The sequence below is a fragment of the Heterodontus francisci genome, chromosome 23 (assembly GCF_036365525.1).
Source record: "Heterodontus francisci isolate sHetFra1 chromosome 23, sHetFra1.hap1, whole genome shotgun sequence".
In the NCBI taxonomy this organism is placed as follows: Eukaryota; Metazoa; Chordata; class Chondrichthyes; order Heterodontiformes; family Heterodontidae; genus Heterodontus; species Heterodontus francisci.
The window spans coordinates 31157826-31302004 of record NC_090393.1 but is presented as its reverse complement, the minus strand read 5'-3'; the positions used below and the strand labels follow the sequence as shown (position 1 = coordinate 31302004).

Sequence of the window (144179 nt, the reverse complement as noted above, 5' to 3'; positions counted from 1 at the left end):
AAAAAACTAGCTGCCCATAGAAATCCTACTTTCCAGTACGTGGTTTGCAGCCTTGCAGGTTACAGCACTTCAAGTGCAGGTCCAGGTACCTTTTTAAATGAGTTGAGGGTTTCTGCCTCCACCACCAATCCGGGCAGCGAATTCCAGACACCCATCACCCTCTGGGTGAAAAAGTTTTTCGTCATATCCCTTCTAATCCTTCCAGCAATCAACTAAATCTGTGCACCCGGTAATTGACCTCTCCGCTAGGGGAAATGGGTCCTTCCTTTCTACTCTATCTAGGCCCCTCATAATTTTGTACACCTCAATTAAGTCACCCCTCAGCCTCCTCTGTTCTAAGGAAAACAACCCTAGCCTATCCAGTCTTTCCTCATAGCTGCAATTTTCCAGCTCTGACAACATTCTTGTAAATCTCCTCTACTCACTCCAGAGCAATTGTGTAATTCTGTAATGTGGTGACCAGAACTGTACACAATACTCTCAGCTGTGGCCTAACCAGCATTTTATACAGTTCCAGCATTACATCCCTGCTTTTGTATTCTATACCTTGGCCAATAAAGGAAAGCATTCCATATGCCACCTTCACCACTTTATTGACCTGTCCTGCCACCTTCAGGGATCTGTGGACATACATTCCAAGGTGTCTCACTTCCACTACCCCTCTCCATATCCTCCCATTTATTGTGTAGTTCCTTGCTTTGTTTTCTCCCCTCAAATGCATTAACTCCCACTTCTCTGGATTGAATTCCATTTGCCACTTTCCACCCAGTCAATCAAACCATTGATATAATTCTGGAGTCTACAGCTATCCTCTTCACTATCTACTACATGGCCAATTTTTGTGTCATCTGCAAATTTCCTAATCATGCCTCCCACATTCAAGTCCAATCATTAATGTATGCCACAAACAGCAAGGGACCCAACACCGAGTCCACTTTCCATTCACAAATACATCTGTCAACCATTACCCTTTGTTTCCTGTCACTCAGCCAATTTTGGATCCAATTCACCACATTCCCCTGTATCCCATGGGCTTTTGCTTTTCTGACCAGTCTGCCATGTGGGACCTTGTCAAATGCCTTACTAAAATCCATGTAGACAGCATCCACGGCACTACCCTCATCAATGCTCCTTGTTACTTCCTCAAAAAATTCAATTAAGTTGGTAAGACACCACCTTCCCTTAAATCCATGCTGACCATTCCTCATTAATCAGTGCCTTTCTAAGTGACAGTTTATCCTATCAGAATTGATTCTAATAATTTGCCCACCACCAAGGTCAGACTGACCGGCCTATTGCTCGCACCCTTTTTTAAACAATGGTACAGTGTTCGCAGACCTCCAGTGCTCTGATACCTGACCTGTATCTAGTGAAGATTTGAAGAGCATCTGCTATTTCCTCCCTGGCTTCCTTTAACAGCCTGGGATACAATCCAACCGGCCCTGGTGATTTATCCACTTTCAGGGATGTCAGACCCTCTCGTACTTCCTCTCTCATTATGCTTGTATCTAATTTCACACTCTTCCTCTTTAACTACAATGTCTGCATCATCCCTCTCCTCTGTGAAGACAGAGGCAAAGTACTCATTTAGTTATCCTCAAGCTCTTAATGTACTGAAAAAACATCTTTGGGTTTTCCATGATTTTACTTGCCAATATTTTTTCATGTCCTCTCTTTGCTTTCCTAATTTCCTTTTTTACTTCACCCCTGCACTTCTATACTCCTCAAGGCTTTCTAAAGTATTAAGGTTATTGTGACTGTCATAAGCTTTCTTTTTCTGCTTTATCTTATCCTGTATGCTTCTAGATAACCAAGGGCACTAGATTTAGCAGTGCCACCCTTTTTCTTTGTGGGGACATGCCTGCACTGTGCCTGCAGAATCTTGCCTATGAATGCCTCCCACTGGTTTGCTACTGATTTTCCTTCAAGTAGCTGTATGCAGTCCACATTTGCCATCAGCTGCAAGGGACGCACACTCCCTTAAACCCCTCTGCCCTCTGTTAATGGCCAAGGTGGGAGGAGTGCACTGGCTTTTCTAGTTACACTTCTCCACAGGTCACAACATATATTTCAATGTTTTCCCAGTTACCGATCAGTTTATTATATAACAAGACATAACCAGTAACAAAGCATTAACACACAGATTGAAATATGAAAGTTCCCCTGTTACCTTAGCCCCTCTCACTAACATACTGGTTAACCAAAACATAAAGATTTTCTCTTTAGAGCTCTGTTACAAAAAAATAATTTGTCCAAATATTTCCTAATTCTTGAAGAAAAAAAGAGAAGGTATGGAAAGATGTCAGTTGTCCCTTTTTGGTTTGGCATCCCAAATATGCATAGATGGCTGTCACAGGGATCTTCCTAGAATAGTTCTTTTCTGGCGACTTTGAGTATCAGTTTGGCAGGCTTTCCAAGAGAAATGCAGCAACAGGGGTTTCTGGCAGGCCTTTCAGGAGGAATGCAACATCAATTTGTCTATTTCTAGCACTCACTTCTAAAAGCTTCACAAAGAGATGGAAAAGCTGGCAGGCTTTTCAAAGTGGTGGAAAAAATCTGATCTGGGTTTTGTCCTTGGCAGGTTGATTTTTAACTTCTTTCAAAACACTCCACACCCCAACTGATTATCTAAAACGAAACCAAAAACAATATCTCTAGAGTAAAGCTTCTTGATCCCTATAAACCTTGACCTGCCACTTCTCTGTAAACATATTCTCCAAGTCAAAAAACCCATGCTGGGTATTTATCTGAAGGCAGGTGACTTCCAGTAAGGGTTGTTTACAAACCAAGTCCAAAAGACCTTCCGATGATCTCAGCGAAAAAAAAATCCATGGGATCCTTTTCAGTTTTCCCAAACAAAACAATGTCCATAATTCTAAAATGAGTCCTCAAAAAAAAAAAAAAAAACTGAACAAAAAATACAGAAATGCCATCATAACACCTCTCACATACCTACTCCTTTTCGGGCACTTCTTTAAAATCTACCTCTGACCATGCTTTTGCCCAGTGTTTCTTTTGGCTCAGCACCCGTTTTTTTTTCTTGCACCAATGTAAAGTCCTTTGGGATGTTTTTCTATATTCAATGATCTAAAAATCCAAGTTGGTTGTAGTGACTCATGAATTAACAATTTTTATGATTGATTGTCAATCAACTGTAAAGTAAAATCTTGTTCTAAAATTAACCTGAATGCACTAGATTAATAAATCTACATTTCTGGAGTGCTGTGTTCCTCTGAAACCATCCCCCACCCCAGCACACACAATTAATTGAAACATTCAGAAAGGAATTGGACTATAGATTATGTAGATAATGAAAAATCAGGTCCTAAAGATCTGCATTTTAAAAGTAAACTATGTACTGAATAACTCTTTTTCTCATTCTTGTATTTGAGAAGTCTGAATTTGAATCACTGGTTGAGTGGCATCTGTTTTTTTGAAAGAGAAATTTGCATTCTTATTCCAGCCCCTCTCCCACCACCACCCAGTACACACAAGTGCGTGTATGTGCTGCTGTCTTCCACCTCATTTTTAGATGTGTAACTGAGGGGTGAAATTTGTACTTCGATTCATCTGCTTTCTGTGGCTTCATGTTTTTTTTTGTCTGCTGAGAGACCGGTTAATTGAGGAAAGTGGCCTATCCATATCTGATTCTTCCTACTCATAGGCTGTCATTGAATTTGGCCTTCAAATTCCAATTTGGACCCTTGGAAATGTAAACAGTCTGTTACTTTATCCATTCCAGTAACAGTTTTTCTCTCCAAAACTCTGTGGGCCGAAGGGCCTGTTTCAGTGCTGTATCACTCACTGACTGTGACTCTATGACTAATAGGCTATTTTCAGCAAATTAATGTTCATCAGGATTCATTAGCAACAATGTCAGAATAGTGCTGCAGTGTGTGTGGTGACAAGTGTGTTGTGAAGATCTGGGATTGTAGTGTTCCACGGAGTCCTGAGACCTGCAATTGCGCTGTAGTATGGGGAGTTACAACATGCAGTGCAACAGGGAAGGCTGGGTATTGCAGTGTGCAGTGAGATAGGGAAAGTGGGTGCTGCAATGAATGAGAATGCATCTTTAAAGCATAAACAGAGAATAAATGTGACATCTCAAAATGCAGGTAGTGGTTGATTTAAAATGTCGTAGTGCAGTAACACAAGAGACGCGAAGTGGAATCCTTTAAAACAAAAGCAAAATACTGTGGATGCTGAAAATCTGAGATAACAGCAAATGTTGGAAATACTCAGCGGGTCTAGCAGCATCTGTGGAAAAATGACCCTTCAGAACTGGGAAAAGTTAGAAATGTCGTAGGCTATAAGTAGGTCAAATGGGGGAGGGGGGATAAAGAATAAAAGGGAAGGTCTGTGACAGGGTGGAAGACAGGAGACATTAGATAAGAGTTGGTGGGGCAGAGCCAAAGGGCTTAGTAATGGGACAAGTAAAGTAATAATGGGCTGAATTTTCTGCACCAGCCATCTGTTTCAGCGGCCCACCTATGTGGGCTGCATGTCGCAGAGCTGCCACAATCTTCCGTATGGCGGCTCTTTTAAATAGCCAGGGCGAGCCCCCACCCGCAATCACATGAAGGGGACGGGCTGTCCGACCCGGCAATGGTGTCAGCTGCCTGTGCACAGGCGCTGATGTCATTTTGAAAGAGTGGTCAGCTCTACCGGGAAATTTAAATATTTAAAGGTAAAGCAAATAAAAATAAAGACATCTCTTTTGCCCCTCTCCCACCCCCCAATAACAACAAAATTAATTATTTGCCCTTCTCCCCCCCCCCACCCCCCCCCCCCCCCGCCAAACAAACACTTAAAATACTTACCTTGTCCATCTGACCTCCCACCACCCCCCTGCAAACTGCACGAACCTTAAACTCCAACCCTTCCCACCATCCCCTACACCCATGACATTAATTTGACCCCCCCAACCGCACTGACAAACTTGCCTCCTCCCCCTTCCCCACCAGTGTGGCGCCTTGTCCCCGGACGGGGATCCGAAGGCGTGGGAGTGCCGGCCACGAGGCCAAAGATCGCAGCGGGATGTCAGGTGGCAACATGAGTGTCATTAATTCATTCATTTTAATTTATTTAAATATTCAAATTGGGGTCCCGTCGTCGAGCGGTGGGGAGTCTGCCACAAGGCCTCGCCACTGCCGGTAATACTGGGCCGAGCCCTCCTACCGTCTGGATGTGTGGCGGCCTTTTCCTGGAGGCATCTTCAGGCCTCCCACCCGCCCTCCCCCCAAAGCCACGGAACCCACGTCTGGGGGAAGAACAAAATGCAGCCCAATAGATGTGTCCAGAGAAGGTGTCAATTGTAGAATGGTGAACAGCTGCTGTCCAAAAGGAAAAATGAGAGGGAAAAACAAGATTAAGCGTGCAAAGAAAAGCAATCAAAATGGGGCCAGAGACTATGGTCTGAAATTGTTGAACTCAACGTTGAGTGCAGAAGGCTGTAAAGTGCCTAATCGAAAGATGAAGTGCTGTTCTTTGAGCTTCATTGGAACACTGCAGTAGGCCGAGGACAGATATCAACATGACAGCAAGGTGGAGAATCAAAATGGCAGGCCACTGGAAGCTTTTGATAAACAGAAGGTTGGCTTTAAGCAATGGTGCCCCAAATCGTTGCATGTGACAGGATTACACTGTGTACTGGCATAGATCTATTGGACCCATGCTTTGTAATGAGTCTCGAGCTGAAAGTGAAAATTTTCTTTCAATTAGAGTATGGAATAAGGACACTTTTCTTCTCCCCAGATTTGAATGCATAGGTGAAGGTTCATCACGCTAATGAGTTGCTAATTGTAGATCAGCTTTCCTATAATTGTTGACCCAATTATTTTGCGTAATTAAAATGTGTGAAAAATGAATAATCCATTTCCGACTTCAGTATCAAAAGTGTGAAAATAACAATGTTTAACTGATTTTTTAAAATCTTGTCTGAATCACTTAGTTACTATGTGAAAATATTTTTCTTTTCTTCTATTTGGAACCAGGAAGTGTGAGAGCAGCACATTTAGTTTAAGGCAGGAGCCAAGAGTAGTTTCTTCCATTTTGAATTTCAGTTAAACTTATTTGAGGCTTTTTATATCTTACACTATTCATTATTTTGTATTAAAATTACACTGTTACATTGGGAATTACAATTTTTTTCAAGCCTCCCTATTGTTACGATCCTATTAGGGACCATTAACTTTTAAAAAGAGAAAGTCAAATTCCCAGTTATTACTGAAAGAATTATGCTATAAGATTTCATGTTTGAAACAAAAAAAGTTTTACATGAGTTAAACAAAGCAAAACACTAACTTAACATGGCAATTTGAAATCACATACTTTAAATTTAACATTTGAACAAAACATACCTTCAACTCTCAATCTCAATAGTAAACACCCCTATTTTGACTTTTACTTCCAGCCCAAGAATTCCCCTATACTTTACAGGATCTTGGCAGTTTGTTGACTTCTTTTGGGACCAATCCAAAGTGTACCACAGCTCTTAGGAGTTCACTTTGATTTGTTTTTATTTGTATGTGGGCATCGCTGGCTAGGCCAGCATTTATTGCCCATCCCTAATTACCCTTGAGAAGGTGATGGTGAGCTGCATTCTTGAACTGCTGCAGTCATTGGGGTGTAGGTACACCAACAGTGCTGTTAGGAAGGGAGTTCCAGGATTTTGACTCAGCGACAGTGAAGGAACGGCAATATAGTTCCATATAGTTCCTTAATTTCTCAGCTGTCTTCCAAAGTGTGAGATCTCCTGGGGATTCTACCTTTAGCTTCGGCTAGGCAATCCCCCAGTTCTCTTCCAACACCACCTGAATCTGGACTTCCCAGCTTGAGCTTGGGCCTTACTCAAAACAGAAATACCCCTGCTTCCTGATGGACTCTTCTGAGTCCAGTTGCTCCCAAAGCCAACTGCTTTCCAAAAGCTAACTGACTGAGCTGGATTTTACCAACCCCTCGACCCATGAAGCCGAGAAGGCCCTGCCACATATTACCGGTGGCGGTGAGGCCCCCCCCTGTCGTTTGACGCCAGGGCCTTCATTTACACATTAAAATTAATTAAAATAAATGCAGATGAACCTACCTGGTCCCAGCGACCGTCCCATGCCAATTTTACGGCCGCTGGCCACAACTCGCGCGCCTTCGGAACTCTGTATGGAGTTCCAAGGTAAGACACTGGTGGGGAAGGGGGGCGACTGAAAATTTCAGGGCAGGAGGGATGGGGAAACGGTGAAACCCGCTCCGATTAGTTGGGACGGTGGGAATGGGTTTAGGGTCAAAGGGAATAAAGTTCGGGGGGAAAGATCGTGAGCGAAAACTCACTTTTTTGGGAGGGGGGAACAGGACAAAAAAAAACTATTCATATATGGGGGACAGCAGAGGGGATTGGAAATGTCAATAAAATTTTATTGAATTTTGTCACACCCCTGTCCCTTTAAACATTTAAATAGCACTGAAGGGCTTGTAGCCCTTTAAAAATGGCACCTGCGTGGTGGCACCGGACGCTGTTGCTGGGGTCGCAGCGGCCGCCCCCTCTATATCATTGGGGGCGGGCATTCCACCCCCTCCATTTAAATGAGCTCCTGCGCAAAATATTACAGGGGCTCTGAGGCGGCCGCTGAGCGCAGGCACCGCTGAGATCCAAGCGTACTGTGTCAGCAAGCACAAAGATTTAAAAAAACACCTGACCAAAGGCATCTCCCCAAATCATTCATCTCCACAGCAATTTGATGCATGTGGGATGTCCCAGATAGTGGTTTAAACTAAATACCTCCAACTCCAAACATCTCTTTGCTTTCTGATACCCAGATGAATAATTAATATTGCTAACAATGACAGAGCAATCCCTTCCAGATCTTCTGGCTACAACTCCCAACTAAGCAAGTCACACCTGTTGAATGCACATCCTGTGCCATGTGGGGACTCCAGGACCCTACCCATGTCCTTGACAGCTACATGTGCAGAAAGTGCCACCAAATGCAAAAACTCAAGCGCCAAATCTTGGAACTCGAGGTGCAGCTGGTGTCACTAAGGTGCATTCGCGAGGATGAGCAATAGGTGGATAGTACGTTTCAAGGGGTAGTCACCCCACAGATTGAGAGAGCGCAGGCAGAGAGGGACTGGGTGGCTGCCAGACAGACAAGTACGCCAAGGCAGGTAGCGCAGGAGTCACCGGAGGGCATGTCACTTTCTAACTGGTATTCAGTTCTGAGTACTGATGGAAGAGAGGGTTCCCCTGGAGAGTGCAGTGAGAGTCATGACCAGAGCACCATGGGTGGCTCAGCTGTGCAGGGAGGGAGGAGAAAGGACAGGAGAGCAATAGTGGTTGAGGATTCTATAGTTAGGGGAACAGACAGGCATTTCTGTGGTCACAGATATGATTCCAGAATGGTATGTTGTCTTCCTGGTGCAAGGGTTATGGATATCAATGAGTGGCTACAGAGCATTCTGGAGGGCGAGGGTGAACAGCCAGAGGTCATGGCCCACATTGGTACCAATGATATAGGTAGAAAAAAGGATGAGGTACTGCAGGCTGAGTTTAGGGAGTTAGGAACGAGATTAGCAGGCAAGACCTCAAAGGTAATAATCTCCTGATTGCTCCCAAGGCCACATGCTAGTGAGTATAGAAATAGGGAATACACTAGGTGTGTAGCTGGAGAGATAGTGCAGGAGGGAGGGCTTCAGATTTCTGGGGCATTGGGACCGGTTCTGGGGAAGATGGGACCTGTATAAGCCTAAATTTAGACCTGAACAGGACCAGGACAAATATCCTTGCAGGAAGGTTTACTAGTGCTGTTGGGGATGGTTTAAACTAGATTGGCAGGGGGATGGGAACCTGAGGGCAGTTTCAGATCGGACAAATTTAGAGCAGGGAACGGGAGGCAGAAAATTAGCGAGTGACTCTGAAAGACAGATGAAGCAAAGGTTAAAAAATGTGCAGCACAGGAATTTGTCAGTGTTAAAAGGTATTTATTTAAATGCAAGGAGTATAGCAAATAAAGCCGATGAGCTGAGGGCACAGTTAGACACATGGCAGCATGATTTTATTGCTATCACAGAAACTTGGCTTAAAGTGGGACAAAAATGGCAGCTCAACATCCTTGGATATAAAGTTTTCAGATGGGATAGAAAGGGAGATAAAAAAAGGAGTGGGCGTAGCCTTATTGGTTCAAGAATCAATTACAGCTGTGAGGCGGCGCAGTGGTTAGCACCGCAGCCTCACAGCTCCAGCAACCCGGGTTCAATTCCGGGTACTGCCTGTGTGGAGTTTGCAAGTTCTCCCTGTGTCTGCGTGGGTTTCCTCCGGGTGCTCCGGTTTCCTCCCACATGCCAAAGACTTGCAGGTTGATAGTTTAATTGGCGATTATAAATTGACCCTAGTATCGGTGGGTGGTAGGGAAATATATAGGGACAGGTGGGGATGTGATAGGAATATGGGAATAGTGTAGGATTAGTATAAATGGGTGGTTGATGGTCGGCACAGACTCGGTGGGCCGAAGGGCCTGTTTCAGTGCTGTATCTCTCTAAAAAAAAATATGCTAAATGAATCATCAAATGAGGCCATATGGGTTGAGCTCAGAAATAAAAAAGGGGCAGCCACACTACTAGGAGTGTACAATAGACCCCAAACTAGTGAGAGGAAGATAGAAGAACAAATATGTAGGCAAATTTCTGAGTGCAAAAACAATAGGGCAATAATAATTGGGGATTTCAACTACCCTAATATTAATTGGGATACAAACAGTGTGAAAGGCACAAAATTCTTGAACTGCATTCAAGACGACTTTTTTAACCAGCACGTAACAAGTCCAATGAGAGGAGGTACAATTCTAGATTTAGTCTTAGGAAATGAAGCTGGGCAAGTGGATGAAGTAGCAGTGGGTGACCATTTTGGAGATAGTGACCATAATACAGTTAAATTTAGCATTATTATGGAAAAGGACAAAGATAAAACAGGAGTAAAAGTTCTAAATTGGGGGAAGGCAAATTTTATGAAGCTGAGAGGTGATCTGGCGAAAGTGGACTGGATACAGCTACTTGAAGGAAAACCAGTGGCAAACCAGTGGGAGGCATTCAAAAGAGAGATTCTACGGGCACAGTGTAGGCATGTCCCCACAAAGAAAAAGGATGGTACTGCTAAATCTAAAGCTCCCTGGTTATCTAGAATCATACAGGGTAAGATAAAGCAGAAAAAGAAAGCTTGCAACAGTCACAAAAAAAACTTTATATTTTAGAAAGCCGAGAGGAGTATAGAAAGTGCAGGGGTGAAGTAAAAAAGGAAATTAGAAAAGCAGAGAGGACATGAAAAAATATTGGCAGGTAAAATCAAGAAAAATCCAAAGATGTTTTATCAGTACATCAATAGCATGAGGATAACTAAGGAAAGGGTAGGGCCGATCAGAGATGTACAAGGTAACTTATCCTTGGATGCAGAAGATGTCAACAGGGTTCTTAATGAGTACTTTGTCTCTATATTCACAAAGGCGAGGGATGATGCAGACATTGTAGTTAAAGAGGAGTGTGAAATATTAGGTAGGATTAGCATAATGAGAGAGGAAGTACTAGAGGGTCTGGTATCCTTGAAAGTGCATAAAACACCAGGGCCAGATGGATTGTATCCCATGCTGTTAAAGGAAGCCATGGAGGAAATGACGGATGCTCTGAGGATCATCTTCAAATCTTCACTAGATACAGGCGAGGTACTGGAGGATTGGAGGTCTGCAAACGTTATACCATTGTTTAAAAAGGGTGTGAGGGATAGGCCAAGTAATTATAGGCTGGTCAGTTTGACCTCAGTGGTGGGCAAATTATTAGAATCAATTCTGAGAGAGAGGATAAACTGTCACTTAGAAAGGCATGGATTAATCAGGGATAGTCAGCATGGATTTGTTAAGGGAAGGTCGTAATTTACTAACTTAATTGCATTTTTTGAGGAAGTAATAAGGAGGATTGATGAAGGTAGTGCAGTGGATGCTGTCTACATGGATTTTAGTAAGACATTTGGGTGGCGCAGTGGCGCAGTGGTTAGCACCGCAGCCTCACAGCTCCAGCGACCCGGGTTCGATTCTGGGTACTGCCTGTGCGGAGTTTGCAAGTTCTCCCTGTGACCACGTGGGTTTCCGCTGGGTGCTCCGGTTTCCTCCCACAGCCAAAGACTTGCAGGTTGATAGGTAAATTGGCCATCGTAAATTGCCCCTAGTATAGGTAGGTGGTAGGGAAATTGAGGGGATGTGTTAGGGAATATGGGATTAATGTAGGATTAGTATAAATGAGTGGTTGTTGTTCGGCACAGACTTGGTGGGCTGAAAGGCCTGTTTCAGTGCTGTATCTCTAAATAAAAATGTTCTTAAAATTTTGACAAGGTCCCACATGGCAGACTGTTCAGAAAAGTAAAAGCCCATGGGATACAGAGGAATGTGGCGAGTTGGATCCAAAATTGGCTCAGAGACATTTTGCAAATGGATGGCAGTTTCCAGTGGCATTCCACAGCATCGGGTCGGGTTAGTGTTGGGTCCCTTGCTGTTTGTGGTATATATTAATGATTTGGACTTAAATGTGTGAGGCATGATTGGGAAATTTGCAGATGACACAAAAATTGTCATGTAGTTGTTAGCGAAGAGGATAGCTGTAGACTCCAGAATGATATCAATGGTTGGTTGAGTGGGCGGAAAAGTGGCAAATTGAATTCAATCAAGAGAAGTGTGAGGTAATGCATTTGAGGAGGGCAAACAAAGCAAGGGAATACACAAAAAACGGGATGATATTGAGAGGGGTAGAGGGACTGAGACCTTGGAGTACATGTCCTCAGGTACCTGACGATGGCAGGACAGGTAGACAGAGTGGTAAAGAAGGCATATGGAATGCTTTCCTTTATTGGCTGAGGTATAGAATACAAAAGCAGGGATGTAACGCTGGAACTGTATAAAACGCTAGTTAGGCCACAGCTGGAGTATTGCGTACAGTTCTGGGTACATTACAGGAAGGACATAATTGCTCTGGAGAGAGTACAGGGGAGATTTACAAGAATGTTGACAGGGCTGGAAAATTGCAGCCACGAGGAAAGATTGGATTGGCTAGGCTTGTTTTCCTTAGAACAGAGAAGGCTGGTGTTGTGACTTAATTGAGGTGTACAAAATTATGAGGGGCCTAGATAGAGTGACAGGAAGGACCTGTTTCCCTAGCGGAGAGATTAATTACTTGTGGGCACAGATTTAAGGTGATTCATAGAAGGATTAGAGGGAACATGAGGAAAAATCTTTTCACCCAAAGGGTGGTGGATGTCTGGAATTCACTGTCAGGAATGGTGGTGGAGGCAGAAACCCTCAACTCATTTAAAAGGTACCTGGACATGCACCTGAAATGCTATAATCTGCAAGGCTATGCACTAGGTGCGGGAAGGTGGGATTAGATTGGACAGATCATTTTTTCAGCCGGCGCAGACATGATGGGCTGAATGGCCTCTTTCTGTGCTGTAACGTTTCAACGGTTGTATGGTTCTAAGTCCACTTGCTGTATTATGCCTCTCGCCTCTCTAATTCTGTATCAGTAAGCACTCGGAGAAATCTTTGAACTTTAAAGTTTGGGTGGTCTGCAACCTTTTGAATTTCTTACAGCTACACATTTAATTCCCCAAAACTAGAAGTGACCTCTAAAATATTAATACAAACCATGAATTAGATGATCAAATTTATGTGGATAGAGCATGGTGTTGGCTGTACTGTCACCTCTACCTCGAACTTGAAGTCCTCATTGAGTCATCTGCTTGGCATTTAGATCACAAAAGGCACTTACTTTGTTTTAGCTGATGATCAGCCCACCTGTATAATTCAAGCCTCTGGTGAGTCAGTGACTAACTCATATTAGTGCATGTTTGAATTGTGGGTGGCAGCTGATAAATTGCTAGTCAAGTAACTTGATAAGGTTATTTGTGCAGTATGAAATGTTTGGGTTACTGTTTGGTTTAAGCAATTCATTTACAACTGTATGTGAATCCTTGTTTCACACCTTCCTTCTCAGGGTTGCATTGCTTTTTTTATTCATCGATGGAATGTGGGAGTTGCAGGCAAGGCCAGCATTTATTACCCACCTCTAATTGTCCTTGAGAAGGTGGTGGTGAGCTGCTGCATTGAACCACTGTGGTCCATGTGATGAAGGTACTCCCACAGTGTTGTTGGATTTGAACCAGCGACGATGAAGGTACAGTGATATATTTCCAAGTCAGAATGATGTGTGGCTTGGAGAGGATCTTGAAGGTGGTGGTGTTCCCATGCGCCAGCTGCCCATGTCTTTCTTGGTGGCAGAAATTGTGGGTTTGAGAGGTGCTGTCGAAGAATTCCTGCAGTGCACCTCGTAGATAGTACACACTGCAGACATGGTGCACTGGTGGTGAAGGGAGTGAATATTTAAGGTGGTGGATTGGGTGCCAGTCAAGCAGGCTGCTTTGCACTGGATAGTGTCAAGCTTCTTGAGTGGTGCTGGAACTGCACTCATGCAGGCAAGTGCAGAATATTCCATCACACTCCTGACATGTGCCTTGTAAATGGTGGAAAGGCTTTGGGAAGTCAGAAGGTGAGTCACTCACTGCAGAGTATCCAGCTTCTGACCTGCTCTTAAAGCCACAATATTTATGTGGCTGGTCCAGTTAAGTTTTTAATTATTCGTTACCCTCTGGATGTTGATGGTGGGGGCTTAGATGATGGTAATCACATTGAATGCCAAGGTGAAGCAGGTCGTCTTTCTCTTGTTGGAGATGTTCATTGCCTGGCACATATGTGGTGCTAATGTTAGTTATCAGTCTGAATGTTGTCCAGGTCTTGCTGAATGCAGACACAGACTGCCTCAGCTGCTTCTGAGGAGTTTCGAATGGAACTAAACACTGTGAAATCATCAGCAAATATCCCCACTTCTTATGATGGAGGATAGGCCATTGATCAAGGAGCTGAAGTCGGTTAGGCCTAAGATACTGCAGTGATGTACTGGGGCTGAGACAATTGGCCTCCAACAACCACAACCATCTTCCTTTGTGCTCGATATGATTCCAGCCAGTGGAGAGTTTGCTCGCTCACTCCCGTTGACTTAAATTTTGCTAAGGCTCCTTGATGACACACTCAGTCAAATACTGCCTTGATGTCAAGGGCAGTCACTCTCATCTCACCTCTGGAATTCAGCTCTTTTGTCCATGCTATCCCAAAGACACCATGAGTTCTGCAACCAAATGGCCCTAGTGGAATCAAACTGAGCACTGGTGAGCGGTTTATTGCTGAGTAAGTGCCGGTTGATTGCATTGTTGATGACCCCTTCAATCACTTTGCTGATGGTTGAGAGTAAACTGATGGGGCGGTAATTGCTGGATTGGATTTGTCCTGGTTTTTGTGGACAGTACATACCTGGACAATTTTCCACTTTGTTAGGTAGATGCCAGTGTTGTAGCTGCCCTGAAATAGCTTGGCCAGGTGCATGACTAGTTCTGGAGCTCAAGCCTTCGGGGCTAGAGCTGGGATGTTGTTAGGGCCAATAGTTTTGCTGTATCCTCTGCGCTCAGCTGTTCCTTGATATCCTGTGGCTGAAGGCAAGCTTCTGTGATGGTGGAGACCTCAGGGCAAGGCTAAGATGGATCATCCGCTAGGGATGTCTGGCTGACGATCGTTCAAAATGCTTCAGCCTTGTCATTTGCATGCATTTGTTAGGCTTTGCCATTGAGGATGAGGATATTCGTTGAGCTCCTCTTCCAGTTAGTTGTTTAATTGTCCAACACCATTCATGACTGGATGTGGCATGACTGGATATGGCAGGACTGCAGAGCTTTGACCTGATCCATTGCCTGTGGGGTCACATGGCTCTGTCCATTACATGCTACCTCCATGGTTTAATATGTTTGTAGTCCTGTGGTATAACTTCACCAGGTTAGCACATCATTTTTCGAAATGCCTGGTGCTGCACCTGGCATACTCATCCGAATTCATCATTGAACCAGAGTTGGTCCCTTGGCTTAATGGTAAATGGCAGAGGGAGGAATATGCCGGGCCATGTGAAACTTACTATCTGTATGTACAAGCAGAAATCAAGATTTCCCTGAATTTTGCACCACCAGTGTTCTGAGGCCATGCACAGCATAACTGTGCTCACAGTGAGAGGTAAGGACAGTTCTGAATTTTGCTGCCTTTAAATGCAAATAGAAATTTGAAGATTCACTGTGAGATTTCTGTAAAAGAATAAAAGGAAATGGAAGTTGCTTATGCTGGAGAAAACCTGCTCAAAATGCACAGCACTGCTGTTCATGTCCTTCCTACCGCTAAATGGAGTTTGTGTTAATGCAGCACAGGGGCAGTTGTAATAAAGCATAAAGGCACTTGTTGTGTAGAATGATAGAATGTTAAACACCAGGGTTGAGTCCCTTCCAGCTATTTTTGAGTCTTTCTCTTGTCATGGACATCACCCAGTTGAGAAGGCCAATGGGTGATCTGACTGAAGTGCACCAAACAAACTTCTTGCTCGAGGTGACTAATGGGATGTACATGAAGGAAGTCAATGGCCACTGATTTCCCATTCGCATGGTATTGAGAAATTGCAAATAACTATAATTGAAACCGGCTGCAAAAATTCAATTATTTCCTATGCAAAGATTTAGTTCAAGGGCAACTATTGCATTACATACAGATCTATCCCACTTTCTCTTTCATAACCCCCCTCTTGTTATTGCTGTCCACCTACCATCCCCCAAAATATGGCACTGAATTTTCTCCCATTTTATTTCACGCAAGGAAATGGCAGCTTCAGTGCTTGGTTTTGTTAACCCACAATGGTGCAACATTGAAAAATTCTGTTTTCAATACTTCTTTGTTGATCCACTGAGATGCAAATTATCTGCACTACATTACAGTATATGGTACACAAAACCTGTCATCATGTTAAAAATATAGAATGTTGTAGACTCATACATTTGTCATGTTAAGTGACTGTATAAGTAAGTTACCTTTTCAGAGGATAGCTTAATTTCAGTCCCATGAGATTCCCCTTAAGGGGCCACTTTAACATAGGGCTGAATTTTCTCAGGTGGGTCATGAGCCCAACATCAGCCTTAAGTCCGAGTCGGGAACCTGGAAGTGGCTGTGGCGGAACGTTGGATGTGATCTTCCCCAAGGTGACCCATTAAGAAGCCCAATTAGGGATGGCCATGTTCCAGCATCGGGATGTCTGTTCAGCATAGCCCATGGGTAGGGCCGCTGGCGGCCTTTGCAATATGGGTGCTGCTGAAAGGCCAGCAACAGGAGTGTCAACGGTGCCATGGAAGGCGCCTTCAGTAAGAGGGCAGTGGCTGCCATTGCAGCAGGTACTACACCCATTAGCGGAGACGTCAGGCTCTATGAAGTGGCTGCAATGGCTCGCCTTCTGTCTGGGGAGACCTGAGCACTGCCATTTAATGCCTTGCATGGTTTGTGGCTCTGACCACCTGCTGTGAAGCTGCTTCCGCAGGGAACCCATAGGCCCCTGGTAAAAATTTCAATCCATTTCCACAACAGGGGTGGACTGCCCTGGCCGCTAGGAGCTCAATTCCGGGAAAAGTGCACGAAGCCAAGAACATGTCGCAAAGCCAGCCCAACGCGACTCGATCGCATTTCCCTCCACCCCTGCCTCAAAAGCTACCTCTGCGGGTCTAGGAAAATTCACCCCCTAGTGTCTTTCTACTTGCGAGTGTTAAAGTTAGTTGCAAATCCCATTTTAGATGGAGAACAGAGTCGTTAACTGCTCCCATTGACTGCTGGGAGTTGTAGCTCTTTATTTAATATTTTAATTAAACGTCTGGTTAAAGTTTTGACCTTCCAGAAATGGCAAACAGCTGTTAAACAAAACACTGACCATTGGTGGTAATGTTCAATCCAGATACACATAAAGTATGTCCCAACTTTACAAATGGTTATACAGCACTATACTTTATGCATGGCATTTATTTTCTTGAGGTCTGGGGCATCTTCTCTAAGAAAATTAATTTTTCCATGATGCATTTTTTTTAACATTTTGTCATTGATCCATATATGTGTCAATATTTTCTAATCTGTATACTTCTTTGAGAGAATATGCCCTATTAACTGTACTTGGATTTCCAGAAGGCATTTGATAAGGTGCCACATCAAAGGCTATTGCGGAAAATAAAAGCTCATGGTGTAGGGAGTAACATATTGACATGGATAGAAGATTGGCTAGCTAACAGGAAACAGAGAGTAGGCATAAATGGGTCATTTTCAGGTTGGCAAGATGTAACGAGTGGTGTGCCACAGGGATCAGTGCTGAGGCCTCAACGTTTTGCCATTTATATAAATGACTCTGATGAAGGAACCAAAGGTATGGTTGCTAAATTTGCTGATAACGCAGAGATCGGTGGGAAAGTAAGTTGTGAAGATGACATAAGGAGGCTACAAAGTGACATAGATAGATTAAGTGAGTGGGCAAAGATTTGGCAAATGGAGTGCAATGTGGGAAAATGTGAAATTGTCCATTTTGGCAGGAAGAATAAAAAAGAAGCATATTATCTAAATGGTGAGAGATTGCAGAGCTCTGAGATGCAGAGGGATCTGGGTGTCCTAGTGCATGAATCGCAAAAGGTTAGTATGCAGGTTCAACAAGTAATTAGGAAATCTAATAGAATGTTATCATTTATTGCGAGGGGAATTGAATACAAAAGTAGTGAGGTTATGCTTCAGTTATACAGGGTATTGGTGAGACCACATCGGGCTACTGTGCACAGTATTTGTCTCCTTATTTAAGGAAGGACATAAATGTGTTGGAAGTAGCTCAGCGAAGGTTTACAAGACTAATACCTGGAATGGGCGGGTTGTCTTGTGAGCAAAGGTTGGACAGGTTAGGCTTGTATCCGCTGGAGTTTGGAAGAGTAAGAGGCAACTTGATTGAAACATATAAGAATCTGAGGGGTCTTGACAGGGTGGTTGTGGAAAGGATGTTTTCCCTTGTGGGAGAATCTAGAAATAGGGGTCACTATTTAAGACAGAGATGAGCAGAAGTTTATTCTCTGAGTCTTTGGAACTCTCTTCCTCAAAAGGCAGTGGAATCAGAGTCATTAAATATTTTTAAGGCAGAGGTAGATAGATTCTTGATAAGCAATTCTTGATTATCGGGGGTAGGCAGGAATGTGGAGTCAAGGTTATAATCAGATCAGCCAAGATTATTAATTGGCAGAGCAGGCTCGATGGGCCGAGTGGCCTACTCCTGCTCCTAATTCGTATGTTCGTATTAAAGGGGACAGAAACTATATTGGTGAATCACACCAACTGTGATCAATTATTAACAAATTACACTTTTTAAAAAATCGTGTTTCTTGTATATACCTTTGATCAAATAGTGGGCAAAGAAATGTCATAGGAATGAATTTCTTCCCTAATATTCCCAATTGTAACTTCTAGGCTTTCTCTCCAAAATTAATAATTGATACTATTATAGTGTTATTAAAAAATAGCTCATCAGTACAGTAACTGCCTTACAAATAGGCCTTATTATACATTGAAGATGATTGTCTACATCGTCTTGACTGTGTGTCATTTGCTCTGTTGTGCTTTTGGAATCAGCATCTGATGTACTTCTTTGGATCCTACAGGAGAAGAGGTAGTCAATTCAGGTCCAAAGCTTCAGACTTTCACTGTTTGAGGTGGAGTGCTGCACTATTGTCATTTCTGTATATTTTTTGTCATCTCAATTAGTCTGCAACTTCCTGTAGTATTTTAAAATTAAAAGTGGATCAATGAGTTCACTGATCATTGCTTTATAATTTCATTCTAAATGAAAGGTGAACTGATGCCGTCTAATATGAAATGCACATAAATCTTCAATCCAATATCATGTTTAAATAATAGGTGAAGAAAAATTAACTTATAGACCAAACTATTTATAATTACCATGTAATAAGGAAGGAATAAAGGGGAGAGGGATAAATCTGTCAACTACAGGCCAGTCAGCCCAATGTCATTGGTGGGGAAAATTTAAGACAATAATTTGGGACCCAAATCCAGGTTATTAATACTGATCCCCGGAGAACACCACTCTATTTCCCTCCAGTTTGAAAAACAACCATTCACTAACCTCCATTTTCTGTCCTTTAACCAAGTTCATTGTTCTTTTCACTCCATGGGGCTTGGGAAAATTATGGGCTAATTTATTAATGACACCCGGGGGGGGGGGGGATGGTATATGTACACAATTTTTTGCAAGTGACAGGACAAACTGACAATATTGATTTTTTTTAAAATAATAAAGATGAGACCCTTGGCTTTAATTAATAAAGGCACTGAGTACAAAAGTAAGAAAGTTCTGCTTAACCTATATAAAACACTGTTTAGGCCTCATCTGGAATTCAATTTGGGGAACATGAGGAAAGTATGTTTTACATAGTGAGTTATTGTGATCTGGAATGCAGTGCTGGGAAGGAAAGGTGTTGGCAGCAGATTCAATAGTAACTTTCAAAAGGGAATTGGATTGAACTTGAAGGGAAACAATTTGCAGCATTATGAAGAAAGAGCTGTGTAATGGGAATATTTGGACAACTCTTTCAAAGAGCAATCACAGGCACAATGGCTGAATGGCCTCCTTCTGTGCTGTTTCATTCTATGATTCCATAACATGGACTGCATGCAAACAAGGGTTAAGCAGCCCATGTAAAGTCAACGTGGCATAATGGTAGCACTTTTACCCGGGTCAGAAAGTTGTGGGTTCAAGCCCCACTCCAGGACTGGAGCAGATGATCTAGGTTGACACTTCAGTGTAGTACTGAGGTTGTGCTGTCAGAAGTCTTTTGGATGAAATATTGAACCAAGACCATTTATACCTTTAAAAGATCATGTGGAATTACCTAAAAGAATAACTCAGGAATTCTGGTGGATTGAACAATATGTATTCTCAACCATCACCACCAAACCAATTCACCTGGTCATTACCTTATTGTTGTTAGTGAACTTTCCTTTGTGCAGGTTGGCTGCTGCAATACAAATCTACACTTTAAGTAATTCAATGGCTGTGAAATGTTTCGGTCCATCTTGAAGACATGAAAGGCAATGCTAGTTCATTAGAGACATGCATACGATTCATGCATAATAATCAAGATAAAGCAGGAATTGGGATTAAACATATGGATGAGGACAATTTGTCCAATCTTAATTCATCCTTCCAGAACTGTTGGCCCCACACCTATTTTGGTATCTAGTATCTTAAATAATTCCAGGGTTTTTCACCTTCTTCACTGTGTTCGTAAGTCCATTCCAAATATTGAACACTGTACGTGAAGATGAACTGCCTCAATCAATCCTAAAACTACTTTTTCTTTTAGTTTGAAACCATCCCATTTTCTAACCAACACAGGCTGAGTCAGATGGTTCTCAACCTAGGTATCCAATTTGACGCTGGCCCCCTATCCTTTCCATCACAAAGCCTACCTATTTCCACCTCTCTAACATTGCCTGCCCCTGCCAATGCCTTAGCTGATCTGCTGCTGAAGACCTGCCTTTGTTACTTCTAGACTTGACTATTTCATTGTTCTCCTTACCAGCCTCCCATTATCCACCCTTCATAAACTTGAGCTCATCCAAAACTCTGCTACCCAGATATTGGCTCCCTGTCCACCAGCACCTTGATTTAAAAATTCTCATCCTCATGTTCAAATTTCTCATTGTGTTTAAATCCTTTCCAAGCTGTGACCTCCTTTAACCTTCCAAGAATGTGTTCTTCCAGTTCCTGCCTCTTGTGCATTCCACACTCCCGTTGCCTCACCATCAGCAGCTGTTCCTTCAGCTGTCTAGCCCTACACTTTGGAATTCCCTTCTCAACCTCTTTGTTTGTCCACTTCACCTTTAAGACTCTCCTTAAAACAAGGCTTTTAGTCACCCTCTCCTAATATCACCTTTGGCTCAGTGTCAATTGAAGGTACAGAGGGTTGATATTTTTAAAATGTAAGCACATTTCACTAGAAAGAAGAACCAGGAAAAGAGACTCAGCTGATTTGGTGCAGTAAATAAAGCACTTCAAAAATATAACAAAGCATCCAACTAGCGATCAAGTATATGTATTGATATACTGTCTGTTTATTTTACATAAAGTACCAGTTTAAAAATGTGCTGTAAGTACATGATTTAAATGCTGTAATAAAAGGAGTCAAATATTTACTCATGTTTTTGTTTGAATAAAACTGGATCTATTTTTGTCTCTTTGAAAGTCACGCACACAGTAACAAGACATGAAGAGGGTGGTTATATAAATTGTGTTGAGCAGCAGTCGCATTAAGTAAATAAAAGGATGAGTCATTTCAACAAGTTGTCTTACAGCTTCTAGCAACTGGCAAAGTAAAAAAAAAACAGAAGCTTGGGCAGAAGTCTTTGGGAAATGATATATGGCAAGGGAGAACTTTTTTTTTAAACAAAAGGAAATGTAGTGCAAAATACTAAAAAAAAGTGCTACTTAAGTAATTTATTAATAAATATTTTATGATTTATCTGGAATTCAATGCTGCATAGTTAAGTATATTTTTTCTTACACCTTTGTTTTAGCTATATTGAAGATGTTGCATAAATGCAAGCTAAATGTACTTTTCACTATCCTAAGTTTTGTTGCCTTGTTGAATTGACTTGACTGATGTAGTAATATTGTGGGCCTGCCTTATTTAATGCACTTTATATTGTAATATACCTCAAAGAAATCATTGCTTAATGTACTTGCATTTACACTGTGGAGTTTAAGTTTTGCAAGGTTTTTCTTTACAGCTTCTTTATTTTACACTTGGGATTACTCTTGTCCTTCTTGGCATTCTTTCCTTTGAAATGGGGTGACCACAGTAATTGAAGTGAAGTCCAGCTAATAAATTAAGAAGACACCTCTGAAGACTTCTCCTTCAACTTCTCCTTCAACTCCACTCACTTCCTTCAAGTAAATGGTGTTGCTATGGGTACCCGCATGGGTCCTAGTTAGGCCTGCCTTTTTGTGGGATATGTCGAACATTTCTTATTCCAGTCCTACTCAGGCCCCCTCCCCCAAATCTTTTTCCGGTACATTGATGACTGTATCGGTGCCATTTCCTGCTCCCGCCAGGAACTAGAAAACTTTATCAGCTTTGCTTCTAATTTCCACCCTTCTCTCACCTTCACATGGTCCATCTCTGACACATCCCTTCCCTTCCTCGACTTCTCTGTCTCCATCTCTGGGGATAAGTACGAATATTTATTATAAGCCCACCGACTCCCACAGCTACCTCGACTACACTTCACACACTGCCTCCTGTAAGGACTCCATTCCATTCTCCCAGTTTCTCCGTCTCCGACGCATCTGCTCTGATGATGCTACCTTCCACAACAACGCTTCTGATATGTCTTCCTTTTTCCTCAACCGAGGATACCCCTCCACTGTGGTTGACAGGGCCCTCAACCATGTCCGGCCCATTTCCTGCACCTCTACCCTCATCCCTTCCCCTCCCTCCTGAAGTGTTCCAGTGAACATCAACACAAGCTCAAGGTACAGCATCTCATTTACCGATTAGGCACGTTACAGCCTGCCGGACAGAACATTAAACTCAATAATTTCAGAGCATGACGCCACCCCCCTCCCCACCACCCCTCCCCCCCCCCCCCCTCCCCACCACCCCTTTTTATGTTTAGTCATTTTTTAATTTTTTCTTATTTTTAAGTTTTTTAGTGTGCTTAGTTTGTTTCTACTGTGCCTACCCACTGTTTTTTCATGTTTGAGCCAGGCTGCTCAGTTTTCTGTCCATTAACATCCTCTTTGCACTAATGCTTTGTCTTTCAGCACACCGTTTGCCTTTGCTCCATGACCTTCTGGTCAGTTATCTTCTGTGACCTTGTCCTATCTGCACCTTCTATTTTGTTATCTCTTGCCCCACCCCGCTTTACTTGCTTAAAACCTTTTACATTTCTAATATCTGCCAGTTCTGATGAAGGGTCACTGACCTGAAACGTTAACTCTGCTTCTCTCTCCACAGATGCTTCCAGACCTGCTGAGTATTTCCAGCATTTCTTGTTTTTATTACCTCTGAAGACCTATACTGCACTATTCTAGCTAATTATCTCAACATTGTATTTGCTTTTTAAAAATTGTTTTAAAATGAAGAGATTGAAAACGATAAGTTTATAGATCCAGGCCCATTTTGCAGTTATCCTTTGCAAATGTTATTCCCTTCATTGTATACTTTTTGAAGACAGGATTTGATCATTTCAAAGTGGTATCATTTCAACATGTTTTTTGCATATCACAACTCTGCTCCTAAGTTTTACTCTTCTGGTCACATCCAAAGAAATATCATAGTTACTGAAGAGGGAAAACAGCTGTAACGAAAACAAAGTATTCCAAAACCAAAACACTGCGAATGCTGGAAATCGGAAATAAAAACAGAAAATGCTGGAAATACTCAGCAGGTCAGACAGCATCTGTGGAGAGAGAAATAGTTAACATTTCAGGTTAATGACCTTTCATCATTACCTTACAAATGACTGTTCTGACCTTTCATCAGAACAAATTCAGACCAGTCACTAACAGAATCCAGCACTGGTGTTCTCTGATGGTCGGGTGAATTGGAAGATCCAATGTAAAAATTCAAACTTCTATTTTTGTTGTTCAGTTGCTGGTAGAAATGCTGTGTACACTTTTCCAAATAACCCCTCAGGCTTTAGCACCAAAAGTCCATTGTACTCTGATTGAGAGTATAATCTCCAAAGAAGCTGAAGTGGACAATTTAATTACAAAGCTTTGCAAGCAATTTGTCTGTGCTCAAGTGAGCTATAAAAACATCACTAGAGGTGGACAAGGGTGAATTAGTTAATTTGTAACATCATCCTTAGAGAATAGCTTGAGTAAATGCTGCTCTTCGACTGAATCTAGACAGAGTTCAGTGATGTGCTTGCCACAGCTTTGCATAAAATTAGACCAGTCACTTGTCAGGTTCCCAACCCAGTTTCCCAAAATAAGGGGTTGTGCCTCCAGCAGCCCAGGAGATCAGCAGTTTAAATTTCCCTGCACAGACATCACCAGTTAGAAAAAGGTCCAGCTTGCTGGCATCACTCGCAGGGAGCCACAGGGAGTGCAGGCGGGATGGGACTGGAGTCTGTACTGGGGAAGTCGGCAATGAAGATGGTATGTGAAATGGGGATTCGGGGGGGAAGTGGTCTCTGAAATGTAAAATGGGGACCTCTTTGAAATAGGGAGGGATTCCTGAAATTAGGGAATCCTCTTAACCACTCCCACGTGGGCACCTCATTCTTGGAATTTGTCACCCAACAGCTGTTGGTATGAAACTATGAGCAGAATTACTCAACTACAGGGGATCCAATCTTTATAAGGTAAATGCAATAACACTTGTAAATGTCACGTGATAAGACATCAAATGGTTAGAATGTCACAGGAGCAATCCATCAGGAATGCCTTCAAGAATTGGCAATCCTCGTCAGTTGCTAAAATGTATGTGCTCACAAATGAAACAGGTTCTGTTAATCCTTATGTATCTGTGCTATGCAAGATATTTAAAAATTCTTCTGTCAAATGGCCTCCAAGTCACACTAATAAGTGCAATACAACAGAGTCTGGGCCTATCAGAGTCCATGTTTGGGGCAAGTATTTAATGAAATAAAAATAAGAAATGTTGGAAATACTCAGCAAGTCTGGCAGCATCTGTGGAGAGAGAAGCAGGATTAACCTTTCAGGTCAGTGACCCTTCATCAGAAGTATTTAATGATTTGCTAGTCTCTTGTAAGAAATGGCTGAGACCTCAGCAAATGTCTGCACACATTTTTTTGAATCACAAGATGTACAACTGTATTCCTGAACTTTATCCCCAGGCAAAACTATTAGTGAAATATAGGGCATGCCCAATGCAACTAGTTCTCTGCCAAGAGAATATTTCAATCACAAAAATAGTCCATGGAGCTAGATTTTAAAACAGCATTGTTCTCTGTTGTAGACTCATTCGATAGTGTTAAGACACCAGTTTGGCAGTGACCTTACACTGATTTTTAAAAATCCAATTCAAATATGTCAAATTTAAAAAAATAATTGCTTATAACATTGAATAGTGTTAGGACCTCTTGCAGTGAACTAAACACAAGCAAAATTCAGCTTTATTTCCAGTTTGAACAAACTGGACAAATTCACATAACATAAATAAACCTTTGAGTTTCATTCTCCTTCCTCCCCAAAGCTTCGGGTTAAATGAGAACAATAAAATTATAGACAAGAAAAACCATTCTGCAAGACTACAACAACTTGCATTCATAAATCACCTTTTATGTAGTAAAACATCTCAAGGTCCAAACAACCAAGGCAAATGTCATGGGAAACAAATTTAACATGCATTGCAAGAGGACTGGATGCACTGTACAACCTGTGATCTTGGAAGTTTGTAGAAGTACATTGCAGCAAACTTAATGGTGTTAAGACCAAGGTGGGAGGGGGGAAACTGTTCATTCTAGTCCCACTTCTCCACAGGTCACAACATATTTAAATTTTCCCAGTTGCCGATACAGTCAATCATATTCTCTATTTTTGCCAGAATAAAACACACTAACCAGGTTTCTTTAATAAACAACAAAATTATCAGTTTATTATAAAAAGTCTTAACCAGTAATTAAATAAAGCATAAACACACAGATTGAAATATTACAGTTCCCTTTTTACTTTAGCTTCTCACACTCACGCACACGCACACCGATTAATGGGAAAAGTAGAAGGGATTTTTGTTTAGAGCTCTGTTACAGACAATAAAAAAAAACACTGGCTGAATACTTGTTCATTCTTGGAGAAACAGTAGATGAGGTATGTTGTGTTCCAAAAATGGCATACAGTCTGACTTCTGAGTAATGTAGACAGGTCACTGGGATATTTTAGAACAGTTCTTTCCAGGCAGCATTGAGAATTAATGGCTTTTCTTTGAAGAGAGGAGACGAGATGAGTTGACACAGTGGACTTCTCAGGATCTTTTAGAGAGGTGCTGGAAAGCTGAGCTGTATTGTGCTCTTCTCTGCTTCCTTGGGAATTCTATTCTCTCCTTGGAAGTTCTCTTCTTCTGCAGGCTTTTTAAAGAGATGGAACAGGCTGGGCTGAGCTGGGGTTCTGTCCTTCAGTTTTTTTTTTTAAAACTCCAACCCCTTTTAAACAGTTCATTCCCAATTCCAAACAATTCAAAAGTGAAACTGGAAACAGAAAATCCACCTTCTGACCTGTCACTTCTCTGCACACATCTTCCCCAGTTACCAGGGTTTCCGTCCTACTTTTAACTTGAGTCATGTGACAACCAGTAAATGTTGTTGCCAAACAAGTTATTTCAGAGTCCTCTTGATGACCATCTTGGGGGAAAAAAACTGGTCCAACATTTCTTCAGTTTGACTATGAATTCCCCAAAAATATTTTAAACAAAAAACAAACACTTTCATAACAATGGCCTAAGGTAGGGAGAATGTACAGTAATAACAATTTCCATTTATTTACTTACACTTTAAAACTTCATACAAACAAAACATTCACTGTGCTAAATAACCCAACTCGTTTTTTTTTTGAGGATGTACTTGCGTACCAAAGATTAAACTGGAGCAGTTGAGAATCATCTATCTTATCCATTGGCTGTAGGTAACATTCCTATTTATCTTTAATTGGTCAGTTATTTATTTATTCACTGAATGCTAAAAATTAAGTTATAATGCCTCAAATATATTGAGATTTAAAATGCCCCTGAAAGCTTACAAAGCACTTAAAACTGTGCCATTCAGAATAGGTTTATAAAGAACCATTTTGTTACAGCCATAGCATGCTTCAAAATGCTCTTGCACTTTAACTCTGTGCACTACAGAAATGTGAATATTAGTAAAGCACGGGATCTTTTACAAGTGTGACTCTTGCAAATATAGCCAAAAATAGCAGATCATTGATGATTGGAAACACCTTTTAGATTCTTTATCAGCTTCAAAAAAGTAATTCTACTGCAAAACAATGTTCACTACATTCAAATACAATTTAGCTTATGCAAAATACTTGATTTTCCAACATTATCTGAGCAATTTAACAAAGTAGATTGCTGATGGTAATGCTAACAGGTATCGGGTATTGAGATTTGAAGTGTAGTCTCTGATTTCCACAACAGCCAAAACTATATAGCAACTTGTCCACTACTGTAACACATTATTGAAGCAATTCATCTAACACGAGTTCAAGATACTTTATACATTGATATTGAAAGATATAGGTTTCAAATATATTTGTAATAGTATTTAGGCATCAGTGGTAGCATTTTTACCTGTAAGTCAGAAGATAGTGGGTTTGAGGCCTACTCCAGGGACTTGAGCACATAACCTAAATTGACACTTCAATGCAGTACTGAGGAAGTGCCTTCTTTCAGAGTAGACTCTAGACTGTGGCCTCAGCTGTTTTTTGCGGTGGATACAAAAGACCCCATTACAGTACTTGAAGAGGAGCCGGGGGAGGGGGGAATGTTCGAGCCAACAATAATCCCTCAACCATTATGGATAAAGGACAGATTGTGTGGTTAAATTGCTTGCTGTTTGTGGCCCTCTTCAAATTGCGCTCAATTTCCTGGGCACACAGGCACTAGTAGGCAAATTTTTAAAACGTGTTCACATCAAAAAAGTATTTAGTTTACTAAGAAACTGAGGGTACGCCAATAAAACTATTAAATGTCGTTTAATTTGTCACTTTCAGTCATTTTAAAATCAGGTTATTCACAGGTGGAAAACTAGACACATTAACTACCTTTTGGCAATAATCGCATTTTCAGCAGTATTAATAAAACTGCATCGAATTACCACTCAAATACAGAAAGGAATACTTCTTAAAGGAAAGAAAAAAACACTAGTGGGCTGCCTGATTGTGCTGGTTCATTAAATATTTTACATTTCTGATTATGAAATACATTTTCTCAGAAACTTGAACAGTAACCTAACTAGTACAATTTCAATCATAGATGCAATTATTGGATTGGGCCAAAAATGGAGGCTCAAACCCACCTCCCTGTACCTTCATTTGTTCACTTTTCTCATCTCCAAAATCTTTTATAATTGTTGTAAATAACTCATGAAAAGATTTCTATTTTTTCCTTTCCTTACATCCCAGAATCACAGAATTGTTACAGTGCAGAAGGAGGCCATGTCTGCACCGGATCTCTGAAAGAACAATTTACCTAATGCCATTCCCCCGCTTCTCCCCGTAACCCTGCACAACCTTCCTTTTCGTATAACAGTCTAATTCCCTTTTGAATGCTTCAATTGAACCTGCCTCCACCACACTCTCAGGCCAGACCTTAACCATTCACTGCGTGAAAAGTTTTCCTCATGTCACTTTTGCTTCTCTTACCCATTATTTTAAATCTGTGCCCTCTCGTTCTCTATCCTTTCACAAGTGGGAACAGTTTCTCTCTATCCACTCTGTCCAGACCCCTCACGAGTTTGATTTACTCCATCAAATCACCTCTCAGCCTTCTCTTCTCCAAGGAAAACAGTCCCAACTTTTCCAATCTATCTTCATAACTGAAGTCCCTCATCTCTGGAACCATTCTTGTGAATCTTTTCTGTACTCTCTCCAATGTCCTCACATCTTTCCTAAAGGCGGCACCCAGAATTGGACGCAATACTCCAGCTGAGGCCGAACTAGTGTTTTATATAAGTTCAAGTTTTATCAGTACATTAAAAACAAGAGGATAACTAAGGAAAGGGTAGGGCCTGTCAGAGATGTACAGGGGAACTTATGCATGGATGCAGAAGATGTGGGCAGGGTTCTTGAGGTTTTTTTGTCTCTGTCTTCACAAAGGAGAGGGTTGATGCAGTTATAGAGGAAGAGTGTGAAATATTAGATAGGATTTGCATAATGAGAATGGAAATGCTTGAAGGTCTGACATCCCTGAAAGTGGATAAATTGCCAGGACCAGATGGATTGTATCCCAGGTTGTTAAAGGAAGTCAGGGAGGAAATAACAGATGCACTGAGGATCATCTTAAAATTCTCACTAGATACGGGCGATTGGAGGTCTGCAAACGTTGTACCATTGTTTAAAAAGGATGCGAGGGATAAGCCAGGCCATTACAGGCCAGTCAGTCTGACCTTGGTGGTGAGTAAATTGTTAGAATCTATTCTGAGGGACAGGATAAACTATCACTTAGAAAGGCATGGATTAATCAGAGATAGTCAGCATGGATTTGCTAGGGGAAGGTCAGGTCTTATGAAATTGATTTGAGTTTTTTGAGGAAATGACAAGGAGGCTAGATGAGGGTAGTGGATGTGATTTACATGGATTTTAATAAGGCATTAGACAAGGTACCACATGGCAGACTGGTCAGTAAAATGAAAGCCCATGGCATACAGGGGAATGTGGCAGGTTGGATCCAGAATTGACTTAGTGACAGGAAACATAGGGTAGTAGTCGATGGATGTTTTTGTGAATGGAAAGTGGTTTCCAATGGTGTTCCACAGGGCTCAATGTTGGGTCCTTTGCTGTTTGTGGTATATATTAATGATTTGGACTTAAATCTGGGTGGCATGATTGGGAAATTTGATTACACAAAAATTGGCTGTGTAGTTAATACTGAGGAGGAAAGCCCCGGACTCCAGAATGATATCAATATTTTGGCTGAGTGGGTGGAAAAGTGGCAAATGGAATTCAATCCAGAAAAGTGTGGGGTATTGCATTTGGGGAGGGCAAATATAGTGAGGGAATATACAATAAACAGGAGGATATTGAGAGGGGGGGGGGGGGTAGAAGAAGAAAGACACTTGGAGTGCATGTCCACAGGTCCCTAAAGGTGGCAGGACAGGTGGATAGAGTGGTGAAGAAGGCATATGGATTGTTTTCCTTTATTGGCCGAGGTATTGAGTACAAAAGCAGGGATGTGATGCTGGAATGGTATAGAGCATTGGTTAGGCCCCAGCTGGAGTATTGCATGTAGTTCTGGTCACCACATTACAGGATGACACAATTGCTTTGGAGAGAGTACAGAGGAGATTTACAATAATGTTGCCAGGGCTTGAAGTTTGCAGCTATGAGGAAAGATTGGATAGGCTAGGGTTGTTTTCCCTGAAACTGAGGAGGCTGAGAGGTGATTTGATTGAGGCATACAAAATTGAGGGGCCTGGAGTGGACAGGAAGGACTGGTTTCCCCTGGCAGGGAGGTCAGTTACCAGGGGACACAGATTTAAGGTGATTGGTAGAAGGATTAGAGGGGACATGAGGGGAAGCATTTTAACCCAGAGGGTGGTGGGTGTCTGGAATTTGCTCCCAGGAATGTTGGTGGAGGCAGAGACCCTCAATTCTTTTAAAAGGTACCTGGAAAAGGTACCTGTCCTCTCTAGGCCCCTCATAATTTTGTACGCCTCAATCAAGTCACCCCTCAGCCTCCTCAGTTCCAGGGAAAACAACCCTAGCCTATCCAATCTTTCTTCATAGCTGCAACTTTCAAGCCCTGGCAACATTCGTGTAATCTCCTCTGTACTCTCTCCAGAGCAATTGTGTCATCCTGTAATGTGGAGACCAGAACTGCATGCAGTACTCAAGCTGTGGCCTAACCAATGCTCTATACCATTCCAGCATGTAACTGAGGTGCTGTAACCTGCAGGGCCATAGACCAGGTGCTGGAAGGTGGGATTAATTTGGGCGAATAGTTTATTCGGCTGGCACAGACACGATGGGATGAACGGTCTTCTTCTGTGCTGTACTTTTTCTATGGTTCAACATAACTTCCTTGTTCTTGTACTCTATGCCCCCATTAACAAAGCTTTATTAACCACTCTCAAATTGTTGCCACCTTCAATGACTTATGCACCAATATACCCAGGTCCCTCTGCTCCTGCACCCCCTTTAGAACTGTACCCTTTATTTTGTATTGTCTCTCCATGTTCTTCCTAACAAAATGAATCACTTCACATTTCTCGGCAATGAACTTCATCTGCCACCTATCCACCCATTCCACCAACTTGTCTATGTCCTTTTGCAGTTCTATACTACCCTCCTCACAGTTCACAATGCTCCCAAGTTTTTTTTAATTATTCATTCATGGGATGTGGGTGTCGCTGGCTAGGCCAGCATTTATTGCCCATCCCTAATAGCCCTGGAGAAAGTGGTGGTGAGCTGCCTTCTTGAACTGCTGCAGTCCAGGGGTAGGTACACCCACAGTACTGTTAGGGAGTTCCAGGATTTTGACCCAGCGACAGTGAAGGACCAGGGATATAGTTCCAAGTCAATTTCAGATCATCTGCAAACTTTGAAATTGTACCCTGTAGTCCAAGGTCTAAGTCATTAATATACACCAGGAAAAGCAAGGGTCCCAACACTGACCCCTGGGAACTCCACTACAAACCTTCCTCCAGCCTGAAAAACATCCAATAACCACTACTCTTTTATTGTGTATCACTGCAACACTTCCCATATGTCAAAGAGTCAGTGACCAGGACCATGAAAACAAAAATGATTTTTTTGCATGGTCTGGGTCCAGTTAATTGACTGACTACAGGCCCAATGAATGAGCTCAGCCCATGTACTACACTTCATGCATAGCCTTTTCAGTCCCAGTACCAACCTCAATCCCTCTCAGCAACATACAAAAACAGCATCCTGAACATTTTTTGAGTCAGGAGTGGAACCAGGAGAATGCAGCACCAGAGTTAGACCAAAAAAAAAGGCAATGAAGGATTATACAGTAATTGATTTGCAGATGAAAGGTCACAGAAGATAATGAAATAGGAAACCAGTCACACAGAATGTAACCTGCTACGTTTATCTGTACAATGAGTAGTGTAGGTAGGCAGAAATCAGATTAATGCTCAAGTAAAGAGCGAAATAGATTTCAGCTCTTCAGAGAGCAAGAGGTTTATGATTTGGCAATAGCTGGACTGAAAAGGTTTAGAGTGGGTTTCTTGAGGAGGAAGATAGGGATAGTGCCAGATAACAAGCTTGGGGCTAAGAAGGTGAAGCTAGGCGGTCATGATCTCAGATAAGAAAATATTGAAGGAACAGGCTGCATGGAAAAGGAGTGTGAGGGAGAGAAAATGTAGAGAATAGGAACAATGAGGGCAGTTATTTGGAGGGTAAATTGAGAGTCAGGAATATTTGGCAGAGGCAAACTGCAGACGGACTGCAGTTTAATCAAATCATAAATCAACAGCTTTAGTTAGATAAAAAACCTTCAATTTTTGATTTGTTTTTTCTGGTTTGTAACTCACCATTAACTGTAAATGCTTGATCCAGAGAGAATGGTGAACCTGTGAAATTCTCTACCACAGAAAGCAGTTGAGGCCAAATCATTAAATACATTCAAGAATGAGTTAGAAATAGTTTTTAGGGCTAAAGGGAGAAAGCGGGAACAGGGTACGGAGTTTGGATGATCAGCCATGATCGTATTGAATGCTGGAGCAGGCTCGAAGGGTCGAATGGCCTACTCATGCTCCTATTTTTCCATGTTTCTATAGGAATAGGATGTTTGAACTACAACTCCCATAATTGTGTAACTTTGAGTGTATTTGCTATTAAGCTCGATGTACACACTGAGCTCAGCAGAGGAATGAAATACCAGCAAAAGCACTTTGATAAATAGTGGTTTTAAGCAATGGATAAATTTGTGACAACTGTTGATTGATTAGCTTTTTTTTGGTGGGGGGGGGTTAGTGAGAGGATGCAGTAAATTGAGCAACATGACCAGTAGGCTGGTTTAGAGCTGCTGATGTATGATTGCTGGGAAAATTTACCAGTTTATATTTGAGAGTATTAGAACAATTAACTAAACAGATAGTTATTCAAATAAGTTGACAGAAACTTTAACATGTGAGGTATACTTTCTCCATAGACTACTGATGCACATTCAAAGCAAGACTTCTAAATTTCACACACATGAAAAGCTAATTGAAATAGCATGTGGTTCACTTCGACCAAAAATGAGAAGCTACTAACAATGACATTTTTTATTTAAAAGGAAAAATACATGCATTTCAAATACAATGATGCTCATAACTGCTATGTATACATTGTATACATTTTAATTATTACAGCAAAATTTTATCCACCTTCACATACTTTACAAAATACACAATACAGTTATCAAAACATTATGTTCTTGCAAGAACTGGCTGGTGAGAGTACACACAAAACATCACAGCTATCAAAAAGATTTAATACAAACAATAAGTTATAGGATCCACAATGTCTAGCGAAGTTGGATGCAGCAGTGTCCAGAATTTAATTCTTGCATGCTGCACAAACAGCTAGCTAACAAATGCTACAGAGCAGATGTTCAAGTAAATCCTGGTGTTAATAATGCAATGTAAATGTCCAACAGATAATGGATCTGGGAGTTTAATAGTTGAAAATCTATTCTGCTGGATATGGATTTGAAAAAATAATGGCGTCAATGGGAAAGTCCATTGAAAAAGGGAGAACAATTCAAAATAAAACTGAAGGTAGTCAACATTTTAAATCTCTGAACACAACGTTGATAAGAAACCCCTCACTTGCTGTTTAAAATTTAGCTTCAGGATTCACAATATTTTTAACTATCCCTTTCCTTGGCCACCCTAGGTTAGATTTTAAAGCTTTCATAAATGAAAATATTAGTAAAATATTTCAGTATCCAGAGCTTGGTTTGGCTTGAATTTAAGTAGGTTCACTGTGTAGCTTTCATCAATTTGAAAAATGAACAAATACATAAATTATAAGCAACACTCAACATCAAGAATATTTCACACAAGTCCAGTCTAATGTTAACATTAGTTAACTGGTCTGGATAAACATTATGGGGGGGTGGAAGGGACTTTTGTAAAGCAATAAAATAAAACAGGTACAAAGATGTACAGTCACTGTAGAAATAAACCATGTGAAATAAAAGTTAAGATTCCGGACAATGTATTTTGCTCTGCATTGTGAATCAATGATTATAATTAGTTATAAAATCTGACCCATCTGGGTATCAGAAGTACAGATTCCAAACATGTCAGTTAATTTGAAAAGGCCCACAAGTCGTTATTTGTGAGGATTTCAATGCTTTTCTCACTGCATGCCAAACCACTGTTCTTGGTCTGCCCACTGTGCAGTCTCGCTGTCACTCCCCTCCAGGTCCCCTTCTTCTCCACTACCTTCCATGTCATCTACATCCTCCTCTTGTGCTGCCTCAGTCTGACTTTCTTCCTTTTCCATCTTCTGCATTCCCTCCAACGACTTCTGATCATTGGGATCCATGCTGTAAAATGGAAAATAAGTTACTAACCAATTAATTTTTCTGGAACACTGTGCTTCAGTCCTACTGGCATGGCCATAAGATGCAGATCTCAGTCCAGAAGTTTGGAGTAAGAGAGAAAGTTGAAGGCTTCAAATGTCAATAATGACAAAAAGCAACAAATACAGCATTATTTTAAATAACATATGCAGTTGCTTTTTTGTTAAGGATTTAAGCACACATTAAAAGGCAATGTACTGATTATAAACCAATTGCACAATTTGTAGTTCTGGCATCTGAATACAAATAGTCCCAATCAAAACAATGCAAACTTCTTAATGATGTGGGTATATATTTTTTTTAATTCGCTCCTGGGATGTCGGCGTCGTTGGCTAGGCCAGCATTTACTGCCCATCCCTAATTGCCCTTGAGAAGGTGGTGGTGAGCTGCCTTCTTGAACCACTGCAGTCCATGTGGGGTAGGTACACCCACAGTGCTGTTAGGAAAGGAGTTTCAGGATTTTGACCCTGCGACAGTGAAGGATGGCGTATGGCTTGGAGGGGAACTTGCAGGTGGTGGTATTTCCACGCATCTGCTGCCCATGTCCTTCTAGGTGGTAGAGGTCATGGGTTTGGAAGGTGCTGTCTAAGGAGCCTTGGTGCATTGCTGCAGTGCAGCTTGTAGATGGTACACATTATTGCCACTATGTGTTGGTGGGTGGAGGGAGTGAATTGGATGGTGTGCCAATCAAGCGGGCTGCTTTGTCCTAGATAGTGTCAAGCTTCTTGAGTGTTTATTTATTTATTTAGAGATACAGCACTGAAACAGGCCCTTCGGCCCACCGAGTCTGTGCCAACCATCAACCACCCATTTATACTAATCCTACACTAATCCCATATTCCTACCATATCCCCACCTGTCCCTATATTCCCCTATACTACCACCTACCTATACTAGGGGCAATTTATAATGGCCAATTTACCTATCAACCTGCAAGTCTTTGGTGGTGGGAGGAAACCGGAGCACCCGGCGAAAACCCACGCAGACACGGAGAACTTGCAAACTCCGCACAGGCAGTACCCAGAATTGAACCCGGGTCGCTGGAGCTGTGAGGCTGCGGTGCTAACCACTGCGCCGCCTGTGCATGTTGTTGGAGCTGCACCCATCCAGGCAAGTGGAGAGTATTCCATCACACTCCTGACGTGCCTTGTAGATCGGGGACAGGCTTTGGGGAATCAGGAGGTAAATTACTCGCTGCAGGATTCCTAGCCTCTGACCTGCTCTTGTAGCCACGGTATTTATAGGGTTACTCCAGTTCAGTTTCTGGTGAATGGTAACCCCCAGGATGTTGATAGCGAGGGATTCAGCGATCATTAAATCGTCATTGAATGTCAAGGGGAGATGGTTAGATTCTCTCTTGTTGGAGATGGTCATTGTCTGGCACTTGTGACGCAAATGTTACTTGCCACTTATCAACCCAAGCTTGGATATTGTCCAGGTCTTGCTGCATTTCTGCACGGACTGCTTCAGAATCTGAGGAGTTGTGAATGGTGCTGAACATTGCACAATTAGCAAACATCCCCACTTCTGACCTTATGACTGAAGGAAGGTCACTGATGAAGCAGCTGAAGATGGTTGGGTCTAGGAAACTACCCTGAGGAACTCCTGCAGCGATGTCCAGGAGCTGAGATGATTAACCGGCAACAACCACAACCATCTTCCTTTGTGCTAGGTACGACTCCAAGTGGAGAGTCCCCCCCCGCCCCCCCACAATTCCCATTGACTCCAGTTTTGCTAGGGCTCCTTGATGCCATACTTGGTCAAATGCTGCCTTGATGCCAAGGGCAGTCACTCTCACCTCACCTCGAGTCTAGCTCTTTTGTTCATGTTTGAACCAAGGCTCTACTGAGGTCTGGAGCCGAGTGGCCCTGATGGAACGCAAACTGCGCGTCAATGAGCGGGTTATTGCTAAGCAAGTGCTGCTTGATAGCACTGTCAATGACACCTTCCATCACTGTACTGATGATTGAGAGTAGGCTGATCGGGCGGTAACTGGCCGGGTTGGACTTGTCCTGCTTTTTGTGTACAGGACATACCTGGGCAATTTTCCACATTGCCGGGTAGATGCCAGTGTTGCAGCTGTACTGGAACAGCTTGGCTAGGGGCACGTCAAGTTGTGGAGCACAGGTCTTCAGTACTATTGCTGGAATGTTGTCAGGGCCCATAGCCTTTGCAGTATCCAGTGCCTTCAGTCGTTTCATGATATCACGTGGAGTGAATCAAATTGGCTGAAGACTGGCGTCTGTGATGCTGGGGACTTCAGGAGGAAGCAGAGATGGATCATCAACTTGGCACGTCTGGCTGAAGATTGTTGCAAATGCTTCAGCCTTATGTTTTGCACTGATGTGCTGGGCTCCCCCATCATTGAGGATGGGAATATTTGTGGAGCCACTTCCTCCAGTTAGTTGTTTGACTGCCCACCACCATTCACAACAGGATGTGGCAGGACTGCAGAGCTTAGAACTGATCTGTTGGTTATGGGATCTCTTACCTCTGTCTATTGCATGCTGTTTACACTGTTTGGCATGCAAGTAGTCCTGGGTTGTAGCTTCACTGAGTTGACAGCTCACTTTGAGGTATGCCTGGTGCTGCTCCTGACATGCCCTCCTCCACTCTTCATTGAACCAGGGTTGGTACCCTGGCTTGATGGTAATGGTAGAGTGGGGATATGCCGAGCCATGAGGTTACAGATGGTGGTTGAGTACAATTCTGCTGCTGCTGCTGATGGCCCACAGCGCCTCATGGATGCCCAGTCTTGCATTGCTAGATCTGTTCGAAATCTAACTCATTTAGCACGGTGTAGAGTATCCTCAATGTGAAGACAGGACTTTGTCTCCACAAGGACTGTGCGTTGGTCACTCCTACCAATACTGTCATGGACAGATGCATCTGCGGCAGGCAGATTGGTGAGGATGAGGTCAAGTATATTTTTCCCTCTCATTGGTTCCCATACCACCTGCTGCAGACCCAGTCTAGCAGCTATGTCCTTTAGGACCCGGCCAGCTCGGTCAGTAGTGGTACTACCAAGCCACTCTTGGTGATGGACACTGAAGTCCCCCACCTAGAGTACATTCTGCACCCTTGCCGCCCTCAGTGCTTCCTCCAAGTGCTGTTCAACATGGAGTACTGTTTCATCAGCGGAGGGGGGTGGTAGGTAGTAATCAGTAGGAGGTTTCCTTGCCCATGATACTTCATGGGGTAGACAGTCGATGTTGAGGACCCCCAGGGCAACTCCTTCCCGACAGTATACCACTGTGCCGCCACCTCTGCTGGGTCTGTCCTGCCAGTGAGACAGGACATACCCGGGGATGATAATGTCTGGGACATTGTCTGAAAGGTATGATTCAGCGAGTTTGACTATGTCAGGCTGTTGCTTGACTAGTCTGTGGGACAGCTCTCCCAACTTTGGCACAAGCCCCCAGATGTTAGTAAGGAGGACTTTGCAAGGTTAACAGGGTTGGGTTTGCCGTTGTCGTTTCCGGTGCCTAGTTCGATGCCGGGTGGCCTGTTTGGTTTCATTCCTTCTTGACTTCGTAGCGGTTACGTACAACTGAGTGGCTTGCTAGGCCATTTCAGAAGGCATGTAAGAGTCAACCACATTGCTGTGGGTCTGGAGTCACATATAGGCCAGACCAGGTAAGGACAGCAGATTTCCTTCCCTAAAGGACATTAGGGAACCAGATAGGTTTTTACACCAATTAACAATGATTTCACAGCTCTCGTTAGACTAGCTTTTTAATTCCAGATGTTTTTATTAACTGAATTCAAATTCCACCTTCTGCTGTGGTGGGATTCAAACCCATGTCCCCATAGCAATACTCTGGGTCTCTGGGTTACTAGTCCAGTGACAATACCACTACGCCACCACCTCCAAACTCCAAAAGGAAAATTAATCCAGGAATGTAGTAAAAGTAACTAATTGCTTTTCTGCCCTAAAAGGAAATCCCTCTCCCAACCTCCGCAAATTGGATTTTTTTGAGATATGAGCAGCATATCTCTCTGGTAACTTAGAAGAAGCTTCGTTAGAGCCCAAGAATGAATGTCAGTGGGCTATTTAGTTGAGGGAATCATTACACCCAAGCTTGACACTGTCCTCACAACATGCACACAAGCTTTTTGCAGCAGGGACCACTAGACAGTGATCAAGATGACAAGACTCTAGCTAATATTCGCTACCTCAGTTTGTAGGCCAAATGTGGCACATTCACAGCCAATGTAGCTGACATCAACTAAGTACAAAACAGAAAGTAAACCTGAACCTTTCTGGTACATATGGTTCCACACTGTACCACATGGTGTATTTAGAACATAACTAGAAACATTTCTATTTTCTGAATAACAGGAAGAAACTAACAATTAAAAAGATCCAGATTCCTGAGATTTTGATTACTGAATACAAACATAAAGAGAAACTGCTATTGTGGTACATCCCAGAGGACTGTGCCCTTCAGTGGTTAAGAAATGGGTTATGCCTGTGATCTTTATCATACTGAGCTCCTTACCCATCACACCACTAAAACATAACACAAGAGGTAAGAGCTGGAGTAGCCATCTGGCCCTTTGAGCATGCTCCACCATTCAAAATGATCATGGCTGATCTTCAACCTCAACTCCACCTTCCTGCATTCAACTCATATCCCTCGATTCCCTGATTACCCAAAAATGTATCTATCCCAGCCTTGAATATACTCAAGAATTGAGCATCCACAGCTCTCTGGGGTAGAGAATTCCAAAGAATCACAATCCTTTGAGTGAACAAATCTGCCCTCATCCTGGTCATAAATGGCCATCCTTTTATTGAGACTGTGACCCCCTGGTTCTAGACTCCCCAGCCAGGGGAAACATCTTCCCAGCATCTATCCTGTTAAGCCCCTTAAGAATTTTATACTTTTCAATGAGATCATCTCCCATTCTTCTGAACTGTAGGGAATATAAGCCTAAATCAACTCAATACCACCCTGCCCCTCAGGACAATGCCCCCCCAAAATCATCCCAGAAATCAGTCTCGTAAACATTGGTTACACTTCTAAGGCAAAGATATCCTTCCTTAGGTAAGGATACCAAAACCATACACAGTACTTCAGGAGTGCATTGAAATCACCAAGGATAAGTTTGTCCTGGTGTGGTACTCTGATGATCCTGCGGAGATCAGCGTAGAATGCTTCTTTGACTTGTCTGAGTGTGACATGGTTACAGCAAGAAAAGCCAGATACCATGCAACCAAACATATGCTACAGGCAAAATTAAGAGAGAGATAAAGAACTGATGGCGGGACGACAAGGCTGCAGAGTTTCAGGAAGCTGCCGATAAGCATGACCTGAAGGTCATCCCTGAAGGTCTCAGATCTGTCTAGGCCCCAAAAGGGGCGGCACAGTGGCGCAGTGGTTAGCACCGCAGCCTCACAGCTCCAGGGACCCGGGTTCAATTCTGGGTACTGTCTGTGCGGAGTTTGCAAGTTCTCCCTGTGTCTGCGTGGGTTTCCTCCCACATGCCAAAGACTTGCAGGTTGATAGGTAAATTGGCCATTATAAATTGTCCCGAGTATAGGTAGGTGGTAGGGAAATATAGGGGCAGGTGGGGATGTGATAGGAATATGGGATTAATGTAGAATTAGTATAAATGGGTGGTTGATGGTCAGCACAGACTCGGTGGGCCGAAGGGCCTGTTTCAGCGCTGTATCTCTAAAATAAAAAAAAATTAAAAATGTTTTAAAAAACCAACAGTACGATATACGTCCTCTCAGCAGACGGCAATCAGCTCTTAACGAACATTTTCTCTTGTTGGGCAGGGCACTTTAACAACCTCCTGAACCAAGAATCCACAGTATGCGATGATACCACTGAATCACTTCCACAGCATCGCGTTATAAATGAGCTTGCCCTTGATCCATCTCCAGCTGAAGTCACCAAGGCCATAAAGCAACTGCATGTGGGCAAGTCTCTGGAAGCAGATTAAGTATTCAAGTACGGACGAGCTCACATTCTTAGGAAACTCACTGGCCGCTTCTGCTTAATCTGGAACCAGAGCATTGTGCCCCAAGATTACAAGGATGCTTCCATAACTCACCTGTACAAATGGAAGGGAAGCAAGTCCATCTGCAACTATCGTAGTATTTCACTTCTCTCCAAAGCAGGAAAAATTCTTGCAAGGGTTATACTCAACTCATCTTACTTGGTGTACCCAGAATCGCAGTGTGGCTTTCGTGCTGGACAAGGAATAGTTGACATGATCTTTGTGGCAAGTCAAATTCAAGATAAGTCCCACGAACAGAACAAAGACTTCTACATGGTGTTCATTGATCTGACCAAGGCCTTTGACACAGTAAACCAGAAGGTGCTGTACAAATATGGCTACCCTGAAATGATGATCAAGGTCATCCATTCATTTCATGACAGCATGATGGCCAGTGTGATGCAGAATAGTGTCTTATCAGATGCCTTTCCTGTCAGCAATGGCACCAAGCAAGGCTGTGTAATGGTTCCAGTTCTGTTTGCCATCTACTTTTCGGCCACGCTCTTGTCTGCACTCAAAGAACTCGACATAGGAGTACACATTCAATTCAGGACGGATGGCAACCTCGTCAATCTGCAAAGGCTCAAGGCTCGCACAAAGATCGAAGAACAGCTACTAAATGAACTCTTATTTGCCAATGACTGCTCTCATAGCACACACTCCGGAGGACATTCTGCTGCTTGCTAACCGCTTTGCCGAAGCCTCAGAACACTTTGGTCTTACAATAAGTCTGAAATAGACAGAGATCTTGTACCAACCTGCCCCCGGACACAAACTCCAAGAGTTGGATGATGAAATCGCCCATTGCTTGGCAAAAGCAAGCTCAGCATTCAACAGCCTCAACCACAGGCTTTGGAGAGAGCATGGAGTCTGTCTCAAAACAAAGATCAAAGTCTATCAGGCAGTGGTTCCCACATCACTTCTCTATGGCTGTGAGGCATGGACAACCTCCAAGCGTCATATAAAGCAACTAGATGCATCCCACCTTCACTGCTTAAGATCTATCTGTAACATCAAGTGGCAGGACAAAATCCCTTACACTGAAGTTCTTGCAAGGTGCCGCATACCTGGTATTGAGAGCATGTTCAGAGTTCAGCTTTGCTGGGTTGGCCAAGTGGCTCGCATGGAGGATTCCCGCATACTAAAGGCAGTATGCTACAGCCAGCTGAGCACAGGAATCCACACCATAAGATGTCCCAAACTTAGATACAACTACATTCTAAAAGCCAATCTCAGAGCTAGACCTCTCTACATTGGAAGGAACAACCATGGACAGATCCAAATTGAGAAATGTCTGTCATCAAGCACTCTCAACAATTGAGGAGAGAGTCAGGTTCCTACTGGACAAGTGAGCATGCCACAAAGCCAGTACCTTCATCTACCCCTCCAACAGTGACTTCATATGTAACATTTGCAAGCGGATCTGCAAATCAAGATTTGGTTTAACATCACAAGAATGACACCAGTCTCCTTGCTGAACACTTACTGTCAAAGCGACAGAGAATCCTTCACTTCAGGTGTGGTTGCACCAATGGCCTGTTTAATTGCAGTAAAATCTTTTTACTCTTGTACTCCAATCTCTTTGTAATAAAGGCTAACATACCATTTTGCTTTCTTAATTGCTTGCTGTACCTGCATGTTGTTATGACCAGGTGAGAAAGGGTCCTTCTTAACCTTCACCTGGTCTTACTGTAACAGAGTTTAACTTTTAAACACTGTTTTTAGCTCCCCCTTGTTGAATCCTTGTGCCCGGATTAACCCTACTGGTTTCCCTTTAGTTTCTAGCAGTCAGCTCTTAAATGCCCGGCCTTATTGCAAAGAAAGCACATAGGTCTCCGTGTCTCACTCTTGCTCATCTAGCATCTTCCTTTTTGGCTAGAAGAGGGCCCCCTGTGTTTCCTGCTTTCCTTTCTCTCCCAGGACTGCTTGGGCTCCTATCACCTTCCCACCCTTTGTCCCTTTCGGATTTGTGGGGGTGACTAGGAAGGTTCTCCCCTGTAAAACTGACTTATAAATTAAAGCAAACGCATCGGCCAGGATAGCTGCTTGCCATGCTCTCTGGACCCACTGCTCCTCTACAAGGGTCGTGGGAGAGAGTGTTTAAATTCCTCTAATAGAATTACTTCTCTGAGATTCTCATAGCTGAGCTGTACTTTAAGAGCCCTCAGCCACTGGTCAAAAGCCAGCTGCTTTCTTCTTTCAAACTCCAGATAAGTTTGATTAGTTTGCTTCTTGAGGGTTCTAAACTTTTGGCGATAGGCTTCGGGTACTAATTCATATGCCCCAAGGACAGCATTTTTGATCTGTTCATAATTTGACGAACTCTCATCTGGCAACAGGGAATAAACCTCATGGGCTTTTCCAGTTAGCTTGCTTGGCAGTAAAAGAGGCCAGGTCTCAGCTGGCCATTTTAGCTGCCTTGCCAGTTTCTCAAAGAACACAAAAAATCCTTCTACTTCATCCTCATTGAATTTTGGAATTAGTTGAGCTAGTTTTAACAATTTTGTACCCAGCCCTGAATTATGCTCCTCCATATTGGACATGCTTTCACTGAGATTACTCTGTTGCCCCCTAGTTAACTCAAGCCACTTCAACTCTCTCTCTTCGTATTCTTTCTGGAATATTCTTTCTCTCTCCCTCACCTCAAATTCAAATTTCCTCTGTTCTAATTGTATCTTTGCTAATAATACTGTCAGAGTCGCTTCTAACCCTGTTTCTGCTTCTTCAGATTCAAGGGAAAAATGGTTGACCAGTTCAGACTTCCTAGCCTTGCCACATAGTGATCCCACACTGCTCAGCCATTTTCCTCACCACCTCTATAGCAGTGCTTCTAACTTATCCCAAGTTACTTCACTCTGGCTTGGAGAGCTACTAGCTTCAGTTGCAGACATGTTAGTATTCAAGCACACATAACCACAAGAAAACCTGTATTGAAATCTTGCTCTTTTTTGATTGGGAACAATTTGGCTTCCCACTTCCAATTTCTCTCGTTTGTGGGTAAAATTCCAGACACTAGCACCCAAATTTCTGTTACGACCAGGTGAGAAAGGTGTCCAGGGGTCCCTCTCAGCCTTCACCTAGTCTTACCGTAACAGAGTTTAATTTTTAAACACACAGTTTTTAGCTCCCCCTTGGTGAATCCTTGTTCACCGCTTTCCAATTATAAAGCAAAGAAACCAGCACAAACAGGGTTTCTTAGGTTTAAAGAAGAAAAGTTGAAATTTATTATACTTGAAAAACTCGGTTAACGCCTACGGATACACGACATGCCTACGTGAGCATGCATAAGCGATACACACATGCAAATAGAGACAGAAAAGAGCGGAAGAAAAATAAAGTGGAAATGTTTGAGGCAATATCTGAAGAGTTATTGTTATGGCTGTTTGAGGTCACTGTAGCGTCCTTGATTGTAGGTAGATCTTGCTTTTTGTTGGGGCCCAGTATTCTTCTTAAACCTTGTTTGCTGTAGGAGACTTTTCTCTCTCGGGGTTCATGTATCTTCAGTGGATTCAGAGGCTTGCGAGAAAGAGATGGGAGCAGGTAGACAGGAGAGGAAGTGGCGAGCCAGCCAGGACAGATCTTCTCAGTCCAGAGCATTCTGCTTTTTGCCCAAACTGTTTGTACAAATTCAAAAAAAAACTCAGGTTGCCCAGCAGGTTAGTCACGTAACTAGCTGGTTTGACCATGTCCGTTTGTGTACTCGGCCATCTCAACAGTCAAACTGGAATGCGAGCTCCCCCACCTTCAACGTCTGGTGATCAAAAGTCCATTGTGGGTTGAATGTGTCAGGGGATAGCTGCTTTGTCCACCCAAACACTGTCTGTTAACATCCAAATGTATTTTCCAGTCACGGCTGATCTGTTTAACAAGTCCTTTCTGCACTCCAGTAACAGTTTAAAATCAATGTTCATGACAAAATTAATATGCCTCATTCTTGGCAGATGGGGGCCTAGCATGACAATGTTAACATTGTGATTCGTGTACAAGGACACCCAGGTCCCTCAGCATACCTATAGAAGCTTTTACATCTCTTGTTAGTTTATTTCATATGCTATTTTCTCTATCAATTTCTTGGAGATCCTTTGCTGAATTCTAAAATCCTCCCAATCCTCAGGCTTTCTACTTTTTTGGCAATATTATAAGCCTCTTCCTTTAATCTGATACTAACTTTAACCTCTCTTGTTAGACACGGCTGCACCACTTTTCTGAGGAGTTTTTAATTCCTTAAGGCAATGTATATTCATTGCAAATTAAGAATGAATTCTCTAAATGTTTGCCATTGCTTATCTAATCCTATGCTCTTATTTCGCCTCACACCTGCAGGGAGGTATATAGTACGGCCAGATACAGTCTCACAAGGAGATGGGATCATTCTAGGCAGTCCATAGAAGAGCAGACACCTTCTAGAATGTCATGAATATCTAGCTTTTAGCAAGAGCTAAATCAAATCAATAGCATTACTGAACAAACTGGCTTGTTCTAAGAAATCCTACTTTACTCCAATATGAGTGTGCACTACTCCATTTTTAGAAACTGACATTTGATTGCAATCATTTCTTTTTTTAAAAAAAGCAATATTACTGTACATAATATTGAATGAACTAGGAGGATGGGAAACCCGAGTCCTCCATAACATGTCAAATTTCATCTGGCAATTTGCTGACAAGTGCTGTATTCCTACAGTCCTCCCAGATTTGCTCCCTCTGTAGTGTACTGCTGTTCAATGGCTAAGAACTGTCAAATCTTTCCAACAATGGCCCATGAGCACAAATGTCAATTAAAACAGACTTAAATTCAGTTGACTGTGATTTTTGTTAGAGAATACACAAGCTTGAGTTATAGTTGTTTCAGAACCTGGTCAGTTCATTTGCCCTCACCTTGACAGCAATTTTTAAACACCATTAAGACAACCATTAAAAAGAAAAACTATGTTTTAATCACAGGCAATAACAAACATATTTGCTTTGCATACCTTAATGCAATGCTGTACTGGTCCATTGCTTCCTGGTAATCACTTACAGCTACAAGAAAATCTCCAAGCATCCGGTGTAGAACACAAACACTCTGATTTGCCAGTGCATTTCTCAGAAGAGCTATACCTTCTTCATACTTCTGTTCTCGACCTACAGTGAGTTAATGAGATTTTAGAAACCATGGCAGTAGTCTTCAAATATTCACAGTACGGAATATAGAGTTATTTTAGTTATCGTAGGATCTTTATACCATCCCTTCAATTTCCCTGTCACTGGGCAAATAACTAGTTTTCAAACTGACCACTAGGAAGTGTAGTGGCTCATTTGCTCCAGCTTTCCTTTCTCATCTATGGAGAAGCAGTTTGCTTTTGTCCCAGCCTCTCCCTGATGGATTGACTGAAATTAAGAATCAACCGCTTTGTGAATTCTGCCTTCTTTTACCATGAATTAGTATTTCAACACTCTATTTATTTGAAAATCAGAGCAGTAAACCTCCCATTTAAATTCAGTACACTAAAATTTAGTCTATAAAACACTGATACTCTATTAGCATAATGGTTAATATGACCAGAATTGAGCAATTAAATCATCCAATACTTCTAAATATATTTATATATATTTCAGAGGAGTTCGAGCACAGAAAAAAAACAAAAATCAGATTCCATTTTGGTAAATACTTGTTTAAAGTCTTATTTATTTAATTTTTTTTATGTCTTTATCTACCAGTCATGTAACTTACCATAAAAACTTGGGTGTTTAGGTTAAATGGCATCTTTTAAAAAAAATATAAAGTAACACAAAGCTAGTTTGGAAATTTATCCTGTAGCACTTGTAAACCAACTTCCCAGAATACCGTGCAACTACCTTTCCATTAGATGGTACAACCAAACCTTACAGCATTAAAAAGGTCACAAAGTAGCTTTTTCAACAAAAAAAATGGAGCAAATTCTGGGCAGCTGTTTCAAGCAAAAATGGAAGTTGTACTCAAGGATTCCTTTGTAATTTCCCCAAAATCCTGAGAAAACACATATGGGTTTGACAAAACTCATTTTAATTAATTTCTCCACGAATCTCTCCCATTTCTGTCAAAATATGCTGTTAGACAAGCTGTGGAAAATTTTGAACAGACTCTGATTGTTTTTTATTAAGTCTGCAGAAATGCAAGTTACATTCTAAATGATCCACTGGATAAATTATATTAGATCGCATTTTTTTGCAAGGGACTACCTGTCAACTTTTGCCACTACAATTCCTATTTATAATGGAAACTACCCATGTGAAACTTGTCAGGCTGTAATTCCACCCCCACACCTGGATAAGGTGCTGCAGCATAACCACTGGCAGGAGAGTGTAACTACATTCTGGCCAGCTTTACAAAGGCATAAACATCAGAATTTATAATAGAATTTTTTTTTAAATGAGTTTAAAATGGGAGTGAATTACAGCTGTATGCTCAGATCTAATTACCTCCAAAACTGCACTTCACCTGAAGACCACATTTGCTCTCAACTCTTCATGTGCAACATCATGAAAGATTGTTTAGTATATATAAAACATTAAAGTATTTACTGCACAGAAACAGGCTATCCGGTCCAACAGGACCATTCCAGCGTTTATGCTCCATTCAAGCCTACTCCCACCCTTCTCATTTAACTCCATCAACATTTTCCTCTATTTTTTCCTCTCTTATCTTGAATTCATCTATGCTATCTGCCTCAACTACTCCCTGTGGTAGCAAGTTTCACATTCTTAACCACTCTCTACATCAAGATGTTTCTCCTGAATTCCTTATTGGATTTATTACTGACTATCTTATATTTAAGGCCCCTAGTTCTAGTTTCGCCCGCAAGTGGAAAGATCGACCCAGATTTTGCAGTTGTAATGACAGCAAAACTGTCAAAAGGTTGCCATCAGTGCTTGGTGAAACCGACAGCAATTTCTGGTGTTCACACACGCACAGTTTAAACATGGAAATCTAGAAGTTGCTGTCAGTGATTCCCTGCTCCTCCATAGGGTGTGCTGTTGAAGTCCTTGCAGATGGAACTCAATTAGAAATCACTGAGTTAACGTGAACTTCCACTTTTTGTGCTATTAGTTGCACTGTATAAACCCTTTAAAGAGTTACACCTTGTTGAATGAGGTGTAACTGGGTTTTAAAAATGGTATACAAAGTCATAACTATTGCTGACCAACCTCTGATGCTGAAAAATTAATTTTATATTTATAGAATGGTAAATTTCTTCACTCAGTGTTAAACATTCCAGATTTTAAAAAATAAGTTTATGATTTTTTTAGCTTCTACTTTAATCTCAACTGTATGTCCCAACGTTCATTTCACTTTTTGTAAAATTATAAAACAGGATTGATAACACCTACTTGTTAATCCCTAGTTTGTGGTCAGAGAATTCTTCAATGGGATTGGCTGCTTAGCCTTTTGGATGGTATCAGAATTGCTGGTTGCCAAAAATCTTCTGTAGCTGGAGCCAGATTGAAATTAAATATCAGGAAGGGGGAAATCTATACCATAGAAATAACTAGGACTTTGTGGTCAGCAACGAATGTTATCACTTCGCCTCTGACTGCGGAATCCAGGCCATCATCGCTACATCTACCCTATTAAGCCCTTTCAGAATCTTGAAGACCATTATTTGAAATAATTTCTTCTAACTCCTTCCCTTCTTGGATCAGCCTTGGGTTAGTGGTAGCATTCCTGCTTTTGAGTCAGAAGCTCATCACAGGACCTGAGCACATGATCTAGGCCAACACTTTAGTGCAGTACAGAGTAACTGCTTTGTTACTGGAGGTACCATCTTTCATGAGGTATTAAATCAAGGATTCGTCTGCCCCCCTCATGTGGATTAAAAAAATCTCGGCATTATTCAAAGAAGAATGGGGGAGTTCTCCCAGGTTCCTGGCCAACATTCATCCCTCAAATTAATACCAGCAAAAACAGGTTAACTAGTCATGCGTCTCATCTCTGAATGCGAGCGTTGTGTGAAAATTGGCTGCCCCATTTGCCTACAAAGCAAATCATGATGTTACGACTGAGGCGGGAATAATGCACTCTCAATTCAGTCCCATTACTCCACAAGTCATAGCATATTACTAAAGTTTTCCAACCTGAGATAAATCTATGTTTAAGAGACTTTGTAACTTTTTTTTTTAAAAAAGAGATGCAGCACTGAAACAGGCCCTTCAGCCCACCGAGTCTGTGCCGACCAACAACCACCCATTTATACTAACCCTACAGTAATTCCATACCACCTACCTACACTAGGGACAATTTACAATGGCCAATTTACCTATCACCTGCAAGTCTTGGGCTGTGGGAGGAAACCGGAGCACCCGGTGAAAACCCACGCGGTCACAGGGAGAACTTGCAAACTCCGCACAGGCAGTACCCAGAATCGAACCCGGGTCCCTGGAGCTGTGAGGCTGCGGTGCTAACCACTGCGCCGCCCTAACCTTCTTGCACACATACACGCATTCAAAAACTAACAGTTAATTGGTTTCAATAAAATTATAGCGGTTTCTTAGGAATAAATAAGCGGGTTCCAAGTCTTTGTGGGTTATGTTCCCAGTTCGGTTAGGTGTCCCAAAGCTGAACAGTCAGATGCCATTCGAAGTCTCCAGGTGAATTCGATGAACAGTCTTTAATAGATAAGCATTCAAAGCATTTTGATTGCAGCAGGCATCACACTGTCCTTTCAACAAGGAGTACAGCAACAGGTCTATTTAGATTTATAAATTGGCAGTCTATAAGTAGAAACTTTACTGAGAATTCCAGAACTCCCAGAAACACAAAAAGACAATGGAAAGTCACTCCTGAGGCAAAAACTTAAGAGATTGGAAGTAAAAAAGAATTTGCTACCTCCCACAATATAAATATTTCCTTTCCAGAGTTTTTTCTTCCTCCTTAGGCAATACACAGCCTGCAGATAAATGCAGATTTTTCTGCTGAGAGAGAGTGATCCTTCCTTCAGTGAGCATGCTTTGCTGGTCTCCAGATCAAACTGGTTCTAGCCAGTCTTTACACATAGCTAACTAATAGAAACATGGAAAAATAGGCAGTAGTAGGCCAATATAATATAATACAATATAGCAGGTGGCTTCTCTCTCCTGCTGTTGCCTAGGAAACAGGATTGCTGCTTGCACACATTGTTCCCAGAGAGAGAATAACTCTCAATCTTAAAGGTACACTGTCCCCCTTAGTTTTTAAACAGAAAAAAAAAATACACTTCCATGACACCTCTGCCCTTGGTAAAATGAAACGTCATTCTTGAATGTGTTTCATTACAATGCAGAACAGAAACTGAAAAAAACACACAACATATTTTCACATTCATGCCCCCATTCACTCTATTGATAATTAACAGAATTTTTCTTTGCACCATCGCCATTCATGTAACTTAACAAGGTTAAATTTGCGACAAAGCGTTGGCGATAACACTGTTTTCCCCCGAAATATGTAAAATCTTCAAATGATAAGGCTGTAACAATAAACTCCATCTAAATATTCCAGCATTTCAGTTTTTAAATTTTTCCACAAATGTTTAATGGGTTATGCTCAGTGTATATTAGTATTTATTTTTAGTCTTGGCAGACATATACTTCGAAATGTTTGAGAGCCAGCAAAAGTCCTAATGTTTCTTTTTCCACAGTGGAATACTTTTTTTGGGACGATTTAGTGTACTTGAAAAGTGTCCTATTGTTTTTTCTATGCCCGATTCTTCATCCTACAATAGGACTGCACCAACCCCCAGGCTGCTTGCATCAATCACCATCTTGAAGGGTTTTCAAAGGCTGCCTGGCATCCATCTGACCATACTACTTTGTTTTTCTTCTTTTGTAGCAAATCAGTTAACACAGCAGCTACAGCACTAAAATTCCGTAGAAACTTTTTGTAAAAACCGCACATCCCTAAAAACCTCATGAGTTTACATTTAGAGATAGGGATAGGGAACTCCATTAAGGCTTGTACTTTTGCTGTTTTTGGCAATACTTGTCCTTGCCCTGCTATGTGTCCAAGGTAAGTTACTCTTGCTTTTCCGAATTCACTGTTTGCCAGATTTACTACTAAGTCCACTGCCTGCAGTTTTTAAACAGAGATTTTAGCTGGTTTAAGTGTTCTTACCAAGGACATTATCCAGATACACAACACAGTTGGGAACACTGGCTACCACCTGATTCATTAATCTCTGAAAAGTGGCTGGGGTATTTTTTAGCCTGAATGGCATCACTTGGCACTGATAAAGATGGTCTGGTGTGACAAAAGCTGATATCTCTTTGGCTTGAGGAGTCAAAGGAATTTGCCAGTATCCTTTTAACAAGTCGATCTTGGTAAGAAACCTAGCACTGCCCACTCTGTCAATACAGTCTTCTAAACGAGGAATTGGGTAGGAGTCTGCCTTCGTTACTTTTCTGTAGTCTATGCAAAGTCGGGTTGACCTGTCAGGTTTGGGCACTAAGACTATTGGTGAACTCCAGCTGGTTTGACTAGGTTTGATTAAGTTGTTTTCCAGCAGGTGTTGGATTTCTGCTTTTACTTGGGCCTGTTTGTCTGAACATAAGCAGTAAGGATGTTGTTTTAAAGGAACGGATTCCCCTAAATCCACATCATGTGTGGCCAAGGTTGTAAATCCTGGCTTAATTCTACAGACTCTTTTAAATGTTGTGAAAAGCCTGCTTAGGTCTTCACGTTGTTTTGCATCCAAGTACAAAAGCATGTTGTACAATTTTCCTCGCCATTCTGTATTTGCTAACCTGATAGTTGGAGGTTCAATCGGAGAATTGCCTAGGCCTCCTTCTGCCTCATCCTCAGTATCCTTTTCCTTCTCAACAGTCCCCATTACCTGACATACCTATACTGGCTTATCCTCCTCCCTGCGATAATACTGCTTTAACATATTGATATGACATAACTGATTCTTCTTCCGGCAATCGGGGGTGTCAATCAAGTAATAAAAGCAAAATACTGCAGACGCTGGAAATCTGAATCAATAACAGAAAGTGCTGAAAATACTCAGCAGGTCAGGCAGCATCTGTGGAGAGGGAAGCAGAGCTAACGTTTCAGGTCTGTGACCTTTCATCAAAACTGACAAAGGTTAGAAAAGAGTTAAGTTCTAAGAAAGTGAGCGGGGGGTGGGGGTTGGTGGGGAAGTGAACAAAAGGGAAGGTGTGTATTAGGGCAGAGGGCAGGACAGACCAAATGACAAAGCTGTCCTGGGACAAAGGCATAGAGAGTGTGTCAATGCTTGTGATGAAAGACAAAGCATTAGTCCAGAGAGAGTGTCAATAGCAGAACAATGAGCAGCTCTGTCTACATTTTAAAAAAAAAGGCACAGGGTTAAAAAATAAAATATTAAAATATTAAAAAAGGCCAGTCATGCTCTGAACTTATTGAACTCAATGTTCAGTCTGCAAGACTGTAGAGTGCTAATCGAAAGATCAGGTTCTGCTCCTTGAGCTTGCGTTGATGTTCACTGGAACAGGCCAAAGACAGAAATGTGACCATGAGAGCTGGGGGCGGTGTTGAATGGCAAGCGCCCGGAAGCTCAGGGTCATGCTTTAGGACTGAGTGGAGGTGTTCAGCAAAGGGTTCAAAAACCTTGTACTTCCTTCAATTTGATATACTGTATTTGCTGCTCAGAATGCGGTCGCCTCTATACTGGGGAGACCAAACACAGATTGGGTGACCGCTTTGCGGAACACCTCCGCTCAATTCGTAAGCATGACTCCGAGCTTCCAGTTGCTTGCCATTTCAACACCGCCCCCTGCTCTCATGGCCACATTTCTGTCTTTGGCCTGCTCCAGTGAACATCAATGCAAGCTCAAGGAGCAGCACCTGATCTTTCGATTAGGCACGCTACAGTCTTAACGGACTGAACATTGAGTTCAATAATTTCAGAGCATGACTGGCCTTTTTAATATTTTATTTTATTTTTTAACCATGTGTCTGTTTTTCATGTAGACAGATCTGGTCATTGTTCTGCTATTGACACTCTCTCTGGACTAATACTTTGTCTTTCACAAGAATTGACATGCTCTTTGCCTTTGTCCCAGGACAGCTTTGTCATTTGGTCTCTCCTGCCCTCTGCCTTATTACACACCTTACCTTTTGTTCTCGCCCCCATCAAACACACCCCACCCCCTTCACTTGCTTAAAACCTATTACATTTCTAACCTTTGCCAGTTCTGAGGAAAGGTCACAGACCTGAAACGTTAACTCTGCTTCCCTCTCCACAGATGCTGCTTGACCTGCTGAGTATTTCCAGCACTTTCTGTTTTTGTGTCAAAGAATCTACCTTACCCACTCTTTAGATCACTTTATATGGGCCACTGAACTGTACTTTTAATGGTTCCCCCTATAATGGTAACACCACTAATACTTCATCCCCTGGTTAAAAATTGCAGGTCTTTGCATTCTTGTCTGCCCATTTTTTCATATTAGCTTGGGATGCTTCAAGGGGTTACTGAGCCCAACAAAACTGCTTCACGTCCTTTGTAAGGCCTGGCCAGTAATAATGTTGACTTATACGCGATTTAGTCTTCTGAATCCCCCTATGCCCTACAAAAGGAATGTCATGTGCTAACCTTAATAATACCTGGTGATATTTAGGTGGTACCACTATCTGTTCAACAACTGTCCAGTCTTCGTCCTCAGGTCTATGAAGCGCTCTCCATTTCCTCCTCAAAACCCCGTCTTCAATAGAATAGCCTTCAGGAACTCCTTTCACCTCAGCTTCTGTCAGAGCCAACAGTGCTATTCTGTATTACTCTGGATCAGCTTGTTGTGCTGCAATTATAGAAGATCTGATAAACGTCTTATTTGGACTATCTAATTCCTCAAATAAGGTTTCAGATACTTGGCTATCTGTTTGTGGTCCACTTTTACCTCCAACAATGGAACCTATTTAGCCATTGCTCGGGTTACTACACACGCAGGAAATATTCCCAGAACTTGTTCCTGTAATTGTTCTGTTTCTTTAACTTCACTTGGTTTCTCTGTAATTATAGGAGAAACTGATACTTTTGATCCAGCCAAATCATTTCCAAGGAGTAGATCAATTCCCTCTAATGGACAACTCCTACAGTTAACATCCCAGATATTAGGTCACACTCTATAAGTGCACTTTATATAAAAGGTACGGGTACATACTCCCTGCCAATTCCATTAACTTTAGTGTTCTGGGGGCTCTCTGATGGAAACGTTATACCTTTTCCCAGCAAGAGTGTTTGGGTTGCTCCAGTATCCCTGAGTATAATGATAGGTTTTTCTGCCTCACTTACAGGATATGGAGTTACTTTTCCTGTTGACAAGAATTAATTATAACTTTCGGGTATCTTATTCTTAACCTCTACACTCACTTTGGTTTTTGTATCTGGTTTTGCAGCCGCCGTTAAAGTTACAGCCTGGTCTGCTGTACTCTCAGTCAGAGCTCTTTTCTCTGCATTAGCTTTGTGTACCCCAACAAGTCCTACGGGTTTACCTCGCGATTTCCAGCATCCCGAATGACGATGACCCGTTTTGTGGCAATGATAACACTTCGGCTTGCGAACCTCACTCCTACCTTCAGCACCTTCCTTTCTGGCCTGAGGGGATCCTGTTGCATTACCAGCTATCCCTTCTTGTCCCTGGCTACTTGCCTTCCTTTCACTCTCCCACTTTCTATCCTTCTCGGGTTTATGGGGGTGACGGACAAAAGGTTTTGGTTTGTTCACGTTCAATCAATTTCTGCTGCTTACCTAGCTTTTAAAACTTTCAGGTTATCTACACGAGTTCTCACGACTGAAGGAATTAAATTTTTAAACTCTTCCAAGAGAATCAATTCTCTTCAGGTTCTCATATGTGGTTTCCATCTTTAATGCCCTTATCCAACGGTTAAAATTATTTTGCTTCACCCACTCAAATTCTACATACGTCTGCTCAGCCAATCTCTCTAAGTTCCGAAACCTCTGATGGTAAGCTTCAGGGGCTAACTCATACGCAGCGAGAATAGCCCTTTTTGCCATCTCGTAATCTGCAGAAGCCTCTTCAGGAAGCATGGCATAAACTTCATGAGCTCTGCCTATCAACCTGCTTTGCATAAGCAGTGTCCAGCTTTCCTTGGGCCATTTCATTTGTTTGGCTATTTTTCAAGCAATATGAAAATGCCTCTTCATCCCTTTCCTCAAACTTAAGAAGAGCTTGTATGAATTTAACAGCTTTCAGCTGGGTCCTGGGCTGAATTTAGATTCTTCCTGACCAGAATTTTCCCTGGATTCAAGACTACCCCTATGTCTTAGTTCCATCTCTTTTAACCCAACTTCCCTCTCTTCTCTTTCACTTTCTCTCTGAAGTTCAGGTTTTCTTAATTCTTTTTAGCCTCAAGTTTTTCATTTCTAACTGAATTCTAGCCAAGTCTACGGCATCACTCTGACTTGCTATCTTCTTCTTGCTCTTCTTCCAATTTTAAATGTTGGACTATTACATCAAATATCTCTGCTTTTTTAGCACCTGATTTCAACTCTAACCCCAATTTTGCTGCCAGATCTTTTAGTTTATTCTTAAAGTTGTCAAGTCACTAAGGGACACATTCTCCTTTTCCAGAAACTCTGCTGCAACTGCTAATGTCATTCTGATGATACAGCCTTTACCCTTATATGGGCGGCACAGTGGCGCAGTGGTTAGCACCGCAGCCTCACAGCTCCAGCGACCCGGGTTCAATTCTGGGTAGTGCCTGTGTGGAGTTTGCAAGTTCTTCCTGTGTCTGCGTGGGTTTCCTCCGGGTGCTCCGGTTTCCTCCCACATGCCAAAGACTTGCAGGTTGATAGGTAAATTGGCCATTATAAATTGCCCCGAGTATAGGTAGGTGGTAGGGAATATAGGGACAGGTGGGGATTGTGGTAGGAATATGGGATTAGTGTAGGATTAGTATAATTGGGTGGTTGATGGTCAGCACAGACTCGGTGGGCCGAAGGGCCTGTTTAAGCGCTGTATCTCTAAACTAAACTAAATCTTAAACACTATTGCGATAAACCTATGTCTAAAAGACTTTTTAACTTATTATTTATCCTACCCTTCATGTGCACACACATACATTCAAAAACCAAGGGTTAACCAGTTTCAATAAAATTAGAGCTGTTTCTTAGGAACAAATAACTGGGTTGTCAGTCTTTGCGGGCTATGTTCCCAGTTCGGTGTGGTGTCCCAGAGCTGAACAGTCAGATGCCACTCGAAGTCTCCAGGCGAATTCGACGAACAGTCTTTAATGGATAGGTGTTCAAAGCATTTTGGTTGCAGCAGGCATCACACAGTTCTTTCAACGAGTCTAGGTCTGTTTGGATTTTTAAATTGGCAGTCTATAAGCAGAAACTTTACTGAGAATTCCAGAACTCCCAGAAACACAAAAAGGCAACAGAAAGTCACTCCTGAGGCAAAGACTTCTTAGAGATTGGAATGAAAAAGGAATTTGCTATCTCCAACAATATAAAAATTTATTTTCCTGGGTTTTTTCTTCCTTTTTAGGCAATACACAGCCTGCAGATCAATGCAGAGTTTTCTGCTAAAAGACAGCAATCCTTCCTTCAGTGAGCACGCTTCACTGGTCTCCAGATCAAACTGGTTCTAGCCAGTCTTTACACACAGTTAACGAATACAATACAGCAGGTGGTTTCTCTTCTGCTGTTGCCTAGGAAACAGGCTTGCTGCTTAGCACACTGTGCCCAGAGAAAGAACACAACTCTCTGCCTTAAAGGTACACTGCCCCCCTTAGTTTTTAAACAGAGGAAAAAAACTACACTTCCATGACAATGAGACTTCAAAACTAATTTACTAGCTATAAAGAACACTTTGGTACACTGAGAATATGAAAGGCACTATGTAAGTACAACTCCTTTCTTTCAATTAGTCCTCAATCTATGCCTGTGAGTACCGATTTGCCAATCAGCATAAACAATCTTTCAAAACCCTCAATTTAGAAAACGACTGATTCTTCCTTAACCTTCTGATGATACAAGCCTCAACTTTTCAAACCTTCTTAGTGGTACCCTTTCCATGGTTTTAATATCTTTCCGATAATGGGATGTCCAGAAACACATGCTATGTTCTGACTGTGACCTAACTAATGACTTGTTCATATTTAACATCACTTCCTTATTTTTGACAATGAATTCCCCCATGAAAAAAAACATTTGCGAGATTGAGGGCACAAACTGATGTCCATAGGTAGAGCACAAAATAAATGCAATTTCCCCCTCCCCTAATTTCTATCACAACAGCAGATTAAAGCTATACCTGAATATATACTAACTCTTCAAACAAGTCTGTAAAATGCCCCAGAAAATTAAGTTTTATTTTATCATTGTTTAAATTAACAATTTCATGATCAATTTTTCTAACATACAAACATATTATTGACACATATAACTTACTCAAAAGTTCTGCTTTTTTGACCACTGCTTTCAAGTAATCAGATTTCTGTGCCAGAGCTTTATCCAGCAGTGTCCTTGCTTTCTCTTGCGTCATTGGGTCTTCCAAGCATACAGTGGCAAAAAGGGTCAAGGTCTGGGCATTAGGACCCAGTGTTTTGAAGACATTATTCGCCATCACCATTGCTTCACGTATGCTATTTGAAGCCAAATAGCATTCAACTAGACCTGCAGATACAAAATGAAAAGATGGTGTAGCTAAGACTTTGGGAAAAATAGTTAAAAGCTAAAATGTCAAACAACATATGAAATTATTAAAGAAATAGTTTAACTTTGTATAACTACAAGAACACAAAAGTCATTAAATGTTTTGAAGGTACAATAGGCTTTGTACTTAAACTGGGACAAAGGCTCCCTCATAAAACATTTTTTTAAAAACTGGGGCAGTTGTCACTGGAACAGAGAAGGTTAAAAGATGATCTACAAAGTGTTCAAAATTATGAAAGGCTTTGAGAAGGTAAATACTAATCAGTGAAACCAGAAACAAGTCACTTCAACTTTGGATTAGCACTAGAAGCATAAAGGGAAGGTTAGAATGTTTTCTCCCCACACCCAGGCTATTAAGAACATAGAATACATATATGACTATTGAAGTCAAGTTGTTATGTTTATTCCTTCATGGGATGTGGGTGTCACTGGTATTGCCCTCGAGGTGGTGGTGGTGAGCCACCTTCTTGAACAGCGGTAGTATGTTACTTTGTTGTAGCGGTTTAGCAGTTTGATAGAACTGAGTGGTTTGTTAGGCCATTTCAGAAGTCAGTTAAGAGTCAATTAGGCTGCTGTGGGTCTGGAGTCACATATAGGTCAGCAAGGTTAAGGATGTAGGCTTCCTTCCCTGAAGGTCCAGATAAGTTTTTATGGCAATCCGGTAGTTACACGGTCACCGTTACTGATATTATCTTTTTGATTCCAGATTTATTAAAATTAGCAGAATTTAAATTCCCCAGCTGTTGTAGTGGGTTTTGAACTCATCTCCAGATCATTAGCCCAGGCAACATAATTCCCTATGCTACCGTACCCCAACTTGTCTGTTGTTTTTTCATGTGTGTTTGTTAATAGAACATTATATACTTGCTGATTTTGCATTGTGTTGATCACTGGAAGCTGAGACGAAGCAAAATCTTCAGGTAAGGCAGGGTTAGAAGGTTGGATATAATGGGACCAAGCTACCTAGAACCATAGAATAGTTACGTCACAGAAAAAGGCCATTCAGCCCATCGTGTCTGCACTGGGTGACAAAACTAGCCACCCAATCTAATCCCACCTTCCAGCACCTAGTTCGTAGCCTTAAAGGTTGAAGCACTTCAGGTGCAGGTCCAGGTACCTTTTAAATGAGCTGACGGTTTCTGCCTCCACCACCGATCCGGGCAGCGAATTCCAAACACCCACCACCCTCTGGGTGAAAATGTTTTTCCTCATGTCCCCTCTAATCCTTCAACCTTCTATCACCTTAAATCTGTGCCCCCTGGTAATTGACCTCTCCGCTAGGGGAAACAGGTCCTGTGATCACTTCCTCATATCACTCACTACTCACACCCCCATCCTCTTAAAGCAGTGCAGCCACTCTGATTATAAGCAGCAGTGAAAGCAATAAAGGAAGGGGTGGGAATGAGGAGAAAGCAGTGGTGGGGTGGGGAGACAGATGGAGAGCATACAAGAGAGGGAAGATTGGAGAATTTAAAAAGTGCTCATAGAAATAAAGATAGTGTTTTAAAATCAATTTAAAATATTATTTATAGATGGGAAAAATACGTATGAAACAGAAAGTGAACAGGGCCAAGCTGACAGTCAGCAGATATTGGGAGGGAGCCTACACTGTGCGGTAGGGGTGAAGGGGCTAGTGCATTGGTGGGTGGTACTCAAACAGCATCTAGCACATAACAGCGGGATAGAGTGAAGTGGAGCAAAGATCATTAACCCAGAACGCAGCATCAGCAGCCAGTGACCAATATTGTTTTAAGTTAGCTTCAGGGTAGAACCAGCAGCTGAGATGATGCACCAACTGTGAAACTGGGACAAAAGGTTAAAAACAGGGGGACTGTTGTGGAAGAAATAGATGTAGGGAGGAGAAGAAAATCTAACGGGATAAAGTAATATTTAAATAAAATCTACAAACTCTACAATGTAATCGTTTAAAATCCAGTTTACAATTAACTTGTAATCCTGTGATGGGGGAGAAGGTGATGCATCAAAACTGGAAAATGTCCTGAAAATTTTGCTCTGTTGCCACCCAAGGCCAGAGTCTGAAATTGCATGCAGGCTCAAAGCAATTCTTTAAAAATATTTCCGCATCACTGACACATTAATTGGAAAATTGTATTTTAAAAGGCTACAGGCGTCATAGGAAGTTGATTATATACAAATGTTAACAGGTGTTTGTGGAGAAATTTAAGATGGAAATTCCCCAATAAGGAATTACATTTTCATTATAAGGTGCAACTGTATAGATTATTACAACAAATAATGGATCGAATAAGTAATTGCATGTTTCTTGATCAGCCCAGGGTTATTGAACTTCTGATCTCACTGTGAAGGGTGCAACATCAAATAATGCAGTAACAAGCAACAGATCAAAACAGAATTCAAAGCTATTCTGCTTTGCCACTATTTATGTGTGGTACATCCTGAGTACAATCGCTACAGAACTTAGGAAATGTATTATGCCTTCACAAGGATGTTAATAAGAAACTTGCCTTCATAGCAATCCATTCTGCAGGGGGCAAGGCGCATTGCTTCTCTGAAGTGTATGATAGCTTCCTGGATTCTTCCAAGGGCTCGCAAAGCAGCACCTTTTAATAGTAAGGCTTGCACACTATTGCTATTCAACTGAATTGCTTTTGCTCCTAGATATAGTGCACGTGAATATCGTTTGCTGTACAAACATTGATACCTGCAGATAGAAAGGCAAAGAAATGAATGACAGATAACACTTCTAATATACTAAAATATATCCAATTGTGAGTGTCAATAGTAAATTCCTACAATTTTTTAAATGCTTGTTGCAGGAACTCCACGGCATGGGCTGCATGATACACCCTGTTGAGTTATAGTCTGCTCATTTAGTTGAGTCAAATCAACTTCACAGTACAAATGCATTCAAATGTGCACTCGCTGCAATGTGGACTGGGCTGCAAAGTAGCACATGGGAATTGCAGTGCTATAGTTGGACTTAAAATGTTATGCCTTAGCTGGATTGACTAGGCCACGAGATTTGAGAGATCAGGAATGATCAGGAGGTCCTGCACGTGCATTGGGCTCTGCGACTGAGTTGGGGGGGGGGCAAAAGGAATATATTGGAATTACTGAAAGATGGAATGGATATGTTTATGGGTAAGTTTGCAATTTTTTCTTAATCTGGTATCTTGTGTTTATCCTGTTATGTAAATTTTCTGCCCCTGTATGTTATCTCTGGCATCTCCCAAGGATCTATCCTTGGTCCCACCCCTTCCTCATCTATACACCATTCTTTGGTTATGTCATGTCCAGACATAGAATCAGCATCCACATGCATGCTGACAACATCTATCTTTATCTTTTCATCAGCTATTTTGCCCCCTTCACAGACTGTGTTGTCAGATTGCTTACCTGAATTCCAGTCTTGGATGAGCAGCAACTTCCTCCAGATAAGCAATGATAGGACTGAAGTCATGGTCTGCAGCCCCAACAATGCTTCTATCACCCACCATGGACACCACCTCAGGCTGAACCAAACTGTTCATAGGCTCGGAGATGTATTCAACCCTGAATTTCTGACCTCATAACAACTTAATAACAAACACTGACTACTTCCACCTCCATAACTTTGCCCACCTCTGTTTCAATTGATGGTTGGGGCACTCATTGTTGCATTGATCACCTCCAGACTCAGCTATTACAATGCTTTCCTACCTATCCTTCCAAGGGCCACCATCCATAAACCAACTCATCCAAAACCATATCCTATCCTGCACCAATCTGCTCACCATCACCCTTATCCTCACTGACGCTGGCTCCGAGCAACCCATTCTCACCGTTGTATTTGAATCATTCATTGCCTTGTCCCTCCTTAGCTCTGTAACCACCTCCAATTCACATCCACTCTATCAATCAACTTATCCATTTATCTGACTCTGGCCTCTTTTTCTTCACTCCACCATTTATAGCCTTGCTTTGCAATTGCCCCCTAAGACTACTCAGCCTTTTCACCTCTCACTTTGCCTTTAAGAGCCTTCTTAAAAGCTCCTCATCCACCAAGTTACGGTGACTTTTCCTAACATCAGCATTCATTTCCTCCTTTTTTTCATTCTTTCATGAGATGTGGGTGTCGCTGGCAAGGCCAGCATTTGTTGCCCATCCCCAATTGCCCTTGAACTGAAAGGTTTGTTAGGCCATTTCAGAGGGCAGTTAAGAGTCAACCACAGTGCAGTGGGCCTGGAGTCACATGTAGGCCAGACCAGGTAAGGACAGCAGATTTCCTTCCCTAAAGGACATTAGTGAACCAGATGAGTTTTTACGACAATCGATGATAGTTTCATGACATCATTACCGAGAGTAACTTTCAATTCCAGATTTAAAAAAAAAAATTAATTGAATTTAAATTCCACCAGCTGCCATGGTGGGATTTGAACCCATGTCCCTGGGCATTAGCCTGGGCCTCTGGATTACTAGTCCAGTGACATTACCACTATGCCACCATCTCCCCAAATCAGCTGAAGTGCATTGAGCATTTTTCTATGTTAAAAGTGCTAAATAAATGCAAGATTTTGTCACATCAATGCTACTTTCAGCTACAATCACCATTTGTTATAGTCATCTGTATTCAGTCAAGCCACAAGTTGCTTTACCTGCAACACTTTCAGATTTTACTTATTTTTCACGAAGTTCATTGTTTTTTTTTGTTCAAATAAATTCTAAATTTGCGACCAAGAAAAGAAAGGGGTTACAAACATGAACTAATTAAACTAGCCTGATGCTCAGATTTGCAGCACTGAGCACTATAATTAAAGTGCTTTGTCATACCACTTATTAGATTTTATCCTATTGGATAGTTACACTAGGCCTTGAAAAATGTTGGGTCCCAAGTAGGTCCCTTAATGAGGTGACCCAATTTCTAGTCCATAGCCATCTCTGGGAACAGAAAGAAAACACAGAATTGGTGAGGTCTGAATAATCAGTGGCCAAAGCACAAATATCTGTAGAGCATTCTCATTCATTATACCTTGCTACTTGTAGCACTATAGAGCTTGTATCAATTGTGCTGTAAACTACTTAATTTTTTTCTCTCATACACAAATACCACTGTAGCAGGGAAGCCAGTATTTGAGAAGATAGCTGATATTTATTATTTAACATTTCATTTTAGAGGGCAGCTGTGAACAAGCAGCATAAGTCTCCTGTACAAATGACTGACATCCTCCTTTGTACATATATGTACCACCCTGCTGTACAAAATGTGTACAGCTTCTGCATAATGAACAACACATACTGTGTTGTGCAAGTCATTATAAAGAATCTTGATACAATGCAGGGGCAAAATATTCCAGCTGTCAGTGTTTTATTGTTCAGCTATACAGAGCTGCTTTGTGAATACTACCAGTTTCTCATGGTCTCTAAATAGGGTCTCTCTGTTGGTCCAGATACAGCCCATCAACATGTCAGTTTCTCCCTTTCAGAAATCTTTACACATAATTAAAAATAAGTCAGCTAATTTGGTTATAGTTTTGACAAGTTAAAAGAACAAACTTGCATTTCTATACTGCATTTCATGATCTCAGGACATCCCAACTCCCTTTATAGGCAATTAAGTACTTTAGAAGTTGTCACTATTGTAATGTGGAAAGGTGGCAGCCAATTTGCACACAGCAAGGTCCCACAAATAGCAACAAGATCATCCGTTTTACTGATGCTGATTAAGGGGTAAATATTGGCCATAACACCAGAAAGAATACTCCTGCTGTTCTTCAAAGAGTGCCATGGGAACTTACATGTTCACCTGAGAGGGCAGATAGGATCTCAGTTTAGTGTCTCGCCTAAAAGCTGGCTCCTCTGACAATGCAGTACTACCTCAGTACTGCACTGAGGTGTCAATCTGATTATATGCTCAGGTTTCTGGACTAGTACTTGAATCTAGAACCTTCTGAGGCAAGAATGCAACCATTGATCCAAGGCTGACAAGTTAATTTATGCAAGTAAGAAAAGGTCTTTCTTTCCAGTTGGCAACATTTATCCAGCACCAAAAAGTTTTGGAAAAACTGATTTGTGTTTGCACTAACACACTATCTGTGATACTCTTGATCTGCACCGCAATTCCAAGTTCCTGATCTGGGTCAAGGAGTTGGGGTTGGATGGGGGAAGGGAGGTTCAATAGGATGGAGGGAGGGAGATGACAGATATAAAAAGATATTTGTCAATATATTATTTGGGGAGGGGGGGTTGGCTAAAGGATCATCTTGCACAGCTCTTGTACACCTCCTATCACATGGGCCAAGATCACTTAGGAAGAGCTGGAAAAATGATGCAGATAATCAGTTACCTGTCACCTATCAAGAAACCTGCACGTACAGAACAAGTGAAAACCCGTGTAGCAACACTAGCACCAACACTGCAGTTACAATTACCTGAATAGAAACCACCCATTGTACTACTAATCATGGTATTGCCAGGAAAAAGGATAGCTTTGTTCCTTCCTGCAATAATAAATGTAAAAACTCAATACCTACCCAGAGACAACCCATGGTTCTGCATGCTGATCAGAGATGTTGAATAAACGTCCACCTAAATTTTCGACATCCTCTAGTCGACCCTCACCTGCCAAAAGGTACCCATATACATCCATTCCTAAAGAGGGGAAAAATTTGAAAGCAGAATTCTATCAGATAGTTCACTGTAATGCCGGATTTGTTCCTCAATTAATTCTAGATTTGTAAATGTTGTACTGAAACTTGTACACATCCAATATTTTTATTTCTGTTGAAATATTGTTTACACTTAAGTATTCAGTTGACTAAGTCAATTTAACTCTCGTCATGACTTCAAACACTGAGTCGCCCAAATCTTCAGGTGCCCACTTTAAAGTAAAATTATAATTATAATCGAGTGAACAGATAAACCGGCAATAGTTCAAACAACAAGAAATTGCAAATGTGCTGGCATCTATTTGCATCTTACTTACCCTTAATTATATATGGATCCAGCATCTGAGCCTGCTCAAACTTTAAAATGGCATTTTTGTTGTCACCCACTCTAAAATACAAATCTGCTAGGCTTCCCATTAAATCCACATTGTCCCGCAATAATGACTTCTTCTCCAGAGAGCTGTGGACATAAAACAGTTGTAATAATCTACTGACTAATAATTAGAGTGCAGTGATTGGAAGGCTGCCATTTTAATTTCTCCTTTTATGCCTTTCTTCTACACGGTGCTGAAGGCACTGGATATAACAACGGCAACGGGCCCTGACAACATCCCCACAATAGAAGACTTGTGCTCCAGAACTAGCCGCGCCTTTAGACAAGCTGTTTCAGTACAGCTACAACTGCTTCAGTACAATGCGGAAAATTGCCCAGGTATGTCTTGTCCACAAAAACAGGGCAAATCCAATCCAGCCAATTACCGCCCCATCAATCTACACTTGATCATCAGCAAAGTGATGGAAGGTGTCATTGACAGTACTATCAAGCTGCACTTACACAGCAATAACCCGCTCAGTGATGCTCAGTTTGGGTTCCTCCAGGGCCACTCAGCTCCTGACCTGATTACAGCCTTGGTCCAAACATGGACAAAAGTGCAGAACTGAAGACGGGAGGAGAGAGTGACTGCCCTTGACATCAAGGTAGCATTTGACCGAGTGTAGCATCAAGCAGCCCTGGCAAATTGAAGTCAATTGGAATCAAGGGGAAAAGGTCTCCACTAGTTGGAGTCATACCTAGCATAAAGGAAGATCGTTGTGGTCATTGGAGGCCAATCATCTCAGTCCGAGGACATCGCTGCAGGAGTTCCTCAGGCTAGTGTCCGAGGCCCAACCTCGGGGTAGTACAATCTTCAGCTACTTCATCAATGACCTTTCCTCCATCATAAGGTCAGAAGTGGGGATGTTTGCTGATGATTACACAATGTTCAGTACCATTTGCAAATACTCAGATACTGAAGCAGTTCCTGTCTATATGCAATAGACCTGGACAACCTTCAGGCTTGGGCTGATAAGTGGCAAGCAACATTTGTGTCACTCAAATGCCAGGCAATTACCATCTCCAACAAGAGAATATAACCCATCTCTCCTTGACATTCAATGGCGTTACCATCACCAAATCACCCATTATCAACATCCTCGGGGTTACCATTGAAACTGAACTGGACCAGCCATATAAATACTGTGGCGACAAGAACAGGCCAGGGGCTTAGAATTCTAAGACAAGTAACTCACATCCTGACTCCCCAAAGCCTGTCTACCATCTAAAGGCACAAGTCAGGAGTGTGATGGAATACTCTCCACTTGCCTGGAGGAGTGCGGCTCCAACAACATTGAGGAAGCTTGACACCATTCAGGGCAAAGCAGTTTGCTTGATTGGCACCCCATCCACCAACTTCAACATTCACTCCCTTCACCATTGGCACACAGCATATACAAGATGCACTGCAGCAACTCACCAAGCCACCTTCGACAGCATTTTTCAAACTCACAACCTCTATCACCAAGAAGGACAAGGGCAGTAGATGCATGGGAACACCAACACCTGCAAGTTCCCCTCCAAGTCACATACCATCCTGACTTGGAACTATATTGCCATTCCTTCACTGTCGCTGGGTCAAAATACTAGAACTCCCTTCATAAAGGCACTGTTGGTGTACCCGCACCAAATGGATTGCAGTGGTTCAAGAAGGCAGCTCAACACAACCTCTCAAGGGTAATTAGGGAAGGGTAACAAATGCTGACCTTGCCAGCAATGCTCACATCACATGAAACAATTAAAAAAAACACACAAATACAACAACAGTCACAACCCCAGTGAGCTACATGACAACCCATCAGGTGTGAAATGCAAACATTTTTTAAATTATGAAGTAGAAACCAACACCTTTCATTGAAATCTCATTATACAATCGAAGCTCTTCAAAAATCTTGATCGATACAGTTAAAAACAATAAAATACAATTAGGTTTTATGGCTTATGGTTTACAACTATACTTGTGCTTAGGTGGGCCCAATTAAAAAATGGAATAAAATGGGACTGCATTTCTCCACAAGCTTGCAACTTCAAAATGAAACATTTGTTGTTTTTCCTCCCCTTCAGCATCGAATTTTAATTACTCCCCCTCAAATTACTAAAAAAAACTGAAGGACCTTTTTTTTTTCCATGAAGCTTTAAACAAGATCAACCGTCTGCTGGCGAGGTACACATATCTTTATTAGATAATCTCAACGTATGAACACATCTAGATCAGTATTCAGGACTGAGGAGATTGCCAATTACCTCTTACAAACAGGTTGCCTGATTTTCAGTTTACGAGGTGACACCTAGTGTCCAGAAGCTGTGCAGAACAAGGTTAGTCAGTACTTTTTATTTTTAAAGTAGGCACTGGACTTTTAACATAATTTTACAGAACAGCAATGTCTCCTTTAATTGGAAGGATACTTGAAACACCAACCAGAAGGGTAACAATTTAAGACACAAGCACGGGAACAGTCATTCCCCCCCCTCCTGCACAGTATACATTTCCTTACCAGATTGTATTGATTGCTCTGGTGTTGTCACCAGTGTGAACAAAAGCATAAGCCTTGATCCAAACAGATAGCCAGTCCAGATTCGGAATACTCTGAATCACATTCATAGTCAGAGATGCTACCTCTGCACCCTTCACCGAAAGAGACAGCAGGCCTGGAGAAAAGAACGGGGCAGGACATGAATAGTTGACTTGTAGTTTGAAAGGTTTCAAACCAGTTGGATAAGATATTCTTGTATAATCAGTTAAATACAGAATCCCTAGGCTGTAATCTTTTTGCAATCTTCGATATTTACACGCATGTTAGAGGAACTTCCTACACTGAACCTCTCAAAGATGATCCTATATCATACACCATCTTATATCCTACAGCCAATTTGATTCACTTCAGAAATGGTTGAGCATATTGGATACAGCTAAGGGTATGGACCCCGACAAGGTGGGGATGTGGTAGGAATACGGGATTAGTGTAGGATTAGTATAAATGGGTGGTTGATGGTCGGCACAGACTCGGTGGGCCGAAGGGTCTGTTTCAGTGCTGTATCTCTAAATAAAATTTAAAAAAACACCCTGGCTGTAGTGCTGAAGACTTGTGCTCCAGAGCTCACTGCGCCCCAGGCTAAGCTGTTCCAGTAGAGCTACAACACTGACATCTACCCGACAATATGGAAAATTGTCCAGATATGTCCTGCCCACAAAAAGACAAACTCAATGCAGTCAATTGTTCCGCCCCATCAGTTTACTCTCAATCATCAGCAAAGTGATGGAAGGCGTTGTCAACAGTGCTACTAAGCAGCATTTACTGGCAATAACCTGCTCATCCATGGTCAGTTTGGCTTCAGCCAGGACCACTTGGTTCCGAACCTCATTACACTCTTGGTACAAACATGGACAAAAAAAACTGAGTTGAGAGCGACTGCCCTTGACAGCATTTGACAGTGTGGCATCAAAGAACCCTACTAAATTTGAAGTCAAAGAACAAAGAAAAGAACAAAGAAAATTACAGCACAGGAACAGGCCCTTCGGCCCTCCAAGCCTGCGCCAATCCAGATCCTCTATCTAAACATGTCGCCTATTTTCTAAGGATCTGTATCTCTTTGCTTCCTGCCCATTCATGTATCTGTCTAGATACATCTTAAAAGACGCTATCGTGCCCGCGTCTACCACCTCCGCTGGCAACGCGTTCCAGGCACCCACCACCCTCTGCGTAAAGAACTTTCCACGCATATCCCCCCTAAACTTTTCCCCTCTCACTTTGAACTCATGACCCCTAGTAATTGAATCCCCCACTCTGGGAAAAAGCTTCTTGCTATCCACCCTGTCTATACCTCTCATGATCTTGTACACCTCAAATCAGGTCCCCCCTCAACCTCCGTCTTTCTAATGAAAATAATCCTAATCTACTCAACCTCTCTTCATAGCTAGCGGCCTCCATACCAGGCAACATCCTGGTGAACCTCCTCTGCACCCTCTCCAAAGCATCTACATCCTTTTGGTAATGTGGCGACCAGAACTGCACGCAGTATTCCAAATGTGGCCGAACCAAAGTCTTGTACAACTGTAACATGACCTGCCAACTCTTGTACTCAATACCCCGTCCGATGAAGGAAAGCATGCCGTATGCCTTCTTGACCACTCTATTGACCTGCGTTGCCACCTTCAGGGAACAATGGACCTGAACACCCAAATCTCTCTGTACATCAATTTTCCCCAGGACTTTTCCATTTACTGTATAGTTCACTCTTGAATTGGATCTTCCAAAATGCATCACCTCGCATTTGCCCTGATTGAACTCCATCTGCCATTTTTCTGCCCAACTCTCCAATCTATCTATATTCTGCTGTATTCTCTGACAGTCCCCTTCACTATCTGCTACTCCACCAATCTTAGTGTCGTCTGCAAACTTGCTAATCAGACCACCTATACTTTCCTCCAAATCATTTATGTATATCACAAACAACAGTGGTCCCAGCACAGATCCCTGTGGAACACCACTGGTCACACGTCTCCATTTTGAGAAACTCCCTTCCACTGCTACTCTCTGTCTCCTGTTGCCCAGCCAGTTCTTTATCCATCTAGCTAGTACACCCTGGACCCCATGCGACTTCACTTTCTCCATCAGCCTACCATGGGGAACCTTATCAAACGCCTTACTGAAGTCCATGTATATGACATCTACAGCCCTTCCTTCATCAATCAATTTTGTCACTTCCTCAAAGAATTCTATTAAGTTGGTATTAAGTCAATGAGCATCGGAGTGAAAACTCGCCACTGGCTGGAGTCATACCTAGCACAACAGAGGACAATCAGCTCAGCCTAAGAACCTCGCTGCAGGAGTTCCTCAGGGCAGTGTCCTCGGCCCAACTATCTTCAGCTGCTTCATCTCTCCATCATAAGGTCAGAAGTGGGAACGTTCATTGATTGTAAAGTGTTCAATCCCATTCGTAACTCCTTAGATAATGAAGCATTTGTGCCTTCATGCAGCAAGACCTGGACAACATTCAAGCTTGGGTGGTAAATGGCAAGTAACATCCACACCACACAAGTTGGCAGGAAGTGACCATCTCCAACAAGAATGGATATAACTATCGCTCCTTCATATTCAATGGCATTACCATCACCGATTCCCCCTATCACCAACATCCTCGGGGTGGGAGGTCACCACTGACCAGAACTTAACTGGGCCAGCCTCATAAATACAATGCATAGAAGAGCAGGTCAGAGGCTGGGAATTCTGCAGCAAGTAACTCACCTCTCGACTCCCCAGTGCCTGTCCACCATCCACAAGGCACAAGTCAGGAGCATGATTTAATACTCCCCACTTGCCTGGATGAGTGCAGCTTCAGTAACACCCAAGAACACCAACCAGGATAAAGTAGCCTGCTTGACTGGCACCCCATCCACCACAAGAAACATTCACTCTTCCACCATCGGTACATAGCGACAGTAGTGTGTACCATCTACAAAATGCATTGCAGCAATTCACCAAGGCTCCTTCGACAACACCTTCCAGATGCGTGTCCTCTATCATCTAAAAGAACAAGGCCAGCAGGCGCATGGGACCACCACCTGCAAGTTCCCCTCCAAGTCTCACACCATTCTGACTTGGAAACATAATCACCATTCCTTCACTGCATCGGGTGAAAATCCTGGAACTCCCACCCCAACAGCACTGTGGGTGTACCAACACTACAAGGACTGCAGCTGTTCAAGGTGATGGCTCACCATAACCTTCTCAAGGGCAAATAGGGATGGGGAATAAATGCTGGCCTTGTCAGCGATGCCCACATCCTGTGAACGAATAGAAAAAAAAGCTCAAGATGGAATATTGGTTTTCATTGGTATCGATGTTGCTCCTATGTTAAATTCAAATCTCATTTAGCTTTCACTTTAGGAGCAAAATATTCACCTAGATATAAAGTAATTATTTGTGCACCTTCATTGTAACAAGTCATTTTTTACAGTTAAGCTACAGTCCAGGTTTAGTTACTTCTTTAGTGTGGGCCTGTTGGGGGAGGGACTTGGACCACAAGCTAACCTTAAAGACCTGAAGGCTCCCTAAACTAATGCTAAATGAATGGCCACTTAGAAACGGTATGAAGGAAAAACTAGTTCTCTTCAGTTAGATTTATCTTGACAAGTCAAATCTGATCTATTTTGGGACAAATAAGTAACAGAAATGACTGGGACGCTAGATAGATTAATGGGAATAAGAAGAAAGCTAAACTATACTTACTTAGAAAATAATTCTAGAAAACCTTTATCGGCCTAGCATCGGAACAGTCTAGACAAAATTGCTGAGAAAACCATATCTTCTATGGTCATGCAGACTTTTTTTTATTCATTTCATGGAATGTTGGCATAGCTGGCAAGGCCAGCATTTGTTGCCCATCCCTAATCGCCCTTGAGAAGGTGACGCTGAGCTGCCTTCTTGAACCACGGTGCAAGAGGGAGTTCCAAGATTTTGATCTGGCGACAGTGAAGGAACAGCGATATATTTCCAAGTCAAGATGGTGTGTGACTTGGAGAGGAACTTGTAATGGTGGTGTTCCCGTGTGTCTGCTGCCCTTGTCCTTCTAGGTGGAAGCAGGTTTGGAAAGTGCTGTCAAAGCAGGCATGGCGAGTTGCTGCAGTACATCTTGTATATGGTACACACTGCTAAAGTGGACTCGAATGGCCTACTTCATGCCAGAGTGCATCCCATAAAACATCAGCAAGATTTGGTTCAGGTGTCAACCATTTCCAAATTATAAACCAATCAATGCCATATTTATAGTGCCCAAAATACACTGTATTCTTATAGGAGAAAAAGAGCTGCTGCAGCTACACTTGAATATTCAGCATTAGTCAGAACAAAAGATAATTATTTAAATAAGTTTATATGCAGCAAACAGATCAGCATTGCAATCTTAAAAGAACCAACTGAAAACTCAATTTCTATAAGATAGATTACCATGGCAAAAGTCTATGAATCTAGTGTGAACCTCTTAACATTACAGTGCACTACCCCATGCATCACTATCACACTGGCTTCCTTCCTAATCTACACTTCCCCCACTGGCTCTCTGCCTCCATTTCCCCCTAGCTTGTCATAATTTGTAATAATAAAACAACTACAGCTTGTTTGGTGTACAGGGGTTTTAACATATTAAAAAACCTACCTAGTATTGCATCCAAAGCCAGTGGACACTGTCGCAATACTTCCTTATAGCTGGTAACTGCTGACCTTTCCTGTCCTGCTTTCTTATACAGGTTTGCCAACATCATATTAATCTAGATTATAGAAAAAAAGCAGTCAGTAACACAAAAAACAAAGAATTTACTGTACTAGAATTTTCTCAGCTAAAAGCAAGCAAAGTAGGCATAAAAGTAAAAGCAAAATACTGCGGATGCTGGAAATCTGAAACAAAAACAAGAAATGCTGGATTCACTCAGCAGGTCTGGCAGCATCTGTGGAAAGAGAAGCAGAGTTAACGTTTCGGGTCAGTGACCCTTCTTCGGAACATAAAAGTACATTGCTACTAAGTGCTGAGATAGGAGCTTGTCTATATTGAAAATGCTTGTCCCTTTAATGAAACAGGACTTAATTCAGTGTTAATGGAGAGCAGGTGATGGTCATTGCAGTTTGCATTTAAGGGCTGGGTTTTTCCCCCAGTCAGGGAGTTACCTCTGGACAGAGAGTTAGTCCAGAAGGGAAGAGTGAGAACTGATATTTGGACTGAACTGTGAATTGACAATAAAACAGTTGTGGATCAGAGAAGGTCCCAGGCTTCATTTTGGTGAATGGATATCTGCCTGTTTAACAGTTCACTCCTATTGTCTGCTGAACTGCCTTGGGCAGACTGAGTGGAAGCTTGAAACTTCACAAGAGGAAAACTGGAAGAACAGCTGTCAAAAGCTTGCTCGTGTGCTCCTAGCAGTCCACTTAAGAATATACCAGAAATTGCTAGCAAGTTGTTTGCCTGTACTCTCAGACATAGTTGGTGTGTGGCCAATGGAAATCAGAAAGGGGAATGGAAGAGAGCATCTGCGAAAGGAATAATATAATTTACCCTACAGAAAAGTGAAGACTCTCTTTAAATGAAGAGTACAAATGTTGCAAAAACTCAGTATAAGATAAACGAGTCAGCAACAAATTCATGTTAAAAAATCTAATCAGGATGTCAAGTTAACCTTATGAATTTTGAAGATTTTTTTAAAAAATGAAACCAAAATAAATATGTACAAGATGCAAAAATCAATGTTTTTGGTTGCTCACAGCCACAGAAACTGCAGTTCAGAATTAATTATTTAAAGCTCTTTGAAATGTTTCAGCATAAAGCATTATATAAAACAAAACATTTCAATTTAAAAACTGTATGTTACGACCAAGACGGGAAGAGCGCACAGTCTTTCTCTAGTTCCACTTCTCCACAGGATTTAAATGTGTACCCAGTTACCAATGTGGCCAATTATATACTCTATCTATTTTAGTTTCAGAATAAAATCCACCAACCAGGTTTCTTTAATAAGCAAAAGTATTGATTATTATAAAACAAGACTTTGTCAATAAAGATGCAAAGCTTTAACACACAGTTTGAAATGACAGTAAATATATATATTCCCTTCTAAGTACCCAACACACACACCAGTTAAAGGAAAAATAAAGATGCTTTGGCCAAAATACTTGTTAATTCTTGAAGAAAAAGGACAAGGTATGTTATGTTCCAGATGGTATACAGTCTGGCGTCCGAGTACACGTAGATGGGTCACTGGGATCTTTTCGAAAGCAGTTCGCTCAGAAGATGTCGAGAAGAAGTCTTCCAAAAGCTTCTCGGGAGAAATGCAGCATCAGGCGTTACTGCTATCACACACAGGACGTTTTTTTGCAGGGTTTCTCAGAGAGGTGGAGAAAAGATGAGCTGGGTGTTTCCCTCAGCAGGCTACAAACCCAACTGAGTCAAAACAGTATTCAAAAATGAAACGTACTCTTGAGCGTCATAAATCTTGACATGTCACTTCTCTTGTAAAGAACTCCCATAGTCAGAAGGAACCTGTTGTTTACTTAGCTGAAGACATGTGACATCCAGTAAATGTTTTTAAAAGAGTCCTTCCAGTGATCCTTTTAAAAAAAGTTCAGCATCGATGGAATCACTTCAGTCCTCCAATGACTCCATCTCTACAATTCTAAAAAAACGAGTCCTCAAAATATATAAAAAAATGGAAGCATTTTCATAATATGTAGATAAAAATTTTACATGACATAAACAGCAAATGATGAATAAAGAAGGTTGTTATGTGCTTGAACAAATCTGTTCATAACATTTTACCCACTTTGCACAAAGCACTTAAAAAATGTTTACCTTTGGAGTGCGCTGCCTGGTGGATATAGTGTCCAGTATTGCAACTGCATCCCTTTCTTGACGCAGCATTGTATAGCATTCAGCCATTTTATACTTAACTTCAATCTCCGATGGCAGACACTAAAATAAACATAAGAAATTGTTACATACGGTCCACCCTGAATTACATGGGTTACATATCTGTTACATATCTTAAGTCTCACAAGAAATCATTCCATTACAACTGACTGTATAGTGCCATAGAAAAGCCTCTTTCCATTCATTATGCGGCATACATTGCTTCTTAGATTATTTTCTCAACTAACAATTTGGGAACAGTAGAGAACATTGCAGCTGCATTCAATAGAAGTTCTCAAATTGAAAAATATTTTACACATTCAGCACAGTATACATTTTTGTCACATGTTTCTGCACTTATTCCTATCCTGACAACTTTGCAGCTATATATTTAGAAAAAAAGATTGTGACCAAGGATTTCCGCTTCTGTATTTGCCGTTTGCAACTTTCTGCCCATTTAAATGAATAGATGGTAAATCGAGAGCTGATGACCGAGTGTAGAAGTGGAAAACCAGGTATGTGTGCAATAAATGCATATCAAAATATAATCTCCAATTTATAGAGTACAGCAGCAGCATGCCCTTCTGCAGACCTTAGTGCTCTACCAACTCTGTGAAGGCAATTGTGTAAAGACTTTTAAAGAGTAATAACCACTCCTTGTGGTGCCTGCACGATTTAGCCTATACAGGTAAATGATTCCTTCACATCTACTGAAACTAACGTGCACACACACGTAAAAGAATTAATAAAATATAGACCATATTAAGTTACATGCTCATGGAAGTGGTAGAAGATATAAAATGAAATGTGAAACAAGCTATTCAACTGAGGTACAAATAAGTAAAAGTGAAATGTTGGAAAAAAAAATCTACCAACTTCTGAAACTTTTCTGGCTCTCTGTTGACATGCCTACAAAGTAAACAGAACAAACCCATTAGGATATGTCAAAAGTATTTTATAATTACACACAACACTCTAAATAGGACAACTGGGCCTTTGAATCTTGCTGGCAATATCTATGAATAAATGACAATTTTACCAAAGCATTCTGCACTTCATACAATTAATCATAACTACTATTTTCATAGCCTGTCCAGCTGCGCTCAAGTATTTCACATTACTTCAAAAGCAGTGATCTGGATGAAACAGTTCTATTTAACAGCGATTCAACTCCCTTGCTGCTTTAGTGGGTAAAGGCACCATGTCACATATCACTAAACTATACAGACTGCAAAGTATCAGGCTGGGTTACCCAATCAAAGCAAGGCTAACAACTAAGCTGCTGCAATTAGCCTCAGCAAAACTGAACTAAGGAGAAAAACTAAGTCATCAGCAGGGTTCCCACTTCTGATAGCTATCCAGTGACCCCTAGTGGAAAGTTTGCATATATCAGCGTCAGGATAGAACAAAATCGAACTTGGGTGCACCATCCTGCAGTTAAATTGATACTAGCAGAATGGGCTCACAAATAAAGAATGGTCACTTAGATGAGGTACTGGAGAGCTGTTAACAAAATTAAACATCACCAAGAGATGAACAGAAAAATGGTGGGGGGGGGGGGGGGGGGACCAAAAGAAAGAATGAAGGGGTTTTCTATGACTGAATAAGCACAGGACTCAAAGCAGTGGACATCCATTTCGGGTATCAAAATATGTGGGCGAATATATTTATGAAAATTCTCTATAAAATTAAGAAACTATAAATGACAGTGTTACTGCTCTAACTGCATGGGCAAGGTAGGAAAGTGGTTAAGATACTGTACTCAAAACACAAAATTCAATAAATCTTGCCATCAAAAACAGAAAATAACCAAGAAAGCTGCAGATTGTTCTAAAAATCCAATTGTTTCATTAATGTGCTTCCGGGATAGGAGCTTGCCACTCCTACAGGTCCAGCCTCGACTCAATTCCATCTGATGAGGCACCATGTCAAGGCAACTAGGAAGCAGGATAAATGCATATTTATCTACACCCAAAAAGAAAGTTTAAAACCTGCACTGTGCCATGGAACAGAATGTGGTTTTGTACCTGCAGTTCTCCACACAATTTAGAGATCTCAGGCAGCAAATTTTAGCCAACACAAGATCACCCTAGATTACAGAGAAGCACTTCTAAATACCTTGGTTGGGGTTTATTATGATGTAACCCAACAAGGAAGATTTTTTTCTTCTTCCAAAGCTATCAAAACATCCACACTTTTAAAAGTTTGTTTCTGAAGTTTTCCTTCTCATCAATATCATTTACAATGGCTCATAAAAAGGCCACATGGTTAAGAATTCTCAGAATCCTGTGGATCAGCAATGTGAAACACAAGCCTTCAAGGGTGTAAATCAGATAAACAGATTTATGGTTTCAGAATGTTGATAGTAAATTTTCATTGAGAGTCCCCAAAATAAACTTAGTTCTCCAAAGCTACCAGTTTTCGGTCTCAGAGCAGTAATTGATGTCCAATTCAGACAAGATAATGCAAATAAAAAGTAATACTATAAAACGGTGAATGAATAAGAAGGTCTACCAGCGGTGGTAGTAGAAGCAGATACATTAGGGGCACTTAAGCGACTCTTGGATAGGTTCATGGATGATAGTAGAATGAAGGGTAGGTAGTTAGTTTGATCTTAGGAGTAGGTTAAAGGTTCGGCACAACATCGTGGGCCGAAGGGCCTGTACTGTGCTGTACTGTTCTATGTTCTAATCCTTGGTAAAAGTCTCATATGATTGTTTTTTTTATTTATTGAACATTACAGCTTGGTTGGTAAGCTGGTTAAAGCATTGAGCAGCTGAATCAACCAGATCAACAAGATTAGATTCCTGATCTATGATGATTTAGGTTAGCTGGGGAAGTTATAGATTCACAGAGTTATACAGCACAGAAACAGGCCCTTCAGCCTATCGTGTCCATGCCGGCCATCAAGCACTTATCTATTCTAATCCCATTTTACAGCACTTGGCTCATAGCCTTGTATGCTATGGCATTTCAAGTGCTCATCTAAATACTTCTTAAATGTTGTGAGGGTTCCTGCCTCTATTACCCCTTCAGGCAGTGTGTTCCAGATTCCAACCACCCTCCGGGTGAAAGACTTTTTCCTCAAATCCCCTCTAAACCTCCTGCCCCTTACCTTAAATCTATGCCCTGTGGTTATTGACACCTTCGCTAAGGGAAAACGTTTCTTCCTATCTAACCTATCAATGCCCCTCATAATTTTGTATACCTCAATCATGTCCCCCTCAGCCTTCTCTGCTCTAAGGAAAACAACCCTAGCCTATCCAGTCTCTCTTCATAGCTGAAATGCTCCAGCCCAGACAACATCCTGGTGAATCTCCTCTGCAGCCTCTCCAGTGCAATCACATCCTTCCTATAGTGTGGCGACCAGAACTGTACACAGTATTCCAGCTGTGGTCTAACTAGTGTTTTACACAGCTCCATCATAACCTCCCAGCTCTTATATTCTATGCCTCGGCTAATAAAGGCAAGTATCCCATATGCCTTCCTAACCACCTTATCTACCTGTGCTGATGCGTTCAGTGATCTATGGAGAAGTCCACCAATGTCCCTCTGACCCTCTGTACTTCTTAGGGTCCTATCATCCATTGTATATTCCCTTGCCTTGTTAATCCTCCCAAAATGCATCACCTCACACTTCTCAGGATTAAATTCCATTTGCCACTGTCCTGCCCATCTTACCAGCCCATCTATATCGTCCTGTAATCTAAGGCTTTCCTCCTCACTATTTACGACACCACCAATTTTCGTGTCATCTGCGAACGTACTAATCATACCTCCTACAGTCATGTCCAAATCATTAATGTACACTACAAACAGCAAGGGTCCCAGCACCGATCCCTGCAGTACACCACTGGTCACACGCTTCCAATCGCAAGTTGCAGGGATATTACAATTGGCCTCAGCACAACAACTACTTGCATATATAGCACCTTTAATGTCGTGGAACATCCCAAAGCCCTTCACAGGACTGCTATCAAACAAAATGTGAAATCAAGCCACATAAAGGGACATTAGGATAGATGACTAAAACCTTGATCAAAGCAATAGGTTTTAAAGGAGTAACAAAATAGGAGAAAGATGGAGTGATTGAGGGGTTTAGGGAAGGTATTCTAGAGCTTAGGGCCTAGACAGCTGAAGGCAGGCCACCAATGGTGCAGCAACTAAAATCGGGAGAGATAAGAGGCTAGAATTTGAGAAGCACAGAGATCAAGGGGGTTGTAGGGCTCAAGGCAGTTACAAAGATAAGGAGGGTGGTGCCATGGAGAAATCTGAAAACAAGGATGAGAATTTTAAAATTGAGGCACTGTTGGACCAGGAGCCAACGTAAGTCAGTGAGCACAGGGGTGATGGGCAAACAAGAAGGTGTGAATTAGGATACAGGCAACAGAGTTTTGGATGAGCTCAAGTTTATGGAAAGTAGAATATGGCAGCAGCTAGGAGAGCATTGTAACAGTCAAGTCTAAAGGTAAGTTTAGAGCTAAAGGCATGAATGAGGGTTTCAGCAACAGACAAGCTGAGGTAGGGACAGAGATGGGTGATGTTACAGAGATGGAAGTAGGTAGGGAGGCAGTACAGCAAAAGCTCACTAGATTGATTCCCAGGATGAGAGGACTGTCCTATGATGAGAATCTGAGTAAATTGGGCCTATACTGTCTGGAATTTAGAAGAATGAGAGGTGATCTCATTGAAACATACAAGATTCTGAAGGGGCTTGACTGGGTCGAGAGAGGTTGTTTTCCTTGGCTGGGGAATCTAGAACATGGGGGCGCATGTTCAGTCTCAGGATACTGGGTCGATCATTTAGAACTGAGAAGAGGAGAAATTTCTTCATTCAGAGTTGTGAATCTTTGGAATTCTCTATACCAGAGGCTGGTGGATGCTCCATTGTTGAGTATATTCAAGGTTGGGAAAGATAGATCTTTGGTCTCTCAGGGAGTCAACGGATATGGGGAGCAGGCAGGAAAGTGGAGTTGAGGCAGACGATCAGCCATGATTATAATGAATGGTAGAGTAGGTAAGAAGGACAGATGTTCTACTCCTGCTCTGTTTCTTATGTTCATGCTACATAGCTTTTCGTCCTTATACCTGGGATCTAAACTCAGGCAGAATACAGAAAAAATTTCCAGTCTCTGAAAATGCTCCCCTATAAACCACACTGGAGGGTGACTGCAAATATCGAACAGCATTGGGTATCATTAACCTGTTTCTACAAATGCAGTAATGCATTTGTAAGGGCGGCACAGTGGCGCAGTGGTTAGCGCCGCAGCCTCACAGATCCAGGGACCCGGGTTCAATTCTGGGTACTGCCTGTGCGGAGTTTGCAAGTTCTCCCTGTGACCGCGTGGGTTTTTGCCGGGTGCTCCGGTTTCCTCCCACAGCCAAAGACTTGCAGGTGATAGGTAAATTGGCCATTGTAAATTGCCCCTAATGTAGGTAGGTGGTAGGGAATATGGGATTACTGTAGGGTTAGCATAAATGGGTAGCTGTTGGTCGGCAGAGACTCGGTGGGCTGAAGGGCCTGTTTCAGTGATGATTATTTATTTGTTTAGAAATACAGCAGTTAGTAAAATGGAAACATTATTAAATTTACTGTTTATCGTATACCAAGAGACTCAAAAGAACCATCTAATGACGAACTACAGAAACTTCTACCAGGAAGTTGGTGTTATCTTACAAATCATGTCACAGTCCTCAATTGAGGTTGTCATCCTTAATTGTTTTAAAAATACTTTAATCTCCTCACGCATGAGCTATCCCTGACAAAAAGTCAACAGGCTGGTAACTGTTCTTAAAAAAAAAAAATCAGTCAATAGAAGGCACCCAAGTGGCTTATAGTAACTCCCTCCAATTTCCCCTCCTCCCTCTTGAAGAAACTTCCAACCTCCACATTGTCCTCCTGACAGCAGCTTAGCTGAAGCCAGAAGCACATATGTAGAACTACAGGCAGCCACTCATACAAAGAAAAACTTGCATTTATATACTGCCTTTCACGACCACCATCTCGGAAGGCCTCAGCTTGTTGCACAATATGTCACCTCCCTGCCAATGGTTTTTTGTATTTAACAATGCTGTCCAGTTTGAAGAAATCAATTTGATGCATTGGATCTACAGCAATTGTCAGCTTCAATCAAGCAAAATCATGCATGATCTAGTACATTTAGACTGACATTAGCAATGCCACCAATATAGTGTTTTTCAGCATTTAAAACAAAATTATTAATTTGACATTTATGGCAGTTTGTCTTACTCTTATGGTTGGGTTTTATTATTTTCAATAAGCTTTTTGGATGCAGCAACTCTCATAACCTAATGGAAGCCTGATGCCAGCACATGGAGGCTATACATGTATTAACCATGCACTTTTTTCTATTCCATTTTCTTCCCCGTAGTCTACTTGTCACCACATCCTTCCTCAGCTGCAAATTAGAAGGATCTGATTTTCTAATGGCCATCAATGTGACAATTTTATCACCCAGCAGGTACAGCTCAAACAGTATCAGTTAGCATTTGACAAGAGTCTTGAACAAGTGCAAGGAGCTCATGACGTTCTTTGTCACTAAGACTGAAATCACCTCTTTAGCTGCCTCTGCTGCTTCCACCCCTTCCTGTTGCCCAAGCTAAATCTCCCCATAGGTCTTTGTTATTGCTGTCAACCAGCGTCTTTCTCTAGATTCTCCATCTCCCTTAATCCTCTCCCTGAGCTCATCTTGTCCTTTAGACCACCTCTCTCCTGTTCTTTTATCCCAATTTCCATTAAATTGATAACCATTCAACTTTCCTGACATTGCAAATGATTCCCTCCCCTTTAAGTACTGTACCCCTCCCTTTCAAAATTTGTTCATCACCCCTTCAACTTTTCTGTCCTTGCGTTTAGCACCACCCCCCCAACCCCACCCATCAACCTCTTTCTCCATTCCAAAGTTTCTGAACATGTTTTTGGCTTCCAAATCTGTACATATCTTTCCCACCACTCCATTCTTGAATCTCTCCAATCAGATTACCAGCCCTCCCACAGCATTTAAATAGCCCTAACCAAAGTGACAATTTGCGTTCTTGGTGACTATGACCATGGCCCACTATGCATCCTTTGACACAACTGACTAAATCCTCCTTCTCCAATGCCTCTCCTTCATTGTCCAGCTCAGAGAGACTTTACTTGCTTGAATCTGCTCTTACCTATCCAATTGTAGTTGGAACATCTCCGAAAATGGCTCATTTTTCGTTACCTCTAGAGTCCCCCAAGGATCTATACTTGGCCCTCTCCTCATTCTCATCCGCAAGCTATCCCTTGACGATAGCTTTTGACATGGAGTCGGTTTCCACATGTATGCTGATGACACCCAACTGTATCACTCAACCACCTCTCGGAAGTGGCAGCACCTCCCTCAATCTCCTCAACGGCCACTGTGTTGTCTAACCTTGAGTAAACTCCAATTTCTGCCAGTTAAAACATCTGGACCACCAAAATTACTATCTTTGGCACCTACCACAAACTCTGTACCCTTGCCTTTGACCTTATCCTGTTCCCTGCCAAAACCTAAAGGTGAAACAGACTGTGTGGAACAAGTGTGTCCTAGCTGACCCTGGACAGAGCTTCTGGGCTCATATTCTTTTAAGCATAAAAACCACCTACTTTCACCATCGTCACATTTCCGCCTCGGTCCTATCTTTGCCCCTGAAACCATCAACAATGCCTTTGACACCTCTAGACTCAACTATTCCAAAACTGTACAAAAGCAAAACCCTGTGAATGCTGAAAATCTGAAACAAAAACAGAAAGTGCTGGAAATACTCAGCAGGTTAGGCAGCCTCTGTGGAGACACCGGTAGGCTCTCTGCTTCTTCCTTCAACGAAGGCCCAGCCAGGCTCCATCCACCTTCACCCTCCTCCGCCTTGCTGACCTTCTCACATTGAACATCATCTCCTTTAACTTCATTCATTTCCTCCAAATGAAAGTTGTTGCGATGGGTCCTAGCTAAGCCTACTTTTCTGAGTTATCATGTGGAACATTCCTTGTTCCAATCCTACTCAGGCCCCCTCCCTCACCTCTTTTTCCAGTGCATTGATGATTCTATCAGTGCCATTTCCTGCTCTTGCCTTGAACTGGAAAATTTAATCAACTTTGCTTCCAATTTTCACCCTTCTCTCATCTTCACAAGGTCCACCTACGACTCTTCCCTTTCCTTCCTCAACAGCTCTGCTCAATTTCTGGGGATAGGCTGTCAATGAATATTCACTATATGCCCATTGACTCCCACAGATACCTGACTACATCCTTACACCTCGCTTCCTGTAAGGACTCCATTCCATTCTCCCAGTTTCTCTGTCGCGTTTGTTCTGATGATGTAACCTTCCACACCAGCTCTTCTGATCAGTCTTCCTTTTCCTTCAACTGAGGATTCCACCCACCATGGTTGACAGGGCCCTTGACCGTGTCCGTCCCATTTCCCGCACTTTTGCTCTCAACCCTTCCCCTCCCTGCCAGAACCATGATAGAATTCTCCTGGTCCTCGCCTTCCACTCGGCAACCTTCATATTCAATGGATCATCCTCCGCTATCTCCAGCGTGATACCAACAAAGACATATTCCCCTCCTCTCCCCTTTCAGCATTACAAAGGGACCGTTCCTTCTGTGATACCCTGGTGCACGCCATCATACCCAACACCCCCTCCGCTTCTCATGGCACCTTTCTATGGAAGTGCCCTTTTATCTCCTCTCTCCTCACTGTCCAAGGCCCCAAAAACTCCTTCCAGGAGAAAGAGCTATTCATGCGTACTTCTTTCGATTTAGTATACTGTATTCACTACTCACAATGCGGCCTGCTCTACACTGGGGAGAGCAAACGCAGATTGGGTGACCACTTTGCGGAACACCTCTGTTCAATCCGCAAGCATGACCCTGAGTTTCCAGTCGCCACCTTGCTCTCACGCTGACCTATCTGTCCTTGGTCTCCTGCAATGTTCCAACAAAGCTCAGCGTAAACTCTAGGAACAGTAATTCATCTTTCGATTATAGACTCTACATGCTTCCAGACTCTCAACATTGCATTCAACAATTTCAGACTGTAATCTCCGCCCCTATTTTGTTTACTTTATCTTTGCAGGTTTTGGTTTTAGTCTTGTTTTTACGTTTAGACAGCAGCTGTTCATCATTCTGCCATTCACACCTTTAGACATCTTTTGTTTCTTTACTTGTCCCATTACCACTCCCTTTGGCCCTACACCATTAACTCTTTTGTCATTTAATCTCTCCTGCCTTCCCTTTTGTTCTTTACCACCCTCCTACCTTTCACTTGCTTAAAACCTATTACACCTCTAACTTTTCTCAGTTCTGATGAAAGGTTACAGACCTGAAACGTTGCACAAATGCTGTCAGACCTAAGTATTTCCAGCATTTTGTTTTTATTCCAAAACTGTCCTCATCAGCCTCCCAACTCCGCCCTCCATAAACTCTGCTGCCGATATCCTATCCCATACCAAGTCACATCAGCCCCTGCTTGCTGATCTACACTGTCTACCACAACTCCAATGCCTCAGTGGTGTTTCCCCTCCTTATGTCTGCAACCAGCTGCAGCCCTACAACCCACACCCACCAGATACTCTATTTGTCTGATTCTGGTCTCTTGTGCATCTTCACAGGCTGTTATGTGAAGCAAGGGAGGAGACAGTAGGGGCTCTGAAACAAATTTTCAAATCCTCTCTGGCCACAGGAGAGGTGCCAGAGGACTGGAGGACAGCGAATGTGGTACCATTATTCAAGAAGGGTAGCAGGGATAAACCAGGTAATTACAGGCCAGTGAGTCTAACATCATTGGAAAAATTTCTGAGAGACAGTATTAATCTCCACTTGGAGAGGCAGGGATTAATCAAGGATAGTCAGCATGGCTTTGTCAGGGGGAGATCATGTCTAACAAACTTGATTGAATTTTTTTGAAGTGATGACTAGATGTGTAGATGAGGGCAAGGCAGTTGATGTAATCTACATGGACTTCAGTAAGGCTTTTGATAAGGTTCCGCATGGAGATTGGTTAAGGTGGTAAGAGTCCATGGGATCCAGGGCAATTTGACAAATTGGATCCAAAATTGGCTTAATGGCAGGAGGCAGAGGGTGACGGTCGAGGGCTGTTTTTGCGATTGGAAGCCTCTGACCAGTGGTGTACCACAGGGATCGGTGCTGGGACCCCTGATTTAGACCTGAATGTAGGAGGTATGATCAGTAAGTTCACAGATGACACGAAAATTGGTGGTGTCGTAAATAGTGAGGAAGAAAGCCTTAGATTACAGGACAATATAGATGGGCAGAGCAGTGGCAAATGGAATTTAATCCTGAGAAGTGTTAGGTGATACATTTTGGGAGGACTAACAAGGCAAGGGATACGTGCCTTTATTAGCCGAGGCATAGAATATGAGAGCAGGGAAGTTATGATAGAGCTGTATAAAATGCTGGAGTACTGTGTACAGTTCTGGTTGCCACACTATAGGAAGGATGTGATTGCACTGGAGAGGGTGCAGAGGAGATTCACCAGGATGATGCCTGGGCTGGAGCATTTCAGCCATGAAGAGAGGCTAGATAGGCTAGGGCTGTTTTCCTTAGAGCAGAGAAGGCTGAGAGGGGACCTAATTGAGGTATTCAAAATTATATGAGGGGCATAGATAGGGTAGATAGGAAGAAACGTTTTCCCTTAGCGGAGGTGCAATAACCAGGGGGCACAGATTTAAGGTAAGGGGCAGGAGGTTTAAGAGGGGATTTGAGGAAAAAATTTTTCACTCAGATTGGTTGGAATCTGGAACACACCGCCTGAAGGGGTGGTAGAGGCAGGAACCCTCACAATATTTGAGTAGTATTTAGATGAGCACTAAAATGCCATAGCATACAAGGCCAAGTGCTGGAAAATGGGATTAGGATAGGTGCTTGATGGCCGGCACAGTCATGATGGGCCGAAGGGCCTGTTTCTGTGCTGTACAACTCTATGACTTTACCATTGGCAGTCATGCCTTCAGCCACCCAGTGCCAAACCTGAATTTCCTAGCTAAACCAAACTGCCTCCTCGCCTCCTTCCTCTCCTTTAAGACACTCCTTAAAATCCACCTCTTTGGCCAAGCCTTTGGTTACTCCTCTTAATGTTTTTTCTTTGGCTGCATCAATTTTATTGATGCTGCCCCTGTGCATACATCGGATGTTTTTCCACTGCACTGCATAAATGCAAGTTATTGTTGTAAACCAAAGATAGAGTGCTACCTTTCTGCCACTTAGATGGCCTTAATGAGATGTGAATTAACAAGGCTCCTTTTGGTGTTCAACAATACGGTGTTGAACGGTCTTGATAAGGTAAACGTGGAAAGGATGTTTCCTCTTGTGGGTGAGCCCAGAACTAGGGGGTACCATTTTTAAAATAGTGGTTGCCCTTTTACAACAGAGATGAGGAGAATTTTTTTCTCTGAGGGTTATGCGACTTTGCAACACTCTGCCTCAGAAGGTGGCGGAGGTGGGGTCATTGAATATTCTTAAGGCGGAGGTAGATAGATTCTTGTTAGGCAAAGGAATCAAAGGTTATCAGGGGTAGATGAGAGTGCAGAATTCAAAACACACAGATCAGCCATGATCTTATTGAATGATGGAGCAGGCTTGAAGGGCCGAATGGCCTACTGCTGCTCCTAATTCGTAATTTTTATATTGGCACAAAGTTTATACCACCCCATAATAAACCTCAAATGTCAGGAAGTGTGGAATGTCCCACGTCGTTCATTATATATTTTTGATGATTAAATTAAATTGTGTCTAGTAGGACAAGTAACATTAGATAGGAAGATATTGCTTTCAGTCAAAGCAGAAAGGAGTTAAAACCCTCAGAGCCTACAATGTACACTCGTAGGCAGATGATTATTACCTCTTAACTGTGCTGTTGTTTTAGCATTCACAATGACCCCTGAAATCTGTAGCAACTAAAAGTTACATTGGCAAAATGACAGCCTTGTACATAATAAACAGTGGTATACTCTTAAAGCCATTAAGAAACTACCTCAATAAATTAGCACAATTGATCATAAACTGTGGTAGTATTAACATACAAACTACCATGTATTAAACTATGCAACAAGACTGGGTGCAGGATTTATCCCACGAGTGGGCAGTTATAAATAATCCAAGTGTCACAAGTATAAGCAGGTTGTGCAAAATCACACACGTGAATGGATTAAGTTTTGTATTTTAATTCAACAGGTATGCACATTATATTTTACTAATCAATTTAATATACCAGAGCTAGTATAAAATCTTGGGAGGTGGCTTTTCTGACATTGAATCCAGTTCCTGGAATATCAAAGTTAGCAGTTATGAACAGGCCCAATAGAATTTTTGGTCACTGAGCTTACTGACCATTCCAATTCCCCATCTGACAGTAGACATATTATTAAAACAAATAAACTGCAGAGCACAATGGGAGATGCAAGATCAGTTCTCTTGTGCTACAGTGGGACCAGGCACTTTCCCATCCAGAAGCAGGAAACAAAAAGTCTTCATGCCTTTTGCTGGTGCCTTGCTCAGAAGAGCATTTCCAGATCCCTGGGAAATAGTTCCCTGCTCTGCCAGACACATGGTGTGAATCCAAGGGAAAAAATACAGGGATTCCTACTTGAAATGGGAAGCAATCCATAATTCAGTTAGTTCAGTTAAAAAGACACAGGGACAGCTGCTATAAGAAATAGAAAAATATCACACTGCACAGTAGAGGCTGTTCTTTTAATGTTTGTGTGAATCCATATTGGTGGGCTAAAGTACAGGCTTTGTTTTAAGGCATGCTTGAACCCAAACTGGAAGCAAAAAGTGGAAGTGTTCTACTCATCACTACTGATGCTCCTTAATTCACAAGGGCAAATTCAAACCAAACAACACAAATTTAAAATTAGCAATTGATATCTATTTAAAAGCTAGTAACAACTCTTATGGATCGAAAAATGTACTTGGCAACAAAATAGACAGACACAAATGGTTTACATTTCAACATGAAGGAAGCTCCTCACACTGCAGCACAGTGCATAATAATTATAATTCATACAAAAACTAGAACTTGTTTTTACAGATTGACTGGCTTACTCACAGTGCCATTACTGCCAGTCAGTTTACAACAACAATTAATTATAATTCTGTACAAAATTACAAATTCAGCATTTGAAAATGTTAACTTAATCTGAATTAGTTTGTTTACAGGAATGTTTTTCATTCTTTTGAGGGTCACAGTCCCAAACAACATGTTGATTAAGCTACATTCTCAGGAACATTTATATGTCTTGCAGCATAGCTAACTTGCGCATCCCACCGCTGTTAAACTCCAAATGTGCAAAGACAGCTGCCCAATAATTGATGATTTGCAAAACAACCCATTTACAACAACTATTGAGAATTGGAAAACCACTTGATTTTGGATTTCTAGATTTTTTTTATACTAGAACTAGGATAGCAAGGGTTTTGCTGCTTCATTTTTCTGTGATCCTTGCCTTAGGCCACGAGTGGGAATAGACGAGTATAATCCTGGGCTCTTGTACAACTTGTGTATAGTAGCAAAGTAATTTACCTAATCACATATCCACTGAAGCATGCCAACTGCAAATCTAAGCAAAAGTACTTTCAAACAAGAAGTATTCCTGCTTGGGAACGTGATTCCAACATGGCATGTGGTTTTTATTCCAATCAATGATCTGCTTTTTATGTCTCAATAAACTGCTTTTGTTTTTATCAAATATTTTTTAAAAAAAGGATCCTAACCACACGCTGAAGGAGTCTAGCTGCTACAGAGTCTTTTCCTTGCCCTTCACCTGTGTTATGGGCTATATTTGCACAAAACAACACTGCCACTAGCTTTTACTTTTAAATGGATATTGATTGCCAATTTTAACTGACAATAGCATGGTCATTGTATTTGTCCTGCTTGTGAATGTATAACCTCAGTTTTTGATTTTTCTTTATGTTGCCTGGTCTATACAAGGATATCACTTTAGGGATTGTTTACAACTTTCACAATAATTGTTATATCACTTGCCTGTGTTTTCCATACACCTTGGTGTATAATTTCCTTCTTTACTCTGCAGATAGGGAAGGGACCTCATGCATTACAGTTGACCTTAAAACCCTAAAGGCACTAGAAGCTATACATACACAAGTGTTTTTTCAATAGTTTTTTTCTTAAGGACCACAGTATCAAAGTATTGCTTGAAGGATGCTCTCAAAAATGCTACCAGAAAGTGAACCAGTGTCAGAGTTTGAATCTGTGCTTGCAATTCCAAACACAGTAACCAACCTCAAACTAGGCAGTTGTTAGTGGGGAGGGAATGAGTTCACTGTCTTCGAGCAGAAGGTTTTGTTGCTGAAAAACAGCTTTCAAAAAATCCAGAGCTTATCAGGGCACAGTAAAGTTGGTCATGACTAAGCAACTACAATTTATTGGCCTCCAGCAGGTTCAATAAAGCTTTAACTGGTCACCAGCAATTCTCATAGGTCATCAGGTCCAGTGTCTTCCAGTTAAACCCTTTGAATCAGACATCGCCTTATATACTTATTATCAATACTTATCCATCAAAGTGCCTGTCCTGGATTTATCCTTTAGATGAGCTAACAGCTTTGAAGGATGAGTAAAAACACATCTTAAAAAAACCTAATACAAAAGCAAAATACTGTTGATACTGGAAGTACTCAACAGGTCTGGCAGCATCTGCAGAGAGAGAAAAAAACAGCTAACATTGCAGATCACCTTTCTCCATGGATGCTGCCATACCTGCTGAGTATTTCCAGCATTTTCTGTTTTTATTTTTTTTTAAAACTTGTTCTTTACACACTACCTGCGTTTGTGGGGTTGAGGGAGTGCCGCCACCAGCTGGTCTCACTTTAGTTGTCTTACTCAGAGCCTTCTTCTGCTGTAAAGCGATTTTATACTTGGATTCAGCATTACGATATTCCTTATCATGAAAGAGAGAATCTGCATGGTAGACAAGTAGCTGATACTTCTGCACTGGGGAGAATAACTCTCTAAGAGCAAAGAACAAACAAAGTAGAATTAGTGCATCCGTGAAACAACTTGTACTCCTTATTTGGTAGACATTTTTGAGGATTTTTCTTGTACGAAGGGAAGAAGGTTGGTTACCAATATCACTTAAAATTACACAATTTTTTCAAGATAATGTTATTTCATAATAAACCTAATGTCAACTTTCTTTTTCATTTCCCTTTAGAACTTAGCCAGATTTAGAATCGTATGCATTCCTGCCAAATGCTGCCTCAGTTTCTCCCTCTTCATCCCCACTAGTGCACACAGTTGTCCAGAAAATTTTAAAATACTTGTTTCCCAACTGATTGATTTTATAGGCTTCTGGGGCAATAGGTAGAGCAAAACAGTAAATACTAATCAAGTTACAAGGGTAGCAGAACACTGTGCTGCTCTTTTAATGGGGATTTTAACTATCTTCATTAACTGGTTTGATAATAGGCATTTAAATTCAGAGCAAGACAAGACTGAATTATTGTTGATACTGTCCATTATTGCTTCCTTATTCAATATGTTTGAGTACATGAGAACATTTATTAGAGTTATTAGATTTAGTACTTAGCAGTAATCCTGAGATGAAGTGAAAATTTAATTGTTGCATTTCAAATGGATGACAGAAATTAATGCTACTGATTAATGTTGTACCAAGCGCTAAATTTTCACATTTTTGTTTTATTCATTCACGGGATGAGAGTGTCGCTGGCAAGGCCTGCATTTGTTGCCCATCCCTAGTTGCCCTTGAGGTGGTGGTGGTGAACTGCCTTCTTGAATCGCTGCAGTCTGTGTGGTGTACACACACACGCACAGTGTTGTAGGGAAGAGAATTCCAGGTTCTGGGCCCGGTGACACCAAAGGAACGGCAATATAGTTCCAAGTCAGGATGGTGTGTTAGTTAGAGGGCAACTTGGACTTGATGTCCCCATGGATCTGATGTCCTTGGCCTTTTGGTAGTAGACCTCGTGGGTTTGGATGGTGCTGTCGAAGAAGCCTTAGCAAGTTGCTGCAGTTCATCCTATAGATTATACTCACTGCTACCACTGTGCGTCGGTGGAGGAAGAAGTGAACTAAAGTGGTGGATGGGGTGCCGATCAAGTGTTTTTTTTTTCTTCCTTCATGGTATGTGGGCATCGCTGGCTAGGACAGTATTTACTGCCCATCCCTAATTGCCATTGCCGTGGTCAGTGCTGCTGGAGGGCACAGTGTGTGAAGAAGGGAGTTTGGTAAGTGAGGGTTAATCTCTCTAAAGTCTAGTTTTTGTTTTGTTAACATTTAACAATTAACTGAAATTACTGTTTAAGTTAAGAGGCAAGTTACGTTTCTTACAGTTTTAAACAGGAGTATACAAGCTCTCAGAGTAGCTGTAGCTAGTTAATTAGGTAGCCAGCATAAACTGGTTTCTGAGCTCCAGCAAAGCTGACACATCATTGTTTTCAGAGAGTATAAATTCAGGGACTCTCACTGATTCTTGACTGCATTGAGTGCTGCTGGAGGGCACAGAATGTGAAGAAGGGAGTTTGGTAAGTGAGGGAGTTCAGTAAGGAGGGGATCTATAAATTAAAGAAGAAAAAATAAATTTAATTAAATTAACACAAAGATAGTGGGACAGGTGTCAATGTGTCGCAGCTGCAGTACGTGGGAGCTCTTGCATGCCACGGCAATCCATGGCAACATCATCTGCAGCTTATATAAGCAGACTGACCCTGGCACCATGGTACAGGAAGCCATTCAAGCGGGGGGAGCAAAAAGGAAAGTAGTGGCAGTAGGGGACAGTATAGCGAGGAGGATTGACACTGTTCTCTGCAGCAAAGAACGAGAGTCCAAAAGGCTGTGTTGGCTGCCCTGTGCCAGGGTTCGGAACATCTGCTCAGGGCTGGAGAGGAACTTACAGTGGGAGGGGAAGAATCCAGTCATGGTGGTCCATGTAGGTACCAACGACATAGCAGGACAAGGAAAGAGGTTCTGCATAGTCAGTATGAGGAGCTAGGCACCAAATTAAGCAGAACCTCAAAAAGGTAATAATCTCTGGATTATTGCCTGAACCATGTGCAAATTAGCATAGGGCAAATAAGATTAGAGAAATGAATACATGGCTCAAAGACTGGTGTAGTAGAAGTGGGTTCCGGTTCCTGCAGCACTGGCACCAGTACTGGGGAGAGTGGGGGCTGTACTGTTGGGACAGTCTACACCTGAACAGTGCTGGGACCAGTGGTTTTGCGAGCTGCATAACTAGGAAAGTAGAGAGGGTTTTAAACTAAATAGTGGGGGCAAGGGATCAAATTTGTGAAGATGTCGTAAATCAAAGAGCAGAGACAAAGCAAGAGAGAAAGGTATTAATATGGGAAAAGATAATCAGACTGTGACAGGAAGGGACAGTGAGTACAAATCAAAGAGTAAATCAGCAAACAAGGCTAGAGGTTACGAAAATAATGAAAGGACAAAACTAAAGGCACTGTATCTGAATGCACGTAGCATTGGAAACAAAACAGATGAACTGAAAGCACAAACAGAAATAAATAAGTATGATCTGATAGCCATTACAGAGATATGGCTACAGGATAACATAGATTCGGACTTGAATATTGAAGGGTACATGACATTTAGGAAGGACAGAAAGCTAGGAAAAGGTGGAGGGGTGGCTCTGTTAATTAATGATGGTATTAGCACAATAGAGAGGGATGACCTAAGTTCAGGAAATCAGGATATGGAAACGGTTTGGGTCAAGATGAGAAATGATAGTGGTGTACAGGCCCCTTAACAGTAACCACACAGTAAGACAGGGTATAAAAGGAAGAACTAATGGGTGCTTGTCAGAAAGGTACAGCGATAATCATGGGAGATTTTAATTTACATATAGACTGGAAAAATCAGATAGGCAAAGGTAGCCTAGATAAGGAATGTTTTTGGGATAGTTTCTTAGAACAGCACATTCTGGAGCCAACCAGAGAGCAGGCTATACTAGACCTAGTATTGTGCAATGAAATAGGATTAAGTAATGACCTCATAGTGAAAGCGCCCCTAGGCAGCAGCAAGAGAAGAGTAGCTCGAAGACTAATATTTTAAACTTAAATAAGGTCAATTATGAGGGCATGAAAGCAGAGCTAGCAAAAGTGAACTGACTAAATAGGTTAAGGGATAAGTCAATAGAGATGTACTGGCAGACATTTAAGGGTATAATTCAGAATACAAATAGATATATTCCAACAAGAAAGAAAAATTCCAAGGGGAGGACCCATGGTTAACTAAAAAAGTTAAAGATAGTAAGTAAAGAAAAAGCATATAACTGCGCAAAGACGGGTGGCAGGTCAGAAGATTGGACAGAATATAAAAAGCAAAGAATGACTAAAAGATTAATAAGGAGGGAAAAATTAGAGTATGCGAGAAAGCTGGCTAGAAATATAAAAACAGATAGTAAGAGTTTCTATAGATATTCAAAAAAGAAAAAAGTTAAAGTGAGCATTGGTCCTATAGAAAGTGAGTCTGGGGAATTAATAATGGAAAATAAGGAGATGGTAAATGAATTAAACAGGTATTTTGCACGGTCTTCACTATAGAGGTTACAAGTAACATTCCAGCTGTAAATCAGGAAATGGAAGGGAGGGAGGAACTCAAGTAAATTAATCACCAGGGAAGTAGTACTGAGCAAATTGTTGGAGCTGGGGGCTGACAAGTCCTTGGGTCCTGATGGACTTCATCTTAGGGTCTTAAAAGAAGTGGTTAGTGAGATAGTTGATGCATTAGTTTTAATTTTCCAAAATTTCCTAGATTTGGGGACGGTTCAATTAGATTGGAACATAGCCAATGTAACTCCTTTACTCAAAAAGGGAGGGAGGCAGAAAGCAGGAAACTACAGGCCAGTTAGCTTAACATCTGTCATAGAGAAAATGTTGGAAGCTATTACTACACACGTTATAGCAGGGCACATAGAATAATTCAAGGTAATCAGGCAGAGTCAACATGGTTTTGTGAAAGGGAAAATCATGTTTAACCAATTTATTGTAGTTCTTTCAAGTGCTGTGCATAAAGGGAAACCAGTGGATGTGCTGTACTGAGATTTCCAGAAGGCATTTGATAAGGTGCCACATCAAAGGTTATTGCAGAAAATAAAAGCTTATGGTATAGGGGATAACATTTTGGCATGGATAGAAGATTAGCCAGGTAACAGGAAACAGAGTAGGTCTTTTTCTGTTTGGCAAGATGTAACGAGTGGTGTGCCACAGGGTTCAGTGCTGGGGCCTCAACTTTTTACAATTTACATAAATGACTTGGATGAAGGAACAGAAGATATGGTTGCTAAATTTGCTGATAACATAAAAACAGATAGGAAAGTAAGTTGTGAAGAGGACAGAAGAAGGCTACAACGGGATATAGTTAGGTTAAGTGAGTCATAGTCATAGAGTTATACAGCACAGAAACAGGCCCTTCGACCCATCGTGTCCATGCCGGCCATCAAGCACCTAACTATTCTAGTCCCATTTTACAGCACTTGACCCATAGCCTTGTATGCTATGGCATTTCAAGTGCTCATCTAAATACTTCTTAAATGTTGTGAGGGTTCCTGCCTCTACCACCTCTTCAGGCAGTGCGTTCCAGATTCCAACCACCCTCTGGGTGAACAATTTTTTCCTCAAATCCCCTCTAAAGCTCCTGACCTTACCTTAAATCTATGCCCCCTGGTTATTGACCCCTCTGACAAGGGAAAAAGTTTCTTCCTATCTAACCTATCAATGCCCCTCATAATTTTGTATACCTCAATCATGTCCCCCCTCAGCCTTCCCTGTTCTAAGGAAAACAACCCTAGCCTTTTCAGTCGCTCTTCATAGTTGAAATGCTCCAGTGAGTGGGCAAAGATCTGGCAAATGGAGTATAATGTGGGAAAATGTGAAATTGTTCATTTTGGCAGGAAGAATTAAAAAAAGCATATTATCTAAATGGGGAGAGTGGGTGTCCTAGTGCATCAATTGCAAAAGGTTATAATGCAGATGCAGCAAGTAATTAGGAAAGTGAATAGGAAGTTATTTATTGTGAGGGAAATTGAATACAAAAGTAGGGAGGTGATGCTTCCGTTATATAGGGCATTGGTGAGACCACATCAGAAGTACAGTGTACAGTACTGGTCTCCTTATTTAAGGAAGGATGTAAATGCGTTGGAAGTTCAGAGAAGGTTTACTAAACTAATAGCTGGAATGGGCGGGTTGTCTTATAAGGAAAGGTTGGACAGGCTAAGCTTGTATCTGCTGGAGTTCAGAAGAGTAAGAGGCGACTTGACTGAAACTGATAAGATTTTGAGGGATCATGACAGGGTGGATGTGGAGAGGATGTTTCCTCTTATGGAAAAATCTAGAACAAAGGGTCGCTGTTTAAAAATAAGGGGTCACCCTTTAAAGACAGATGAGGAGAATTTTTTTCTCTTAGAGGGCCTTGAGTCTTTGGAACTCTTCCTCAAAAGGCAGTGGAAGCAGAGTCTTTGAATATCTTTAAGGCAGAAGTAGATATATTCTTCGTAAGCAATGGGGTGAAAGATTATTGGGGGTAGGCAGGAATGTGGCGTTGAGGTCACAATCAGATCAGCCATGAATGCGTTGAATGGCAGAGCAGGCTCAAGGGGCCAAGTGGCCTACTCCTAATTCATATGTTCGTATGTTCTTGAACCGCTGCAGTCCATGTGGGGTAGATACACCCACAGGCTATTAGGAAGGGAGTTTCAGGATTTTGACCCAGCGACAGTGAAGGAACAGCCATATAGTTCCAAGTCAGGATGGTGCATGGCTTGGAGGGAAGCTTGCAGGTGGTGGTGTTCCCATGCATCTGCTGCCCTTGTCCTTCTAGGTGGTAGAGGTCATGGATTTGAAAGGTGCTATCTAAGGAGCCTTGATACATTGCTGCAGTCCATCTTGTAGATGGTACACACTGCTGCCACTGTGTGTTGGTGGTGGAGGGAGTGAATGTTTGTGGATGGGGTGCCAATCAAGCGGGCTCCTTTGTCATGGATGGTGTTGAGCATCCTGAGTGTTGTTGGAGCTGCACTCATCCAGGCAAGTGGAGAGTATTCCATCACACTCCTGACTTGTGCCTTGTTGATGGTGAACTGACTTTGGGGAGTTACTCGCTGCAGGATTCCTAGCCTCTGACCTGCTCTTATAGCTATGGTATTTATATGGCTACTCCAGTTCAGTTTCTGATCAATGGTAACCTCCCCAAGATGTTGATAGTGGGGGATTCAGCGATCGTAATGCCATTGAATGTCAAGGGGAGGTGGTTCAATTCTCTCTAGTTTGAGATAGTCATTGCCTGGCACTTGTGTGGTGAAAATGTTACTTGCCACTTATAAGCCCAAGCCTTGCTGCATTTCTACACAGACTGCTTCAGTATCTGAGGAGGTCGCAAATGGTACTAAACATCATACAATCATCAGCAAACATCCCCACTTCTGACCTTATGCTTGAAGGAAGGTCATTGATGAAGCTGCTGAATGTTAATTGTATTATATGCAGGTGAAGGGAGTTAATTGGGGTTTTAGTTGAGCACTTAAAAGCAGACACCTACTGGAACTGGGAGGGGGTTTTTGAGTGAGGAGCGACATGTTTGTAATCCTTTTAATCTGCACAATAAATGTGAAACTGAGTAAATATAGGCTCCAGCATTATCCTTTTATAAGAAGCTTTCTGGAGTTTAACATGGTAGCAGAGAATGGTTGCCTAAAGCTGAAGATTGGAAAACAGGAAATTTTTTTGGGATAGAAAACTAAAGCCCCAAGGGCCTTTGTCAAAATATGACAGAAAGCAAGTGCAAATTGTCAGGGTATGATTATCCTCCAGTGTTTTTGGAGTCTGAACCATATGACCAGTGGAAGAATGAAGTGGATATGTGGACACGGGTTACATTTCTAACAAAAAGGAAACAAGGTTATGGCCTTGGCGTTGTCACTTCATACCAAAAGTAAAATCAGAAGTAAAGTGTTTTCTGAACTGGATGCTCGTCAGTTGGATACTGATGAAGGGTTGGATCTTCTGTTAGAATTTTTGGATGAAGATTACAAGAAAGATGACATATTGAAAGTGTATGAGGCATGGTCAGACTTTGATAGATTTAAGAAAACAGCTGTTTATTCAATGGAGGAATCTATCATGGAGTTGAACAGACTGTATAAAAGAATAAGGAAATTCAATTTGGAGATCCCTGGTTCAGTGCTAGCTTTTAAATTGCTAGACTGTGCTAGGGTATCACATATGGACAGGCTCCTGGAACTAACTGGGGTTTGGCTCTTAGACAAAGACTCCCTGTTGGAACAAACGTCCGTGGCCTTAAAAACATTCCTCAGCAAACAGTCATTTCCCGCAGTCCTGGTAGAACAAGCTGGACACTCTGCAGTGACACAAAGAATGGAGGACTCAATGTTTACAAGATTTAGAAATAATGCAGGTACTGAAAGCAGGCCTAAGTACAATGGAAGAGATAAAGACAGGAGGAATGAGGATGAAAGCACCTTTAGCAGGTCTGAATATTACAGTGGAAGACAGGGTTAGAACAGCAATCAAAGGCGAATGAATCCCAGGAATGCACAAGGGACAGTTAATAGGTGCTTCAGATGTGACTCAAAGTGTCATTATGCAATGAACTGCCCTAAACCGAGGGGCAGAGCCTTCAAAATATCACGATGCAGAGAATTCTGAGGCAGAATAGGAAGATACTGATGCATTTGAACAAATTGTACTGGTCACAAGGAGTTTTAGTCCTGTGATGAATGTGTTGACTGCAGATTCGTTCAACTGTGCAGTACTGGATAGTGCTTGTACATCGACAGTATGTGGAACTGATTGGTTACAGTGTTCTCTGGATTCACTCAGTAGTGAGGATCGATGCAAGGTTTATGGAGTATAAAAGTACTACCAGTTTTAGGTTTGGTGATGACGACACATTGAAGTCACTGAAGAGAATAGTAATCCCATGTAAAATAGCTGGGGTAAGCCACTTTATCAGTGTTGATGGAGTCTCCAGTGAGATATCTTTACTCTTGAGTAAGCCTTCAATGAAAAAGGCACAAATGAAATTTAATATGGAGCACGATAAGGCAATTGTTTTTGGGAAGACAGTGAATTTGCAATTTACCCAGTAAGGGTATTATTGTATATTAACAAAACCTGATATTTCTAGTCAGAGTGTTAAAGAGGTATTGTTGGCATCAGGTTTACGAATTGGAGAGATAAAAGGCAAATTGTCTTAAAGTTACACAGGCAATTTGCTCACCTTTGTTGTCCGAGATTAAAAACCTTATTAAAAGATGCAGGTGTGATTGATGAAGAATATACGAGGATAATATAGATTAGTGAAGAGTGCGAAATTTGTAAAAAGTATCAGAGGACACCAACACCATCCTATTATCAGCCTTCCATTGGCACATGACTTTAATGAGGTAGTTGCCATGGATTTAAAGGTTTGGGACAAAGACAAGAATATTTTCATTTTACATTTTGTAGACCTACCATCTAGATTTAATCTTTCTACAATAATAAACAGTAAGGACAAAAGGGTGATTATAGACTAAATTATGGAGAAATGGATAGGGACTAGGCTTGGGGCACCAGCTAAGTTTCTGACTGATAATGGAGGGGAATTTGCCAATGACGAGCTCAGGAATGTGCGTGAAAACATGAACATGAGGGTTATGAATGCTGCAGCTGCAAGTCCTTTTAGCAATGGGCTTTGTGAAAGGAATCATGCAGTGGTTGATGAAATGTTACATAAAATCTTGGCTGACCAGCCAAACTGCAAGTTGACAACTGCCCTGGTTTGAGTGGTTCATGCGAAGAATTCATTTCCAATGGTTGGAGGATATAGCCCCACTAATTGGTCTATGGGCGGAATCCCAAACTGCCTTCTGTACTGTGCAACAGTCTTCTTGCTCTAGAAGGTACTACAATTGGTTCTATTTTTTCTACATATTTGAATGCTTTACATGCAGAGAGACGGGTTTTCATTAAGGCTGAGATCTCTGAGAAAATTCAGAGAGCTCTGAGGCATTGTATCTGAGGCAGAATTTAGTTCAGGAGATTTGGTCTATAATAAAAGAGAGGGCCATAGGGAATGGAAGGGCCCTGTAAGATAATCAGTCGGGTTGGTAAAACAGTAGTTATCAAGCATGGAAATCAAACTGTTAGGGTGCATTCTTCACGATTAATCGGGGTTGATTACAAAATCTCAGAATCTGAGCAGCTGATAGAGAGAAAAGAGGCACCTGGTACCTCAAATACTCATGTGTTTTTGATGAAGGTCCTGAGGCACAGGTAGATCAAGAGTTGTAGTAATGTAACCGATCATGATGGTCAGCAAAGAGCTATCGCATCCAAAGGCCAATTGCCTAGAGTAGGTACTCGGGTGACATATTCCAGAGGGGTCTGGTAAATGGAGGGATGAGACAATTGTGGGGCGTGCAGGAAAATCTGCAGGCAAGTTTAAATATTGGTTAAATGTTCAAGATGATGGCCAAGAAGCCAGAGCCATGGACTGGTAGAATGGGGTGAAAGAGTGGAGGGTAAGAATGCGCAATGCAAGTTTTGACAGTGGGCCAGGAAGTCACTCTTGCATAACAAAGCGATCACGTACTGGAGAAAGAGCCTCAGACAGTGAGCGAGGGAGATCTTCTAGCAATAGTTCCGAAAGACATCAAAGTGCTAATAGAGGCTGTAGTATGAACAAATTCCCAAATGAAACGAAGGCTAGAGGGCAGTCTCGGAATAGAACTAGAAGCCGAAGTCCTCATGATTGTGAAGTTTTAGTGGCTGCCAATAAACTTGAGGATAAACTAATGAGAAGCAAAAACATAAGGAATGAGAGAGTTTGGGGTCTATTCTGAGGTACCAGATAGGGGACAGCTGGCCTTGTCACATAGATGGATTTGTACTGAAAAAGTCCTTCCCGATAGAACTTAGAAGGCTAAAGCAAGGTTAGTTGTGAGGGGTTTTGAAGAGCGTTTGGGGGATACCAATGTTAGAGTGGACTCTCCCACAGCTGGAAAAGTAATCTTGAAAATCTTTTTGGCACTTTTGGCCACATATTTATGGGAATGTAGATCTATTGACATACAAATTGCATTTCTGCAAGGTGATACTTTTCAGAGAAAAGTGTATCTGAAACCACCTAAAGAGGCAGCAGATACAGAAGGAAAATTATGGAAACTGAACAATGCATCTACGGCCTTAATGATGCTTCCAGCGTGTGGTACTTCTGAGATCTGTTTTGTTGAAAATTGGTTGTGTTCAACTAAAAGCAGATCCTGTGATGTTTTATTGGTATCATAAAGGGAAACTTTCAGGCATCTTCATGATGCATGTTGATGATTTCTTACAGGGTGGTACTGCAGATTGAGAAATATGTTAAGATTAAGGAAGAATTTAAGATTGGGAGACAGGCTTGTGGGGCTTTTAAATATATTGGTTTAGATATTAAGCAGAATAAGTCTGGAATAAGTTTGAATCAACAATCCTATTTAGAGTGTTATTCCCATCCTGGTGAATCGTGTTAGGTCATCACAAAAAGATGATCTATCTAAACCAGAGATTGAGCAATTGCAAAGCCTGGTGGATCAATTAAACTGGTTGGGCTCTCAAACTCAGCCTGATGTTAGTTTTGATGTGCTGGAGTTGAGCACAATGGTGAAACATCCAAAAATTAAGAATGTTTTAAAGGCAAATAAAACATTGAAAAAACTAAATCTAGAGAAAAGTGTACTGAAGTTCCTATCCTTAGGTAACCCAAAGAACATGAAGCTAATAATTTTTAGTGATGCGTCACATGCTTGCTGATGGGTATTTGAGTGCAGCTGGCTTCATAATATTTCTGATGGGTGAAAATGGGAAATGTCCTTTAGCTTGGGAGGCAAGAAAATAAAATGGGTTGTTAAAAGCACGTTAGCTGCGAAAACACTGGGTCTTGTGGAGGCAGTGGACATGGGGTTCTATTTGTCAAATATTTTAGGTGAAATTCTGAACAAGGGACATCCTGAAGCTAGGATACCCCATTGAATGTTATGTTATGTGAATAATCGGTCTTTGTGGGACAATGTGCATTCTACAAATAGTGAGAGTGAGAAAAGACTACGTATTGACCTTGCTGGATTGAAATAAATGGAGAGAAAGGAAATCTCCAAACTTAAATGGGTAGATGCAAGTCATCAGCTATCCGATTGTTTCACAGAGAAACATGAGTGCAAAGAGATTGTTGGAGGTGCTGGATGAAGGGCGTCTAGCAATGTAAAAACTGTGTCCCCAATATGGAATTTAATTTTGATTTATTTTGAAATATTCTTTGAGCATGTTAATACTTTGTGCACAATATGGAATTTATTTTGAAATGTTTGAGCAAGTTAATCTAAGTTGTATTGTAAAAGAAAGAATGGAATCTGTTAATTGTGTGATTATATGCAGGTGAAGGGAGTTAATTGGGGTTTTAGTTGAGCACTTAAAAGCAGACACTCACTGGGGCTGGGAGACGGTTTTGAGTGAGGAGCTACATATTTGTAATCCTTTTACCCTGCACAGTAAATGTGAAACTGAGTAAATATAGGCTCGTGCATTACCCTTCCATAACAAACCTGAAGATGGTTGGGCCTAGGACACTACCCTGAGAAACTCCTGCAGTGATGTCCTGGAGCCGAGATGATTGACCTCCAACAACCACAACCATCTTCCTTTGCGCTAGGTATGACTCCAACCAGTAGAGAGTTTTCCCCCGATTCTCTATTTTGCTAGGGCTCCTTGATGTCATACTCAGTCAACTGCAGTCACTCTCGCCTCGAGTTCAGCTCTTTTGTCCATGCTTGAATCAAGGCTGTAATGAGGTCAGGAGCGGAGTGGCCCTGGCGGAACCCAAACTGAGTGTCACTGAGCAGGTTACTGCTAAGCAAATGCCCCTTGGAAGGTGTCCTCAACAGTGCTATCATCACTTTACTGATGATCCAGAGTAGACTGATGGGGTAGTAATTGGCAAAGTTGGATTTGTCCTGCATTTTGTGTACAGGATTTTCCACATTGCCAGGTAGATGCCAGTGTTGTAGCTGTACTGGAACAGCTTGGCAAGGGGAACGGCAAGTTCTGGAGCACAGGTCTTCAGTACTATTGCCAGAATGTTGTCAGGGCCCATAACCTTTGCAGTATCCAGTGTCTTCAGTCATTTATGGATATCATGTGGAGTGAATCAAATTGGCTGAATACTGGCATCTGTGATGCTGGGAACCTCAGGAGGAAGCAGAGATGGATCATCCACTCTGATGTGCTGAGCTTCCCTATCACTGAGGATGGGGATATTTGTGGAGCCACCTCCTCCAGTTAGTTGTTTAATTGTCTACCACCATTCACAGATGGGGCAGGACTATAGAGCCCACTGGTTGTGGGATTGCTTAGCCCTGTATATTGCATGCTGCTTCTGCTGTTGTGCACTCAAGTAGTCCTGTGTTGTAGCTTCACTAGGCTGACACCTCAATTGAGTTATGCCTGGTGCTGCTCCTGGCATGCCCTCCTGCACTCGTCATTGAACCAGGGTAGACCCCCGGCTTGATGGTAATGGTAGAGCAGGAATATGATCGGCCATGAGGTTACAGATTGTGGTTGAGTACAATTCGGCTGCTGATGGCCCACAGTGCCTCATGGATGCCCAGTTTTGTGTTGCTAGATCTGTTCGAGATCTATCCCATTTAGCACAATATCCTCAATGATTGGGGAGCCCAGCACATCAGTGCTAAAGATAAGATTGAAGCATTTGCAACAATCTTCAGCCAGAAGTGCCGAGTGGATGATCCATCCCTGCCTCCTCCTGAAGTCCCAAGCATCACAGATGCCAGACCTTAGCCAATTCGATTCACTCCACATGACATTCAGAAACGACTGAAGGCACTGTATACTGCAAAGGCTATGGGCCCTGACAACATTCCAGCGATAGTACTGAAGACCTGTGCTCCAGAACTTGCTGTTCCAGTACAGCTACAACACTGGCATCTACCTGGCATTGTGGAAAATCCTGTACACAAAATGCAATACAAATCCAACTTGGCCAATTACCGCCCCATCAGTTTACTCTGGATCATCAATAAAGTGATGGAAGGTGTTGTTAACAGTGCTATCAAGTGGCACATAGCACGATGGAGGGTATCCTGGATGTGAAGACGGGACTCCGTCTCCAAAAGGACTGTGTGGTGGTCACTCCTACCAATACAGTCATGGACAGATGCATCTGTGACAGGCAAATTGGCGAGTACGAGGTCAAGTAGGTTTTTCCCTCTTTTTGGTTCCCTCACCAGCTGCCGCAGACCCAGTCAAGCAGCTATGTCCTTCGGACTCGGCCAGCTTGGTCAGTAATGGTGCTACCAAGCCACTCTTGGTGATGGGCATTGAAGTCCCCCCACCCAGAGTACATTCCTTACCCTTGCCACCCTCAGTGCTTCCTCCAAGTGTTCAACATGGAGGAGTACAGATTCATCAGCTGAGGTGGGGGGGGGGGTGGGCAGTAGGTGGGGATAAGCAGGAGGTTTCCTTACCCATGTTTGACCTGATGCCATGAGAATTCATGTGGTCCAGGGTTGATGTTGAGGACTCCCAGGACAACTCCCTCCTGACTGTATACCACTGTGCCACCACCTCTGCCGGTCTGACCTGCCAGTGGGACAGGGCATATCTGGGGATGGTGATGGCGGTGTCTGGGACATTGTCTGCAAGGTACAATTCTATGAGCATGACTATGTCAGGCTACTGCGTGACTCGTCTGTGGGACAGCTCTCCCAGTTTTGGCACAAGCCCCCAGATGTTAGGAAGGAGGATTGTGCAGGGTCAACAGGGCTGGGTGTGCCGTTGTCGTTTCCGGTGCCTAGATCGATGCCGGGTGGCCTGTCCGGCTTCATTCCTTATTAACATTGTAGCAGTTAGATAAAAGAAATGGCCTAGCAAGTCACTCAGTTGTAAGGGTCAGCCACATTCTTCTGAGTCTAGAATCACATGTAGGACAGCAGATTTCCTTCCCTAAAGGACTTTAGTGAACCAGATGGGTTCACTAATTGTCAATTCACAACAATTGACAGTGATTCCATGGCCATTAGATGAAAAGATTTATTAATGGAATTCAAATTCCACCTTCTGCCATGGCAGGATTCGAACCCATGCCCCTGGAGCAATACCCTGGGTCTCTGGTTACTGTCCAGTGACAATACCACTACGCTACTGTCTCCCCAAGTTACTTTGTGGGTTACAAAGTACAAGTGGAGAGTATTCCATCACACTCCTGACTTGTGCTTTGTTCATGGTGGACAGGCTCTGGGGAGTCAGGAGGTGAGATATTCACTGCAGAATTTCCAGCCTCTGACCTGTTCTTGTAGCCACAGTATTTATATGGCTGGGCCAGTTAATTTTCTGGTCAATGGTCCCTCCCAGTATGTTGATGGTGGGGGATTCAGCGATGGTAATAAGAAATAGGAGACAGCCATTCAGCCCCTCAAGCCTGCTCCGCAATTCAACAAGATCATTGCTGATCTTATTAAACAATGAAAGTCATGGGGAGGTGGTTAGACTCTCTCTTGTTTGAGATGCTTTGTATGTTTTCAAGAAGGAGTTAGATATATCTTTTGGGGCGAAAGAGATCAAAGGATATGGGGGGGGGGGGGAAAGCAGGAACAGGTTACTGAGTTGGATGATCAGTCATGATCGTAATGAATGGCGGAGCAGGCTGGAATGGCCTACTCCTGCTCCTATTTTCTATGTTTCTATGCTTATTTCCTTGCAATAGTGAGAGGGTGAATGTTACTTGCCACTTATCAGCATAAGCCAAATTATCCAGGCCTTGCTGCATGCGGGCATGACCTGCTTCAGTATCTGAGGAATTTCGAATGGTACTGAACACTGTGTAATCAGCGAACATCCCCACTTCAGACCTTATAATGGACAGGAGTTCATTGATGAAGCAGCTGAAGATGGTTGTGCCTAGGACACTACTCTGATGAACTCCTGCAGTGATGTCCTGGGCTGAGATGATTGGACTCCAACAACCACAACCACCTTCCTTTATGCTAGGTATGGCTCCAACTACTGCAGAGTCTCCCCCCTCAGTCCCATTGACTTCAACTTTTCTAGGATTCCTTGATGCCATACTTGGTCAAATGCTGCCTTGTTGTCAATGGCAGTCACTCTCATCTGACCTCTTTTGTTCATGTTTGGACCAAGGATGTAATGTGCTGCAAAGCCAAGTGGCCCTGGTGGAACCCAAAGTGAACATCGGTGAGCAGGTTATTGTTGTTTAACTGCAGCTGGATAGCACCGTCAACAACACCTTGCATCACTTTGCTGATAAGATTAGATGATGGAGCGGTAATTGGCTGGATTGGCTTTGTCCTCTGCTTGGTCAAATGCTGCCTTGTCACTCACCTCATGCCTAGAATTCAGCTCTTTTGTCCAAGGTCACAATGAGTTCTGAAACCACGTGGCCCTATTGGAACCCAAACTGAGCATCAGTGAGCTGTTTATTGCTGAGTAAGTGCCGGTTGATAGCACGGTCAATGACCCCTTCAATCACTTTGCTGATGGTTGAGAGTAAACTGATGGGGCGGTAATTGCTGGATTGGATTTGTTTTGTTTTTAGTGGACAGGACATACCTGGACAATTTTCCACTTTGTCAGGTAGATGCCAGTGTTGTAGCTGTACTGGAACAGCTTGGCTAGGGGCACGACTAGTTCTGCAGCACAAGTCTTTAATACTACAGCCAGGATGTCATCAGGGCCCATAGCCTTTGTTGTAGACAGTGCCTTCAGCTGTTTCTTGATATCATGTGGAGTGAAATGAATTGGCTCAGGACATCAGGAGGAGGCCAAGATGGATCACCCACTCTGCACTTCTGGCTGAAGGTGGTTGCAAACGTCTTTGGCACTGACATGCTTCAGCCTGAAGTGCCGAGTTGATGATCCATCTCGGCCTCCTCCTGAAGTCCTCAGCATCACAGATGCCAGACATCAGCCAATTTGATTCACTCCACGTGATATCAAACGACTGAATGCACTGGATACAGCAAAGCCTATGGGCCCTAATAATATTCCAGCAATAGAACTGAAGACCAGAGCTCCTGAACTTGCCGCACCCCCCGCCAAGCTGTTCCAGCACAGCTGCAACACTGGCATCTACCCAGCAATGTGAAAAATTGCCCAGTATGTGCTGTACACAAAAAGCAGGACAAGTCCAACCCAGACAATTAGCGCCCCATCAGTCTACTCTCAATCATCAGTAAAGTGATGGAAGGTGTTGTTGACAATGCTATCAAGCAGCACTTAGAGTCATAGAGTTATACAGCACAGAAACAGGCCCTTCGGCCCATTGTATCCATGCCGGCCATCAAGCACCTATCTATTCTAATCCCATTTTCCAGCACTTGGCCTGGAGCCTTATACACTATGGTGTTTCGTGTTCATCTAAATACTTCTTAAATGTTGTGAAGGTTCCTGTCCCTATCACCCCTTCAGGCAGTGTGTTCCAGATTCCAACCACCCTCAGCGTGAAAATTATTTTCCTCAAATCCCCTCTAAACCTCCTGCCCCTTACTTTAAATCTATGCCCCCTGGTTACTGACACCTCCGCTAAGGGAAAAAGTTTCTTCCTATCTATCCTATGAATGCCCCTCATAATTTTGTATGCCTCAATCAGGTCCCCCCTCAGCCTTCTCTGCTCTAAGGAAAACAACCCTAGCCTATCCAGTCTCTCTTCATAGCTGAAATGCTCCAGCCCAGGCAACATCCTGGTGAATCGCCTCTGCACCCTCTCCAGTGCAATCACATCCTTCCTACAGTGTGTTGCCCAGAACAGTACATGGTACTCCAGCTGTGGCCTAACTAGTGTTTTACTCAGCTCCATCATAACCTCACTGCTCTTATATTCTATGCCTCGGCTAATAAAGGCAAGTATCCCATTTGCCTTCCTAACAACCTTATCTACCTGTGCTGCTGCCTTCAGTGATCATGAACAAGTACACCAAGGTCCCTCTGTACTTCCTAGGGTTCTACCATCCATTGTATATTCCCTTGCCTTGTTACTCCTCCCAAAATGCATCACCTCACACTTTTCAGGATTAAATTCCATTTGCCACTGCTCTGCCCATTTTACCAGTCCATCTATAGCGTCCTATAATCTAAGACTTTCCTCCTCACTATTTACGACACCAATGTCATCTGCGAACTTACTAATCATACCTCCTATATTCATGTCTAAATCATTAATGTACACTACAAACAGCAAGGGTCCCAGCACCGATCCCTGGAAGTCACAGGCTTCCAATCATAAAAACAACCCTTGACCATCACTCTCTGCCTCCTGCCATTAAGCCAATCTTGGATCCAATTTGTCAAATTGCCCTGGATCCCATGGGCTCTTACCTTCTTAACTAATCTCCCATGCAGGACCTTATCAAAAGCCTTGCTGAAATCCATCTAGAATAAATCAACTGCTTTACCCTCATCTACACATCTAGTCACCACCTCGAAAAATTCAATCGTTTGTTAGACATGATCTCCCCGACAAACCCATGCTGACTATCCCTGATTAATCCCTGCCTCTCCAAGTGGAGATTAATCCTGTCCCTCAGAATTTTTTCCAATGATGTTAGACTCACTGGCCTATAATTACCTGGTTTATCCCTGCTACCCTTCTTGAATAATGGTACCACATTCACAGTCCTCTGGCACCTCTCCTGTGGCCAGAGAGGATTTGAAAATTTGAGTCAACCCCTGCTATCTCCTCCCTTGCCTCACAGCCTGGGTTATATCTCATTTGAGCCTGGGGATTTATCCACTTTTAGGCCTGTTGAAACCGCTAATACCTCCTCCCTTTCAATGTTAATTTGTTCAACTATATCACAATCACCCTCCCTGATCTCGACACCTACATCGTCCTTCTCCATAGTAATGAAAAGTAATCATTTAAAACCTCACCTACGTCCTCTGGCTCCACACACAGATTGCCACTTTGGTCTCTAATGGGCCCTACTCTTTCCCTGGTTATCTTCTTGCCCTTAATACACTTATAAAACGCCCTGGGATTTTCCTTTATCTTGACTCAGTGTTTTTTCATGCCCCCTCTTTGCTCTCCTAATTATTTTTTTTTTTAAAGTACCCTCCTACATTTCCTATACTCCTCTAGGGCCTCCACAGTTTTCAATCCTCTGAACCTGCCATAAGCCTCTTTTTTTCCTTATTTAATCCTGTATATCCCTTGACACCCAGGGTTCCCTGGACTTTTTGGTCCTACCCTTCACCTTTACGGGAACATGTTGGCCCTGAACTCTCATCATTTCCTTTCTGAATGACTCCCACTGGTCTGATGTAGACTTTCTTACAAGTAGCTGCTCCCAGTTCACTTTGGCCAGATCTTGTTTTATCATATTGAAATCGGTCTTCCCCCAATTCAGTACCTTTATTTCCAGTCCTTTTCCATAACTACCTTAAATCTTAGAGTTTTGGTCACTATCCCCGAAATGCTCCCCCACTGACATTTCTACCACTTGGCCAGCTTCATTCCCTAGCTCTCCTGTATGCACTTTAAGAATTCTGCCCCCTTTAAGCCTTTTGCACAAAGACTATCCCAGTTAATACTGGGGAAGTTGAAATTCCCTACTATTATTACCCTATTATTTTTACACCTCTCTGAGATTTGCCTACATATCTACTCCTCTATCTCTCCCTGTTTGGAGGCCTGTAGTACACTCCCAGCCAAGTGATTGCCCCCTTTTTGTTTTTAAGTTCTACCCAAATGGTCTCATTTGAGGAACCTTCTAAGATATCATCCCTCCTTACTGCAATAATTGACTCCTTGATCAACAGTGCAATTCCACCTCCTCTTTCCCGCACCCCCCACCCCATCACGCCTGAAGATTCTATACCCTGGAATACTGAGCTGCCAGACCTGCCCTTCCCTCAACCATGTCTCTGTGATAGCAATAATAGAATATTCCCATGTGTTAATCAACGCCCTCAATTCATCTGCCTTACTTGTAAGACTCCTTGCGTTAAAATAAATGCAATCCAGCCTTGCATTATTGCTTGCTTAACCTAGGTTACTGCAATAACCTGTCGCTCAGTTTGGGTTCTACCAGGGCCACTCAGCTCCTAACCTCATTACAGCCTTTGTATGGACAAAAGAGCTGAACTCCAGAGGTGAGGTGAGTGTGACTGCACTTGACATCAAGGCAGCATTTGACCGAGTATGGCATCAAGGCACCCTAGCAAAAGTGAAGTCAATGGGAATCAGGGGGGAAACTCTCCGCTGGTTGGAGTCATACCTCGCGCAAAAGGAAGATGGTTGTGGTTGTTGGAGGTCAATCATCTCAGCTCCAGGAGATCACTGCAGGAGTTCCTCAGGGTACTGTCCTAGGCCCAACCATCTTATGCTGCTTCATCAACGACCTTCCTTCAATCATAAGGTCAGAAGTGGGGATGTTTGCTGATGATTGCACAATGTTCAGCACCATTCGCAACTCCTCAGATACTGAGCAGTCCGTGCAGAAATGCAGCAAGACCTGGACAATATCCAGGCTTGGGCTGATAAGTGGCAACATTCGCGCCACATAAATGCCAGGCAATGACCATCTCCCCTTGACCTTCAATGGCATTACGATCACAGAATCCCCCACTATCAACATCCTAGGGGTTAGCATTGACCAGAAACTGAACTGCAGTAGCCACATAAATACCGTGGCTACAAGAGCAGGTCAGAGGTTAGAAATCCTGCGGCAAGTAACTCACCTCCTGACTCCCCAAAGCCTGTCCACCATCTACAAGGCACAAGTCAGGAGTGTGATGGAATACTCTCCACTTGCCTGGATGGGTGCAGCTCCAACATTCAAGAAGCTCGACACCATCTAGGACAAAGCAGCCCGCTTGATTGTTTGTAGATGGCGTGCCAATCACTTTCTCCACCACTGATGCACAGTGGCAGCTGTGTACCATCTACAAGATGCACTGCAGCAACACACCAAGGCTCCTTAAACAGCGCCTTCCACCAACTAGAAAGACAAGGGCAACCATTGCATGGGAACACCATCACTAGCAAGTTCCCCTCCAAGTCACACACCATCCTGATTTGGAACTATACCGCCGTTCCTTCACTGTCGCTGGGTCAAAATCCTGGAACTTCCTTCCTAACAGCACTGTGGGTGTACCTACCTCACATGGACTGCAGCGGTTCAAGAAGGCAGCTTACCACCACCTTCTCAAGGGCAATCAGGGATAGGCAATAAATGCTGGCCTAGCCAACAATGCTCACATCCCACGAATGAATAAAAAAAATGCTGGCCTCTGCCATCATTGAAGATAGGGATGTCTGTGGAGCCACCTCCCTCTCCAGTTACTTGTTTAATTGCCCTCCACCATTCACAAATTTAATGTGGCGAGAGTGCAGAGCTTTGACCTGATCTGGTTGACCTGGTTGTGGGATTGCTTGGCTCTGGCTAAAGCATGCTGCTTCTACTGTTTAGCATGCACGTAATACTGTGTCATAGCTTCACTAGGTTCACAAGATGGTAAGGACAGTTATTAAAAAATAAACTGAGAATAACTGAAGTTTTTTAAAAACTTGATGCGTGCAATACGGTTCAAGTTGCCTTTATTGCTAATGTCCTAAATTCATTGTCAATCATGCAGTGTCGACTAGAGTTATGTATAGGACAGACAGGGCAGGGAGTAGCAGCTTCCTTTCTCTGAAAGACTTTAGTGAACCACCTTTATATGGGAGCTTTCAAGGCAATTTTTCTGGTGCTAGCCAACAAATTACCAGATTTACTGAATTCAATTTCCCATGGTGAGATTTGAATTCAATAGTTAGCGCAGCACTATATCATCCTACCCTACGTTATGTATTTGGAAAGCTAAAAAGGTATTGGAAAAGATAGTAGACAATTATTTGCAAGGCTTTGCTGTGCACAAATTGCTTGTTACAAGTGCCCATAAAAGCTGAGTGTATTTCAAAAGTAACCCATCGATTTGGTAAGCGCTTTGGAACATTCTATATAATAAATGCAAGTACTTGCTTCCTTTCTGTTAGAAGTCATCAAATAATTAGAGGCAGCATTGGTGCTTGGAAGGATTTAACAGAACAGGTTAGCTATGAAGATTAAAAATATACTGAGTTAAATGGATATTGTTTTGTGTCAGTTTTTACTTAATAAATGCCACAGTCCCAGTAATACAAGATGGGTATGCAGCTAAAAACTGCTTCAATAGGAATAAGTGCAGGTCTTAAGGTCTTAGTTAAGATTAATGAACTTTAAGCAGTTAGCGCTGCTAGACACAATTCTATTGACACCAAAGCATTATAGCAAGCAAAGGATTGTGTAGAATTGTATATTTTAGCCACTGTCTCGTGTAGTTAATTGGTCATTGTGCTCCAGGTTGGTTCTATGGATTGGAGTGAGGCTCAGGTGGTCTCATTGCTTATGAGGATAAAATCTGGCCCTGGAAACTATATGTCTAAGTGTGGTGTTATTTATAGGGAAGCTGTTGTAAAGCATATGGAATGTTATTCACAATCATTGGGGGAAATTTGGCCACCATTAGAGATTTCTTACCATGGCATCAGAACACATAGGTGCTGCTTCACTAACCAGATTGTGTTCTTTCAGGTGACCAGAGTGGTGGATAATATCAATCCTGTGGATTGCTGTATATTTTGATTTCCAAAATGTTCTGATAAAGTACCACATCAACTGATATTGGAAAGAATTAGATCATGTGAGATGATAGGACATTTACAATGCTAGATAGGTAACTGAAATCCTGTAAGCAGAGGGCTATTAAGTAATAAAACTAAATGGCTCATGATCAAGAGTGGAATTATACAAAGCACTGTGCTGGGACCACAGCTATTTATCATTTTCATTAATGGCTTAGTTGAGGTCATTAATGGCTTAGTTGAGGTCATTAATAGAACTATTCCTAAAAGTGCCGATGACATGCAAATCTCAGTAATTCAGATCAAATCAAAAGGTTGTAAGTTGATTTGGATAAGCTAGAATTTTGGACCCATGCGTGGCAGATGTCCTTTCATGCGGACAAATGCAGTGCCAGGTATGAGGTTGGAAAACGCAAGGTACGTTTAAACCATAAAAATGTATCTGCCAAAGCTAACAGATCAAGAAAAGCACCTGGATGCAATAGCTGAGCACTCATTAAAAGTTGCATAAACAAAGTTTGAAGTGGCAATAGGGACAGTAAATAGTATTTTAAATTGTACTGCTAGAACCATCGAGTACAAAGAGTGCTATATTTAGGGTATGTAAATCTTTAGTAAACCCATCCTTAGAGTAGTGTCCAGTTGTGAATCCTGCATATGGTGAAAGATACGTAGAGGATCTGGTGAATATGTAGGGGTGCACAATCAAAAATGATATCTAGCCCCAAGATTCTAAAGATATGAGGGCAGGTTCTAAGAGGTAGGACAGTTTGCTTTGTGAAACACAGACCTTAGAGTGGTTTATGAATAAGGTCTTTAAAATGAAAGCACTGGAATCAGTCAGGATGAATGAGTTATTTGAGACGGATCGGGACAGAAGCAGCATAGGTGAAGAGTAATTAAATGCCAGGAAATACTACCCCCCACCCCCAGTCATCACCCCCTGGAACAGAATACTGAAATGTGTGGGAGGCAGAGATTCACCAGAATGCTTTAAAGAGGAACTGACGACTTCTCAGGCGAAAAGGACATGTACAGTTTGGGGCTCTAATTGCGAGTTGGAATTACTGTAGTTGCCTGGGAGCTTTATTTAATTGCCTTAAAAATCAGAGAAATTTCTTCCTGAATTTTCCAGAGGATCTTTAACTTCTAGAGTATTGCACGAATATGGAATGAGTCAATGATGCGGTGTACATAGTTGCATCTTCTGATGGGGTAGGCTTGATGGACCCGATGGTCTTTTCTCACTTCTCTTTTTTGTATGTAGCAAAAATAAATAACGATTAAGTTAACCCATATTCAGCATTTTAACTTATCACTTTTCTACCTGAAGAAAGACTGTCTTCTGCCTCACAGTGGTGCCCCCTTTCTCAAATCCTCCCCTCTCCAGTTTACAAGCGCATGCTCCCTCCCTGATCTCATTGGCAGTCCTAACTGCAGCTCCCACCTGACAGTGCTGCTTCATTCCAGGAGTTGATCCTGCTTTGGACAAGAATGCCTAACCTATTGCAAGGTCAGGAATTCCCACTTATTCCTCACAAGACAAAAGTCCACTGCTCAAGAAAACCAGCATCAGGTAAAAGCTGCAGGGAGCAGTGAAACCAGCTTCAGAAGCAAAGCAACGATTCCCACCCACATCCCATGGGGCAGCACATCAATGGTGGCAGCACGAATTGCCACACAACTTATTTCCCATCTCCGGATAAAACGAGGACCACACATTTGCCTTGGAATGCTAACTTCCTATTGTGATCACCATAATCAAGTAATCAGGCTAACATTCAGAACTTAATGAACAAATCTGAAGAGAAAAAAAATGACAATAATCACAGTTCTATCGAAGTGAATTTTTCTGGTAAAACTTACATTTTATATAACACCGATCGCATCTCTCAGAACTTCTTAAAACTCTTATACAATTACAAAGATTTGAACTTGTCTCTTTTTTACATAAAATGAAATACATTGAAATGCAGCAGGCGAATGTAGTGGCCAGTTTGCAGAATCAAAATCCAACAATAAGATAAATATTTAGCCTTTTGGTGTTGCTGGTTGAGGAAGGTATGTTGGCCAAACACCAGGACAAGGGCTGGTTTGAGACCTACTCAGCTGAGATGTTATGTCATTGATGCAAAAAACAAAACCGACATGATGCACAACATAAATCCAACAGCTAAGACACTGTATGATCTGAAAGTAGCCAGTACAGCTGTGCAAAGGAGAGGGAGCTACTGCGCAAACACTGAATCAGCTTAAGTCAAGAAATCCAAACTGTATGTGACAAAAGAAATCTACGAGCTATGTATGAAGGGATCAAGAGGGCGCTTGGCCTGCCACCACCAAAGTTGCTCTGCTGAAGTTGGCAGATGGTGAAGTACTCAGACAGAAGTAAACAGATGTCCCACTGGGCTGAACACGACTGTGAGCTGTACTCCTGGGAGTTGGACATCTCCCAATCTCCGCTCAGTGCTCTCCTGCAACTTCCTGTCATGGATGAGTTAGATGAAGAACCCTCATCACTGGAGCTCGAGAAGAACATAGACTGCCTAGCAAACAGAAAGGCACCGAGGAAGAACAGCCAAACTGCTCAAGCACGGAAAGTCCATCTATTGCCACAATTTTACGACCTTCTCCGCTGGAAAGTAGGCTCTGTTCCAAAGGAGATACGTGATGCCAAATTCATCACACTATACAAAAACAAAGGTGACAGAGGAAACTGCAACAACTATCGGGGCATGTCACTACTTAGCATCACAGGAAGGCCTTTGCTAGGGTCGTACTTAAAAGACTTGCAGACCGAGTGTACCCAGAAGCGCAGTGCGATTTCCTTGCCCGCAGATCTGTTGTGGATATGATCTTCATACACCAGCTACAAAAGAAGTATAGGGAACAGAGTATACCCCTTTACCTTACTTTCGTAGATCTCACCAAGACAATCGACGTCAGCACAGCAGGGTTCTACAAGAATTTGGAAAAATTGACTGGCCACCGAAGCTCCTCAGTCTTATCTGCTCCTTCCACAACAACATGCACTGCACATTTTGATGGTTTCACTTTCGACAGCATTGGAGTGAAGAATGGAGCGAAACAGGGTTGCGTCCTAGCACCCACTGTTTGGCATCTTCTTCTCCATGCTCCTGATCTTTGCCTTCCCTGCAGATATGGAAGGAGTCTACTTGCACACTAGGTCAGATAGAAGGCTCTGCAATTTATCAAGGCTGAAAGCGAAGACAAAAACACATAACGTCCTGATCAGAGAACTCCTCCACGCTGATGATGCTGCGCTAATCGCTCACACAACAACTCAGCTACAAAGACTCATGGACTGTCTCTCCCGTGCCTGTAACTTGTTCTCCTTGACTACAAGGGTCAAGAAAACCGTGATCATGGGACAAGGTGTTGCATCTCCGCCCCTGATCTCAATAAACAACACCTCACTGGAAGTGGTGGGCAAATTCTGCTACCTTGGGTCCCTGGTGACAGACAATCTGTTTCTTGATGCAGAGCTCGATACACACAGAGGGAAAGCAGCTACCACCACCTTTGGCCGACTTGCGAACGCACATGGGATAACACCAAGCCGAACCATAAGGCCAAGCTGATGGTTTATAAGGCCTGTGTTCTCAGCACCTTGTTGTATGGGTGTGAAACATAGGTGACTTACAGCTACCAGAAAGAGAAGCTCGATAATTTCTATCTTCGTTGTCTGCAGTGCATTATGGGTATATCCTGGCAGGACAAAATCACAAATGTGGCAGTCCTCTCAAAGGCAGAACTCCTAAGCGTGTTGGCAATAATCAGACAGAGGCAGCTTCGGTGGATCGGACACGTCCGCAGGATGGAAGACGGTCACATACCCAAGGACCTTCTGTATGGTGAGGTAGCCGGGGCCAGATGACCAATGGGGCTCCCAAAGCTCTGCTTCAAGGATGCTTGCAAGCATGACAAGGCGGCCCTAAACGTTGACTATCACACTTGGGAGTCATTAGCTGGCGAAAGAGGGAAATGGCGACACATCCTGTGGACTGGTCTACACTACTATGATGACCAGCAGCTCGGCAACAGACACCAACATCAAAAATAACAACTCTCAGCATCACTTGGCAGCTTCACGTGCAGCACTTATGGCAGAACCTGCCTCTCAAGGATTGGCCTTCACAGCCATCAGCAAAGGTGCACCAAGAGAAGACACCCCACCTAAATGGATTGTTTCCTGCGTGTCCATCATCTTTCATAGCTGGAAGGATGCCAACCCTATCAACATTACACTCCTTCCAAGGCCAATATATCTTTCGAAGATGTGGCGCCCAGAACTACTTACAGTACTCCAGGTATGGTCCAACAGTCTTTGTATTGCTGAAGCACGACTTCTACCCCTTGCTTTCTATTCCTCTAGATATAAAGGCCAGCATTCCATCAGCCTTTATGATTATTTGAATTGTTACAGCTTCACAGAAACTTGAACCCATTCTAATTCAGAGGTGACAATACTGTAACCATGGCCCTGAACACTTAAAAGATATTCCAATCAAAAACTTATATTGTGACAGCCCCAATTCACAGCTGAGGCAATGATATTGGTAGTTCCTGTAAACTCGAACCACTTTCTCATCCTCACATGATGAAACTAGTTAAACTCTAACTAGAACAAAAGCATATTTAAGCCTGAATACCAACCTTCAATTGGGTTAGAATTTTTGGATGTGTGGGAGAAAAGTTGGAGGTGGGAGGGAATTTTTTTTTAAAATTACATTTTAAAACCAGACTATATTAATAGTGAGGGGAAACTCAGATACACAGAACCGACCCGGGACCCAAACAAACCACCAACGAGACGGGGAAACCCACCAGCAACCACTTACGGATTATTGTCGCTCATGGTCAGCAACAAGCTGCTGAGTAGCCTCACATTGGAGTAAAGGCCAGCGGCCACCATATCCCGGACATGGTCGATAACATTCATCTTGTACCAGATCAGTTCCCTATGCAAAGCCGACACCAAACCAACACCATCAAAAATGGCGCTGCGGGCCTCCCTCCACCCGGAGCTGCCCACTTAACGCCTGAATTAATAATTCACCGGAACTGTATGTTGTAGTAATTTTTAGTAACCTATTTGATAATTAAAATATATAGCTACGTTTGTTTGAAAGCTGCGAGATTAAAAATGACTGTTGAAGTAAAGTGGCGCATCGCGGGCAGCCCTGCCGTTGCTAGGCGGAAGGCGCATGTGCGGCTTAGATGCTGGAGCCGGAGCCGGGAACGGGGGAGCTTTGCAGGCCTCAGCCGCAGCCTGAAGGTGGGGGTAGCGAGGGCCCGCAGAACTTGGAGCGGGTGCTTCTGACGATCTATTTCACCCACTTACTTTACATTTATTACTTGTTTTTCGTATTTTACTTGTCTTGATTTTATTTGAGTAATGACAGACCAGTCCGCTCTGCTCCTCAGGAAACAGCTGGCAGGTACGCGCCACCCTTGGGATCTCACTAAACTTTGCTGCAGATGTGAGCACCAGCCTCGACCCACCTTCAGTCCCAATCCTTCTGTCTAGTTTTATTTTCGGCCATCGGTCACTGCTAATTCCTATTCCTTTATAACGACATTTTAGACGTTATTTATCTTGTTATCGGTCGTTTGATTTTATTTAAGTCATTGTTTCGTAACTTTTTATCGCTGAGATTTTTCTCCCCCCCAACCCCCCTCCTCAGCTCTGCCTTGTCATTATGACAGACTGACTGGCAAAGTGTCTGCCTAGATTATGCACAGCACGGGACCACAATCGTGTTTTGAACGTTGGCAGTTTGTAAACCAATGTAACAGGCGTCAAAGTTACTATATAAAATACCGATGTTGTCAATCTAAAAGTGATTGTAAAAGAGAAAAGTAATTATGGCGCTACATAATTGCGAAATGTCCGATATGATGACTGGATTTTTTGTGTTCTTATTTTTAGCCAGTGCACGGTACAAACGGCTGCATTAATCCCCCGAATAGCAGAATTATTAAATTTAATTTGGTATTCTTTTCACATCCTATCGTCAGAGGTAAAATATAGTCAATCTCTTAACAGTGAGAGTTGGTAAACATTCGGTCGGGATTAAAATGCTGCAATATACGTCAAGGCATATTTGCTTTCGATTCCTACTATTACCACGAACTGCAGTAGGTAATCAGCTGGAATGGTAAATAGAAGAGGAAAAGTCGTGTTGTTAACATTTTAAAATAAGAACAATGCGCGATGCTGGGTCATAAAGAGCAAATGATTTGGGGAATAGCAGATCCTTAGATTATTTTACACTTGTCTAATAACTAAAGCAAGGATGAGTTTACAATCCAATAAAATAATTGAATGATAGTTTTTAAAGTTGATTGTAGGAGAGAAATAACTTTACCCTAGATGATATTTGATTCTTTTCTTTCTCATTTAGTCAAGTAAGATTGTTATTAACCTGTATTCTTCTAGCTAAACTATATTGGATGGACATTGTGGCACCTTGGAGGTTAAAGTTCCATGTAGTTATTTTTACAAGACAGAGAAATTAAATGAGACCATCACTTTCAAACGTTTGCAGGCATGCCTTTAATGTAAAGGGTTGCCCAACAAGTCGAGCAATTAGTTTATTGAGGTTTTACTGCTGGAAGGAGAAACTGCTTTGTATTGGACAGAAGAATTTAACACACTAATTTATTATTATGTAAGTCAGTTATGTGTTTATAACTCATCCTTTTTGTACTTTTATTTACCAGGTGATTGAATCAGAATGTCCTCCTTCCAATGCAGAGGTCTGATCACACATGCACATCCTACTCTGGGCAAGGTGCTTTATCTTGCCGTCTTGCACTCCCATTGTTTGTCAGTGAGAGTGCATGCCAACATGTATGATTACCTATTTGCATTTATTTCTTTGAATATAACAAATGGAAATGTGTGTTCTTGACTAGTATTTTTCAACATTTTAGTTTAACAAAGTGGGCTAAGGCCTAGTAGCTCATATTGCAGAGTACTTTTTAAAAAAAATTCATTTTGGGGTTTGAGCCATCACTGGCAAGGCCAGCATTAATTGAACATCCCTAATTGCCCTTGAGAAGATGGCGGTGAGCCACCTTCTTGAACTGCTTCAGTTCATATGGTGTAGAGGTACACCCACAGTGCTGTTAATGGGGATGCGACAGTGAAAGAGCGGCAATATAGTTCCAGATCAGGATGATGTGTGACTTGGAGGGTAACTTGTGGGTGGTGGTGTTCCCATGCATCTGCTGTCCTTGTTCTTTTGGGTTGCAGAGGTTGTGGATATGGAATGTGCTGTTGAAGGAAGCTTGGCAAGTTGTTGCAGTGCATCTTGTAGATGGTACACACTGTGCACCGGTGGTGGAGGGAGTGCATGTTTAAGTTGGTGGATGGGGTGCTGATCAAGCGGACTGCTTTGTCCTGAATGGTGTTGAGGTTCTTGAGTGTTGTTGGAGCTGCACTCGTCCACTCAGAGTATTCCGTTACATTTTGACTTGTGCCTTGTAGATGGTGAACAGGCTTTGGGGAGTCAGGAGATGAGTGACTGGCTACAGAATTTCAAACCTCTGACCTGCTCTTGTAGTTACAGTATCTATATGGCTGATCTAGTTAAATTTCTGGTCAATGGTGACCCCAAGGTGCTGGGGGAAGTAAGCAATGGTAATGCCATTGAACGTCAAGGGGCGATGGTTAGATTCTCTCTCGTTGGAGATAGTCATTGCCTGGCACTTGTGTGGCTTGAATGTTACTTGCCACTTATCAGCCCAAGCCTGAGTGTTGTCCAGGTCTTGCTGTTTCCTGGCATTGTCTGTCTGCTTCATTATCTGAAGAGTTGCAAATGGTACTGAACACTGCGCAATCATTAGTGAACATTCCCACTCTGACCTTGTGTTGAAGGGTAGGTTATTGATGAAGCAGCTGAAGGTGGTTGGGCCTAGGACACAACCCTAAGGATCTCCTGCAGTGATGTCCTGGGACTGAGATAATTGACCTCCAACACCCAGAACCATCATCCTTTGTGCTAGGTATGACTCCAACTAGTGCAGAATTTCCCCCGATTCCCATTGACTTAAATTTTTTGCTAAGGCTCTTTGATGCCACACTGAGTTAAATGCTGCCTTGATATCAGGGGCAGTCACTCTCGCCTCATCTCTGGAATTCTGTTCTTTTGTCCACGTTTGGACCAAGGCTGTAATGAGGTCTGGAGCCGAGTGGCCCTGGTGGAACCTAAATTGAGTATCGGTGAGCAGGTTATTGCTGAGTATGTGCTGCTTGATAGCACTGTCCACGACACCTTCCATCACGTTGCTGACAGTAGAGAGTAGACTGATGGAGTGGTAATTGGCTGAATTAGGTTTGTTCTACTTTTTGTGGACAGGACATACCTGGGCAATTTTCCACATTGCCGGGTAGATGTCAGTGTTGTAGCTGTACTGGAACAGCTTGGCTAGGGACAGGGCTTGTTCTGGAGCACAAGTCTTCCGTACTACTGTTGGAATGTTGTCAGAGCCCAAAGCCTTTGCTGTATCCAGTGCCTCAAGCCGTTTCTTACTATCATGTGGAGTGAATCGAATTTGCTGAAGACTGGCATCTGTGATGCTGGGGACCTTAGGAGGAGGCTGAGATGGATCACCCACTCTGCAATTCTGGCTGAAGGTGGTTGCAAATGCTTTATCCTTGTCTTTTGCACTGGGCTTTGCCATTATTGAGGATAGGGATGTTTGTGGAGCCTTCTTCTCCTCCTCTTGTTTAATTGCCCTCCACCACTCCCAACTTGATGAGGCAAGAGTGCAGAGCTTTGACCTGATCCATTGGTTGTGGGATCGCTTAGTTCTATCTGTAGCATACTGCTTCCGCTGTTTAGCATGCATGTAGTTGTGTTCTAGCTTCACCAGGTTGACACCTAATTTTTAGGTATGTCAGATGCTGCTCTTAGCGTGCTCTCCTACATTCCACATTGAACTAGGGTTGGTCCCCCGGCTTGATGGTAATGGTAGAGTGAGGGATATGCATACTGTGAGGTTGCAAGTTGTGTTTGAATACAATTCTGCTGCTAATGGGCCACGGCGCCTTATGGATGCCCACTTTTGAGCTGCTAAATCTGTTGCAATTCTATCCCATTTAGCATGGTAGTAGTGCCACACAGTATAATGGAGCATGTCCTTGGTGTGAAGATGGGAATTTATCTCCACAAGGACTGTGTGGTGGTCACTTATACTAATACTGTCATGGACGGATGCACCTGCGACAGGTAGATTGGTGAGGATGAGGTTAAATTAGATTTTTCCCTCTTGTTGATTCTCTCGCACCTGATGCAGGTCCAGTCTAGCAGCTATGTCCTTCTTGGTCAGTAGTGGTGTACTGAGCCACTCTTGGTGCTGGACATTGAAGTGTCCCACCCAGAGTACATTTTGTGCCCTTGCTACCCACAGTGCTTCTTCCAAGAGGTGTTTAAAATGGAGGAACACTGATTCATGAGCTGAGGCAGGCAGTAGGTATAATCAGCAGGAGGTTTCCTTGCCCATGTTTGCCATGAGGTGTCATGGGATCCAGAGTTGAGGACTCCCAGGGCAACTTCCTCCTGACTGTATACCACTGTGCAACTACCTCTGGTGGGTCTGTCCTGACAATGGACTAGGACATACCCAGGAATGGTGATGGAGGAGACTGGGACATTGGCTGTAAGGTATGATTTGGTGGGTATGACTCTGTCAGGCTATTGCCTGACTAGTCTGTGGACAGCTCTCTCAATTTTGGCACATCTCCAGATGTTAGTGAAGAGGACTTTGCAGTATCGACTGGGCAGGGTGTGTCTTTGTTGTTTCTGGTGTCTAGGTCGATGCTGGGTGGGTCCGTTCAGTTTTGTTATTTGACTTTTTTGTAGCAGTTTCATACAACTGAGTGGCTTGCTCGGCCATTTCAGAGGGCATTTGGGAGTCAACCACATTGCTGTGGGTCTGGAGTCACATGTAGGCCAGAGTGGGTAAGGAGGGCAGATTTCCTTCCCTGAAGGACATTAGTAAACCTGATGGGTTTTTATGACAATCTGGTAGTTTCATTACTGAGACTAGCTTTTTATTCAGATTTATTAATTAATTGAATTTATATTACCCCAGCTTTCATGGTGGGATTTGAACTCATGTCCCCGGAGCTTTAGTCCAGGTGTCTGGATCACTAGTCCAGTAACATTCCACTATACTACTGTTCCCTGTTTATTATCCAAATGTTATTTGAGATTTGAGTGCCAGGACTCCTTGTTACTTGGGGTAATTTGCATTGTGTAGAATGGGTTTAGTCTGTTCTCAGCCAAGTGTTAGGAAGACCAGCATGGAAATGATTTTCTTTCCATCTAGAAAAAGTTCTAGTAAAGCAAATGCTGCAAGTAGTCAAATAGGTTTGATGGCTGTAAAATAGCAAACATTGTTAAAGCAGTATTAAACTGGTCTCTGAAGTACAAACAACAATTGTGCCAGCTGTGAATTTGTGAAAATATTCAGCGATTTATCATTTTTGTTTTTTGTTTAGAGAGGAGAATATTCTTGAAAGGGAGTAATTTCAATTTAGAGCACTCCCCTTTATCGTACTCACTATTTTCAAACAATTTTTTATAACTGCTCATATCCGAGAGGGGACATTTTTGAAATGAACAAACTCTGTTGGAAACTTGCAATGTTGTACCTCCTAACGGAAAATTTGCGAACCATCTATCTTTAGCCAGATCTCATGATGTTAAATGAGGATCAGTGTCCTTCCCACTCTAACCGCATAAAATGTTTGATACTATCCAATACTAAACTTTTTAATTGGATTGGAACACCAGGATCAGCATCCAGAAGTAGAAATGAAGTTGATTTCCCTTCAACATAGTAAGAGTTGAGGAAGAATCTGCTTCATATGTTTTTTTTCCCCTCAGGCCCAAACACTCAACTGAATGGACTCTTGTTGTACCCACTCCTATGTCGTTACCCATTAATCCAGAAACTATGTTCTTGTATAACTGTCACACTATTTCATTTTTGTGGTTTTTTTCCCCTCAAGAACTAAATAAGAATCCAGTGGATGGATTTTCTGCTGGACTAATAGATGATGACGACATATACAGATGGGAGGTTGTCATCATTGGCCCGCCAGATACTCTTTTGTAAGTACACAATGCTAAAAGTTTTCAGTGTTAATAGAAACTACCTGTTAACCACCTATGTTTTATTTTCAGAATAGTGACAGGAGAATAAGTGAGGACATGTGTGAAATGCAAAATTTGTCTTCTAACTATAACTAACATCTTTAATACTTTTCTTACTAGAATTTTGGAAGGTCAATGTGGTTACAAACATTGCTCTGCTAAGGGAGTATCAGATGTATTAAAAAGTATTAAAATAAAAGCAGGATGTCAAGGGTGGTAATCAAGAATAACTATCCAAGTGATGAGCTAATTGGTATAGCGAGAAACAGATCAGGAACGCGTAGCTGAGCAAGTAGTGTGAGAAGTTTGGGTTCCATTTCATTGGATACTGTCGTAGCACTGGGACACGAAGGAACTGCACCGTTGGGATGGGTTGCGCCTGAAATGCGCTGCAACCAAGACCTAGCAGAAAGAATAAATAGCTCTGTACAAATGGAGGGCAAAACATGGAAGGGTACCAGTCAAAATAATAACTTAAAGAAAGAGGGGATAAGGGCGAAGGCCAGAGTACAAAAAAGATAACGTAAATATTCGGGGAAAGGAAAATTTATAGTAAGTCAAAACAAAACAGCTGTTAAATATAAACCTGGAGTGATGAAAATAGGAACATATTAAACTTACAGCATAGCAATGTACAGAGCAACAGTAACAATGTGTGATAAGGAAAAACATGTGAGAAATACACTGTTGGTAGGGGTGGGAGCAGTTATCCAAATAAGAATTCTATACACAGATGCGCATATCATAAGAAATTTTTTTTAAATGAGTTAGAACCAAAATTCAGCTTTAGGGGTGTAATGTAGTACTCATTATAAAGACCTGGCTATAAGCTGGACATGACTGGAGGCTAAATATTCTAGGCTACAGGATCTTTAGAAAGGTCAAGGAATTTGAGAAAGTAGGAGCAGTAGCCATTTTTATAAAATACACAATTACAGCAGTTGAAAGAAAGGATTTCAGTAAGTGTATTCATGCAGTGGAAACATTATGGGTAGAACTACAGAACAGCAAAGGATGTAAGACTTTGGTGGGAATTGTCCACAGACCTCCTGACAGTAGTGATGTAGTGGGAAGATGTATAAATATGGAGATGAGGGAAGCATGTAGCAGATACAATGTGGAGGTTAATTTTTCCATTTTTGGGTGAAGCAGCTCCTGTAGTAAAGGGAACAGATTTCTAGAATGTATTCGGGACAATTTTCTGGAACAATGTCTTTAAGAACTGACGAGGAATAGCCCTTATGAGATTTAGTGATAAGTAACAAACCAAAATTAGTTGATGATCTGATGGTAAGGAACATCTTGTGAATAGTGACCATAATATGGTTGTATTTATTATTATTAGGTATGAGAGGGAGAATAATAAACCAAGATTTTAAACTGGAGTAAGGCAAAGAGCGAAGGGATGCGAACTTAAATGACCATAGTAAACTGAAATTTTAATGGGTAAACCTACAGATAAACAGTGGAAATATATAAAGAATTTGTTACAATACAAAATTAGTTCATACCCATAAAAGGCAAAGGCTCCACTTGTGTAGTTAAGCAACCACGGCCAACAAATGAGGTAAGAGACAGTATCAAGCTAAAAGAAAATGCTCACACAAATGTAAGGAAAAATGGAAATCCAGCATACTAGGAGAACTATTCAAAGAAACAAAGGGATACAATAAAAGTAATAAAGTATAAAAATGGAATATGAAAAAAATACTTGTGAAGTGGTAAAGAGGAATGTGGGCCCATCAAATAGAGATGCAGGTGAAACTAATGGACAATAAGGAAATGGCAAACTTGTTAAACAGATTCTTTGTATCCGTTTTCACAGTAAAAGAGGATAGAATGCTAGCAGTACAAGGGAATCTAAATATAATCAAGAGGAACCTATTGGATTTAATATGTTTTACAAAATATATAATGCAGAAAATAATGGAACTTAAAATAAACAAATCTCCATGACTTGATAGATTTCCACCCCAGGGCATTGAAAGAAATTGGTGAAGAAATTGCCATTACTCATAATTTTCCAAAGCTTTAACTTCGGGAATTGTGCCTTTCGATTAGCCAATTGCAAATGTCAGTCCATTATTTAGTTGTGGAGAGGTTACTAGAATCTGTCATTTGGGCCACAGTGACTGACCAGTATGACAAGTATGAGCTGATCAAAGAGCGTCTGTATGAATTTGTGATGGGTAGATCATGTCTGCCTAATCACAAAATTAGAGCTAGGTGATTCAGGAGTGAGCTCAGAAAGCACTTTTTCACACAAAGGAGAGTGATAATCTGAAACTTTCCACCAAAAGCCTGTGGATGTTGGATCAATTGAAATTTCCAAGATGAAAATCGGTAGTTATCTGTAGAGTATCAATGCTCTAAGGCAGGAAAATTGAGGTACAGATCAACCCTGATCGAATGGCCTACCCCGTTCCAATGTTATTCAAAGGTGTGAATGGTCTTTAATTAAAACAACCACACAACCTACATTTATATAGAGCCTTTAACGTAGTAAAGGAGAGAAACACTGGAGTAGTATATTTATAAAGTATAGAATTGAGCAGTGTGATCAATCCAGGCATTGAGAACAGGCTAGTTCCTTACTGAAAGGAAAATATATGGGAAATAGATGAGTACTATTACTTTTTAAATCATTTGAAATAGTGGTGAATTGAATTAACCTGACAAAAGCAGGAAGAAATGGTGGGAAAAGGAGGAAAGAAGCTCTTATTAACAGTACAGAAGCTTCAGTTAACTTGCATAACAAAAGTGACTACACTTCAAAAGTAATCATTCAGCTATGAAGCGCTTTTGGACCTGAGTATGTGAAAGACACAATATAAGTGCAACTTCATTAGTAGAAATTATTTTGGTCTACTGCTAATGAGAGCAGATTTTTAAGCAACCTTTTTTTAAATCAAAAAACACCCATTTTAGACCTTGGTCACATTCAGGGTGTCAGCTTCATGCTTCCCACACCACCTGCAGTTGAATAGACTTGGTTCTCTGGTGACAATTTGTACGATAACTGATGTGTGGGTAATGGTGTCTTTGAGTACTTTTACACACTTCCAAGCAGCAAGTTATTGTCAAGAGTCCTTGGCACAAGAAAACCTTTTAAAATAACAGTTAAACAGAATGTGTAAAATGGCAAGATTTTAGTTTTTGTAGATTTACTCTTTCCCCAAAAAAGTATTTAAACAGTAATGATTAAGGAGGAAATGACAAAGTAAAATGAACTTTTGAAGGGGTTTCAAAGTCCCTCTTTTAGTTGAATAGTTGAGTACATTCAGATATTAGATGCCACCTTTGCTTAAGCTTGGTAGGTTTTGGCACAAATGATCCCTTTAAATGTGTTAATGGATTTCCTATGTCCCACTGTTCTTGATCCTACAAAACACTTGCGTACCTATAAATAATCGATAACCAGGCATAAACTATAAGGCTATACTACATAATCAAGGGGTTCAAATGATTGTATAAACCATGAGAGCAAAGCTTTGGTATTTTATTAAAACAAACTAATCACAAGTTTAGGTTGCAGTCTTTAGCTCGGTTCTTGGGTATCTGTTGATATGTAATACATAGCTGTGAGGAATTTCTTGGTTAAAAGTGTGCAAAAATGTGATTTATTCTTGCTGTTTTCAGGGACATTCTGTATTTGGTGCCTTATCATTGGATTTTAAAGGTCACCATAGTCCCTTGTGCTATCTTTACTGCAAGATCATTGGAAAATAAACTTGACTAGGTTACAAGGACATTTTTCACATATAAACGCCATATTTTCTAACTCTTCGTCTGGTGAAGCAGATTATTATGATCAGGCATCAAACCTTGATAATGGAATGTTCTTAATATCGGAAAAGCTGATTAGGAAAATATTATATTCTCCTTTGCCCTCCGTCAACCATGTTAGAGTTAAGTTTTTACAATTTTAGTTTAAAATAGCTTGTTCCCTTGTGACTAGTAATATACAATTGTCATTCTTCATAATTCATTTCTTAACTTCTTTCCTTAGTGAGGGTGGATTCTTCAAAGCTCATCTGACTTTTCCTAATGATTACCCTTTGCGGCCTCCAAAGATGAATTTCATCACAGAAATCTGGCATCCAAATGGTAAAATGTGTACATATAGTATTGATTTATGAATTCGTGATAGATTATCAGCTTTAAAACCTTTTGTTGGGGAAGAGAGATGAGACTCTTGTATCATTTTATCCTGTAACCATTTGAATCTTCTGCCAAGTGGTAGCATAGTGTAAGTTGCAGTCTTCCTTGTAGCCTCAAACATTGCTGTAGATTTCCCCAAAGTAGATACCTATATGAGTTAACATTTACCAGATGGATTAAGTCCTTTTCCAACTTTTCTACCAACTCCACTTGCTCCTCTGGGCCACAAAGTGGTAAAACTCTCCAGCAATGGTATCTGATTTCAATTGTCAGCTAAAGTTTGGGACATGAAGTGTAGGACTTACTATTTATTTTACGGGAGGTTTGTGATTGACATTTTTTGTGTAACTGTCAAAAAAAATATGCAGTACAGATATAAACTTTTATTTTGGAATAACACCCCTGGTACCTGCGAACTGATACATTATAGGAGAGGATGTATTTTCCAAAAGCCAGTGACGTCTCGTAAGCTTACACATACTACTGGAAGTAGCATAAGGCACAGGGTAATTCCAGTAATTCCTAAATGATGAGCCATTGTTGAAGGTTTTATTAGCGCTGCAGTTACCACATAGGAACACGAATAGGCCATTTAGTTTCTTGAGCGTGTTTGGCCATTCAATGAGATCATGGCTGATCTGTGACCTAACTCCATAAACCTGCCTTTGCCCAATCTCCCTTAATACTTTTGGCGAACAAAAATCTATCCATCTCAGTTTTAAAATGAATTGATCTAGCGTCAATTGCCATTTGCAGAAGAGAGTTCCAAACTCTGCCACCCTTTGCATGAAGAAATGTTTCCTAATCTCACTCCTGCAGGGTCTGGCTCTAATTTTTAGACTGTGCCTAGTCCTAGGCTCTCCAACTAGCGGAAATGGTTTTTCCCAATATCTATTACTCTTAATGTCATAGAGCTATACAGCACAGAAACAGGCCCTTCGGCCCATCATGTCCATCCCAGCCATCAAGCACCTATCTATTCTAATCCCGTTTTCCAGCACTTGGCCCACAGACTTGTATGCTATGGTGTTTCAAGTGTTCATCTAGATACTTCTTAAATGTTGTGAATGTTCCTGCCTCTGCCACCTCTTCAGGCAGTGTGTTCCTGATTCCAAGCACCCTCTGAGTGTAAAAATCTTTCCTCAGATCTCCTCTAAACCTCCTGCTCCTTACCTTAAATCTATGCCCTGTGGTTATTGATACCTCCGCTAAGGGAAAAAGTTTCTTCCTATCTTTGCCCCTCATAATTTTGTACACCTCAATCAGGTCTCCCTTCAGCCTTCTCTGCTCTAAGGAAAACAACCCTAGCCTATCCAGTCTCTCTTCATAGCTGAAATGCTCCAGCCCAGGCAACATCCTGGTGAATCTCCTCTGCATCCTCTCTAGTGCAATCACATCCTTCCTATAGGGTGGCAACCAGAACTACACAGTGCTCCAGCTGTGGCCTAACTAGCGTTTTATACAGCTCCATCAAAGAACAGTACAGCACAGGAACAGGCCATTCGGCCCTCCAAGCCTGCGCCGATCTTGATGCCTGCCTAAACTAACACCTTCTGCACTTCTGGGGCCCATATCCCTCTATTCCCTTCCTATTCATGTATTTGTCAAGATGTCTCTAAACGTCGCTATCGTATCTGCTTCCACCACCTCCCCTGGCAGCAAGTTCCAGGCACTCACCACCCTCTGTGTAAAAAAAACTTGCCTCGCACATCCCCTCTAAACTTTGCCCCTTGCACCTTAAACCTATGTCTCCTAGTAACTGACTCTTCCACCCTGGGAAAAAGCTTCTGACTATCCACTCTGTCCATGCTGCTCATAACTTTGTAAACCTCTATCATGTCGCCCCTCCACCTCCGTCATTCCAGTGAAAACAATCCGAGTTTATCCAACCTCTCCTCATAGCTAATGCCCTCCAGACCAGGCAACATCCTGGTAAATCTCTTCTGTACCCTCTCCAAAGCCTCCACGTCCTTCTGGTAGTGTGGCGACCAGAATTGCACGCAATATTCTAAGTGTGGCCTAACTAAGGTTCTCAACAGCTGCAACATGACTTGCCAATTTTTATACTCTATATGCCCCGACCGATGAAGGCAAGCATGCCGTATGCCTTCTTGACTACCTTATCCACCTGCGTTGCCACTTTGTGACCTGTGGACATGTACGCCCAGATCTCTCTGCCTGTCAATACTCCTAAGGGTTCTGCCATTTACTGTATACCTCCCACCTGCATTAGACCTTCCAAAATGCATTACCTCACATTTGTCCGGATTAAACTCCGTCTGCCATTTCTCCGCCCAAGTCTCCAACCGATCTATATCCTGCTGTATCCTCTGACAATCCTCATCATTATCTGCAACTCCACCAACCTTTGTGTCGTCCGCAAACCTACTAATCAGACCAGCTACATTTTCCTCCAAATCATTTATATACACTACAAACTCCATCATAACCTCCCTGCTCTTATATTCTATGCCTCAGCTAATATCTTGAAAACTTCAATCAAATCACCCCTTAACCTTATAAATTCCAAGGAATACAACCCTAGTTTGTTTAATCTCTCCTTGTAGCTTGACCCTTGGAGTTCAGGTATCATTGTAGTAAACCTACGCTGCACTTCCTCCAAAGCCAGTATATATCCTTCCTCATGTGTGGTGCCCGGAACTGCTTACCATACTTCAGGTGAGGTCTAAGCAGGGCTTTGTCTAGCTGAAGCTGACTTCCACCCCCTTATATTATATTCCTCTATATATAAAGGTCAGCATTCCATTAACCTTTTTGATTATTTTCTGTACCTGCTCATGACATTTTAATAATCTGTGTACCTGGACCTCCAATTCTGTTTCTAGCTTTTCATGATTTAGAAAGAACCCTGTTCTATCATTTTTAGGTCTAAAGTGGATAACCTCACATTTATCTACATTGAAATCCATTTGCCACAGCTTTGTCCATTCACTTAATTTATCAATAGCTGTTTGTAATTTTACACTTCCATCAATACTGCTTACTGTCTATCCTTGTGTCATCAACAAAGTTGGATATGTGGTTTTCTATACCATCATCTAAGCTGTTAATGAATACAGTGAATGGTTGAGGCCCCAACACAGATCCTTGTGGGACATCACTAGTCACATGCTGCCAATTAAAGTTTCGGTCTATTATCCTACTGTTTCTTTCTGCTCAGCCAATTTCCTAATCAGCTGAACAGTTTGCCTTCATTTCCATGAGTTTCAGCTTCAGCTAACCTCTTCAGAGGGAGTTTATCAAATGCCTTCTGAAAGTCCATATAAATAACATTGATAGACATGCCCCTACTTTAGTCACCTCTTCATGAAGTTCAATCAGATTCATCAGGCATGACCTACCCTTTACAGATCCATGTTGACCCTCTCTGATCATCCTTAATAAGAGATTCAAGCTATTTCCTGACAGCATACTAAGTTTGTGGCACTCTCTATGTAAATTTAACTTGATTAACAGTTAATTTGAGTAGATTTACCTTTGACAATTTTGTTGAAATTCCCACTGTCCATTTCATTAACTATAGTAAATAAAAACAGAAAATGCTGGAAATGCTCAGCAGGTCTGGCAGCATCTATGGAAAGAGAAAGAGTTAATGTTTCAGGTCTGTGACCTGATGATAGGTCACAAACTTGAAATGTTAGCTCTGTTTCTCTTTCCACAGATGCTCCCAGATCTGCTCCGCATTTCCAACATCTTCTGTTTTTATTTCAGATTTCCAGCATCTGCAGTATTTTGCTTTTGTTTTGTCATTAACTATTTCAGAAAATAATTAAAATCGTTGCATTTTGTTACAGTTGCCAAGAATGGTGACGTGTGCATTTCAATTCTGCATGAGCCCGGTGAGGATAAGTTTGGTTATGAGAAACCTGAGGAGCGTTGGCTCCCCATTCACACTGTAGAAACAATTCTCATCAGTGTCATCTCTATGCTAGCTGATCCCAACAGTGACTCTCCCGCTAATGTTGATGCTGCAGTAAGTATTTTATTAGAATTAGTGCAACGGTTTATTTTTCACTAGGTAAAATGATCAATACTTTTCATAAGAAAATGCTCCTGAATTGGAAAAAAAAATGTATATGTGAATCCAGCTCTGGTATCTGGTGTTTCCAAAGCCCTGTTCCATGTCTTAATTTTAACCTTCCTTCAATCATCCCATATGTGAAATGATTGCATTCGTACCAGGGTTTCTATTTTACTGGAAATCAAAACAAAAAAAATGGAAAATACTGGCAAACACAGCAGATCGTTTAACATTTGCAAATAGAAGACACAAGTTCATGTTTTGTGTGTAACCTTTGACAGACCTGAGTACTAAAAGGTTTGCAATTATTTTCAGATTCTCATGATATCAAAATGGTGTGCAGTGACGTTGCTGGATTATGAGCCCACATTCCTGAACTAAGTGTTAATGCTGTTCTCCTAGGCCCCCTTTGCCCTTCTATATTATTGTAATTAGCACTTAGAGTGACCACAAGAACTTGATGAATGCCACATTCATCCTATTACACACAACATCCTGCAACGAATTAAATAATTAAATTTATTGAATTTTACCGCACAGAAAGGCCATTCAATCATTGTGTTTATGCCGGCTCTCTGAAAGAGCAAACCACATCCCCATTTCCCTTCCCTATTGCCATGCCCATCTAATTTTTTCTTTTTCCATTATGCATCCACTTCCTTTATTAAAAGCTATACTGGATTCTACTTCCACATTGTTTCTGGTAGAACATCAGACTTTAAAAAAAAAAATTCTACCCTTTCTCTTCACTCTTTTGGGGATAATCTTAAATTTATGCCCTTTAATCACTGAAGTGGAAATAATTTTATCAAAACTTCTACAGAAAAGTTTTTTTAAATTTTAGCTTCAGGCTTTTAGAAATGCCATAGACTAGATATAATTTCTGTTAGGTTCATTGTATTCATTCCTTTAATGTGTTACATGGCTAATTTTTGTTTTGGAATGCTGCAAAAAGATGCATGACAAGTAGAACAGATGGCAACCAGGGAGCTAAAGGTATTTATATAAGTGTAGGAGTATGTTTCAGTTTTGAAGAACTGAAACAATGAGACTTGACATGAAACCTATCTATTCTACCATCTCCATTTATCCTCTAGTAGCTGGATATAATCAGTTATACGAATTTTACATCATTTGAGCTGTTGTTTTGTTGCTTAGTATAATCATGTTACATAGACATGTAGACAACACAGCGTAGGTGTAGGATTACTATAAGTATGGTCGGAAGGATCAGGTTGTAACAGATCATGCTATTAAAGTAGCTAACATCTTAAGGAAGTGCAATGTTGGGCAAAAATCAGAACACTTGTGAAAGGAAAAAACACTGCAAATGCTGGAATTCAAACAAAAATGGAAAATGCTGGTAATACACAGCAGATCATTCAACATTTGCCAATTGAAGATACAAGTTAATGTTTTGTGTAAACCTTTAACACACCTAAGTACTGAAAGATATGCAATCACTTTAGTAAAGTTAGGGGAATAAAGGGAGAGAAAAAACTGCTACTCTGATCAGAGAGAAAGTTACTGGATTGTATGAGCTACAGACAGTAGAAAACTGTTACATTATATTAAAGATCATCTCAGTGAGGCAATGGAAAAGTGCTAAAAGAACAATCAGATTAAAATAGTGATAAAACCTGGGAGAGAAGAATGCTGGAAATGCACAATAGGTCTGAAAAGAGAACTATCAAACAAAGTCTGGGTGCAGACCCTAAGCCAAAACTCTTCTAATGAAAATTCTACACTTGAAATGTCAACCTGCTTTCCGTCCCTCTAGACATTGACAGAGCCAATCCTCAACATCAGTACTTCTAGCTGTAAAGAACATGAAGGATATAACTAAGTTAGCTGACCTGCTCATGCCACCCACCCACCACTGGCCCCCTTGGACATAGAAAATAGGAGCAGGAGTAGGCCATCCGGCCCTTCGAGCCTGCTCCTCCATTCATTATGATCATGGCTGATCATCCAACTCGGTAACCAGTTCCTGCTTTCCCCCCATATCCTTTGATCCCTTTCGCCCCAAGAGCTATATCTAACTCCTTCTTGAAAACATACAGTGTTTTGGCCTCAATTGCTTTCTGTGGTAGCCAATTCCACAGGCTCACCACTCTCTGGGTGAAGAAATTTCTCCTCATCTCAGTCCTGAAAGGTTTACCCCGTATCCTTATACTATGACCCCTGCTTCTGGACTCCCCCACCATCAGGAACATTCTTCCTGCATCTACCCTATCAAGTCCTGTTAGAATTTTATAGGTTTCTATGAGATCCCCCCTCACTCTTCTGAACTCCAGCGAATATAATCCTAACCGACTCAATCTCTCCTCATACATCAGTCCCACCATCCCAGAAATCAGTCTGGTAAACCGTCGCTGCACTCCCTCTATAGCAAGAACATCCTTCCTCAGATAAGGAGACCCGCTGCTAACACATCCACAGTCACTTCCCCCTTTGCATTTCTCTCCAGACTGTTTGGACAAGACCATGCCATTCACGTTTTATTGTAAATAATTGCATTGATATCCAGGCTTTGTTCGAAACTTGGCTCACAGGTGGTCCTTTACTGAACCCTCCCCAACTGTCTATACTTGCCACCAGCTGTCCTGCCCAAACTCTGTGGTGGTGATGTGACCCTTATTACCAAGTCATTCCTTGGTCTCCACCTACTCTTTTGAGCACATCACCTTATTTAAACCCAATTTGCCTCTCCTTTAAAATCCTCATTTCCTACCTCCCCCTCAAGCCTTACCCTGAATTTGTCATTGAGCTATCCTCCCTCATTTACTTCCTCAGTTGCTGCACAAAGCAACTGCTCATCCTCAATGATTTTAGTGCCTATTTCAGCTTCTCCTGCCTTCTTCTGAATTCACTGCCGTGAATCCATATTCATTGCCACCCCTCAGCTGTTCCATTTCCTATGGCCCTTCCTCTCCCATGATCTCACTCATTAGGCCATCTCCGATAACTTTGTATCCTTACTATCCATATCCCCCTACTTCATTCCAACCCTGCTTTCTTCTGCATTATCCATAAGAAAAACTCTGCGAAGTTGATTACGTTGACGCTTTCGAATTGCCAACTATTGCTAACCCTGTATATTCTCCATCACCTAATACCATTTCCATATCATTGCCTGCCTCCACCCATCAGAGCTTCTGAAAGTCCTAGAGGGCATCAGAAGAGTCACAAATGCAAGCGGTTAGAAGTTGTAAAGTCCATAAAAGAGGAAGCTAGTTCGGTGAAACTGCAGAAGGCTGGAACTATCAGTATACTGGGACAGTTCTGTTTGTCTCTTCGAGGAAGCAGAAATTGGCAGTGGGGGGAGAGGAACAATGAAACGGTTGAAGGCACTGGGAGTAAGATCTTTGGAAGAAGTATTATTAGCAATATTCTGAAATAATTGTTTGGTAATGGGATCATGGTCCAGAGGGAAGTAGGAAGACTTTGGTAGTTGGTGTTCAACCTCAGCCAGGTAGAGGGCCTTTCACCACTCTACAACAACAATGTCCCCTTTGTTAGGAGGTTTGATTAAGTTGGAACAGTGAAAGGAGAGCTACGTGATGAGGAAATCATAGATTTGAATATAATGGGGAACAGGGAAATTGACGTGATCAACATCATAGCAGCAGTGTTGAATGAAAAGGCAAGAGCATAAAGAAGGTTGAAAAGGAAGCAAGGGATCGTATTCACAGAGGAAGGATGGATCTTGGCTAAAACAAAGTTGCATAGGTGGTGGAAGAAGAGCTCCACATTATTGCTGTGCTGAGAGATGGAGACACAAAAGTAAATACAACTTCAATTGAAGAAAAGGTCTGTTCAGCCAGTTTTTTCACTAATAGTCGAGTGGACAATTTTTTACCACAATTATTATGCTTTCATGTAGAAAGAATGGCGAGATGATCCTAATGGTGAATTTAAGAGGAAAGTTGCTCGGTGTGTAAGAAAAAGCCAAGAAATGGCATTTGAGTAAATTTTTCTTCCAACTTTGTGGTAAGTGTTTTATAAAACCCCTGATTTTTTAAATGGGCTCATTAAATTCATACTGTGACACAAAAAATACTGCGGATTCTATTTCAATTTATGGGCTAGCAGTTCAGTTTGTTTTTTTATTTAACAGCTATTTATTCCTACTGTGACCCGACACACCCCTTCACTCTCAATAGTGAAGCCACATGGACCCCATTCAGTGGCCTGAATTTTACTAGTGCGCCACAAATTGCAACGGCGTGCTTTGAGGTTGGTGGTCCACCCACCCGGAGCGGCTGCCGCTGATCCCCCATGATATTTCGCGCATGGGCTCATTTAAATGGAGGGGGTGGAGCGGCTGGCCCCAATGGGGTAAAGGGGGTGGCCGCTGTGTCCCCAGCAATGGCGTCTGGCACCATCGTGCAGGCGCCAAGGCCATTTGTAAAGTGCTTCAAGAAAGACCCTCTTCCACCCCCCCAATTCATCAAACAATAAACTTATTACCCTCTCCCTGCCCCCCCCCCACCGAAAAACCATTTTTGCCAGTCCCAACCTTTCATCCCCAAACTTTATGATCTTTGCTCTTCAACCCCTTCCCACCGTCCCCTCAGCCAATGGAATCAGTTTTCTCCGCTCCTCTGCTCCTGACCTGAAAATTACACTCTTCCCCCTTCACCACCAGTGTTTCGCCTCAGTTCCCCAAACGGGGATCCGAAGGCACAGGACTTCCAGCCACCGGCCAGAATATCAGCGTGGATCGGCCGCCCAGTCCAGGTAAGTTCATTAACATGCATTTGAATTAATCTTCTTATGCAAATGAAGGCTCGCCGCTATGCAGCGGGGGGCCCGCACCACAGGGACTTCTAAGCATCGGGGGTCGAGGCGGGCCTCTCCTGGAAGAATTTTCCGGGCCCCCCTGACGTCAGAGGGCTAGTAAAATTCAGCCCAGTATGTTCCCCAAAAGATGTGTACAAGATTGGAAGCTAACTGTATACAGAATTTTATTGCATCCATATTCTATTACTCTGTAACATAGACGTTGAAACAGTAACTCCTCCCAATGCTCAGTTAAGAGGAATTTACAACTAACATTTAACTAATTACATTGGTTGCAACAGTTTAATTCCAGTTGCTATTATGTAACAGAAGTGTTGAGTATTGGGTGGGATGCAGAAAAAAACTATTTAATAGCATTCTTATGATTTTCAGATCTGACCTGGAACTAATTTACTTTTATCATGAGATAAGCTAACAATGCTTTATATCAAATCCAGTTGTTTATCTTGTATTCCATATAATTTCTTCTAAAATTGTAAACTGGCTGTGAGAAATCCACCATCTCGATATTGTTTCTTCATTATATATCAAAATTTGATCCATGACATGAACGATTATAAAGAGGTTCAGCTGAATCAAATAAGAGATTTGAAATAAGATTTTAAAGTTAGAATATAGAAAACATTTTGGTTATGTCTGATTTAAAATATTATCTGTTATTTACAAGCAAAAAATATTGTAGAATTCTTATCCATTTGGATAACACAATAAGTGGCCAGATGTAAATCTGTCTTCAGGAATATATAGCATACTATTTTTATTATTTTCAGTAAGCTTAGCTACAAAAGATTTTATAAAAACTGAAAGTTGCTGTAGACTTAGCAAGCTTTGAAGATCAAAGTTATGTGGAATGATCAAATACTTACAAGAGAATAACTAATTGAGTAGGATGTTTAAGGAGTGTTTTAGTACAAAGGAACGTTGAAAGTATAAATCTATCTCTGTACTCACTGATCCCGACTCATTCATTTTAATCCTGTAGAATGGTTGTGGCATAAGATTCTTCCTGTGGCATTGAGGGCCAAAAGTCATTAAGTCTTGGACTTTTGCTTTGAGTTTGTGCCATTACAAGTACAGTGTTATTGTGTTGTGTAGAGTTTCTGTTGGTCAACATCTAGTTCTCCCCCTCCCCTCCGTGGTTTTAATTTTCATTTTTGCTTAGGGAATGGCTGTGTCATGAATTCTTCTACGGACTGATATTCAGCGGTGGTATCTGTGTGTTCACTTTCCTTTGTCACATAGTCACGACCATCCACACTGGAAGAAGTTGAGCTTTTGGATGAGTACATATGACATTGCAAATGATGATTTTTTGACAACTGAGCTAACCTCTTTATGTAGTCTTCCTCAAACAGAAAACTGTTCCTTTCTGCATATTATTGAGCAATAATCTAAATTTGCCTTTGGTACTGGGGTAACTGGTTAACCAACTAAGTAATTGAAATGATCCTAACCTGATGAGCTGTTTTTGTTTGTAAATACATTTAGTAGGTTTGTATAATCCATACTGGTCCATCCAGAAGTTTACTTTTATCTATTTAGGAATGTATGTTCAAGTTATGTGGAAGAAGAATATTCAGAGGATTTGATAACTAAAGTGATGAAGGGGTTTTCTTTTGTGTTTTGTTGAATTTAATTTCCTCTGGTTTTGATAATTCGTTCTCTAAAGACTTGATTGAGATTGGTAATTTACCATGTTGGAAAAGGAAGAGTTTGCATCCTGCTATATTCAACACACAACTGAGTTCACACCTCAATCACTTGTGTAGTCCTTTGAAAATATATTCTTTTAGTTTTTGAAATAATATATCTTGAGTTGTTATAAGCCAGACTTTTTGAAAAGTGTGACAATTTATTTTGTTTTCTGATTTGAAACATCTCTTTCTTTTTAGGGGTAGCTGAAACAAGAACTTCACCTTTACCTGTTCTTACTGGTCTTTGGCCATAACATCGAGTTATCAGCCTGCAGCTAAGAATTCCATGCTTATAAGCTTGGATACATGAGAATCCCTCTTCTAGAGAGAGATGCTCATTGATAAGAACTGTTGAAAGAAATGTGGCCCTCCGATTGATGCAACAAAAAAAAAATTCAAATTACCTTAAGTTTCATCTCAGTTATTTTCAAATAGTGCCGTGAATTATGTTTATTTATTTGAAAGAAAATCGGACTGCTTATGAAAGTGTTGTGTTAAACAAGGCTTACTTTTGTATCTCTTAAGATTGCTGCTGTGTCTACCTGAAGCAAATATAATCTATATACTTTGGGAATGGTTTGTGACAAACTAGTTCACTGAATCATTTACAGTTATGTAGCATTTAAACCTACCTTCATTTGAATTTTTTTTAGTTTAACAATTGCAGAAAAATAATCCAGGTACAGTAACAGTATTCAAGGCTCAGGGGGAAAAGAAAAATGATGGTTGAAGTGCCCTTTGATTTCCCTTTTAAGCCAGTTTTGGTGCCGTAGTGATTTCAGGAAATACAAAGACTATACTGGTTACTGCATTTGCCATCCATTTGGAAATTGTATGATTCAATGCAAAACTTATTTTTGAATAACTAAACATTTAGAATATATTCTAAAATTAGCAGTTAAGAGGTTGGATGTTATTAGCTGTTTTTCTTCTAGCTGGAAATTGTGAAGACTGTAAAAAATATTCAGCTTTAACTTTTTTTTTTATAAATTATTTCTACATTTGATCTGAGCCTAATAAACCGACTTTATTTTAGAATCTGGTTGATTGTGTAACTAATGGTTCTGTTTGTCATGGTCATAAAATTCAGTGTAACATGACAGACACAACAAATGCCATATGTAGTTATACAAACTACATAATGAAGTTCTAAATTAAGTATTTTTCTTCTTAAATTCAAACTAATTATAGTCTTAGTTGAAAAACTGAACCCTTCAAAACATTGACTATTTTCTTTCAGAAACTTAAACTAAAAATTATTCACTTATTTCTTAAAAGCTGCAACTAGAATAATCGGCCAGAGCTGCAGTGTTCTTGGTTTTCTGCGGAGTGTCAGCTTGGTAACAGTCTTGCCTCCAAAGCAGAAGGTTGTGGATGCAAGTCCTATTCCTGGATTTGAGCGTAGATAATCTAGGCTACTATTTCAGTCCACTACTGAGACAATACAATATTGCCGAAAGAACTGCCCTTTAGACAGGACATTAAACCGAGAATCCGTTTACCTATTTCACTGGGTCAGTTGGATGTTTACAACTCTGACATTATCTTGTTTCTTCTGAGCTGTAAATATGTAATATTCCACCACTTTGTTATCTAGCTATGTCGAACCGTTAGTTACAAACCATGGCAGGAGATTTTAGATCATGAACTAGTAGCTAGAATCCATGGGACAAGATGAACTCGAGAAAGAGCAAGTTGCTTAAAAAAAACAGCTGAACTGTAACAAAAGCAAACTAATTCTAGAAATCCAAAAGAACTGAAACTGCTGGAATTATACAGCATGTCCACCAGCCTCTGAAGAGACAAAAGAGTTCACCATTTCCAAAGAAATGTTTCCCTAGAAGTTTACAACTTAGAATGGGACTATTCAGCCCATCACGCAAATGGTGGATTTTTGTTGGAGCAGTGCAAAACTAATCCCAATGTCCCACTCTCTCCCCATAGCTCTTCTTTTCATCTTTTAACAGTAAATTATCACACAGAAAAAGAAAATAAAGAGTTGCAATAGTCTCTGCCTTAAACACTGTGACAAAGCATGTCATGCTCTAACAATCCATTGCATAAAAGAAATTTCTAATCTCATTCCTCAGTGTGACTATTTTAAATTTATAAGCCCCATATTCTAATCGCCAAGCAGAGGAAATAGCTTTTCCATATTCAACCAATCAGAACCCTTCATAATTTTAAAAACCTTATAAATCTCTTCATTGCTCAAGTATCTCCTCATAACTACTTTCCCATCACAGATATCAGCCTGGTGAATCTACATTTGTATATGCTCTATGGCTTTGTGTGTTTACTATAATGGGTGTCCAAAGTTGCACTCAAGCGTAGCCTGACCAATGTTTTGTACAGATGTACCATAACATTTTCCTCTTGTACTCTTTGCCCCTACCATAAAATTCAAAATGTAGATGGCCTAGTTCATAACTATATCCACCAAGACTTACACTTTCAGATTATTGAGTTGAGATGCCAGGCATCTCGACTCATCTATGCTCTTTTCACTGAATATGAACTCCCATTCCTTGTTTTACTTCCTAATATCTCACACTTATCCATATTAAATTGCAACTGGCACAGCAGCTATTCTGAAGTATCTTTTTTATAATTCTCTTTGCCAAACCCTCTATTTTTCTGTTTGCAGCAAATTTTTAAGATTGTTTCCTATGCCTAAGTCATTCATATATATTCAAGAACAAACATGTATCCAGGAGTGATCCCTGGAAGCCAAGCAGAACTCATTTAACCCAATTTGGTTTCCTGTCCAACATCTGTGCCATGTTGCTACAGTTTCCCTTGCACTATATATCTGAATTTTTCAACAAGCTTCTTGGATACCTTCTGAAAATCCATATGTATCTAACCAGTCACCTCTAAAAAAAAAATTAAATTGTTCAAATATGACATCTTTACAAAATCCATGCTGTCTGTCCTCGATTAACTCATGCATTTCTAAATGCTCCCTAATTTGATCCTGAATTATGGATTCTAAGAGGTTACCCACACCAGACGTTACAGTCCATAGTTACTTGGTTTATCCTTCAACAAACATTGGCTACTCTTCAGTCCCTTGGCACAATTTGCATGAGACTAGTGCTGCCCTCCGCGCCCCCCCCCACCCTCAAAAAATAAATCGGGATCTAGTGACCCTTCCACCTTGAGTTTTGCTCATTTTTCTTTACACCCAATTCCTTTTGTACAGTTGGTATTCCATCTCCTCTCCAGTATACCTACATCCTCTAACGGTTGTAATTATTTATACAAAATATTTAATATCCATCTCCCACATACCTGCATTCTACACGATTAAATTCCCTTCTTCATCCCTGAGCCTTTTCAGGAACAGACATGTCAAAACTGGAAACAAGAGTCCCCTTGAAAGAACTGACCAACCAGAGGGGGAAGAGTAGCACGGGTGAAAGTCAAGATGAATTAAAGAGTACTACTGTTAATTAGACGTAGCTGGTGATATAAAATATGCTCAGGATATTTAAAGGTGAATAAAGTTTTACTTCCCAGGAGAATTCCCAATGGAATGGGTAAATTATTGTAGTTGTGTATACATAAAACATGCTTGTACTGAGAGTATTGGTATCACCAGGCAAATTAAACCATTACAGATCAGAAAGGCTAAAAACTACCTTCTTAAAGCATCTGCTGAATTATAGTGATGGCTTCATTCATCTCTTGGCAACCAGTTTTTTTTTTAAAAGACACATATTTACAGGAATATTTGGTCCACAGCTAACTCCCAGATTATACTGGGAACTTCTGAGAATATTGCAGGTACAAAATCAGATCATACCAATCTGAGGCATAATAGACTGAATCACCAACAATTTCAGTGAACCCTCGTGTATTCCTGCTTCTCCCCACTGTTGGCCACAGTGCCTTTAGCCACCTAGATCTGACTATCTGAAATTCCCTCCCTAAACCCATCCACCTTCCTCAATATCCTCCTCCAAGCCCACCTCTTTGACCAAGCTTTTGGATTAATTCTTTGACATTGTGTTTTCCTTTCACCAAATGAAACACTTTGGGACATTTTCTGCATCAAAAGTGCTACCCAAATGCAATTTGTTCATTGTAATCCTTTCCAACCTCCTGGCTGGTTATGCTTACTGTGTTATTCTAATACAGAAGGTACACTTAGTTCTTAAGTATTAGAACCATAAAACCTGGACAGTTTTCCATTTTTTTTAAAAAAACATTTACATGCAGCAAATCTATTGACAATTATCAAGTGCAAGTGACTAAACTATTATTCTGAACGCTCATGTACATGTAACCTTATGAAATTTACTCAAGTGGATAATGAGGAATAAAGCTTTTGTTGCAATGACACCTGTACATGTAAACATTTACTGTGCCAATCGCTTCAGTATACTTTATTATTCTGTTGGGCAGCTTCCTATCAACGTAAAGTATGGGTCTCTATCAATGGTTTAATATTAAAGATAGCGACTATATCCTACACAAGACAGTTCAACTGAGGCATGCACTGCAAACTAACAGCAGAGAAAACTTGAGCTGAAACAACTTTAGATTCAGCAACGGTAAATTGCTGGGACGAAGTACTGTGGTATATGAACATATGAATTAGGAGCAGAAGAAGGCCACTCAGCCCCTCGAGCCTGCTCCACTATTCAATAAGGTCATGGCTGAACTGATTACACTACCGTTCCACCTACCCCCCCCCCCTTTGCTTATCAAGAATCTATCTACCTCTGCCTTAAAAATATTCAAAGACTTTGCTTCCACCGCCTTTTGAGGAAGAGAATTCCAAACACATATGTATACGCAGCTAAACATTATGGGTTGAATTTTACCAGCCCTCTGACATCAGGGGTCATGGCAGGGAACCAAGAAAATTCTTCCAGTAGAGTCCCGCCATAACCCCAATGCTGAGAAGGCCCACTGCATTTTACCGGTGGCGGTGAGGCCTCGGTGCACCCCGCCCCCCCCACCCCGCTGCTTGGCAACAGGGCCTTCATTTTATTAAAATTAATTAAAACACCTGCCAATAAACTTACCTTGTCCGGGCAGCCGTCCCACACCGATATTCCTGCTGGTGGCTGGAATTCCCCCACCTTCAGATCTCTGTTCGCAGATCCGAGGCGATACAATGGAGGGGAAGGGGGAGGACTGAAATTTTCTGGGGGTGGGGGAGAGAAAGGGAAAAATCCTCCCATTGGCTGAGGGGACATGGGAAGGGGTTGAAGGGCAAAGTTACAAAGTTTGGGGGACAGAGTTGATTAGCAAGAAGAGGTTTTCCAGTGTGTAAATAACATTAAATGGCAATTGAGGTGTTGGGAGAGGGGCCTCCATCTGTTGATAAAGTTTTCAATTTTAATTTGCCTACTATGTGCCTTTAAAAAGTTAAACAATCGGTAAGAGCTTGAAGCCCTTTAAAAATGGCACCTACACAGTGGCTCCAGACACCATTGCCGGGGATGGAACAGCCACCCCGATGAAGTAGAGGGGGCGCCTGTTCCACCCCCTCCATTTAAACCAACCCCCGCATGAAATATCGCAGGAGCTCTGCGCCTTCTTTAAAGCTTGCCGCCGTATAAAATTCAGCCCTATATCTTCAACATACTGGATCATCGTATAACCTTACGAGGAGGCCATTTAGCCAGTCATGCCAATGTTGGCTGTTTGAAAAAGCAGTTGTGCTTGGTCCCACATCTCTGCTTTTCATCTGTAATCTTGTATGTTCCTAATCTTCAATCTATTCAACTCAGTTGTAAAATTATTTATGGAATCAGCTTCCACCACCTTTTCAGGTAGTGTTCCAGATCCTTACAACTCTGAAAAAAATTCTCAACTCTCGAAATCTTTTGCCCATGATTTTGAATTTATAACCTCCAGTTATTCACCCACTCGCCAAAGGGAATAATTTTTCTCTATCAAAACCTATCAGGTCACTTTTTTAACCTTCTCTGTTACAAGGGGAACAATCCTAAATTTTCCAACTTCTCTTCAAAAGTAAAGTCCCTCAACCCTGCTAACATGCTGGTAAAACCTCCTTGGTACCCTAAGGTCTTTACATCTTTCCTAAAGTGTGATGCTCAAAATTGTCCACAATACTCCAGCTGAGACCAACCAGTGATTGATTTATAAAATTTGAGCACAATCTCTGTGTTTTTATTCTGTTCTAATTATAAACCCATATAAGCCATCAACTTTCCTTGCCACCTTTAAGGATTTGTACATTTAGACACCAAGGTCTCTCTACTCATCTACACTTTTCAAAATCAGGCCATTTACAGTAATATTGTCTTTCCATAATAGTGCTCCCCAAGTGCATGACTTCCACACTTCTCCACAGTGAACCCTATCTGCCATACTCAATGTAATTTTTCTGGTTAACTGTTCAATAAAAACTTACAAACTTTTGGCTACATTCTATGGCATACAACAGTTTGAGATATTACTACCAGACAGCAGTTATGACAAATATGAATGTATTAAATTTTTATACTAGTTAAATTAGGGATTTACATTTTGTCATAAAGTTATGCTTATTTATGCAACTACCATTTCATAAATGACTTCAATCAGGCCCATTTGACATCCAATATTTTTATTTGTGTTTTCTCTTAAAAAGAAAAGAATCAAGATTAATTTCGCCAAAATACATAATGCTAGCTAAATCCCTGTTAACGCCTTGGTAATCAAAAAGGTTCCAATTGGCTATTTTGGTTCCATACAGCTTAGAAAATTGTGTTAAACAGCAGAAAAATGAATCTCATCATATAAACTACAACTAGTTACATATGATAGTATTCTGATACCAGTTACAGGACAGAAATACTAACACTTTATTCTTAATACTAATATGGTTGTGCAAGCAGCATCAAGATGATTATGTACCTATATCTGACCCATAACATGCAATGTGATGAGAGCAGTAATTGGGAATCAGAGTACAGCTTTGAATTATCAAGAGCAGGCTTATTTTGTGTAACTTCTGTATTGAACACCATTTAGGCACCAAATAATACAATTGTAGTTGAGCACCAGCCATTAAACAATTGCATAAGTAGAAGCTCTCAAGTAAATTATACTGTACCAAGCAGTTATTGTTCTTCCCTTTAAAAAAAACACTCTTCAGAATGACACTGTACTTTTATTATATCCAAACCCAGTATAAAATGATACGAAACCAGGCAAAAACTTTGTACATCTTGCTGCATGACATGTCTGTATGATGTTTCTCATTTGTTGCACATATCATTTATAATATGTGATGATATTAATGTCCTGGTGCTGACAGGCTCTTGTTCATGAACTGCTTCTTTATAAAGCATGTCCACCACTAGAAAGACAAAAACAATACATTAAGAATCTCTGATGTGCCGTTCTGTCTAGTTTAAAAATCACACCACCTGCAACCATGAACAATATCTCTTTGGAATAGGGGAAGGGCAACTAAAGAATATTTTCTCCCCTTACAAGCCTTTTTCTTTTAAACCAGAAGTCTCAGCTATATACTCTTTTTAAAAAAAAAGTCCAGCTATATACTCGTCCAGAGAGAATGGCTTAAGCCACGGATGACATCATTATTGCATTAATTATCCTCTTAAAATTGGACAGAAAGTGAAATAACAAACGCGATAAGGTGGACTAGGTCAGTTTTCTTACATGAAGTGAAACATCTATCATGTAAGAGCCAAGCTGACTTATTATTTCTTACAATAAATTGCAATTATCTTTAACTCTTCATCTTAAAACTCCCTAAGTTAGTTCTTCGGTTACGAAAAGAAAACAATGCATCCCATGTCAGTACAGCTCCTTTGTTAATCCATGAGGGACCATTCTTAAATGAAGTAGGGAGGATTCCCTGATTTCTGGCAGGATTTGTTTCCCTCAGTCAACCAAGTCGAGTGGGAAATTTCAATCCACAGAAAAGCTGGAAGATTAATGTGTCAAAACTGATTTGAATTCCAATCATCTAGCTGAGCTCATTTAAAAACAAAATGCTGAAGTATTTAAAAGGTTTCATTATTGTGTTTGGTAGCAAAATTCAGAAACTTTTTAGGCAAGCTTTAATAAGCTTATTAATGCTTCAAAGTTGAGAATATATATCACCAATCACCACCAGTAGGTCCCACGTTCAATCCCTGTACTCTACCCAATCTCAGTACTGCAATTAGTTTAGTTGGATTAGGGACAGGGAAAAAAAAAAAGACGTGTGAAGAATGTGCAGACATTAGAAAGAGGAAGCTTGAATGACATCCTCAAATACCTACTGGTATTT

At 41.7% G+C, this 144179-nt stretch overlaps 3 protein-coding genes across 7 annotated transcripts in view; 1 reads left to right on the top strand and 2 right to left on the bottom strand.

Moving 5' to 3' along the window:
• Positions 1-32945: 32945 nt before the first annotated feature.
• anapc7 (anaphase promoting complex subunit 7) lies at positions 32946-115046 on the bottom strand. Of its 2 annotated transcripts, XM_068054983.1 has the most exons (12): positions 114881-115046; positions 88138-88324; positions 74179-74211; positions 73246-73365; positions 71065-71176; positions 66405-66558; positions 63854-63996; positions 63402-63519; positions 59397-59593; positions 56647-56871; positions 45234-45384; positions 32946-34213 (listed from the first exon to the last, which is right to left on the bottom strand). In XM_068054983.1, the coding sequence occupies exons 1-12, from the start codon at positions 114979-114981 to the stop codon at positions 34024-34026; spliced, it is 1731 nt and encodes a 576-aa protein (XP_067911084.1). In that variant the 5' UTR covers positions 114982-115046; the 3' UTR covers positions 32946-34023. The 2 variants fall into 2 exon arrangements, with proteins under 2 accessions (XP_067911084.1, XP_067911085.1); XM_068054984.1 differs by lacking the exon at positions 74179-74211.
• A 169-nt stretch (positions 115047-115215) lies between these two features.
• On the top strand, positions 115216-136316 carry ube2g1b (ubiquitin-conjugating enzyme E2G 1b (UBC7 homolog, yeast)). 4 transcript variants are annotated; one of them, XM_068054981.1, is made up of 7 exons: positions 115252-115480; positions 116766-116836; positions 121066-121168; positions 125220-125317; positions 129187-129365; positions 133300-133406; positions 136112-136316. In XM_068054981.1, the coding sequence occupies exons 2-6, from the start codon at positions 116794-116796 to the stop codon at positions 133384-133386; spliced, it is 510 nt and encodes a 169-aa protein (XP_067911082.1). In that variant the 5' UTR covers positions 115252-115480; positions 116766-116793; the 3' UTR covers positions 133387-133406; positions 136112-136316. The 4 variants fall into 4 exon arrangements, with proteins under 4 accessions (XP_067911080.1, XP_067911082.1, XP_067911081.1 ...); XM_068054982.1 differs by having other exon boundaries at positions 115269-115317; XM_068054979.1 differs by lacking the exon at positions 116766-116836 and having other exon boundaries at positions 115216-115317.
• Positions 136317-142485: 6169 nt separating this feature from the next.
• The window catches only part of arpc3 (actin related protein 2/3 complex, subunit 3), an 8868-nt gene continuing 7174 nt past the window's right edge, over positions 142486-144179 (bottom strand). The window contains exon 7 of the mRNA XM_068054977.1: positions 142486-143237. Within this exon, the coding sequence (XP_067911078.1) occupies positions 143175-143237 (63 nt within the window). The 3' untranslated portion in view covers positions 142486-143174. The remainder of the gene's footprint in view (positions 143238-144179) is intronic.

Coding starts and splice junctions, on each gene's coding strand:
- ube2g1b (XM_068054979.1), top strand. CDS start 115,260: ATGCTGGAGCCGGAGCCGGGAACGGGGGAGCTTTGCAGGCCTCAGCCG. Junction 115,318..121,065: donor GCCTCAGCCGCAGCCTGAAG/GTGGGGGTAGCG, acceptor TTTCCCCTCAAG/AACTAAATAAGAATCCAGTG. Junction 121,169..125,219: donor GGCCCGCCAGATACTCTTTT/GTAAGTACACAA, acceptor TTCTTTCCTTAG/TGAGGGTGGATTCTTCAAAG.
- anapc7 (XM_068054983.1), bottom strand. CDS start 114,981: ATGAATGTTATCGACCATGTCCGGGATATGGTGGCCGCTGGCCTTTAC. Junction 71,177..73,245: donor CCAGGCAGCGCACTCCAAAG/GTAAACATTTTT, acceptor TCTATAATCTAG/ATTAATATGATGTTGGCAAA. Junction 63,520..63,853: donor GGATCCATATATAATTAAGG/GTAAGTAAGATG, acceptor TCCCCTCTTTAG/GAATGGATGTATATGGGTAC.